The 132,548-nt window shown below is 41.7% G+C and overlaps 7 protein-coding genes and 1 pseudogene across 9 annotated transcripts; 7 read left to right on the top strand and 1 right to left on the bottom strand.

Annotated features, from left to right (window-relative positions):
• Positions 1-65,905: 65,905 nt before the first annotated feature.
• prdx6 (peroxiredoxin 6) lies at positions 65,906-71,639 on the bottom strand. The gene is made up of 5 exons (XM_061077933.1): positions 71,498-71,639; positions 69,567-69,723; positions 68,401-68,544; positions 67,120-67,266; positions 65,906-66,228 (listed from the first exon to the last, which is right to left on the bottom strand). Exons 1-5 carry the CDS (start codon positions 71,587-71,589, stop codon positions 66,103-66,105), a joined length of 666 nt encoding a protein of 221 aa, XP_060933916.1. The 5' UTR covers positions 71,590-71,639; the 3' UTR covers positions 65,906-66,102.
• Positions 71,640-72,089: 450 nt separating this feature from the next.
• On the top strand, positions 72,090-81,020 carry plpp6 (phospholipid phosphatase 6). The gene is made up of 2 exons (XM_061077674.1): positions 72,090-72,682; positions 77,262-81,020. Exons 1-2 carry the CDS (start codon positions 72,202-72,204, stop codon positions 77,627-77,629), a joined length of 849 nt encoding a protein of 282 aa, XP_060933657.1. The 5' UTR covers positions 72,090-72,201; the 3' UTR covers positions 77,630-81,020.
• Positions 81,021-82,540: 1,520 nt separating this feature from the next.
• On the top strand, positions 82,541-85,617 carry LOC133010798 (flavin-containing monooxygenase 5-like; annotated as a pseudogene).
• Positions 85,618-86,849: 1,232 nt separating this feature from the next.
• LOC133011193 (flavin-containing monooxygenase 5-like) lies at positions 86,850-90,097 on the top strand. The gene is made up of 5 exons (XM_061078896.1): positions 86,850-87,014; positions 87,100-87,259; positions 87,395-87,537; positions 89,734-89,846; positions 89,935-90,097. Exons 1-5 carry the CDS (start codon positions 86,850-86,852, stop codon positions 90,095-90,097), a joined length of 744 nt encoding a protein of 247 aa, XP_060934879.1.
• A 7,946-nt stretch (positions 90,098-98,043) lies between these two features.
• LOC133010795 (flavin-containing monooxygenase 5-like) lies at positions 98,044-101,245 on the top strand. The gene is made up of 10 exons (XM_061078434.1): positions 98,044-98,175; positions 98,585-98,773; positions 98,882-99,047; positions 99,250-99,392; positions 99,492-99,691; positions 99,863-99,998; positions 100,091-100,310; positions 100,396-100,468; positions 100,715-100,967; positions 101,096-101,245. The coding sequence occupies exons 1-10, from the start codon at positions 98,044-98,046 to the stop codon at positions 101,243-101,245; spliced, it is 1,662 nt and encodes a 553-aa protein (XP_060934417.1).
• A 1,938-nt stretch (positions 101,246-103,183) lies between these two features.
• On the top strand, positions 103,184-109,553 carry LOC133010302 (flavin-containing monooxygenase 5-like). 2 transcript variants are annotated; one of them, XM_061077828.1, is made up of 11 exons: positions 103,184-103,238; positions 104,043-104,186; positions 104,352-104,540; positions 104,633-104,798; positions 104,934-105,076; positions 106,120-106,319; positions 106,841-107,074; positions 107,631-107,752; positions 107,835-107,907; positions 108,040-108,109; positions 108,190-109,553. In XM_061077828.1, exons 2-11 carry the CDS (start codon positions 104,055-104,057, stop codon positions 108,544-108,546), a joined length of 1,686 nt encoding a protein of 561 aa, XP_060933811.1. In that variant the 5' UTR covers positions 103,184-103,238; positions 104,043-104,054; the 3' UTR covers positions 108,547-109,553. The 2 variants fall into 2 exon arrangements, with proteins under 2 accessions (XP_060933811.1, XP_060933812.1); XM_061077829.1 differs by lacking the exon at positions 103,184-103,238 and adding an exon at positions 103,264-103,349.
• A 5,283-nt stretch (positions 109,554-114,836) lies between these two features.
• Positions 114,837-120,050, top strand: LOC133010744 (flavin-containing monooxygenase 5-like). Its single transcript, XM_061078371.1, has 10 exons — positions 114,837-114,851; positions 115,257-115,376; positions 115,836-116,024; positions 116,687-116,852; positions 116,974-117,116; positions 117,236-117,432; positions 117,602-117,737; positions 118,155-118,374; positions 118,596-118,668; positions 119,581-120,050. Exons 1-10 carry the CDS (start codon positions 114,837-114,839, stop codon positions 119,954-119,956), a joined length of 1,635 nt encoding a protein of 544 aa, XP_060934354.1. The 3' UTR covers positions 119,957-120,050.
• A 1,544-nt stretch (positions 120,051-121,594) lies between these two features.
• LOC133010066 (flavin-containing monooxygenase 5-like) lies at positions 121,595-127,971 on the top strand. Of its 2 annotated transcripts, none has more exons than XM_061077481.1 (10): positions 121,595-121,682; positions 122,133-122,271; positions 122,767-122,955; positions 123,132-123,297; positions 123,636-123,778; positions 124,869-125,065; positions 125,941-126,088; positions 126,187-126,394; positions 126,476-126,548; positions 126,654-127,971. In XM_061077481.1, exons 2-10 carry the CDS (start codon positions 122,140-122,142, stop codon positions 127,066-127,068), a joined length of 1,671 nt encoding a protein of 556 aa, XP_060933464.1. In that variant the 5' UTR covers positions 121,595-121,682; positions 122,133-122,139; the 3' UTR covers positions 127,069-127,971. The 2 variants fall into 2 exon arrangements, with proteins under 2 accessions (XP_060933464.1, XP_060933465.1); XM_061077482.1 differs by having other exon boundaries at positions 121,597-121,682; positions 122,139-122,271.
• Positions 127,972-132,548: the final 4,577 nt, after the last annotated feature.

Raw genomic sequence — 132,548 nt, 5'->3', positions numbered from 1 at the left:
TAACATTGACTAATTAGGTAAACTATCCAAGAGTTTCGGTAGTAGGTCAAATTCTGGCAAAATTGACAAAGGCTGCGTACATGTTATTTAATCAGTAATATTCAACCATTGTTATAAGCATAGTTTATCTTGAATGGAGCATTTTGCATAATGAGAACTTTATTTATGCAAACAAATTTAACAGACACTTTCTTTACTTGGGTAAATTGTATATAATTTGGTTAGTATTTTTACAAAACAAAGTAACTTGATGAGAGGATGCAGATACATTTTCTTGCTCAAAACAAACCTGCTAAAAACAAGGATATGTGCGGAAATCCTGACTATCCATAAATCCAGTGTATTGATTTATTTTTATAAATCAATAAACTCTGCATGCAGCTTGAACTTTGCTGAGTGCAGGAGGAATAAGGAGAGAATGACTGCCTGTCTTCAGGGCTGCTCCGATCGGCATGTTGCATTATACTGTTGAATGTAAATCTTTCATATGCTGCTGTCTCTGTATTTCAGGTATTTCAGGCCGGAGGGTGTATTGGAATAAGCTATGAATTCATGGTTACTGCCAGAGGTGGGACCGGTGTCAGGCGCTTTTGTGGACTCTAAATTTTGTCCTGTTGGGTTTCCAAACGTTGTCTCGTTCACATTGCAAACACTTTGCATCTTCATAGTGAACTCTCAAAGTATTTTTTTATTGCAACAGTTTTGGAATTTTACCATTAGCAGCTCATTCTTCTCTCCACCCTGTAGGGCTGACCCCTGCAGCTGTCTTCTTATCACCAGGAATTGTGGTTTTCTGCCGGAATGTTAGTTTATGCATAATTTTGGTGTAAAGTTTTGAATCAGTCGATAAAATGTTTAATATCCAGTTTTGTTGTTGGCACCTGCACCCTATTTCCCAGGATTGCAAATGAACTTGGATACCTGTACGGCCACTGTCTGTGACACAGCCTCATCAGAAACCTGAACTCTACAAACTTCCTTCCTGTTCGTGCCTTATCTGAATCTCTCACTGGTAAATCCTGTTGAAAGGTGAACAATTACTCTAGTGTCAAATCCAAAACTCATGACAAGTGATATACAAGTTGTGCCAACAAAATGTGGCTGCAGAAAAGTTAACCTGCAAGCTTGTACACACACACACACACACACACACTGGAGACTCGTGGATCAGTTTGAGAGGTTGGAGCGATACAGGGAGCAGTGCTGCTGTGGTGTTCAGTTCTGAAGAATGAATTCTGATAGAAACAAGGAGCTCTATGAGGCATTCAGCTCATCCTCATATACAGATTATTCTGATTTAATATCCAGGCTTCTATCGAATGTCTCAGGTTCTTATAATTTAGTGTGTCCACTGTGTTTTATGTGTGTTATAGTTTAAGTGACCTTCATATGCACTGAAATCAGTGGGAGGCAATTCTCTGAGCTAACTTGAACCCCTTGTGTCTCTGAGTAATCAGCGTGTGCAGTGGGAGTGCTAGTTTTGTATTTACAACTTTCTTACAAAGTTCTCAGAAGAGATAGTGATCTATAGTATGTGTGTGTTTGTACATCATTTGAATTGAGGTGACCACTTCAGTCACTTCTGTGTTAACTCTGGGGAATGCACTTCCAGCCAATCATTAATCTGTATTTACTCAGTGTAGCTCAGGGCACTCTGGCCGTGAGAAATCTCTCCCACATCACCTCTCTACTTTAGCACACTTAAATGTGTGCCTGTGTGTTTTTGTGTGTGTGTGAGTGAGTGAGTGAGTGTGTGTCTGTGTGTTTGTGTGTGTGTGTGTGTGTGTGCGTGTGTGCGCGTGTGTGTGTGTGTGTGTGTGTGTGTATGTGTGTGTGTGTGTGTGTGTGTGTGTGTGTGTGTGTGTGTGTGCAGTCAGACTGGTTTGTCAGAGTGGAATAGATTTTTTTTGTCTCAGCCGAAACTGATTCCAGCGCATGCACATAGACGTACATGCTGTCCGTGTGCTTCACAAACAAACACACCCACACACACACACACACACACACACACACACACACACACACACACACACACACACACACACACACACACACACACACACACACACACTCTCAGTGAGTGAGTGTGCCGCAGCAATCCTGTCTGCCTCTATCTCAGAAGGTTAAGGGCCTCGGCTCTTATCACGAAATGGGACTGTGTTTGTGCACATGCCTAAGCGTGCGCGTATGCGTGTGTTTTTAAACCCTGTGCACATGCGTGCGTGTGTGTGTTCGTATTTGAGAAAACACAGATTGGCCCATGGGACTGCTCAGGCTGTGTGTTTTGGCTCTGTCAGGCAGACCATTATGATGGCGTCGAAGGTCAGGTGGTCTGGCGAGAGGGCCCAGATATATTTGTATGTTTGAATCAGGCCCTGATGAATAACCTCTCTGGGATGTTGATGTGCACTTCCTCAGATCCCAGTGGCTTCGTAGGATTCTTCAGACACTTCCCCAGACCGTTTTGCATGTCATTGTGCAGCTGAAAGGTGAAACAGTGAAGAGCCAGGCCACCATGAAAAGTCAGAGGGTTTACACTTGCTACACCCTAACACAAAGCATCCTTGAGCAATGCTTTGATCACCTACCTGTGTCACTGAGATTAAAAGCAGCTGTAGAAACTGTGGTGAAGTGCATTTCAATATGAACACATCCTACACGGCCTCAAGCCTATTCTCCTTTTCCATAACCTTATAACTATAGACCACAACAGTGGACCGCCCACTTTAAGGATGTCCCTGATTCAGGCAGTACATTTCCCAATTATTTTCTCAATTGACAATACAAAAAATCTATGTGAAAAAAAGTTGAATGCTGGAAGAAGGCACAAGACTTTGCTCATAAAGTGAAGGAACTACAGATCCCATAAACCACTGCAAATTATCCCTTTTCCAACAACTCTCAGCGCGTGAAATCATGGTTACTCTGTGGTCAACGTAATGTAACACTGAATGATCCATATTGATCCACAGCCAATATGATCCATAGCCAATTTGACTTTTTTGTTTGTGCTAAACATTTCCATGGTAACACCAAGATCCATCATTCAGAGCTTCACATTTAGACATAAGGATTGTGGGTAGTGTTTTACTTCTCCTTGACAGCATAAATACATTTTTCTTAATTTCTTTTATTTCAGAACCACACTGTTGAGCTGTTGTTCGCCTGTTTTCTTTGGTGGGATGTTAAGTCATTTTTTATTTTTTTTCAATAAAGTTTGATTGATAATTCTATTGTATTCTATTCTATTGACATGTCATAATGAACATGGAAACTAAAGAAAGCATAACAACACAAAATATTACAAGTACAAACAAACCCCATACTTATTTTCATACTAATATTAATATTACTAAAACTAACTAATACTATTATTGGAAACTCTCATATTGAGGTAACACAATGGCAGCTCTGTTTCCATCAAGACAATGTGGTTGACAGACAAGTATGAAGTTATTCCAAGAAGCGTCCTGCAGCCACTCAGGCTACCTGAGGTCAACACGCAGACTATCTCACTGTCTCTCTTTGTCCTCAAGTACTGCTTCGTCCCACCATCTGTCTCTCACAGGTGTTGTCATGTATTTTTGCATTGTCTTTTAATAATGCATATCCACGCAAGTGTCTGTTCCCCTCTCTTTGTTTCTGTGTCTTTGAATCCAGGTCAACAACCATGTAAATCTTGGGTAACAGATGCCTCAGTGGTTCTGCACAGCCCGGTGTTCTGCTGGTTGCAAAAGACATCTATAATAGAAACATTCTTAAACAGTTGTTCTGTGCTGCACAATGACGAGACTTTCAAGAGTGTGTGTATCATTTAATGTATTGTTATTGTCTAACATTACTTATCAATATGAGCTGATTTCATGATTTTTTTTGAAAGTTTTAGCTTATATTAAAGACTTAACACAGAGTAAACACTGGCTCTGTCGAGAGGTAACAAATTCCACCCACCAGCAAAGCTCACTAATCAAAGGTAACCTTGGGATCATTTCTACCACTAGTATCACTACGGAGCAGGGTTTCTTTTGAGTAGGTCACTGTTTTGGTTATATCCTGTGCGTATTGACAGAAGACATACAAGCACAGGTGTGACGCTGTACACATTCCTCCCGAGGGTTTCACTGTTTCGACGATCTTGCGGTGGCAGTAACATGCCAAGGAATGCAGCAATGCACCTATGCAAAGGTAGATAAGATGCAGGCTGCTAGCAGTGTGAACACGGATATAAACAATGTAAGTTTCTAATGTGTTATTAGGAGGAAAATGTATGTAACATGATGGACCTCAAGGATACAACATTTTATCGGTTATGCTGCAATATCAGTAATATCACACAATACAAATAGAATTGGAGGAACAGGAAAACTCCCCATAATTCAAACGTTATAACCAGAACAGATAAGCTCCCTGAATGAGCTCCATTTGCTGTGTTATGTGTTCGTAGCCCAGAAAGAACTTCGCAGTTCGAACCCTGTTCCTGTCGGGATCTTTCTGGGTTGAGTTTACATGTTCTCCCTGTGTTTGCGTGGGTTTTTCCAGGTACACCGGCTCCCTCCCTCAGTCCAAAGACATGCTAACGGGTTAGTTGGAGTGAATGTGAATGGTTGGTTGTATCTGTATGTTGTCCCTGTGATACACTGGCGACCTGTTGAAGGTGTACAGTGCCTCTTGCTCAATGTCAGCTGGGATTGGCTTCAACTCTCCCCATGACCTTCAGAGGGTAAGCTGGATGGATGCATGAATGGATGGATGGATGGGTGGGAGGGTGGATGGATGGAGTGATTGAATTCCATGCCCAAGTGAAAACCAGATAAAAACAGCATATAACTCCTGTACAATAAACTGAATATGTTTTATTAGAAGACGGAAATGCTCATTCAGTAATTCTTAGTTTCAGTTATTTATATGTTAATATTGTATGTGAAGTTAAGCCAAGTAGCTGCTTAATGACCGTAGAGACACGACAATGCTATATATGTTTTCATCTACCAGTGAAAACTCATATTTCCCACGATGTCGAAATGTTGCTTTAAGTTTTGACAAAACAAAAGAAAATGCTCAATTAAAGACTACTTAGTTTTTAATTATACTTACTTAAACATTCTTGAAATCTTCCCCCTATCTGTCAGATCTTTTCTGCTCCCCAGTGAACCGCCTGAAAGGAATGTCAGACGTTACAGGTGCAGGTGATACATGTGAGATTCATTTGTGTCAGGACTCCTCGGCTCCTATTTGTGAACAAATTAAAGCGAGTGGTAAGTCAAATGCACCTGATTGATAAATTCACTTTAATTGCTAAATTAGGTCTGGCCTGTCAAGCCCATACATCTAAATGGCATTTCCAGTCTGATGCGCATTCAAATGGACAGTGGAGGAAGTCGTTTTGGCGTAATGGCGATAAACGAGTGGGCAAACTGGCAGTAATTATACATCGTGTGCATGTTTGTGTGTGTGTGTGTGTGTGTGTGTGTGTTGCTGTGTTTTAGTCTTTGACAGGCTGGGTAGAGACACCAATGATAACACAGCTGGGTCTTATTCCTCTGGGTCTGGGAGTGATTATATTGGAACTGAATGACTCCCTGTTTGTTATTTCTTTTCCTTTTTATTTTATATAGATGTGGTGAATTTCAGCTGTACTCTACCGACGTCTAACCCATTGTGCTCTATCTGCTCGAGCAGAGTGTGGGATGGAGAAGTCAAGAGACGGATGGAGGTGGAGAGAGTGGACGGACGTCACTGTCAGTCGATGTAGGAGCCGTCAGACACTCGCACACTTTCATTCAGCTCGTCACAAACGCCTTGCTGTCTCTCTCTGTATGGGAGCCCTGCCCGGTAGCAGTGGGCGCTTGACGTGATAGGGGAGTAGGATTCCACTGTTTGCTTTTGACGTGCGCTCGCCCTCTGTTGTGCGTGTGCGAGACGACGTGGTTGCTCGAGGAGGCATGTGTGTATGTGTGGTTTTGCAGAGCAGAGAACTGAAACCAGCATAGCCTGAGAGACGGTGCGATCCTCTCTCTCTCTCTGTCGCACCAGATCATGAAATTCACAGATTCAAAGAGCCTCTGTGTCACGTAGAGAAGTTTCTTTATTTTGTAGAGAGTGCACCAGTGCTGGATGCAAGTTTTTTTGATTATATGTTGACAGTGACATTTAGATGTTGCACATGAAGAACACAAAGCATGTGAGGAATAGACTGCTACCAAGGAGCCTAACCCGTTTAGACTATTAACTGTCACAGGGGCATTTCACGGCCGCATGCCAGTTTTTGGCGCCGTTCTGCCAATATATTCCAACTTTCCAGCTATGACGGTGCCGTGTCGGACATGTGCCAACGGTGACCGATGTAAACAAAACCCTGACACAAGAACAGGCCTCAGTGGAGCATGGGCTCTGCCTTTCAAGAGCAGCAGGAAGGACTCACAATGAAACTACCCAGGCTGCTTCCTCTCCATGCATGAGGCTCTGAAAAAAAGGCGGCATGCTGCCAGTTTCTCCGCCTCTCGCCCGAGGTGGGGTTTTTATTGAGAGTCACTCAAGAGTTTGGGAACACACAGAGAAAATAGTTTGATGGGCTGGTGACAGATTGATTGACGACTTTGTTTGTCAAGGTGTTGCAAAAGCTGTTCAGGTCTTACATTTACACATATTAAAAAACACACCACCTTATTATGCGGCTGGTTTGTCATTTTCCCAGTGCACAAACTTGTCAAAGTGCACCTTTTCTTTTTAACACGCACCGCGTAACATACGGAAAGGCGCTGATGCATACACTCCTGTCATTGTGCTCGTGCACCTGAACGCTGTGTTTATTTTCTTCGCTGCTGTACATGCATGCTCTGTTTTGCACATGGGTCCTGAGAGCAATTTCCTGAGGTTCTCTCCAAGCTTCCTGTCTGAGATGTTAGAGGTTATCTGCAAACCCTGCTCCCTTTCAACCCACACAGTCCCGTGCAGCTGTTTCCTCTGATGATTATAGATCAGAATAAAACATGCACACGCTCACACATGTTCAGGGATTTTGGGAAGGCCGCAAAAAAACGTAAAAGCTACCTGAAGAATAGTGAGGTTTCTGCAAAGTCGCAGTTTCCTTTTTTGCAAGGAGGATGCGTCTGTGTCTCTGTTCTCTAACTTCTCTTTTTTACATTAGTGTAAGCTTGTGTGTGTTTGTGTGTGTGTCTCTGCACAGCAGGGGTGTGGTCTTGGTCTCAGTTCTAAGTGAGCAAATTTGCTCCAAGTGTCTGTGTCAGTGTGTGTGTGTCTTTTTGAACATCTGCTCCTCGTTGGCTTTGTTTTCTCTCCTCTGCAGGGCCCACCCTTGAACTGGGTGCTGGACTCCCAAGCTCTTCTGCTGTTTGTCCATGCAAACGAAGAGGAAGATGCAGATGGACTAAGGAAGAGGGGCATTTTTTAAGCAGCCATTTCGAGAAAAGTGGTTTTATTTCATTGTCAGGAGATAAGCATCGCTTGATTTTTGCAAGCTCCAGTCCTCTGTTCCCACCATTTTCCTCCTCTTCCCTCTTTGTTCTCATTTTCTCTTCTCTCTTTCTCTTCCCCTAAGTGTTTCTCCTGTGGCCTAGCTCGCTCCATCCACCTCCCTCTACGCAGCAGATGTTGGGTCTGTGTCCAGATGTTTTGTGTTTATCGCTCTCAAGTCGCATCTTTTACAAACTCTTATACTGTAAACATTTACAGAGGCGTCTCCTCTCCTCCACTGCCACGAAGGCAGGCACGAGAGGAGAGAAGCTGACATTATAGATAAAGGCCACGAGAGAAGAGCGAGTATGAGCGTATGAAAGGGAGAAATCCAATGGCCACCCACACGTCTGCATGCTTGTTGCCGATAGTGACAGCTGTCCTTATATTCTTCTCCAGACTGGTGCACACACTTATACACACACAGAGTTTCTGTATTGCTTTGAATACACCGTGCCTACAGACAGTGTTGACCTAACAACAAAGCGAACATTCTGTCACCAGACTCCGATACCGAAAGGAAGTCTCAGATCTGCTTTCACCTTCACTCCAGAAGGTTCAACTCAGGTTGAAGAGCATTGCTGTTGCATTTTGTTCCTTCCCCTTTTTAACCAAGAGGCCAAATCTGCATCTAATCTCTTAGCTCTGACTCTGACCTACCTGACCTCTCTATTCGTTTATAACTGTGTCGTCCATAGAAAAGGTCCTTTTATTGATTTGTATTTTTACATTTGACTGAGACATATTCATTCCGTTCCTGCTGCTCTCTCGCACGCAGCCACGAAGGGAAGCATCGGCTATTAATATTGAGCAACACAGCAGTGACATACCAATAACAAGACTATAAATAATGTTGATGCTGCGGTTCACCTGGGTTGTTCTGGCTTGGCAGTTTGTCAGAACAGGCGGAAAGGCAAGAGTAGACACATGCACACAAACATCCTTCCATGTATACAATCCTTCATACTAATTTGTGATTTATTTACATCAACATCCCTTCAATGTTGAAACAATATATACATGTATCTGCTCAACATGGCTTAACTGTGTTGTGATTAGTAACGCTTGTACATTTATTGTTGTTTTTTTCCAGCCAAACACCCAAAGTAAGTGACAGTATCTCATTTTAGTTTTCACTAACAATATTGGTTGCTTTTGGTCCTCCACTTTGGTGCAGTTTCCAAATTAATCTTTACCATCTATTGGATTGATTGCCATGAGGATGAATCTTATCAGCTTTGCTGATCTTTCGACCTTTCTGCAGGTTTATATATTAATATATATATATAGATATTTTTACTGTTCATTAAGTATCATCGTAATCAGGTAAAATGTTGTGATTAGTTAAGAATTGTAATCAAGATGAAATACATGTAGAATTAAGTGACATTTCCATCAGCTTCAGTTGTACTGTACGTGTAGTGTAGTAGGTATAAGCAGGCCACTATTGTAAACAAAGATATTATTATTATATTAATTAATATTTAGCTCAAAGCACTGCTGCGTGGCTGAAACTAAAGTCTCGATACAACCACATGTGTAGGCAGTCATCATAGAGAGAGGGGAAATGCTGGTGGTTCTAATGAAAAGAGACCTGGGGCCCTTTTTTTTTTACCTCCACACAGTCGCCCATCATGGTGTGAAGTGAGAGCGAATGTATCATCAGATGCAAAGTTGCAGAACCCCTCCCCCTATACAAGCGTTAAAAGAAAAGTGTGGAGGAAGCAGGTTCACAAAGTTACAAGTTCTGATTCTAGTTGCACCCTCAGTCTTTATTAGTTTCACAAATCAATTCACAAATGTTGTTACTTAGAGCTAAGTGAACGAAATTGAGAGAAGTTTGCAAAGCGTCAGAAAAGGCTGTTATTTAAAGTTGTGGATAATCTCATTCAGGACAATTACACATGCAGACAGGTCAGTGGAGAAGTGGAAGGACAGTCAGACTGAAAGAGCTACAGCAGCTGTAACTGTGGTGAGCAACAGTGCTGAACCTCAGGCTGCTGAACTTGACCGCAGAGGTGTGACCCTTAGCTTGATATGGCACCCTGCTGCCAGTAAGTGTGTGTGTGTGGGGGGGTCTCTCCTCTACCCCTCCTCCTCTCTACTCGTCTGGCTGTTGTTTGCCATGGAATGGATATGATCTGCATTCGCTCCCGGGTCAAATAACTCTGCGGTATACACAGGTTTTTATCGGCTCTAGCTTCTATCTTGAGTGATGGAAACATGACACCAGGGTGAACATTGACAAGAAAGTGATAATTTATCTGGTTTACCTGTAAAACCTGCATATATCCGCTAATTTAGTGTTACAGAGCCAGTCTTGTGCAACCTCTTCGACCATAATTCTGGCTGATTTGATAGACTCCTGTACATCAGACCTATTCTACACCCACTGCCCTCCCCTGGCTGAGACATTAACCTCACTTACTGTATCTTACCTCTTTCCCAGCCTGTAGTTTCTCCTCTTCTTGTTGCTCTCTGCTCTCCGCCCCCTGTATTACTTATCGAGGTGATGACATCCATCTCATGTCAAGGCGGGCTGACCGCTCTGTGTGATGTCCAGGTGCTTAATCCCTCACTTATATCCTGTTAGCCCCCGTTAGCCCCTCTGACACGTCGGGCTGGGGACATGGAGCCAGGGGGGGGTGTGAGGCCTTGAGACAGACAGCTGCTGCTCTGGGGTGACAATCCGATCTCCCCCAGCCCTCCCTCCTTACCACGCTACACACATGTACACTCACTCCACTGTACCCATCAAACAGATGAGGATCTTTCCCTTTCAACTATCATTGTTAAATGTTTCATCATGTTCCCTTGTATTTCCTGTAACAACACATACACAGCACATGCAGAATACATACATGCACATAATAACAGCAAATCATTTTAGTGCTGACAGGGGGCTTAGAGAGACTGGGACACTTGAGCAGACAGAAAAAGAAACATGGACAATGGGCTGCGTAGCACATACTGTACTGTACTGTGTTTTAATATTTCGTTCCTTCGATTAATCTTGACTTTTCCAGTTTAACTGCACACACTGACACAGCCAGGACAGTAGCAGCACATTCAGTCCATAGATGAACCCACAATAAAACTGTTCATGACTCACAGACAATGGGAACGTTTTCCTCTCAATTCCAGCCATCGCGCTTGGCTCGCTTCTCCTGAATTTATAGAGGAGTTCTGGTTAAGCCTTTTTCTGCTGAGTGACTGGAAACAGTAAGTGATGACTTTCCTCCTCACACTTTTACAGTGCTGCTTGCTGAATCCTTACATTCGCCTGTGTATGACAGGAAATAGTGGTTCGGCCTAAATGCTGGTTGGAAGAAATGTACATAGTGAAATGTGTCTTTGTCTTTAATAAAGCAACAGTATTGCTAAACAGGGCTGTGTGTCTGCATGTATGTGTAAAGGAAAAGATGGATACACACACACACTCACACACATTGTTATCCAGGGCTGTTGAGTGCCTGCTTACCAATGCTCTTCTTTAAAACTGTTATAAAACCAAGGCCTGAGTGCAAGTATGTATGTGTGTGTGTGTGTATGTGTGTGTGTGTGTGTGTGTGTGTGTGTGTGTGTGTGTGTGTGTGTGTGTGTGTGTGTGCGTGTGTGTGTGTGCATACCCTTGGGTATATCAGTAATTTAATAAAAACGCTGATTTAATGGTAATTGTTTACAGTACAAATCCAATCTCATAAATTGGCTATCATCCATTTATAGCTTATTGTTTTAAATGGCTGCAGGATGGAGTGAAATAAAGGGATGAAATCTAGAGATAGGACAGAGAGGAGTAGAGCCGGTAGATAGGCAGTGGATGGAGAAATTATGACAGATTAAGTAAGCAACTGACCTGGACATTTGCATTCCCTCAAACGGATTAATAAAAACAAATGTTATAAATTCAGTGCATGTCGGAGAGCAGCTTGAGAGGAGAAATGGAGGAGTGGGAGACGATAGATGGTATGATATGAAGGCTTGGTGTGTTTCAGATCAGGGGAGATGAAGAGTGAGATGGGATGATGATGATCAGCAGAACAAACTGCAGAGATAGTGGAGTGAAGGGAGGGGAAATCCCACAGGGAGGTTCATCTGTCCACAAATGTAATGAAAAGACACTCATCCATGTATGCACCTAATGTAATGTATTGATGAACAGCTAACAGTCTCTCTCTCTCTCTCTCTCTCTCTCTCTCTCTCTCTCTCTCTCTCTCTCTCTCTCTCTCTCTCTCTCTCTTCTCTCTTTCTCTCTCTCCTCTCTCCCTCTAATCACTCATGTTTGCAGTGAGGTTACAGCCTTTGTTGAGGTCTCTCCGCCTGGAGGCAAACCTAAGCCTTTCAACTCTGTGGCTTGCGGACCACCCTACCCCTCACTGGTATGCGCTCTATACCCCTGTATCCCCAGTTCTGTAGAAGGGGTCAGGGGTCTGGAGCTGGCAGGTGATTGGATGTTATTGTGGTAAGAGAATACTGGGCTGCTAAGTGCTGCAAAAACACCAACTGCCCACAGGCCTTTAGCCTGTATGTGTGTGTGTGTGTGTGTGTGCGTGTGTGTGTGCACGGTTGTGTGTGTGTGTGTGTGTGTGTGTGTGTGCTTGTGTGAGGTCAAGAAAGGACAAGGACCAGATTTTTGTCTTGAACTAGACCTTCTAAACACACACACACCTGGATATTAATACAATCCATGTGTCTGTCTAAACAGACGTGTGTGTGTGTGTCTGTGTGTGTGTTAGGGGATAAGCTCACTCATGTAAGTGCCCTCTTTTCTCTCATCAATTTTTCACAAAGGGCCAGTTTGAGGGTTATGGCTTGATTCGGGTTAGAATTAGATTTAGGTTAAAGTTAGGTTCGGTTGGATAGGCAATGCACTATACCACAAAGATAGGTGCACGTGGCAAGGGTGTGTGTATGTGTGTGTTGGCAGAATTTTAAAATATCTCCAGATCATATCTGCCCATAAAATAAGTTAAAGTTAGAGCCTTCAGTGGACAGACAGCAACAGCTGGACACACACACACACACACACACACACACACACACACACACACACACACACACACACACACACACACACACACATACACATTCAGACAGTTGAGGCGTTGAGTTAAGTCAGGGTAATGCAGACAGACTGTAATGTTTTTGATGGGGCCCAAACACAGAGCAGCATGGCTGGAGGAGCAGTGAAACAGAGGAGAGAGAGAAGTGATAGAAGAGAAAAGATGTAAATCAACAAACCTTCTTTTCTTCCTGCCTGGGCAACATTTTCCAGCACATATCCCTCCACAGTGTTTTTGTGATTGCTAAGCATTTACATTGTATAATAGAATGGAGTATAATACAGTAAGAAGAATACTTTCGGTTTGGGCTTACACTGATTTCTCCAAAGGAGTGAGGATATGCAAAGGCTAATATGAAGTAACAGATTTTTAGGCCTTGTCTGCATAACTGTGGATAATTAAAAAAAAAAAGTCAATCAACATGATCTTTATGTTACAAAATATCATAGTCCAGACAAGAACACAAGAGAAGAACAAGTAATATTGGGCGAGACAGACACCTGTGAATGTCATCCTCATTGGGGGCATACAACTTAGTGAAGGTGTAGGTGGGAGGAGGAGGTCACAGAAAAGCATGTGTGATGATAATATGCATCAATCGAGGAGAACATACACCGCGGCTGAGCATGTGTCAGTGTGTACAGGTAGGCGGCAGCTCATGGATGACATGTGACATTTGTATAAAGCACGAACATAGGCTTGTAGATATTACTCAGAGTGTGGTAGACAGATGAAAGGGAAACACACAAACCCACAGGTATCTACAAAATCTGTGTTTTCAGATGAAGGTTGCGGACGGAGAGGATTCACTAGTAATTACGAGTCTATTCTCATCACTCTTCATCTGAAAGCTAAAGTGCTCTCTTGGCGTTACCCTCTCCACTTTAGTTAGATTGAAAAGACTCTCAAGAAGACATAGTTTGCAGTGTCATACAGCTGAACCACTTACATGGACACGCCCATATATATACGAGCATGCAAGTACACAAAACACACATGCAAACACACACAGACACCAAAGCAGTTGTATGATATTATTTATGAGCACACAATGCTCTCTTGGCAGAGCCTCTGCTCTCCAAAGTTCAAGCACCAAATAGTTGATATCCTGGGTTAGAGCCAGACCTACTCATTGCTCTCTCTCTCTCTCCCTCTCACACACACACACACACACACACACACACACACACACACACACACACACACACACACACACACACACACACACACACACACACACACACACACACACACACACACACACACACACTCACACACACACACACTCCCACACCCACACGCACACACAGCCCCAAACGCTTTGATTGTTCAGTGCCCTTGCCAAATGTTTCACTGCAATGGGGAACTGACCGCAGCCATTTCTCATGTAAGCTCTCTCTCTCTCTCGCCCCTTCTCCACGTCTCGGCCTCAAATCTCACGTGCAATAAATAATCGCAAAGTGAAGCCCAGTAATTAGTTGGCATAGGTGTGAGAGGGCTATTGAGATGAGGATACTCTCACAGGAATGAGGTGATACAGAGGGAAGGAGGTGGAGAACGGAGGGGTAGACGGAGGGGAGTGAAAGATTAAAACGGTTGAGTCGTGCAGACACAGCAGCCGTCGAGCAGCCAAGCAAACCCGCTGACCCCTCTCATTCCAGGCAGTGCTTCCCCCTCTGTCTGATCCTCTCCTCTTTTGGCAGCAACAAACCATCGCCATCCCAGCCCGGTGAATCCCAGCCTCTCTGAGCCTCACCTAGCATCGCGACTGATGGTTCAGTCCAGCCGAGCAGCATGAGCCTCTGCAGGAGGCCCAGTGTGGGACCTCTGCTGCTCTTATGAGAGCCCTGGGAAACTTTTATAGCTCAATAATATTTAAACCTCTCCCATTAGCCCCCCCACCTACTTTTTCTTTCCATGTGAAGCAGTCACACTATTTCGGCATGTGCCCCAACTGCTCCAACTCTATTGTAGCACTGTCAGTGTCTTATTCTTATTACCCCCTGTGTTCCTTTCCCCCTTTTTTTGCTTTCTCTTTCTCTATCTTCACCCCTCTCACCCACTCCACCACAGCCTCCACCGCCTGCTGCCTCCCTGTCTCGCTGGCCGGCTGTAACTGAATCAGGGGCTTAGAGAGCAGTCAGCACCGAGATCCTCAGCAATGTAAAGCAGATGTGTGACACACAGACACACACATACACACACACAAACACACATAGAAGACACATACACACATAGAAGACACATACGCACATAGAAGACACATACACACATAGAAGACACATACACACATAAAAGACACACACACACATGGAATAGCGGAGCAGCCTGGAGCATTTTGGGCCAGAGGGTGGAGAGAAGTAAGCAGAAACAGCTCCGTTGCTAGGATACGGCCAAAATAAAACAGACTGGGAGAGCTGCAGTTCTCGACTGAAACAGGCGGTTTGTTTCACACACAAACGACCAACTGTCAAGACTGGAAAACAATGTTTTGAGAGAGTCCTGGGAAAGTGGAAGGACCGAACCTGTGCACTTGTATAAACTTGGTCTCGTCGTATTCCTCAAACTCCTGTTTCACAATGTGAACAACTATGTTTAGTCGCAACAATCAGATGAATGGACGCAAGTGGTGTTGCCTTTGGTGGGGTGTTGCTTACGTTTCAGGTGAGGGCACGTGAGCTGGAGAGCGTGTGCATATTTGTGTGTATTTGTGTGTGTATGTGTGTTTTGGAGAGTTGAGGAGTTCAGGCTTGCTGATACTTGCAGCTGTGTGTGTGTGTGTGTGTGTGTGTGTGTGTGTGTGTGTGTGTGTGTGTGTGTGTGTGTGTATGTGTCTGTGTGTGTCTGTGTGTGTGTGTGTGTGTGTTCTACAGAGGAAATCTCTAACTGATTCGATTGTTTTCCACAATACTTATCATAGTCAAAGTTTTCCTATCTTCCCAATGGAGGGAGACTGAGAGAAGTGTGTGTGTGTGTGTGTCTGTGGTTGCTGGTTAGTGTAGCAAGTTTCAGATTCACCACCATACCCTGAAACATACCAGCCCTTCCAGTCCGTTCATAAACATAATGTGTCGAATGTGACTTTGACGTAAACAAAGCGAGATTAAAAAAGCTAATTTTGCCTTTACTTTTAAAGTAGTAGTAAACTTATATATATGCAGGATACAAACATATTAAAAAGTTGATCAGATTCTCCTCCACTGCCTCCAAGTCACTGGTGATGTGAGCAAATATCAAAAACATAATGATGTCCTGCAGCTGCACAATTTACAGCCGACAGCAAGTCACTGTGGAAATGCTTCAGTTCGAGCAGATGTTTTCCTCATGTCTGATGATGATCTCTGAAATGTTTAGAAGGATCTTTACACAAGTGTTAATACACCTGTGGAAAAAATCCTCTGCGCTTGACATATATGATGAGCGATAAATGATTTATGTGATAAACGTGCAATTCAACTTCAACAGTTGCAACTGAACAGTTCACTCAAGGTTTTCAGGCCACACAGTTTCGCGCTCTCTCAGACACATTCACAGACGCACAGTGAGAGGGGAAGGAAAAGAAACAGAAAGAGCAGTCAGCGCTGAAGAGAGAATGCTTTCATCTTTCCCACAGGCAGGCCGAGATTTGTCTTATCTCTGAGGCTTGGCCCTGCTATCTAGAGTAAACCACAGTGTCTGCAGAAAGAGCTAAAATTGATGGCGCAGTCCAAATTCTCCCTGTTAAACATTAGTCCCAGGAATCCCCCTTGGCTCCGTGTGCATGTGTGTTTGGTGTTCTTGCTCTTGTTCCCAGTGGGGACAGTTAACGCACACTAACCCACAGGGACTCATGGGGATAAAAAAAAGCTTTTTGAGGGTCCAGACTTGGTTTGACAGTTCAGGTTAGAGTGAGCATTAGGTCAGGGTTGAGTTGAGAGTTGGTGTTAGGCATTCAGTTGTTATTGTTAAGAATGGGATTAAGGGATAGAATTAGGTCAATGACTGTCCCCACATGGATAGTGGAATAAGACTCTATGTGTGGCGTGAGTGCTTACAGCCATCAAGAGATTTCCAAGAAGATAGCACCTGTTCTGGAGAACAGGGAAATAAACATTCCTGCAGACCTTCTGTCTGACGAGGGTTAGGACGCAGATAATACCAAAAGAACAGTACACGTGCCCGTGCACACATTACACAGCCATGAAGCTAACACAGCTGAAGTCACAAGGCCAAAATTCCAAAGAGACCGAAAGATAGAGAGGATGAAAAAACACAAAACAAATGGGATGGACAGGTTATTAGACGGCCACCACCAGTGTCTTTCTCTTACCCAAACACAAATACACACACACACACACACACACACACACACACACACACACACACACACACACACACAGACACACACACACACACACACACACACACACACACACACATACACACAGGTTTGCACAGATCATTTTCAGTTACTTCCATTCATTGTCAGTCTAACCAAAACCTTATCCTTAAAAAAACGTTTTGCCTCATTAGGACCAGGCTTTGCTCCCCACCAGGTCTATTGGTCCTGTTTATGTTGGAATAGGTCTAAAGGGGTAACAAAGAGGCGCGTGCACACACAAACACACACACACATGCACATAAGTCCACGAGTGAACACACACATCTACGCCCATACACAAACAGACCATGGTGAGTGCTGTGAGTAACTGTAGATTACAGAGCTGTCAAACTCGCTGCTGGAAGGAGGCAATTAGACATGGGGATGTCTTGCTAATGGGCTGCCTGACCCCAGACACACACAGACACACACACACACACACACATGAAGAAACTGAATTCTCCATATCCGCATGAACCTTGCCCTAAACAAAAATCTGGGGACTGTCAACTGTGAGGCTGCCTTCAGGCTTCATAGGACAACAAACACTCAGACCAGGACAATATGTATGATATGCAGAGGCATGCACCTCACTTAGCCCTGATACACAGGTATGAATAAGATTCCACTGGTAAACCACTGGAATACTGTTCTATTTCACAGGATCTCACAACTAATAATATAAACTGTGTGTGTGTGTGTGTGTGCGCGTGTGTGAACAAGTGGGTGTGTTCATGCATGTGCACACGTTCTGAGCAGACAGAGGATTCTTTGTGATATGGTCGTGTCCCTCAAGGCGCTGGAATCTGGCACTTTGTCTTTGTCGGAAACTCAAACCATTTACAACTCTCGACTTGTTTTGATCCCTTCAGAAAATTCCATTTCCTGCGGTGGTTTGGGGAGTGACTGTAGAGAAGCCTCTGGAAGGAAGAGCCTCATTATGGCTTCAGCGTAAGTTGGAAGACTTGACTCGTGGGTCAGTGCCAGTCTGACCGCTGTAGTTTCCCCGTGTGAGAATTCATTTTGTGGGAAGTGGATGCAGATAAGATGTAAAAACCTGGGATCTGTGCCCTGGATGGACAACTACAACCTGTTGAGATGCTTCTTGGGATTCATTTGCCAGGAAACTATATTGATGATTTTGTTATTAAAGAATATTTTTACTAATATAGTTACTAATTTCTTTCACTGAATCAAAGTTTGGTGTAAAAGATCAAAAGCCTAACCCTGGAATCACACACATTCTTTAGAGGCTTCAACCAAGGTGCTGCTCTTTCACGCCGAACTGCATTGTGGTTCCACCGTTTGCGTTGTGTTGCTTGCGCTGCAGACGGCAGGAGTGGGGAAGAGCTCAACTTGTCATGAGGCACCTTAGGTATCAGCCAATCAAATCTTGAATAAAACACTCAAGCGCAGGTGCTGGCTAATCAGATCACATTCATTTGAAAGATGAGCTGGTGAACCTGGTGTGTGTTCCTCTGGTTGTGGATTTTTTTTTCTTGTGTCCTTCTCTTTAGCATTGCATTGATAGCTATCATGGCGAGTTTCACAGAAGATAGCTATGTTGAGTGTCCCAGGCCTAAAACCTTCAAATTGATTGTTGTTTTTCCTGCCAACACCAAACGTAAACACAACAAGTCCAGCGTTAACCACCTGTCTTCATGTTTACCTGATCCTTCCATGCGCAATTCTTTCCCGTCACTTTAGGTATCCCCGGCCTCTGTCTTCTGGTCAGTACAGCATCAGTCTTCCACAGCCACGCATACAAGCCTGTTTGAATCCAAAGAACACACATCACTCAGGGATGGGACTGAAAGCGATGCTTCATCCCCCTGTGTACACATCTGTGTATTCATATGGAGGCATTGACTTTTAATTTCACTCAGCTGAACTGCACGCGTGTGTTGGTTTGTGGGTTTGTTTGAATAAATGTGTGTTTTTGAACATGATGTAATGTCTGTAGGAGCCACGCTGCTCGCTGCCAGAGCGCCACCGCTCCAGAAATGCAATTCGTTTGACCTCAGCTGATGCAAATTTCATGGACCGTCTGAATCGAGGAACTGGAGCATGTAAGGAAAAGAGGACCTGAGGTAAGGAGAAGAGTCTGAAGATAACTATGTCACACACACTTCTGTGCCCCTCCCTGCATGAATATGATAGCACATGCATGTAGCGAGTGAGGACCTAAAAAAAAGAGTTTACCTAGTTTTGCAGGAAGAACCTGACTGTCTTCTACAGAGCTCAAGAACCTTTGGCGTGAGCTGGTGTTAAGATCTCAAAATCAGGTTTTCCAGCTTATTTCTGTGTAGTGCATGTGAATGGATGTTGTGAATGTGTGTGTGCAGAAGTGAATGCTGGATTTGTGGCAGAAAGATAAAGAGAGCGAGAGACACACACCCACATAGAATAGTGGTGGTGGAGAGAGAGAGAGAGAGAGAGATTATTTGTGTTTGACAGAGGGCTGCCTGTATCTGTTGCGTGTGACACAGTGCTCTCTCTGCTGCGGCAGCCAGGCCACGGTTTAGTGACATGTGCCAATGGACAGAATAGCCTGTCTGTTTACTACCTCTTACTGAACTCTGATTGACAGCATGGCTTCTTTGTGTGTGCCTGAGAGAGAGAGAGAGAGAGAGTGTGTGTGTGTGTGTGTGTGTGTGTGTGTGTGTGTTTGTGTGTGTGTGTGTGTGTGTGTGTGTGTGTGTGTGTGTGTGTGTGTGTGTGTGTGTGTGTGTGAGTGTGTATTTATCGAGCTGACAGAAACAGACCCGCACACATCACATGAAGGAGAATATAAAGAAGTCACCATCCCTGCAGAGAAACGACACCCTGTCTCCTCTCACATTGTTTATTTAACAGTGCATTTAATCTGGGGTTTTTTTTCACCTTCACAACATCACACTCACTTCACACACACAGAGGAACATGACCACGTTCACACAACTCACACAGACCTACTCAGCTTCCTTTCAAATAAACAATTTCTCCACAGAACATATTGCGCGGGTCGAATAAAGCCCCGGTATCACACACGTATGTACATGCACACACACACACACATATCCCAGTCTCAGCTGTCATGTTTCTGGAGTGTCGGGTTGTGAAGAGCAGAAGTAGCTGCCTCACCTCTGACCTCTCCGCGGTCCCTGGAGGTCATGAGGACTGCAGACGCACAACATGTGTATATCTGAGACTTCAGACAGAGGCACAGATAAATGCAGGGAGGGTTGCAGCGTGTGCTTGTGGAGGTCAGAGCATCTGCAGTGGAGATAAAGAGCAGATAAATAACTGATGTTAGCATTCAGGAACAGAGAGAGGTGCAGAGGATGTGGCTGCAGAATAGCAGAAGTTACAATGGGTCGGATAGTAACTATGCACCAATTGACTTAATATTGATATGTTGTTTGATATAGGTAGTGATGTTATTTTCTTATTATCATCGGAAAACTGATCAAAATAATTACACAGGCCTGAAAATCTCTGAATTACATCAGGACTCTTTCAATGTGCTGCAGTATATTGTAAATATGCTGGAGGCAACTTTGCTACTAATTTGAGAAGGTGGCAGTGAAATGTGAAAGTGAAAGAGAGCAGCAGTCAACACAAGGCAATGAATGCAAATGTTAACATAACAGCTAATTAAAGAACACTCAACCCCTCCCAGGCCCAGCTTCTCCTAACTGAGGGTAACACAGCTAGTGCAGCTTTTCTGATTCAGTATTTGGATTTCAAATTGATCTATCTTTGTCACTATATTGATGCTTGTTGCTTGTCTATGTAAGTTGGCTGTACCGGGCCTCTCAGCCAATGTCAGCTGGAACTGACTCCAGCACACCAGCGACCTTAAAAGGAAAAGCAGTATAGATAATGGATGGATGGATGGATAAACTTCTACTGGATTATTATCACTGGTTTCCTGTCTGTGCTTTAGGGATTAGATACTATCGTCAACAGCTGGTTTGTAAAAATAATGAGTTTGTGTGACTTGTGACAATATCAGCACAGACATGTGCAGTTTATTTTGCATCAGCAATTTTCCAAAACATAGATGTTGCAGGAAGAGCCGGGGGTTGTTTGAAATTACAAAGGAAAGTTCATTAAAACTGTACAAGCATTGTATTTGGATGGAAATACTTTCCTTGTGTTGTTAACACAACAATCACACAACACTCATTGATATACAAGGTTTGGGTTTACAGTTTGAAAGTGGTAAAACAATCAGGACGGAGTGTGAAGTGCATCGGCACATATTTGGCAGAGCTGTCGACGAGGTGCGGTTTATGTGTTGTTATTAACAACGGATGCTGAAGGAGGGATGACAGAGGAGGAGAGCGGTGGAGTGAGGTGACAGGAACTATAAACGACAGCAATTGGACACATCATCGAGGCCAGCTGATAGTCATCCCCTCCATCGCCAAGCCGGTCCCTGCAGTGAGGCCCCAGACATCCACCAAGGGACAAAACAGGAATCCCCCATAGCCCCACGGCAGACTGACTGACTCTGCATGGCTGACATCGCACACACACAAACACACACACACATGCACACACACACACACACACACACACACACACACACACACACACACACACACACACACACACACACACACGCTCAAGGACTGGAGACACATAAGCATTCACACGCAGGCTTACAGACGGTACAGGAATAACCCCGTCTGGGGTATTACCATACACTCTCTCTGCCCAAAAACATCACCTCATCCGCTTATAACCCACTGCAGCAATATATGGTTTTAGCTTATGCCATTAGTTACAAAAGAAAATCTGATATTTTTGCTATTCCAGCTGATATTTTCCACTCTACTGTGTATACTTTCTTTCAACTTCAACTTGTCCTTTGTTTTGTTTGTCTCATTTGAAAACTTTCTTTTTTACGGTTGCCACCCTCTTTCCTTTTCGTTTCAATTTCTCTTTCGTTCTTTCTCTCAATCGCACAGGTGTTTACATGATTACACAAATCCATACCCTCATGCAATGCCATGGTTCCTGAAAGCATTTTTCTCCCTCAACGTTTATTCAGTTTACATTTTGCCGGCCCTGCAACATTTCACAATGACACAGGGTAATACACAGACAACTGAGTGACAGACAGTGTTGTTGGAGAGGAAAGGTCAGGAGTTCCTCAGCCTCTAGTTCCTGACATAGCAGCACCTCCCACAGCAGAGCCAATGTGTCTATAGTTCCCCTCTGTGCTCAGTGAAGCACCTCACTGACAACGAGGGGTTTTCTTCAACCTATTCCCCTCAACATTTGAATTGGGGTATTTCCTGAAAAACCGAACAACACACACTATGACAAAAAAAGGTAAACGTATATTGCTATGGCAGGTAATCAGATAATCAGGCTCAAACTCAGATAGAAGAGACGTTTTCCAGAGTTTCCCTTTCACATGTGAGGAACGCAGCAGGAGATTATCCTGTCAGACGTGTTCACATCAGGAAAATGTTTGGTATATTGAGGGGAAGGGTGTCGTCTGAGTAGAGCATGCAGGAGGCAGGACATGACATATAAATTCACGTGTTTATGTTATCAGCACATCTACACTGGCTTGGGACCTCATCGGACATTTGTGTTCTTACACACAGCCCCTTCGAACAAATTTCAGGAAAATGGCCGGAGCTAGGTGCATGTCTGAAAGCAGTGTTGGAGTACATATAAACTTTCTAAAGATACACAGTCCTGATGGACTTCACAGACACCAAATGGGGAGGTGGGGAGCAGGACTGGTTGAGGTAATCTGAAAAGGTTCTAGAAAACTCAACAAAACCTTTCGTCCTGTAGCTAGATTTTGATTTTAATAATCCACCTCACTTTATTTTCGTTTCAAAACGCATATACTCTATCCGCATACAAATGGGATCCACATTACTTGGAAACGCAGCTGATCCTGTTGTAGTCTGATAACTGCAGGGCTGCATGTGTGTCTGGATGGGCAGAAAAGAAGATATTTGGAAATGATGGCGCACACACTCACGACCACTTGCTAATTGTATATTTTCGGTCACAACGTAGCTTTCGCTTATTCGTTAGGCTCCTATCACGTGACCCCCTTCCAATTCTAATTAGCCTTGGCTACCAGTGCAGAACGAAACACGGATAATCAACTACAAACATCGCTGAGCATGTTGTCTTTGCTTAAAGCTGTAATGCATTAAAATTCAACATTTTACAATGACAGCTGTGTCAGATTTGAGCTGAAAATAGGAAATTTGCTATTATTGTTTTGTTTAATTGTCTGTAGCCTGGTGCTTTCTCAGCCTAACAACCAAGCGTGAGCGGTCACATGATAAGTGTTTGGAGGCATGTTAGTATGGACAGAGACTGAAACTTGGTTTGATCAGTAAACATTTACACAAGCGTTGCAGAGTCATGTTAGCAGCAGAGAAACTCCTGTGTTCAGTTGGTGTCAGATGGTGTTTATGAAAAGACACAGTAGGACCATCAGAGACGTGCAACAGACAAAGATGGACAGCTTCCACTCCTCATTCCATACTGTAAGCTGACCCTATAAGAAAGCCGCAAACCCTATTTCCCAAAATGTTGATCTATTTATTGTTCTCATCCAGATAGTGTCAATTCAGGTGAAATAAGTGGGTGTTACACTGTCATTGCTTCACTCTCAGCTCAACAGGCTGCAGGTCAATTTTGCTTTGTCATGGTGGCTGCCCGGGACACACGATCCCCTCCGCACCAATCGCCCAGCTGGCTTCTGTATCAGGTCAAACTCGCCATCAAGAACGCCGGTTATTTCCAGTTGACCTGGCGTGACAGCTCGCTATACCCAGGTTATGCGATTAAAGCTGCCAGGGTGGAGGAAGAGGAGCACGAGGCAGATGAGTGTGGGGTTTCCTGGGAAGCTCCCTGCCAGACATCTGCTGCCGTCACTCTATCACCACCTCCACCGCTGCCACCTCATTCCCGCTCCGCCATCACGCCTCCTATCTGCGATTTGCCCTCGTTCTGTCTACTCAGAGACGGCTTTTTTGTGGCGAGCAGCAGCGCTCCACTGAATAATTCAAAGTGCTGGCATGGACAGACGTGGATTAAGTGCCTGTAGAGAAGGAGGAGGAGGAGGTAAAGGGATGAAGGGACATGTGGGGGGTAAAGTCCATTAGAAGCTGAGGGAGAATACAGTGACGGGCAGCGGGGTGGGCAGCGGTGTTAGATCGGTGGGGCGCCTGCGTGGTAAGAAGAGATGGCTGTCAGAAATGAAAAAGAAAGGGAGGAGAGGGAGGGCGAGAGAGCGGGAAAGCATCGCGTCACATGACCATCGGGATATCCCTGAGCAGAGCTGGTCACCTGACTGACTGGAAACGGACCCTGCTGCCTGAGAGCAATTCCCAGAAGTGACGTCTCTGTGTGTGAAACCATCCCTCCCGTCCTTGTCCTTGATACAGATAGAATACGTGTAGTGTCAATACATCACATTGTGGGAGAGTTTTCTCTCTTTTACTTTCAAAAATGTTGGTTTGTTATCCACAAATTTAAGATTATATAAATGAACCATGTAATTTAAATCCCATTCAGACAACTTTGACAGTAGAGGTACTCGTTTAAGACGCCCTTCAGATGTAGAATATTGTTGATATTGTGGAATCAGAAAGTTGTGTGTTTAAAACCAGAGGTGCATTGAGTGTTGAGTTAGTTTGACTGATCACAGATTGAATACCAGGGTAATTCTCCGTCCTGAGCTACTGGCCCAGCTGTCTCCCGCCCACTCAGTCACACACAAATATACAAAGTTCACACAGCCAAACTGCTAAAGCAACATTAACATACCAGTCGGTTCAGGGGAGTAAGGGGGATTCAAAGTTTTGTCTTTCTTAGGAAAAGAGATTTCTTATCAATTCAAAGAAATCATGACATCTGCACTGAAGATGCTCATTAAACCGGACTACTCTTATTTCTTCTTCTATGTTCTTCTGCAGGCTGAGGCCAGTGTGGTCAGTGACTAACCATCTAGTGGTTGTGTGGGTGGGATCAGGAGAGTTCAATCATGCCAGTTTCATGTTTGTTTGAACTGTGCTGTGGTCAAAGAGTTTTGAAGCAAGTCTGTTTTTTTCTTCATCTCACATTTTAATAAGAAAACAATGCGAAAGTCCAAAAGTTGCAAGATTCATAGTAAGGTGAGGAAGTTTTTGAGCAAAACATGAGAGAGTTTAGAAATCCAGATGTCTGTTGGGCACATTCTCCTCAAGGGTTTTTCTCCTCTAGCTTCCTCCCACACTCTTAAAACATGGAGATTGGGGTCATGTTAATTGGAGACTCTGACTGTATGTGTATGTGAGTGTGAATGGTTGTCCCCGTATGTTGGCTCTGTGTGACGCCGGGGACTTGTCCAGAATGTACCCCGGTCTCATCCAATGTCAGCTGGGATTGGTTCCAGCTCCCCCCACGAAGCTCAAGGGATCAGCGATATAGATGATGGATGGATGGCTGACAATAATATGCAAGTAAAAAAGGGAGGAGCAAAACTATAACACTGTGTAACAAAGGTTTAAATGTATGTTTTAGATCGATGAAAATGAATTCTGTTCAAATTCTTTAATGAGAAAAGAGGTAGTGACGGACTCTGCCACAGTCCCATCTGAGACCATTCCTTCTTTTCATATGAGTTGTTATTATTATGAGAAAGACATTATCAGGGTTTGGATGTTATGCAGTCAGACATATCCAGTTCATCCCCAGTGGACACAGTTCATGCTGAGGCTCATCGAGCAGCATCCAAAGGCCTGTGCAGCCTGGGAGTGTGACTAAATAAACACATTGCAACCATAACTGCACAGTTGGTTGATGGACTTTATGGCCCTTCTCCGAGCGCTGCGCCTTCAAGCTTTGCAGAGCGGGAGGAAAAATGCACTCGGCATGAAGACACGTTAAATATTTTCCGTGGAAGCTCGTTGGTTTGTGATCCCTGGAGGATGTCCGCACGTTCGTTTATACGTCCCCGGTGGGAATCTGGTGTTTGCTTTAGTTCCGGGTGGATTGCGGTCTGGGTTTGTGGGTCTGTGTTTTCAGGCCAGTAGCTCCAGAAAACAGGATCCGGGCAAAACCAGTGTTTTTAAAAGGAAGCTCTGTGGCTGTCGCCGCTCTCATATCCAAAACATGTTTCAGTAAAAGAATGAGAATTATGAAATGGTATCCCCGGGTTCCAGATAAGTAAGAGGTAAATATTCCTTGAGGGTTTACTGAAATACATGTAACCACAGTAGGACGTGCTTTTTTTCAGAGCATCATTAATGAAGAGTAACTGCACAGATGCTGAGCTCTTAAAACACTGGCCTGCCATGAACAGTTGTGAGCCAGCATCACTGCAATGAGTAATTAAAAAAAAGAACAGCTCTGTTTTGTCCATAATCAATCAGACAGACATCTGGCAGTGATTCATTTTATTAAACCGCAGAGTATATTTCACTTTCATACCTGCTTTCCTCAGTCGCTCCTCCTCCTCCAGCCTCCTTCATTTCTCCCTCCAACTTAATTGAAGTGCTTCTCTTCTCCCAAGTAACCCAATACTTTTCCTAGAGCTCTAAAGTGTCATTCGGGCCGCAGCTTAAGTACTTTATGCTCTGTGCCTCTCTCCAACCCGTGCAGATCAGCAGGCACCCAGATCACACAAATGAATTATTCAGTTTATTGCTTTAAATGCAGCTTGTGGTATATGGCTGTAATGAATCCTCCTGCTCTTACTGACCATCATCAGACCAATTCTGCGAGCAGATGACTTTTTGTCCATCGGTGTCTAAAGGTTTTGGATTAAAGGGCACCTTTACACCCACCTTGTTTTGTCCCGATCTTCTGACTTCTCAGTTTAGTTTGAAACTAAAAAAAGGATGTGAAAGATCCCCAGGACCAACGGAACAAAATGAACCTGACCAAAAGAGGTGGCCTCGGTACGGATCAGACTGAACAATTGCTCAGATCGTTTGCAGTTTTTGAATATTGCAGACTTTTGGACTAATAGTAGAAAGTTGAGTCAGCATAAGATAATAGGAGAAGAAGAAAAAATAGTGTTTATATTGGTAGTGCTGATGCAGAATATTCTCTTAAAGACAAATGTGAATTTTTTAGCCTTTCCAGATGTCGCCACATTAAAGTGAAACAGGAGAGGCAGTTATTGGTCATCATTCAGCAATCACTGTTCTTTAACCTAAAGCTCAAGGCAGCTGATCGTTATCAAGGATGATATTAAATCATGTTACTATGATATTTTCCCCCATGTGTGTATTGGATGTTTCACTTGTGTCATCGTGCCTGTGCTATGAGATTAACCTGATGATCTCATACCGCGGCTGATGCAGTCTTACAGCAGGTGAGTCATCCGGTGATGCTGTGATGCCTCTTACTGGAACTGAGACACGCTCAGATCATCTCCCCTGGAGCTTAACTGCTGTTCTTACTGCAGCGTCATCTCCCCTGTCCTCCCTCCCTCTGCCCTGTCTCTTTCTCCTCCTCTCTTCCTCATCACTTTCCTCTCCATCCACTCACATCTCTTCTCAGACCTCTTCTGCAGATGCGGTAATTTTTCTCCTCCTCCTCCTTTTTAACCTTTCCAGACACTGGCTGTTTGTTTCAATACGTTGTTTGCTCCTTAAATTCTTCTCATAAGATAAAAACCATAAAAGTAGTTTATGAATCCAATAAAAAAAATCATCCCAGGAAAAGATAAATCAGCACATTAACAGAGCCACAAGGAGACCTTTGATTAAGGAAGAACTGACAGTTCACAAGACTCTCATATGATTTTCAATTTGCTCTCATGAGAAACTATATTCAAATTAAAGGAACAGTTTGACATTTTGAGAATTGCAGTCACTGGTTGCCTTGTTGAGACTTAAGGTCCATTCATGCGGCCTTTATGTACGAAACGTTGACGTTTGCGTTGGTATGGTTGCAATACAGCCACTAGGGGGACGAGTTTCTGACGACAACAAACGTGTCAGCAATGGAGGAGATTGTGATGCTGTAGCTCTTAAAGAAAGTTGCAAAACATGATATAGAGACCTACTATATGGACTTACTATATTGTTGACATTTCTGTCATATCACTTGTTCTATTGGCTTCACTGTGCCCCAATGATTTTTCATGGTACGGCTCCATTTTGTCTGTTTCTTATGTGTCCGTAAGCTTCAGAAAACGTGCACAAATAGATCGAGTGGTACATAAAAAAGTAGGTGTACATATCTGACAAAATCTGATGTCTGTACAGGAGGCACTAGTAAACTAGCTTGGCTTGTAGCATAAAGGCTGAAAATGGCGCACACAAATTTAATCTCAATATTAAAACATTACATTGATTTATCACCACATATAAATGTTGCACAAATACATGAAACGTATCTGTCTACAACAGCCTCTGTCACGACTTTCATTGTCCTCTGTATCTTTTCCTCCAGCTACTCTGAATGTCCCCTGGTCTTCTAGTTGCATTTCTACCACTGCTTGTATTTTATCCCCTCCATCCCACAGCAGTAAACACGAGAGCCACAGAGAGCGCTGGTTTGTTTTTTTAATTAGGTAAATGGACTTGAGTCTGCGGGACCAGACAGAGAAATCACTCTCTAGACTCCAGCACTGTCATAACAATTTCTAAAATTAATGAGGTTCAGCTAAATGTTATTAAAATCTCACTGTGCGGCGGATTATGCGTACTTTTACCCACTGCTCTTTTTGTTTTTAGTTTCTCTGCCTTTGACGAAGTGAACTATCCACAGTTGAAAAAATTAGCAGAGTCCACAGATGCTCACACCAAATGTGGACGACACCTTCGCAAGCAAACCTCAACCTTACACGGTCCTGACAGGCTGCAACCGGACTCTCACACACCCAGAGAAGGTGAGGCCTGGCTGGGCTCAGTGGGTGGAGAGGTGGCACTGCCCATCTTTCCAGGGAGGATCCCCTCAGACAAAACAAAACAACGTGCGCCCAAATCCAGCGGTATTGTTTTCACTGGAGATAATTATGTAAGATAATTATATCTATTAGCTGTGGTGTCTATTCTCAGGTACTCCAATGTCAATATTGTTTCAATCTCTGAAAGCGCTGTAGCCCCACTCTACTGGGGATCTGAGATAGAGTTGTTGTAAAGGGTTTGAGATTGATTTTTGCCAAAATAACAAAACCCCCTGAAAACCTCAGGTATTGAAGTGAAGTAAGTGACTGTGTCTCAGTTCAGTTCAGCTTGTCCCGCCCTTATTGTTGTCACTTAGCAACAGAGCTGTTGCTGGACACAACAAGAGAGTTTTAATGCCGCTTGATTTTTTTAAACGTCTCGGTTGTTCAATTGACTTGAAGGTTGATACTCCACCAGCTGATATCTTGTGGCTTGCTGGAGCCAATATCTCTTAGAAAAAGGGTTTGTCGCCAAAGCACAGAGAGGGATCGACCCACTGGAGCCTTGTGAAGGACTCTCTGGACAGCCTAGTCGTTCTGCTCTGACACAGCAAGTCTTCAAATACAGACTATGAAGGATGCAGCCTCTGAATTGAGAATCAGCGATTACTTTATATACATTAACAAGAACGGCAGACAGAGATCAGATAGATCTGGATCATTGGCCGGATCAACACTAAATCGATCTTTTGTGCTCCAAAGGTAAATGGGCTTCTTTTTGGCCTTTACATCACCCTCCCACCAAGTTAAAACTAAATCCTGTTGTTTTTACGTAATTCTGCTCATAGTGTTAATTAACAGATCTATGGATTTAACTGTTTTATCTGTCGTTGGTTGGAAAATAAATCAGAGTCTGTTTTTCATATTTTCTGTGACATTCAGTTTCCCAACATTCCCTGTTTCCTTGTCGTCCATGATGGTTTCTGACTTTTGAGTGACTGTTTAGCTCACAGAGCTCTATTGTGTGCTGCAGGTGTTGAGGTATATGAGGCTGCGCTAAGGAGACTTTTATTCCTATGGGCCCCCCGAGGCCACGAGGCCTGGTCCAAGAGAAAGACCAGAAGCTGCTTCAACTTCCTCCACTGTTGTTTTGTATGGAACACGACTTCAAACACTGTGCGTCAGAGCTCGCAGCCGACCACAGCTACGGTGCACGCACACACACACACACACACACACACACACACACACACACACACACACACACACACAACATGTGCACACTGTGTTGCTCTCTAATTTTCCTGCACAAGTTTACCCACAAAGCTGAAAACGTTTTCTGCTGGGCTTCCTAAAGTACAGACATGAACGTGTATTGTGTTTGCAGGTTGTGCAGAGAACAGAAGGTTTCCAATGAACTTGCTTTTTTATATGGTTCACTACAGTCAAGTGTTTGGTTTGTGAAAATGGGTTGTCGGCCAGTGTGTGTGCTGCAGGGTCTCATCTCCCAGTGGTGGAAATAGTATGACACTCTTTTACTACTTTTGATACTCATGTGTAGTAATAGCATAATATTACTATACCTAATTTATATTGTGCTGTAAAATCGAAATTACCCAATTAAAACTATGGAGGTACATAAAAAAGTAAGAACAAGTAAAGCAAAAGTTTTATTATTAAGTAGTTTTATTATAAGTAGTATTAAGTATCATTAGATCATAATGAATAAGCCCATTTTAATGTTGTGTCTGGTCAGAGTTGAGCTTTGAGAATTTTAATTGCTGATTCATAAAACGTGCCCCATTAAATAAAATGTCCATGTTTTCCATAATCTGTTAGATACTAGTAACAACTAAAACACTTCAAAGCTGATCTTGCATTTTTATATAATTACATTTTATTTTGAAGATACAGAAACTTGAGAATGCAGATCTGTGACAAGTTCCTTAAAGAAATATGTGGACTATGTATAATACAGCACACATTTGAGCCCAGCTCAGACTGATGATATACAATACAGTGTGTAATAATAGACAGCAGTTAATGCAGTCCAGTCAACAGGTAGAGATGCAGAGCAGCAGACTGTGAGATTGGATTGTCTTCACGTCTCTAAAGCCCCTGAAACCACAACACTGACCTTTCCTGTTATGGCAATGACTGCAGGCCGTTGCTAGGCCCACAGCCACACGCTGCTGGCTTCAATGGCCTCACAGGCCCCCTTCTGCTGCCTGCCTCTTTCCTGAAGACCGCTCTTACTGTGCTGCTGCGTGAATGCACATTTGTGAAGCATTGTTCGAAAGAATGGGCACAATATGTTCCCTTTTTTGTGTTATTCTCTGTCTTTATTTTGGCAACCTTCTACTACACAGTACAGTAAAGGAAAGGTTCCCTTCATAAATAAAGCCTGCCTGTAAACCAGTTGATTTGTGATTCCAGACCAAAGGACATAAAGCATGCAGAGCATCACAGAGCCTCCCTCTCTGCTGCCCGTCACTGTGATTAGGGCCTAAAATGGGGCAAATGAAGTGACATGTTTTGCTTTGCAATGAAAACAGAGCTGTGTTAATATTTGCATACGGAGTTCCAGAGGAGGGGCCGCAGTGCACACTGTGTCAGCTGTGATGCAGCGCCGCGCTCCCTCCTCCATCATCTGGACTTTCCATGTGTGATGTGATTAGAAAGCAATTTGCTCCCTGACAATCCGACCCAAGAAAAACACCTGCGTTATTAAAACAAAACAAATTACCCCATTTAACCTGAAAGACACTGAACTGAGCGTCTCAGAGGCCTGAGTACACCCCATGCACAGAGTATTACACACAAATACAGGTTGAAGGGGTTAATCAGAGCGCGGCGAACACGAACCTCATCATGACGTATGGGGGCACTCCACCAGAATCTCCAGTGTTTGTGTTTGACCCACAATCTGGGCTGAAAGGCTTAACGGCACAGAGCTGAAACATGGGCTCAGATTAGCAGAGGTGGTGGAATCACAGAGCAGGTTATACACTGCAGATACACTTTGTGAGTCAGAGCTATAGAACACTATTTACATACTCAACTGAACTGTGTTACCTCATTGAGTGATATTTCTCAGTTTAGCACAGTGCTCAAATATCCCCGGCTTATGTTCTTGGTATGCTTAGTTTCTCCAAAGCCTCTCTTGTGCTGGGCAAAGCTTTCTGGACGGTATGATGCGGTATACACAGCTTTCCTGCTGTATATATCATATTGGAAATGAAAAAGATTGTGCCCAAGGGAATAACTCCGTGTTGGGTTACATAAAACTCAAGCTACCTTGTAAAATAAATATTCCTGGATTGATGTGGCTGCGGTGTTAGAGAATTTTGGAGAGGTGTATAAATAGGATTTTCTCAAGACAACAATTTGGGTGAAAGAGATTTACCCACAAGAAAAGAAAGCCCCCCCCTCCCCCCCTCCGGTGCTTGGGGATTGTACTGTGTGACGTACGCAAAGGTCAGTCCTTTGGTGCGGGCTCAAATTTGATTCAACAAACATTTTTCCAGCAAGAGTTTGTGAACAATTTAACTTGAGACATCCTAGAAATGCCATAACGCTGAGCTCTGCTTAGGCGAGTGACATGTCCTATTGTGAGGGCATTTGTTCTCTGGTAAACCCTCGGAGAACAGTAATCGCCTTGCCAGTGTTTGTGGGACGATAGCGTAGCATAGCATGGCTCAGCGTCGGACTAGTCGGCTGTAAGCTCGGATTGTTTTATTATTTGTCACAGAAACTAAGCGTGGCACCATAATCACTCAGCTGTCGGGATGCCCTTTGAGTTTTGGCATTTTGTGCAGTTTTGGATGCGGCTGAGGCACAATGAAGCCTTTTCATACGATTGTTACTTCAGTAAAGCTCCGATGAGTCTGTTCTACAAAGACGTCGCTCTGCCGTTTCCCTTCAACAGGAATCTGTGCAGTTTATTTGAAGGTTGTAACTTCTATGTCCCACCTTTTCCCAGGTGTTAACACATGAGTGCTTTCATGAGCTGCGGTCTTTCAGGCAAAACCGAGACCCTCTAAAGAAACCAAAGAACCAACCATGTTATCTCCCCCGTCCACTCTGTTTCTCTCTGGGTTACCCCCTTCTCTGTATCTTCTGTTAGAAGTGATACGTTAGAAAAAAGGAACATATATATATATATATATACAGTATTTGTTTGTTCCTCATTGTTTGAGATAAACAGGGTATCTTTCACTTCCATATGCAAAAGCAGAGACATTCTTTTGTTCTCATGCTTCAGTGGACATTTGCTTTCTGTCTGTCTCCTCTCGGTTCTAAAGTTTCTTCTTTATTCACTCTCTCTTCCTCATAGCTGCCGATACTTGATTCAGCTTCAGACGTCCCCTTCGTCCCTGTGTCTCTGTTTGAATGTGCATTGTTTATTCTCTTTATGTGTATGTGTCATATTATGGGGATCGTCATCCTAATGGGGACAAAACGCAAGTCCCCATTATGTAAATCAATACGCTTTAGGGTGAAGACATAGGTTAAAGTTAAGTTGAGCTAAGGGTTGTGGTAAGGGTTGAGGTTCGGAAATTAGTAGCCATCGTTAAAGTTGGAGTAAGTCTCCAGGAAATGAAACTTCAACAAGGTTACATCTACGTACACTGCGAAGGATAAAACAGGAGAACGACCAAAACACTGACACATGAAGACAAGGCCAAGAATGTGACTCGTGGCTTGTATTGTTTCACTTAAACCCTCTTACTGTTCCCGTGTGTTCATATAACATCTTTAAATTATATTTTATAGATTTTTAACCATAAATCTACCAGGGAAATTTCATATAAATCTATTAATATATATATAAGCTAATTTTCAGCATTCTATCCGTCCATGTTTCTGAGATTGAGGCACAGTACTTTTTGTACTTTGGTATTTTGTATTATTAAATCAGAACACTACAAAAGTAATTTCAGCCTAATGTTTAAAAATATTAGACACAACTTTCTAAATGAAAAATATGTTTACAGGATCAATTGGTACAATGATCTGATACCCTTGGATTAAAACTTTGCAACCGGCTAAATCTATAATTAAATAAATGCAAACTGAAACTTCTGTCTTCTGACTCAGTCGAACAAATATAGTGACATCTGCTGCCAACAGTCTCGTCTTAATGTCTTATAAGAATATCAGTGTTTCACACAACTTGTTTATGAGTTGAATTTAGAAACAGCTCAGGATTTTTGAAAAATGACCCTCGGCTTTCAGTGGAGACATCCTGGCCAAGTGAACTCTTACAAGTGTTTAAACCAGACGATAGATTGTGAACCACTCCTTCCCCAGTTTGGTTTTCCAGTATTTATTAGCTCCACAGTGACAACTCTGGGCCAAAAGTAAGCAGGGATTTGTCTTTTGAAGAGCTGCCCTACTTATGCCAAGAACACAAAAGTCTAAATCTGCTCTTTCATCACGTCTCCGTACGTTTCTCACCATCAGAGACAGACAGACAAGATTCCAGCACTGGTGCCAGCCCCAGTATGTGCGTGTGTGACTAGGTGTGTGTGTGTGTGTATAACGGTTGTGTGCATGTGCATGTGAGTGAGTGTCTGTGCCAGCATGTGTGCATTTTGGACAAGAAAAGGAGGGTGTTATTGAGTTCAGAGGCAAAAGAGATGAAGCAGATGCTCTTTCTCAGTTAGGGCAACATTAACTCCGGGCTGTGCCAAGACGCAGCAGCCATTGGCACAGGACTAACGCTGTGTGTAGTGTGTGTGTGTGTGTTGTGGGAGAAGTGAGAGTGTAATAGGAGGGGTGTCTCAGTATTGCATTAGCTGTGCCCTTATAAAGATGGGAGCAGGATATACAGTTCTCTTACCGAAATGCCATATTAAACAAACAGCGAGCAGTGGGTGGTGAGACATAAAGTGTCTGTGTGTCCATGAGATGTTCTTTCTCTGTGTGAGGCCTTTACAGGCTTTAGGAGTTGGAACACCATAGTGCTCTTGAGGTAAAAATAGACTGTGTAAACTTACAGCCTCTATATGCTCTGTGTAGACAGTCTGGAGATTTAAGCCCTGTTACCTTAGTGCACACATGGGCACACCTCCTCGCCGTTTGTTTTGCAGCATTGGATAAATGCAGGTGTAAAGTTGCCTAAAACAGCTTGATATGACTAAAGGAGAGCATCAGGTTGATATTAATCAGATGATATAACACCAGATTATCCCTTAATTGGTTTTTATCCAATCTGAATATATAAAGATTATCTGGGTTGTGTAAATAAAGGGGAAAAGTAAAAAGGGCTTATATAGAGAGGTATTTACAGAATATAAAAAGGAAAACAAATCCAAAACAGGTTTCAAATCATGAAAATATTAGATGGTGCCAAAAAATCTATTTGCATTTTTCCTATTGACAGTAGGGCTGACTATGTTCTTTGAGTTTGTTTTTTTTGTTTAACATTCAATCAGATCAGAGTCATAGAATCAGAAAGAAAATCCGGTTTTGAAAATACCAAACACTGATTTGTTGAGCTACTGGTTCAAAAACAGTAGCTGAGTCTTAATCTATCAAGAATTTTTTATGTGTATTAATGTCTCCGGTAGCCTAAGATCAAACTGACCTTTACAAGAGGAAAACCGGTGCTGCTCCTTTTTCCTCTTCCTTCTTCCTCTCCTTATCACCTCCTCTCCTCTCCTCCATTTTAAGGTCACAGTTCAGCATGTGTGTGGCTCACTCCATCAGCTCCAGGCAGCTGGCCCAGGTTGACCCCTCTGGTATGGTCCGCTCACACTACCACACACACACACACACACATGCAGACACACACAAACAGAAATGTACACTCAGCAGAAACAGTTTTAGACAAAGTAGAAGACACATTCAGACGTGCACACAAGACACACACACACACTGAATGTTTGTTATGTCTATCTGACTGGTATTGTGCGAATCAGACCCCCTGCAGAGCGTCTGATACACTTCCACTGCTTGTGTGAACCATGTGGCCGAGTGGTTCACTGCTTCTTTTTTATAGACGAAGAACACATGGACACTAAATTACTGGGTGGACAAGACTTGTGAAAAGGAGCAGGAGACGTATGATTGAAGATCAACCAGTCAGGATTACAAACCTGGTTAGCATCGGACTCTCATTTCTAGTCCACAATACTCAATTTTTCAAACCCACACTCATGTCCAAGCTGTTTTTAAAACCTAACACTGGTTTTGTCGCATGATTACAGCATTACTGATCACTATCATAAGAACTTTGAGGTTTTTATGGCGGCAGCTGAAACTGGCAGAGATTATGGATTTTTTGGAAGGTGTCCATGTTTTAAACCCCTGGACTGGGGTGAGTGAGTCAGGCACACTATAACCACCGTGAACAGAGTGAGATAGAGCTGTCTGTTGTCACCATAGCACTAGTCCATGTACTGACACCCACCTACACGTAAAACTCTGTGTTCCTACAGCAAGCTGCAACTTAAGATGCTTCCAGGCATGAACCCCACACACGTTCTTGACATTTTCTGGAGGCTGTGTATGTGAGAAGACAAATGTTGGGGTTAGTTGCTCCAGACATTTTTTGGAACACCAGCACCCTAATGAAATGTCTAGAAATATCAGAATGAGCCAATATGAGAATACAGAAGGAAAACTGGAAAAATAAATAAAAAGAATACAAATATTTCCGGATGAAAAAGAAGCACGGCATAGACACTGACAAAGATCTAATCTAGGAAAGACAGTTCAGCTTTAAATTCAACATACAGCAATGAGAGTGGTCTCATCTGGCCCCTTGGCAAGAAAGCAAATAAACTGCTTCCCAAATGGAACACTACTCCTTTAATGTGCTGTCTGCACACTTAAACCTGTGCATTCACAAGGTTTCACACATTTCCTTTGTTGACTAAATGCTGCTGTTGTCTCCTGTGCACCAAAGCCGACAATGCACATGGAGTCAAGTAAACACAAAGTGACGCCTGGAGCCCAAAAAAAGGTGCAGTGGTTGCTCTTCCATTTCAGGCTGTGTACTATGGTCAATTAGCTGCTTTTAGTGAGACTATAGGTCTACGTGAGTGGGTTGAGTGAGAACTTTGTGGCCATGATTGGACAATGCGAAAAAGTACAAAGCTATAAATGTGTCAATAGCTCTATAGGTGTTCTCTCTGTAGATTCCCACCAGCAGATGAGCTGCCAGTTGTTTCCTGGAACCAGCCGAGTGTCTTCCCGTAGAGCCTTGACATTGTGGTTTGCAGTTATATGTGTTTGTCTGTATATGCGTGCGTGAGTGTGTATAGGGCTCTTTGCAGATGTAGGGCTGGTCGTGTGCCAGCAGCAGGGAACTCTGGGAGCTGACCCACACATGATGTCATTGCCAGCCAGACCAAGGAGCTGCCGTAATCTGTGACATTGTGTCTTCGAATGAGAGTGAGACAGGCACAGAGAGAGAGTGTGTTTGGGTGTGTGTGTGTGTGTGTGTGTGTGTGTGTGTGTGTTTGTGCGTGTGTGTGTGTTAACCTTATTGTTTTTGAACAGTGTATGTGTGTGTGGTGTATTGGACATGGTTATTGTCAGATGTCTCTGCCTGGTGCGTTTCAGCCACACTCTTCTAGTCGTCAAGAGATGAATCCCAAAAAGATTATCTTTCCCTAACCAGAGCTTTGAGAGTGTGTTCGAGTGTTTTTGTGCGTCTCTCTCAAATGATGTTAAGAAAAAACGAGGCTGTTATTTCTTTTCTATTTCAGTTTAGGTCTTTACAGGGAGACGTCTGACAGGTTGACATTTCTCTTTGGCCACTTGAGTTTACAGGTGATGTGACTTGGATGTTGGGGGAGAGGGAATGATAGGCCGCTGGTCTAATCCAATTGGTCTTTTTATATAGTGGAAACGACAAAATTCGCCATGGCGATTTTCCCATTCCTCATTTACTTGAGACGTATGGAGCCCGTCTGATGCTTTCCATGTTATACTTGTTTATGTTTGGCTAGTGATGGGAGGGGTGAGGGGTGAAGAAAAGAGCCAGAGAGAGGAATCATTGAAGTGCTCGCCAGTGTTTATGTTTGTGTCTGGGTTCCCCTCACTCTCTCTCTTTCTCTCCCTCTCCCTCACTCCCTCTCTTTCTCCCGCCTACACCCACAACAGCGAGCGGGCTTGATTTCCCTCACGCCCCCTCCCTACCTGTCTCGCCCCCCTCCCACTCTCAAATACAATTCAAGTCAGCCCCGAATGAACCTGTCCTTCCTCCACTTTCCCTCTCCGCCCTGCCATCTCTCTATACACCTGCCAAACTTTTACCGTCCAGCCGATGTTTGTGCTCCAGTCTGGCTCTTGGCGTGGTCCGTCTGGACGCTGAGGACGAGGAAAACCCGTCAGGTGCAGAGCAGCTGGGAGGAGCTCCAAGGCCAGGAAGAAAGAGCGCCTGTGGTACGGGCTCCAGGATTTTCCTTTGGAACAGACAGAAACCCAGACGTCTGAGCAAGCTTTATCAGGAAGGGAGTTTGTTCCAAATGCACACACACTGTGCAACAACACACACACACAGAATACCAACTGGAGGAGTGTGTGTGTGTAAATTACGGAAATTCTAACAGTCTGGAATACTCATGCTGACTCTCCTCCATTTTTCTGTCTATGCATGTGTTCGTGCGATCGGGACTAAATTGAATCGGCACTTCTGGTTTCACATGTCAGCAGGGAGCTCTGTTTTCAGAAGGCAAGTTTCAGATAACTACCCATTCCGCTGTCTACTTCTCTTTCTACCCAAACACATTAGCGCTCACAGTGCTGCTCCAATAAGGCCTCTCACCTCTGTAACATGAGGTCCAGCCCACAGTGCCTTTAACTCATTTCACCTCATTTCAGAGGTTCAGAGGAGGCCCCAGGTCATAATACTGAGACATTCAACACTGCTGCCACGTCTGTCACCACTCACCCTGAGAGACCTGCAAACCCTCCAGCACCCAGAGTGAAAGAGAAATTACACATGTTGAAAAATATAATTAAATTGATCAAAACATAATTTAGGACTCCACATATATCATACATGTATGTTTGTATTATGTCAAAATTTTTTTCAATTACTCTTGCAGTGTTTATTCTAAACCTGCTTGTTTGGAATGGACTGTTTTAACGCTACAGAGGCACTTCAGACTCCTATAAACAGTCTGTGGACCCGAGAGAAGTTAGAAAACTTAGAGTTCATCCTACCTGGTTTATGTGCAGTGAATAAAATGACCAAGACCAAGAAGTTCACAGCTTTTCAAGATAAAAGTGGTTTAATTCAGCTCTATTGCAGCAGCAAAATGAACGTTGTGCTTTTACCCTGTGGACAAATTGCTGAAGAGTTAATGATTCTACTAATGTTGCTGCCCGGACAGAGATCAGCACACGCGTCACACATGGGTGTCAGTCAGTCTGATATGTTGAAATAAAAATAATAAAAATAATCTGGCGGCAATTTTGACGGTGATGTATCCAAGGACAAATACGAAGACATGTTCAAGTCGGTTTGCAAAATGTATTAAAGTGTTCGCATTATTCAACGTATCATGTCTCCAAATCGCACCAATTTTGACCAGTCACCTCCTCTAGCTCCTCATAAAACACCTGCCAAGAATGAGGCGGAGAAGATGCGAGATATGCCGCAGACAGGCAGACGTTTGTGGAATTAGGCAGTTTCTAATTGTGGCTTCCGTTTGAAGCATCATTCCGGATGTATACGTTTTCACTCTGAGTTACCGCAAGCAACGGCAGCAGCATGTAATCTCCCATTGAGGATACTTACTCCTATGCTACTCTTGCATACGTTCTAAGTAAAGGCCCACGCATTCAGTAAGGGAGGAACTACGTTTCCCAGAAGACAAACGAACAGTCAACATGGCTGGTCATTTACCAGAAGGCAACAGAAACTGGTAGTCGAGATTTACTGTCAGTAAAAGAGGCCAGTTTGTATTGTGAGACGCTTCCTGTTGAAACTGTGAGTTTTTGTGTACATGGTGTTGGACTTTCTATCTTTCTCACGGTAAAATATAATTCCCCAGATGTGTTGTTCACTAATACAAACACTCATTATATTAAGGCTTATCTTCTGGTTAAGGTTACCAGTTCACCTGAAATTACAGGAATCCATTTAAAGAACTAAATGAAAGCAAAATTCCTCTAACCCCCTGGCTTTTATCTCACCTGGGATTTTTGCTGTACTTCACGACTGAGAAAAAGTTAACCTGTGACCTTTTGGTTTACACTTTCTGTCCACCCCTGCACCAGCTGTGGAGATCTGAGTCTCCGCCGTGCAGCTACATCTGCCAAGAGTCAACCTGTGCCCCCATCTGTATCCCCTCTCACTCACCACACCTCTTCTGATCAGGCTGAGGGATTCCCAGCCGTTCATCGCTAGTTTTGCATCCTCACCCTATGCATCTCTGTCACCTCCCACCTCTCCTGTGGTTTCTCCTGCCTACGCTGTGGTGGGCCTGTTACTGCTCATGAGTCAGTGAAGCTCTATGGCACAGGCACGCTGTGGTTGGTTGATCTTTAAGGTCTCCCTGATGAGACTCCATGAGAAAGAGACCCCCATGCTGTCGCACTTGTAACCACAAATTCGAAGTGTAGCCTAATCTCTCATTTATGCAGAAGTGAAACTAAACAAATACAAAATGAAAGCTTTGTTCATACTCTGGGATATTTGGAGATTTAATCTTATGTTCTTATCATTAGCAACGCGTAATGTGTACATGTTATTGTTCACAGGCAAAGCTGCTGATTCATCAATGCAATAACTGCATTATGAATGTCATCAAAGTAATTGAGTATTAGGCCCCATCACTTTATAGTATTTATAAACTTTTTCTGTCATACAATTTATAAATAATTTAAGCTTAGACAAATGATATAAACCAATTTATTTGCAAGCAAAAATAAAAGTGAAAAATAAAGTAAGAAGGTCAGGTGAAAGTTAAAATGAATATATTAAAGCTATTGATTTGTGTGTTGTCCCTTCAGATAAGTGTCTCAGATTAGTTTAACAAGACAAAACTTCTGCCTTCTTTTGCACTTCTGCCTGCACAATAACCTTTTTCATAAGAATGGGGGACAATTATTTCAAGGCTTACCTACTGAGTGTACATTTCAACAATATTGAAACTGTGAATGCAGCGTTTTCATTGCTGGGTGCATCATAAAGGAAGGAATGAGCCTCAGAGCACTTACGGAAAGAGCTGTCAGTGTCACAGCCTATGAGACCTATGACGGATGGATTAAGTGACACACATACAGACAAATTAAATCTCATAGGTTCACCAGAACATTCTAGTATCTTTTACAGATATTTGTTGGTTGATACCCAGTCTGAAATTGTCTTAGTTCTGTTGTTTTTTGGGTGAAACATGACTGTAATAAACATTATTAATTCGATGATGGTGCAAGATTTAGCTCAGAGAGCATTGTAGCTGTTTCAGTTCAACATGAGAGGAGCATATACATGATTTTATGACAATCTATCTTGCAGTTTTTGAGACTTTCACAAAAAATCACATATACCATGTTAATGTTGGCAATAAGGACCACAGAGTCAGAAAGTATCATGGACGTCTGCACAATAAATTATGGAAATCATCCATTTGTTGTTGAGATATTTCAGTTTGCACCCATATGGTTTGCTTACCAACCAACCAACTGACCAAACGACCAACCAGTACAAATAAGATCTCAATTCAATGACGCAGCAAGCATTGCTAAAAAGAAACTCTGATCATCTGACAGCTCATGTTTGTTTCCCCACGTTCATGTGGTTTCCCTGCATTCCCAGAACCATGACATTTGAGTTGTAATTACCTGCAATCGTCATTTAAAAGAAATTGCTGGGAATATTTCTCCTTTGACAACAGAAACATGGAACGAGACCTAATTTTAAACTTTCTCTCTTTTGTCCACTTTTCTTCATCGTTGCTCTTGCATAGGATTTATAAAAACCCTTGACCTCTGACCGGCCTCAGCATTTATTTGAATAACCTCTCTGTTAAAGGTCTTTGCAGTGTGGGAGAGGGGATCCCATTATTGTAACACAACCCAGCAGAGCGTCATAGATGAGCACCGGAGCACAGACGCGGGGCCCACGCAGTGTGTGTGGGCAGACTGCCGCTCGTCACCTTCTCAGCTGTGAGGGGTTTCTGAAAGTGCTGTTAGAAAAGGAAACCCCTCATTTCAGAGTGTGTGTGGCGTGTGAGTGAGTAAAGACAATTGATAGCAGAGCTGGCTGAGTTGTGCTCTTTAACACGCCCACACATCTTTTTTACTCAGGTCTGTGGCTGCTTCGCTTCATTAACGTTACCACACTCCATCTCTGTCCCCTTCTCTGACTCACTCTGTCGTCATGATCTCACGCAGTAATATTGATTTCTGGACATACACAAAAATCCATCCATGCATGAAACAGGATCTGTCCCCACTGATCCTGGGGAACATGATGAACATATGGGGCGCCCTTTGTAAAAGGTGAAGCATTGTTTAATACTGTTCAGTGTTTACACATTCAAATTTTAAAAAATTCTTTTTTTTTTCAAACATTTAGACAGATCTTTATGTAAAATAACTCAATGACCTAAGAAGAGTAGTGTTCTGCAGTAAAGCAAACATAAAGCAATATCTTGTATGAATTTAAGTGTTAATACTTGGCAATTAAAAGATTTTTGATTCTGATTCTGATTCTGATACAAATGTCGAGGTAAATGTAAATGTGAATTGTAAACGTGAAATGTTAATAGAAAATTGCATTCTAAATCTAAACTTGAGAAATGTAATCTTCTGCAAATACAGTCATTTGAAATTGAGGAGATTGCAGTTTTTCATTTAATTGACATTTACAATTTTACATTCACGGGTGTGATTTTGATTTCTGATCAGATTCTCATTGACCGGTTGACTCAAAAGTTAAGTTCAATCTCACATGAGGACACTGAGTATGCGTTTTGTGAGAAACCCATGAAAGCACAATAGGATACAGGGTCACTTAGCAAGGTGGAGGATATGGGGCCTTAGCATGAAGCTGTAAAGGTGCTGTTGTTCTGGGCGGGCGGCTGTCCTGGTTGATAATTGGGTCAGCACAGCTCTCCTGGGAGGAGAGGGCAGAGGGGACACTGTAGAAACCTCTCAGCCATATCAGAGCCAGATGAAAAGAAAACAGTCCCAGTACAGGTTCCACATGTCCGGGCGAAAGGTGAAAATGTGTTTTAGATTTTCTCCCTTCCCTCTCCTCTCTGGTCCTGTTTGATTCTAAGCTGGAAGGGAATAACCTTCCTAAGAGCTCTTATAACACCTCTGTGTCCTGGCATTTGGGTTTGTTTCTACACTATGTGAGTGTGTGTGTGTGTGTGTGTATGTGTGTGTGTGTGTGTGTGTGTGTGTGTGTGTGTGTGTGTGTGTGTGTGTGCGTGTGTGTGTGTGTGTGTGTGTGTGTGTGTGTGTGTGTGTGTGTGTGTGTGTGTTTGTGTGTGTGTGTGTGTGTGCAGTGTGATGTGGTCCACCATATCTTCCTTCCTTTGGGTTTTAGCTAATCCACTTCTCCAGGCTTCCTTCCCAGAACAGCGAGACCTTTCTAAAGAAAACAGGGCAGAGCAGCACCTTGGAAATCCCTCCATCTTTCTCATTAAAGATGAGAACGGGGACAAAGTTGATTCTCCTGATTCAATTTAAGCTCGTGAAACTGGACCTCAGCCACTCTGCTCCACGAGAGGCATGAAAAAGACAGCTGGAGAGAGAGGCTGAAATCTGTAATGTTACTTTTCTTCACATCTGACTGCAGGATCTGGGGTGGGTCACTGTGGGGAGGGCAGGTTTCTACGTATTATTGTGGCAAATTGTGTGTAATTTGAATTACGCTAATTGTTCGGCTTGAGACTTTCATTGTCATAAGCGTCCTTTTGACAATGAATATATGTCTAGTGCCATATTTACTGTGTGAAATCTTAAACACATAATGTGAACTTTGCATGATTTCCACAAATATTTAAAAAAGGTTTATCCTATTTTGAATAAATAGGGCAAATGACATAACATTGCTGTGGTCAAATTTCAGTTAGACTACAATGTAAAAGACCAATAAGTTATACAATGACCTGAATTTAGAGATAAAACAGAAACTGCATGTGTATGTGGTTTCATCCTGCACATGCACGTGTCTGCCTGAGTGCATGTGCAAACGTGTGCATGTGGTTCTGTACAACTTAATGACTCACCAGCAGAATTGCACGTCAGGCAAATGACAGGCCTACAGAGATAAAGACTGTTCTTATACTCATGTAATTCAAACAATAATCTGCTGTGGACTCGTTGATCCCGTAAAGTGAGCATCTTCTGTGTAATCACACTCATCACGTTCGGGAAGAAGAAACAGCAAGCTGTCTTTATGTCTTCATTTTTCACCATCTTTCATTATTAATACCACAACAGGGATTCTTAGCCTTTAAATATGCAACAAACCTGTATCAAATGCACACATTTATAATTTGTCCTTATACCCAGGCTTATTTAAAGAACATAATATTCATGTAATGTGGGGGTGAAAAAGTCCTGACGGATACCAAGTGGCACTTTCCATATTCACTTTGTAGGCTGCAGAAGCGTAAACTGTGTCAAAGATTGCACCACATCTCCACTTCCTCCCACTATCAAGAAATGAAGCCAAAATATCCCGGATGTGAACGCTGCCATCTTCTGTTTTCGAAGCCAGAGTCTGTGGGCTAACGATCAGGGAATGGAAAAGCAGTGGTGGGGTCCTGCAGATACACATGCTCGACAGTCTCTGCTGTCAATCATGATGTTTCCCAACGTTTTTACTGCATCAAATAATCAACTAGAATGTCCCTCAGCAGAGCTCATACCAGAGGCCCAACAGTCCCCTTGTGAATTCACGTTTCAATTGACTAGATCCAGATTTTTGGGGGGATCTGCACCAAATTCCGTACACTCATAAATATCAGTCCTCTAAACGTTCCTTCATCAAGATCCACTTATTATTCTCTGATAAATAAAAACACCCCATAATTCCTAGTAATCCTTGATCAACACTCTATCAGTTGGGTTATTTTTGCGTAATCATTCCAACAAACAAACAAACAAGCAAATGCAGACGAAAACATAACCTCCTTGCTGAAGGTAATAAAAAACAAAGTTAGCAGAAAAAGGGACCTTTCAGCATAAATCAGTGTGATAAGAACTAGCTCAAATGACAAACTATCTCGGAGAAAAACCTTTTTGATGTGTACATGTGCCATTCACTAACATGGTGGAGGTGGGATTTTGGAACTCCAATGCAGGCAGCAAATAGGTGGCCAGCAGTCATATGAGTCAAAAACAAATGGAGGGAACAGATAATTCTTAAACTGAGGAAATTCAACAGCCACCTCTGCTTACAGATGGGACTGGTAAAATAACACACACTAGAAAGCATTGAAATCAAACAAAAAGATAGAGGAGAGATGAGTGAAGGTCAAATCATTTTCATGAAAATAGTAGTAATGAAGCTGTTCTGTACCAAATACCGCATGAAGCAGTCATCTGTGCTGTTGTTTCTCAACCAGGTGCTGCTGTGAAGTGAAACCCTGCTGGGGGTGGCTAAATTTCCAGAAAGTGTAGTTACTGGAAAAGAGTGTGAGGTTCCTCCTGTGTCAATGACCAAAAACACTGGGTCTGCCCAACAATTCATTATGTATGTAAGCTCTAGCGTCAACAATTAAAGTCTGAGCAAACTCAACTGAATTGAATGTAGAAGTTCAACTGTACATTGAACATTGCAGCTCATAACATTCACTTTCTTGAGCGGGGGTAGAATTGCCCGCGTACATGAACTGAAGCGTATATTCCCCTCTCTGGAGGGGACTGGCATATTCAAAGTACATGGAGAGTGTGTTTTCACAACTGAGACTCAACCCTTTCCTTCTCATCTCACTCTACCAGCTGTGTTTTTGTTGTCTTTCCCTCATTTTTGGTCATTCTTTTCATTTCAGAACAAACGCTGACAGGTCCTTTCAAACACTGTAGAAACTTCTCTTTGACTATTGTTCTCATCTGCGTTGAACTGACAAGTCTTCATGTCAGGACAATGCATGCGTAGACCATATTAAAGACGCTAAGAGTCTTGGTGAATTGTGCGTGCATGCGTCATGTAGAATAAAAACAATGTTGTGTGACTAATCGAGGGAGATGTATTGTGCGGATGTGTCCACAATGAATCCAAATCCACTGTTGACCGCTGCATATCTGCTTGAAAAAATCATCCCCCCCAACCACGACCCCATGTCTTGAAACTCTCAAACTCTCCATAAATCCCCCCACCTCCTGGTCTCAGGGAGAGCCAGGGGGTCTCCGTGGAGGGCATACCCCAACTGTGATTCCCTGCAGGGGTGTGGGTAAACTCATTGCCTTGGAATCTCAGCGCAGGAGGAGGAGGAGGTGGTCATGAACACGGTGCAGGCTCGGGTAATGAGTCACAGTAAATAGCAGATATGCAGCGGACATTCTGGGTTGTTTGGTGAACATTTCGGCAGTTGTTGTGGAGGAGGAGGAAAAAGCTCCCTCTCCTCAGCTTGTGAAAGACTCATTATTAATGAGTGATAGTTGTGCACTCCCTTCAACTCTCATAAATCTCTTCTTAAAAACGACCTGCAGTGATAAACGCCTCACCTGAACCTTCTGGAAACATTCTACACCAACCAAATTCACGAACACCACAAAAGTCAGCAAGAACCTAATTCAATGCTTTATACATTTCTCAAAACCTAATTTCTATTAAGTTACGTACAACCTGAGCCCCAATTTCCCTAAAGTAGCTCCAGAATCAGATCAGATTTTTTATTGATGTATCAGCACTTAAGTGAAGTTGCAGTGTGCGGTTGTATGATCAGAGATGTAGTGAGTCAAATATTCCCATTTTTTACAGCTGCACCATTATGTTAATGTCCAATAGGCTGTGTTATGCAACATTTTATAGACATTTCCCTGCAACTTCATCATCAGCACATTTTGATCAACTCTCCATCATCCGGTCAGTATTTTTATTTGTCCAACATTTTTGGAAATACCTTTTTAAACCAATTTTCTGCCATACTTTTGGTCATGGTGCTTATCCTTTTCACTCTTCAACTGGCAGTTCAGCTGCTTGTAACAGCAGCTTGAACTGTGATTCTATCATCCCAACATTAAATATTCAATGAATTACATGTGGAGGCATTAACTCCACATGTACCCAGAACATGTCAGCTCATGCTGTTGCCTTGTGTTTACTCATGAATGTAATGTAGAGGAACTGAACAGCATCACATTTATCAAAGCTCTCACATATGATATTAACATTTTTTTGAAATCATCCTTAAAAAGGGATTTATCCAACAAGCGCCTGCTGCTTTTAAAACATCTTAAAATAAAAACATTTTAAGATGTTTTTTATTTGTTGAGTCTGCATGTTACATTTTGAGTTTACAGGTTATGTTAATTAATTAAATGTTTAGTGTGTAAGATTTAGTGAAATCTAGTGGTGAAGTTGCATGCTAAAGACGTGAATGATACATTAAAGGTAAAGAAAACAACAAATCATACAATTTAGATGATTACTCACACTGAGTTAGTGTCTTCTATGTGTATGACGCTTTTCTTTTTGGTTACATTTTTTTGTTGTGCATGCATCGAGTGTGAAACGCCTACTGGCTCGCTGTGAATTTTCCTGCATTATTCCCACATGGGCTCTGTCTGACATTTTCCAGACATTTTACGTGGAGGCTGGCAGGAACAACTGGTTCGGATATTTGCGTTCTCACAGCCCCTCCATAAAAATGTCCGCAGTTCAGTGCATGTCTGAGAGCAGCTATTCTCGCCTCTTGTCATCTCCTGTTCTCAACAAATTCTTCCACCTGTCTGAGCAAAATTGTATCATTGGACAAAAAAATGGGTTTTGGCCTGTGCAGCCTTGCTCCTTCTCCTCTACGCGCGTCTGTTTCCTTCTCACTGTTGTAGATTAATTTGTGAATTGCCCAGATAGAGACCTACTGGCCACTTAGAGCCTGTTGTCCTCTGACCCCTGCAGAGGTTAAGTATGAGAATGAGAGGGTCACAGAGAAGCTAAGGGTTAATTGTGGTCCCTCTTAGAAGTATTCGCCAACATCACCCACGCCTCGCACACCCCCTTGAACAGCTCTCTCTCCCACACATACTAACACACACACACACACACACATTTGACAGCAACAGAAGCAGTGCAGCTCTCTAACCTCTGCGTATCCTACAGCCTGCAGGCAAACAGTCCCCCTTTTTATGTCGACAGATAGATGTTCAGCTTGTTTCCTGCTACATATTTAGCATACCACAGCCGCCAGAAGGTCAGGCCTTGCCCAAGTCTCTCTCCCCCTCGGGAATTTATCTGGACTGTACCCCCGGGTCACCCAAACACACAGCCGCACCACAGTCCCAGACATTCAGACATCTTCCCAGGACTGAATACAGCAGGGGGACCAGTGCCGTCTGCTAGTCTGCCACTGCCCAGAGCACAGAGGAATAATGCCAGCCACTGGGAGGATATCTGGTGAAAGAGGAATGTTAATTTGAGTGGAATTTCCTTTTTCTTTTTTCATCAGACTTGACTCTTGTTTTATTGAACAGTTGCATTTTGTCATCCTAATTCAGATGATCATTTGAAGGACAGAATGTGGGTCTGTTTGCCTGCGTGTGTGCGCGTGGAGCGAGTAGAGAGAGTGTGCTCATGTAAGGCAGAATGAATGCGATTAGAGGACTGGGCTGAGCGCGGCGGAGTAAGAGGGCGAGATGGATAGGCAGAGGGAAGCTAGGTCGGAATGGGAGGGTAATTGTCTGAGATGAAAAATGAGAGTCCTTGACCTTTCCTTACCTCCAGGGACGGCTGATAGCATGAGAGCCCATCCAATCTCCCCGTCCATGTGCCACTCCCTCACCCATAAAAATCTTTAACTACAGGGATGGAGGACAGGAGGTAAAGACAGGCGGTGGAGCTCCGGGGGGGAGTCCCTTGGTTGTTCTTGGGCGTGGTGGTCTTTTATTGTGTATGTGTGCGTTTTTGTGTGTGTGTGTGTGTGTGTGTGTGTGTGTGTGTGTGTGTGTGTGTGTGTGTGTGTGTGTGTGTGTGTGTGTGCGTGCGTGCGTGCGTGCGTGCGTGCGTGCGTGCGTGCGTGCGTGCGTGCGTGCGTGCGTGTGTGTGTGTGTGTGTGTCAGGGTCTCAGCTGTCTCAGCCTCCATTAGCCTCTAATAGGGCTGTCACTCTGGGCTTTTAACTCTGCTTGTTAGCGTGGCAGACGACCAACAAATCCACCGCCCCTCTCCTTCGGCTCAACCAGAGCAAATCCCGTAGTGTGGCTCCATTAGCATTGCTCTCCATCCACTCACCCAGGTCTCCACGCTTCATGTGCAAACATACACAGGCATGCAAGTGAGACGACTCCCACTTCTGCTGCAACACCTGTGGGAGAAAAACATGTCAGCAGAAACAGCACTGCCGTCTTTGCGGCAGATCAACACGTACCTGTGGGTATTGTGATGTGCACCGCGGTTTGAGGGGGAATTCCCCAGCGCCCCTGCTGTGACCTGCTGTGTGTGTGCAGTGTGGTGACAGGTGTGTCCATTAATTAAAGCTCAGGGCTAATGACAGGGCGGCCGAGGTAAAGCCTGGCTGAAAAGCAAAGGGGCCTAGGGGGCGGAGAATCACTGGTACGAGGTTATTTGTTGTCATTGTTGACGAATGACTAATGTGAACAGTTATTTTTCTTTGATCTTAATTGTGTTTTAAAAAAAAAAAAAGATAAGTTATATATGTTAATTAAATGTTGAAGAAAATGAGAAAAATGAGGTGAACTGCTTTGTGCTTTCACATAGTGAGTTTACACTTGAGACGTTTCAAGGACATGAACTCCTGAACGTAGCAGGAGATTATCTTTGTCAGACGTGTCTACAACAACAGGACAATATCCGGAATATTCAGGTGAGGGGTGCGTAGAACACACAGGAGGCAGGACATAACCAACAAATTCTGTTGTGTAAATCACATGTTTTTGTTTACAGCACATGGACACTGATTTCAGCCCTTATCCCCAAAAAGATGTGTTGCCATGTTGTTCGTTCGTGTCTTGTACAACGTCAACGTCATCAACACACCCACTCGCTCAGGGTGAATTTTTCCAGATATTTAGCGTCTGTATCGTCACGTGGACTCAGTCGGACATTTTCCGCACATTTTATGAGGGAACTGGCAGGAAAAGTTCTGTAAAGGAAAATTCTAAATAAGATTCCTCATTTGTCTTAAGCCTTTTTCTCATAATCATTAGGGAGCTGAATTCAAGTTCAATAACTGTTTTCACAGACATATTTAATTTTGTTGCAGAGAAATAGCCCTGCTTTTCTTTCAGCCTGATCCAAATTTTAATTCTTTAAATTATAAATGGTCATCTTTGATTGGCTTAAACATGAGCCTCCATAACATCAGAATTTTGAAACAATGGCAACAAAATCACAGAGAATGTCAGTAAGTGGAGGAGTCGTAGCTGTCCAGCCTTCTAGTCAGAAATGGAGGCAGCCAGCTCAGATAGTACATGTGAAGGGGATCACGGAGGAAAAAAAAAGTAGAATGAGAGAAAGAGCCCGAGAGAGCAGGCAGCTGTGAGGAGGTGCATTTTGTCCTTGTTAAACTCGCAGCCATATGGTCAGCATCTGAGCGGGTTCTGGAGGTGATTTTTATAGCTGCTTTTATAGCTTGGCAGGCTCACACCGCTCCAGTGAGAGTGCCTGCCTACCTGCCAGCTACACGGCCCATTCAGCTGATGGAGAGGAATAAACATGAGTAATGTCCCGGACTTTATTCTACATTTGGAATATTAAAAAGCACAAAGATCCTGGGCATTGGGAAGAGATTAGTTGGTATTCAGGCTTGGGGGCTGCTCTCCTGTCCTTCTCCTTGTCTTTTCTTGGCTGCAGTTCTTTGTCCCTTGTTCTATCATCCATCCCTCCAGGCGTTTTTTGGGCTATTAAAAGTTCACAGGGAAATCTGTCCATCTGAAATGAAAAAATAAACGCTGCTGATTTCAGTCGGGTCTTTCGCCAACCTGATGGCTACTCTCAAATAGCTATGCAGTGGTCATGTGGGACTGAATCAGAGTTTAAGTTTCACCAACAAACATGGTAAATGTTTCAATATATTGTGGTTCTCACCACATGTACACCATTTCTCAGCCATTACAATCAATGATATAAACCCTAACAAACCATTATGCTTGATAAAATTAAGATTAGTGCATTTTTTAGATAAGCACATGCACACATACACAGTTATAGTTCTTTGGGGATGATATGCCTAAAATAGTCAGAGAAGCACAGCTCCATGTAAGTAAAACCACTCTGGGAACCTGTCATCATTCAGACTCACACACATACATTATATCTGCCTTGTAGCTAATTTCTTTTCATCTTTTTCCCACAAAGTGCATTAGGTTTTGCTGCAGTTGTTGTTTGAGCTTCCAAGCTTCTCCTCTAAACTGCATTTCTCTCAGCTTTTGAACTGGCAATATGAAGGGGATCGGGTTTCCACTGGGGAATCTGTGTGTGTGTGTGTGTGTGTGGGTGTGTGTTTGTGTGTGTGTGGGTGTGTGTTTGTGTGCGTGTGTGTTTCCTTTGTGAGACTTCTTTTGGACATTCTCCACACACATGTTGAGAACGGGCTGTGATATTGCTCTAAAACATTAAACAGTCTATAGTGAAATAAAAATGAAATGTAAAAAATATGTAGAAACATTAAATCAATCTGACTCAGCATTAAGAAATGATACACAGATATGGACCATATACACTCCTATCCGAGCCATAGGGGTGCACCAGTAGCAGGCATCGCAGACCTTCATTGTCATGGTAACAATGATAAACATGGGGTTGCGGGTGGGGAACAGTCACGCTTTGGTTAAATTCAGGCACAAAACATGTGGTTGGGTTTAGGGGGTTAGATCGTGGTTTGTGCTCCAATAAGCTGAAAGGACCTTCATCTTCAATACAATAATAAATGTGTTATTAAGGTCATCAATGAAAAAAACTACACTGACTATTGGCTTCACATGAGAGATGATCAGTGGCCTCCCGTCTTAAAGCCGACCTAACCTTCCTCCCAACTTACTTCCTCCTTGGCTCCCGTCATACTTACTACAGCCACTGGAGTTCACCTAACAATAAAATGCAATGCATTGTAATAAGCTGCTTGCGCAGACGACCTCTGGGCACATAAGCTATATGGTAGCATGGGACACATGCACCAAACTGTCGGAACCCAGATGTCACCAGAAACTTGTTCTGTTAGCATCCAGCCTAGATGTCCACTGGGGAGACAGAACGGCTGCAGATGAAATCATCACTGGCTGTGGATCAGGAGATAGAAAGGGTGCTCCACTAACCATGGATTGATCCTTGGGAAAATACTGAATCCAAATTGCTCGTGATATATGATATATGTGACTTGTACTGTCAAACACTTTGAATACACCGCCTGTTTACCATATGTGTTCAGCAATCGTATCATTCCCTCCAAGATTAATACATGAAATTGTTTGAGGCTCGACATTCTCTTTATGCGTCCTCTTCTGCAGAGGTTAAATGGCACCAGATTGGAGAAGACTCATTAAATGTAACTATACTGCATGAAATTCTAAATGCACAATTCATTATTTTACTTTGACACCAAGCTCCATGACAAACCTAAATTATTTTAAATTGTGAAAAAAAGACTCCACTCTCATAATGCATCACAAGAAAGAGTAGATCGACTTTTGAATCTACAACTCTGTTCCAACTACACCTTGGTTATAAAGATGATGTCTATTAACCATCGTCAACTCTGGTGTTTATATTTAAAAAATACAAAATTCAGCAAAAGTAAGCTAAATGACATATAATGTATCGTAATGAATCTGTTTTCTATGTCTCTGTGAGAAACAGGATGTGTTCCAGTTCAAAGGGAAAGAGTCACTGACACATGGTAACTTAGGTGATTGAGAGAAGTGATGGTTAATCTCTGGGTCAGGTGACCACATCTGAGGATGCTGCTCATGTTTACATCACGATAAAAGACTTTCATCTTTCTCCTGTGGAGGACTCGTGCATCATGGCCCGCTCAAACTGCTCCCTCTCTTCCCTCCTTCTCCCTCCTCCCTCTTGCTGTCACATCAAACTCGACCTTCACAAACGGACTGCAGGCCAGCTTTAAATGTTGTGTGTTGTGGTTTTGGCAAATGGCAAGAAAGGGATGTTTAACTGGGTGATGGTGGGGGGGTTGAAGGCGAATGTAGGAGAGAAGATTGGTTTAAAAAAGTACCTGATTTGACAGCGGTCACAGGAAGGCAGGGAAAAGCTCAACTGGGAGGAAGGAGAGGAGCTGAGAAGAAGCCTAGTACAAAGACGAAATCTGAACTCCTGCCAAACTGTTGTAAGTGTAGCTTCTCAGCCTGCAGCTGTCCCAGAAATCTTTCCCACTGCTTGTTCCCCCTCTACATCTGTCCTCATTCCTCCTCTACGCCTGTGATGATGATTCCATCACCAACATCGACAGATAGTCTTTCTCACTCTTAGAAAAACTGGCCAAATCAGGGTACCCCTATATATAATCTCTCCTCTATGATGGAATGATATGTTACAATCTAAAAGTGTAGCTTTCCAAAAAGTGAGAGAGCGAACCGAGGTGGAAATAATGCCAAGTCGCTGCACGCAGGGTGAAATGGAGGAGAAAGGAGGGGATGTTAAATGGAAAATGGCGACATGCCAAGTGGCAAAGTGCCCTTTAAGCTGTCTGCTTGTTTTATACACACACCTCCATCACTTATATATCATCGCTGCGGACAAGCTTCAGTGTGTGTGTGTGTGTGTGTGTGCGTGTGTGAGTGTTTTCCTGTACCTGCAATAACTTGTTCCTTGACCGTAAAATACGAAAGGCTTTGTTTTGCGGAAGAAGCGACTACTTTGTTGAGCAGACAGGTTTGGGGACACGGAGACGTGTAATTTAAACTGTCGGCTCACTTCCTGTCAGAGTCTCATAAAGAGAGATGATAACACACTTGAGATGTTCCTATCACAGTCTTTTCACGTGCATGTGTGTGTGTGTCTGTGTGTGTGCTTGTGTGTATGAGCATGCTCATCAGTCAAACTCCTTTCCTCCTTGACTGTGTTGAAAGAAATGGATTGTCTGTTCTTATCTGTGCATCTTGCAAGAGGAGGGAAGGGAGGAGAGGAGGAGGAGCTGAAAGGTTGTAGTTAACCCCCCCTCACCCGTTATCTTCCTTCTTTTGAGCGGTGATTTATATGCACCTCTTAACTCTGACAAAAACTTCAGAGGCTGCATTTTACTGATGATGAATGTTGCTATGGATGGAGAAGCTGGGGTCATCTCAGACTTGAAGATAACTCCACTTTTTTGTTTCATTCCATAAGATGAAAAAAAAACTGTATGGTTCAATATGGGGCAAGAATTTAGCGATGTAATAAATACAAACAAACTCAGCAATATTAAAATCCTATCATACAGAGCATAAATTCTAGATTTTTCCCAAGTAAGAGTGAGATAAGCTGCACCGAGAGGCCAAAGATGGTATCAAGATTGTAGCAGTACATTATCCAAACCCACGATGCAGATGGTAAAAGCTAACCCAGGTCACGTTAGCAGGGAGGTGAAACCTGGAAAGGCTGACTGATAACATTCAATATAATGTTCACATCTACAGTGTGTCACAGGCAGTTCACCTAACCTGCACCTGGAGTAAGCATACACTGAATTTAAAGATGTACGACATTACAGGTCCCAAAAAGTGATGCCAAATCATCTTGATGCCCCCCTGGTGGTTGGCTGCAGAATAGGTCATAAACCTTTTCTCCTCCATGTTATCGAACAGGACATGGACCAAACTAAAAAAAAAAAAGTACACATCAAATAAATCTTTTCTAACACAACATTTCTGTCCGATGTATTTTGAAGTGAAAATTTCCCTGGTAAGTTTGACTGTAATTTGTTATATGATGCTTTAAAAACGGGGTGAAATAATTGATATAGTCATAATTGACAACTGAGACTGACCCGCAATTGGTCAGGTTCATGTATCGGTGGGACTTTGTTAATGTGTCTCCACCAGCTACAATTTATACTGCTGTACAGCCCAAGATGGTGGCACACTCCCTGAAGTTTTGGCTTCATTTTTGTACATTTGGAGGAATTGGAGAAGCATAGAACATATGAAGATGGAAAGCATGATAGCTCCTCAAAAGTGAAACAAATCATGTTGATTTCCCCTCTAGTGGCTGGTTGTAGTATAGGTCCTCAACCCTGTCTCCTCCATGTTAGTGGATGGGACATGGGCCAAAGTAAAACAAAATCTAACTACATGTTAAAGATGGTTTCTGTCACTTGCTAGGTAGGTCTTCTAACACTGATGTTTGTCAAAAGTAATTTTTCTGCTAAGTTTGGTTCCAGATAGTTATTTGACGCTTGTAGTGATTGACAGCTGACTCATGACTCATGATTGGTCATCATTGATACTACTTCTGCTACTGCACAGACGCTAGCTCCGAGTTGACCATACAACGTTTAATGGCAAAGACGGTGGCACCTGCAGCCGGAAGATCTGTTCTGTCTTCCATCATTATAGACAGTTAATGGGAAGAGGCAAAACTGATTCTATAGTTGTGAAGCAGCGTTGCTACGTGGCGATACATAATCCATCCATGTCTCAGCCAGCCTGGCATCACCATACCAGTTCTCATTTGCCTGGTTGCAGAACAGGCCTTCAATCAATCAGAGTAACAAAGCACAGGGTGACAGAAAATTTTGCAAAGACAGCTTGCAGCAGTTGTTTGTTCTATAGTTATTTTTTTTATTAGACAAAATAAAAATGGAAATAAGTGAATAAAACAAACAACAGTTATAAGCGATTTATTACTTTCCATAATTGTTAAAATATTGAGCTGGCATGCTTGAGGTTTTCCTCACAGTGAGCTTGTATTGGTGTATAAAACCATTCGATGTGGTACAGTATAAGTATTGTTCGTTCTGTATTTAGAGCTCCCAGCAGAGTAATAACCACAATGAACGCAGTAAAACAAAGACCTCTATTTAAGGGTGCTCTGTTTGCTGTTAAAATGCTGGAGCGGTGATGTGTAGCGCTTGCCCAGTTTGCCCTGTAAATGGTATCAAGTCGATTTTTGTTGCTATTTTGGAGAGTTAAAGTAAGAAACACTCAAAATCACCCAGCATCCACTGTACGCCCCACCATGCCTGATTGTCAGAGCCTGACATGAGAGAACCTGGCAGGGTGTGGGCCAGCTGGATTGGCCCTGAGCTCCACTGAGGACCAGAGTTACAAAGGCTCACTGTGCTGGAGTGGCACTGGGAACTGCACCCTGGCAGCAGCTCTGAGACCTGACCAGCGCTGGGCAACACTTGAAAAGACCTGTGATTTTTCTGTCTGCCTTTCACCTCCATCCACCTCGTTCTATTTCCTGCTGGCGTCGCCCTGTCTTAGCTTTGCCGTCTGTCGCTCAGTGTCCCCATTTGTCTGTAAAATACATTTTCAGAACCATGCCTCCCTATGTCTCAACTGAATTTCTCTTTCTGTGTCTTATCTCTCTTCTTTCATTCCCATGTTTGTTTCTCTTTTCATTTCTGTCCCCCTCTCTCACCATCAGGACGATTAGTGTCAGCGTTTATCATGGCAGGTGGCGCAAAGGGCTTCTACTAGTTTTCATGAAGATTGTCACTTCCAAAATAGCTTGGCCTTTCACACGCTAATCCATGGGCAGCATTGTTTTTCAAAGGAGCGAGGGAAGACAGACTAAGGTTGTGTACGAAATCATGGTGAATCTACGATGAATTCACCATTTTGTAATGCTGTCTGAATGTTATGTTAAAAAAAATGAATGCCCTATAGACTCATTTAATCCCACAGTGCATCATGAAAGGTAGTTTACAACTGATAGTCACTAAACGAGCAATATATACCATCATGCATTGCGCTCGCGCCGTTGACAGGAAGACAAATGGTAGAGAGATGAGAGGAGAGAGGGCAGCACATCTCAGCCTTGAGTCCCTGATGATTCCCTTCTTTCTAATTCTAATCCATATGTCTGAATTGTCATGTGGATAAAGAAAGACAGGGATATATTTGAACACATTTTTAAACTGTCTGTTTTACCCTGTACGTACCTTTTAATGGTGTGGTACTGTATGATTATTTTTAATGAGCGGCATGAGACAAATCTGTGAGTAATGGTAAAATATGTAATTAGAGCAGAGCAGCACATCACAGCACAGACTGTATTGAACAAGTTTACACCTTCATTTTAATTTGGTCATTCAACAGGCTTTTTACCAAACGGTAGACTTAGGTGTAAAATATATATATAAAATTTATTTTAGATTATACTGTTGTTGTTGTATGTCATAATCGCTGTATGTCATAATCCTGCGACAATGAATTCTGTGCTGAGTAGTTCCCGAAAGCTCACAATATCATCCTCTACACAGAAGTCCATATATAGTGATTAGGGCATAGTGACCGAGTGGGTGGTTTCAGACACAGCTAAAGAGATTTGTAGAAGTTATTATCATTAAATCCCGCAGTAACAAAGCGGTTATGTCATCAGCGAGAGACGGCCAGACAGAGATCAGGTGCAGAGAGGTGGAAGCATGTCACTAATCCTGCTATAAGAGGCCTAAATGGCTCCCACTATCTGGCAGTGGAGGGAGAAGGGATACTGCACTGGGTGTTAAGGACAAGGGGGCTGAGAGAGAGAGTCAGGCAGAGGGGAAATCCCCACTGAGGTCACACTCTATTCTGAGGCCTTAACCCCCACCTCACTCCTCGCTCTACTGTGATGTGTCCCTGCTACCAAAAGCAGCCCACTTCACTAACCCTGCCCTGTGTCCAGATTAGAGAAGGAAGTTTGTGTTAAATCACGTTCCCCACATATATAAGCCTGTGGCACAGTGTTTATGATAGTACGACTGAATTAATACCAGAGGCCTTCAAGACTTCCATAAATATCCAGGGTTACTCAAGCAAGTCCCATTTCATTAACATTCTTGCAGTGGCTGCCTCGGATTCAGGTAGTACTGCTCCTAATCCAAGAACAAACAGCAAATATTTGACTTTCAGTTTGTTATTCAGATGGACAGATAAACTCCGATGCCACAAAGTGAGAGGGCAATCACCTTAGATACCCTGAAGTAAAGGTATTTAAATGTTTTCTGTTCCTGACCCACCTCTGTAGATGAATGGAAAATAGTTTTCATAAGTTTTTATATGTCATATTTAATCCCCTTTCATACCAAAAGTTGAGTAGTTTGATACCACTCATGTATAATAAATATAAAGCTGAAGTTAGCAGCAGATAGCTTAGCTAAGCATAATGACAAAAGGTACCAAGCATGGCTTTGGCCAGGAAGGAAACAGTATCCATCTACCATTACACATTAAGCTTACCATTAATATCCTTGACCTAGAGAACCTTGACAATTGGAGCCAAACCTCGCCCCTATGCCCTCAACCAATCTTGAGTCACTCTCAGTTGTCAATCATGATGTTTTACCCCATTTTTACAGAATCAAATAACTAATTTAAACCCAATTTACCAGAACAAAATTACACTTGACTGACTGCTTCATCCAACTATTTACTACAGACATGAGAGTGAATTTGATCTTCTCATCCAACATCAAAAGTTTATTTTTTTTAAATGTCTAATTACCCTTTAACATATGAAGAATTCTTCTATCTTAAAGTCTCAGAATAATGTAAGGAGCCTTTCGTCTTTTGTATATGACAGCAATAATCAATGTGAGGGTGCTGGGGTTTTTCAGAGAACATGAGAACACTAGTGTGCACAGTGTAGAGTATAGTTTGGTCAAAGTCGGACAAAGCTGAACCCTCGGGTGGGCTATAACCATACAGTCCCCAGTAAAGGGCAGCTCCTGACCCTTGACTGCAGACAGATTTGGGGCAGGCTGGAGGAGATGTGCAGCCTCCCACAACAGCCTGTGACCTCTCAGTGTGTTAGCGGTGAAGTCCACCTCAGCATCATGGCCACTGGGTCAGTCAAAGGTGTGAAGCTGCTGACCCGACGTCTAAGCTGTTTTCATGATTTTTTCTTAACAGAGAAGCGTGGCAGTGTGGTGGCTCCCAAACATGAACCAATGTCCCTCAAACTCAGCCCCCACAACCAATTTCCTCCTCCTCGTATAGTCAGCCCTACCTATGTATAAATAAACATGTGTACAGGCCATCAAGTCACCTTTCCTCCCCACCATCCCCTATTCAAATAAACATGAGGGGTGGGGGCGGGGTGAGGGGTTAATAGGGCCAAGTTTAGGGGAAAGGAGGACAAGGGAGGGAACGATGGAGGCATGGAAGGTTAAAAGGGGGGGGGGGGGGCGCCCAGGGGAGCTCATTACCCTCAGACAGAGGAGACATTAACCCACGTACACACACTCTGACACACACCTCTGAAACTTCTTTAACACACACACAGAGACGTATTACTCTCCATGTGTAACTTATTCTGGCTTAAAGCCCCATTAACACACAAAGTTTTATAAGTGCACTTATTGAAAGCAGTAACCCAGAAAACTCACTGGTTCCCGGTGGGGTGAAACCCGCAAGCTGCATTAGAACATGAGAAAGGAATACAGGTCTCCCTTCCAGGACGGTAAACTGTGTAGCGAAGACACGGTGTCTTCTTCCTGTGGTTTTAAGGTGGAGCCGTGTCTAGAGTTTGAGAGAAGTTAACATCCACATTGTTCTCGCCATCCAGGCAAGAACAGGCAGATATATTTGTGTCATCATAGCAATATCAAACGTCTCTTTTTGTCTTTCCCTCTAACCCTCTAGGTTAGCTTGGCAGTGTTTGTTTACAAGCGCTTGTTTTATGATCATCGCTTTAATTGAGAGTTAACCATGGCTCTGCTCTCCCACTGTTGGATGAACATAAACAAGTGCTAAGGCAAAACATCTGTTATTCTATCAGCTCTGTGTGTGTGTGTGTGTGTGTGTGTGTGTGTGTGTGTGTGTGTGTGTGTGTGTGTGTGTGTGTGTGTGTGTGTGTGTGTGTGTGTGTGTGTGTGTGTGTGTAAGCGCACATGACCTGGAGTGTGAGAGCCAGGAAAGCCAGACTGGTTTCATTATGCTCCAAACTAGGCCCATTATGGTTGAGGAAAATAATCCAAACCCTAAACAGTTGCTACGGCAACGTCATGTCACCTCTCTTTTTCTTCTCAACGTCTCTCGCTCACCCTCGCTCTCACTTTTTCAATTTCACCGCGGCCGCCTCCACCCATTCTCTGCCCCCTCCTCCTCCTCCACTCTCTCCACCACATCACACTGAACACACACAAACTGCCACGCACTCTACATCACACACACTCTCACACACACACACACACACACACACACACACACGTGGCACTCGCTCTGTCTCCCCTCAGCGATAGAGTTTCACAAGCACATTCCCTTTAACCTCTCACACCGACTGCCCTCTGCTTTAAGAAAAATAAACCATCAGTGGAAAAGAACACAGAGGATAAAAAACAGCAACAGGGTTTTGGAAATGTGGGGTCTCTATCTTTTTCCGTTCTGCTTTATTTTGTTTGGTTTTTGGCGTCTCCACCTCCTTTCCTGTACGGCTGGAGTCAGGTTTCTGTGTGAGGACAACAGCATGAGGAGGAATTGAATCAGGTCCTGTTCATGGTCAAGTTGCTTGTTATTATTGTCACCGGTTCTTGAATTTGTTCACTGGATACATTTTCTACTCATTACCTCATAAATGTCTAACTGGTGCAAACCATCATGAAGGCCCCCAAAAGTAAAGCCAAGTTGTCTCGATCGCCACCTGGGGGCTGGCTGCGGTATAGGTCATAAATCCTGCCTCCTCCATATCAGTGGATGGGACATTGACCAAAGAAATAATATAAAATACATGTAAAAAAAAAAATTCTCAGACATGATAATTTTTTACTTTAGATTGACGATTGACAGCTGAGAGTCCTGATTGGTCAAAATGTGCAAAATGGCAGCTTTCATGCCCAGGATACTTTGGCTTACTTTCTGGATAGTGGGAAGAAGTGGAGATGTATCGTCCTATCTAGATTAGAAGACGGATTACAAGTCTCATGTATGTGTATGTTAATTATGTAGCTAAAGCCAGGGGAAGCGTTTAACTTAGCTTAGCACAAAGACTAGAAACAGATGAAAACAGTTAGCCTAGCTCTGTCTGATGATGACACCTCTAACAACTACTACTAAATAAGTTTCATATTTGTTTAATCAAAAACAAAACAATCTAGCATTAATTGAACATTATTTTGTGAGCCAGGCTATAGCTGTTTTCCCTGTTTCCAGTCTTAATGCTATGTCAAGATAACGGGCTGCAGACTTTAGTCTCAAATTTTACAGAAATAAACATGGAATCAATCTTCTGATGTAGTTCCAGCAAGAAAGCAAATAAGCATATTTCCCACCAAGTTTTTTTCCGAAAAAATTGAAAATGTAAAACCCTTCAACATATTTGGAGGGCGTCTTGAGTAGTAGTGCTTCTTCTTGTTGCCTAGCTGGCGGTCTATGTTTCGCATTAAGTTGTGTTTGATGTCTCCTCTTAATGGCATAGACCCCTGCATTATGATCACAAACGCACACGCACGCACACACACACATATAAAGGATCACTTTATTATGTGAGCAGCCATTTGCCTTTTGGCTGTGATAAAGCTGTTGGCGCTGTGCAGGGGTTGTTTGAAAGCCCAGACACCCTTCGCCATTACTCAGGTGATATGCCAGTGGCTGGTGATCAATGTGTCTCTAATAGAGAGAATGGGGGGGAGCAAAAAGCAAGAGAAAGACAGTGATATTAATAGAGAGAGATAAAGATAAGCACAGAGAGTGATTGCACTTTTACCTTCTCATTTATCACCCGGCTTGTACGGAGCACTAACTGGCTCTAACCTGCTCCGCGGTAATAGCCTGTCTGGATGCCGTATTTACGAGGTGTCATCAAAACAATGGCATTTATCTCGGCACTCGTATCATACACTTTCATCACTTTTATCACTATGCCTTCACCTCTGTGTGTGCAGGCGAGTGTGAGTCTGTTGAAAGGCACTAGGGGATTGAGGAGAGCTCAAGGGTGAGTGTGGACTGCGAGGCGCTTAATTCTCCTTAAAGTTCAGTCAAATCCTCGGGTCAACATGTAGGTTTGTCTGTCTGACCTTCAGTCTTCTCTATCAGTACCTCCATCTTTATCCCACTTGGTGAGTTGATGCACGGAAAATTGTTTCAGAGGTTCAGAATTATACTACTCTGGATTATAAGGAAGATTAAGCAGCAGTGTGAATGAGGAAGAAAGTGAGAGAAGGACTTGCCTGTTTCGAGCTTTTGTCTCTGCTGAAGAAGCCTAAACTCTGATAAGCAGTTGGGTGAGGTGGGGGAGGTGCTAGTGTGTACTTGGGTGTTCAAGTGTGTGAGAGACGTGGAGAGTGGGGCAGGCGAGGGTGCCAGGCGCTGTAGGAGGGAGAGAGGCCGGGGGCGCGTCTGGAAAGCATCAAGCCATAGCTCGGTGTATGTGAGAGCACATGCGCATGTGGGCGTTGTGTGGCAGCTTTGGTCTCTGGCTTGTTAACCTGCAGGTCATGGGCAGCTTCAGGTGAGGAAGTCAAAGCCTGGCAAACAGCATGGGAATAATGGCCTCTTCCATAGAAAATCCAGCTCATGAATAAACACCCACACATAGAAACGTACATACTGAGTGTGTGTTTGTGTACGTGTGTGCATGGTGTTTTTGTTCTGTTACCTCCCTACGTCAAAGATCTGCTACACCTTTGAAGGCATTCTGGGAAATATGCTTACTTGCTTTCCTGCCGAGCGTCAGATGAGGAGACTCATGTGTGTACACTGAATTTATAGCCAGCAGCTGGTTCCCGCTGCTTAGCATTGCATGAAGACTAGAAAAGGGGAGGAAACAGTTTTCCCTGCTCTGTCTAACAAAATGTACCCATACATCTAAAAATCATTAACACAACATATCTTTTCCATCCATTGGCATATAAAATTTAAATTTAAAAACAATTGACAACAAGTGAACTGCTGTTTGGTGATGTTGTATCCACGTCCTAATTCAGGTGCTTTTTCATCTATTTTACACAAAATGGGATTTTTATTTATAAAGTGAACATCCTAGCCTATTGAAGAATTGAAACTTGCGACTGAGTCCATGTTTACCGACATTATAAATCCAGAGAGAACCCTTTTGTCATAGACTTCTACAGGAACCCACTTTTTGCAACTGGCGGAGTGGCCCTCTGCAGGTCATTTGACAGAATACAGGTTTCAGGCACTTCTCCATTGGCTTCACTTTCTGTGTTATGTGTTAAAAAGCTCGTTTTTCTTTCACAGAAGGTTATGTGCTTTGCCAACTACAGTGACCTCCTGGAGTCTTGACACCACCATGACATTGCCGTGCCATCACCACATATTCTCGTCTTTACAGATACAAATGAATGTTAATGAATGTACTTTAAGAATTTGTTACCCTCATACAGGCTAAGCTGTTTCCCCCTGTTTACACTCTGCTCTGCTCAGCAGCTGCTGGCTCTGGTTTGAGCAGAATGGTACCAATGTACACATCTGCCTGCTGGCAAGGAAGCAAATAAGTGTATTTCAACAGAATATGAAACTTTTCCTTTAAGTCCCTGAATGCAGCCAGATGCATGAATGTTGCTGTAGCAGCTACAAACATAAAGCTTGTGTAGCTGGTGTGCATTCTCTACTTGTCACCATTCCCAAGGACAACTGGAGCTGTGTGTGTGTGTAAGAGGAAAACATCTTCTCTGAGATAAGACATGTTTGACAGGAGGCCTCTCCTCTCAAAGCAGAGTATGTGTGTGTGTGTGTGTGTGTGTGTGTGTGTGTGTGTGTGTGTGTGTGTGTGTGTGTGTGTGTGTGTGTGTGTGTGTGTGTGTGTGTGTGTGTGTGTGTGTGTGTGTGCGCGTGTGCGTGTGTGTGTGTGTGTCTGTGTGTGTGTGCGCGTGTGTGCATTACACTGAGATAGAGAAAGAGAGGGTGAGAGAGGGAGCAGCAGCTGGTATTGTGTGTGTGTTTTGCCCTGTGAGACCTGGCTCTTTGCTGGTGTTATATTACATGTGTTGCAGAGGCGAGGTGGGGTGAGCAGGCTCGATAGCCCAGAAGTGAAGGAGTGACAGATGAACAGGAGGGAGGCAGGGAGGGGGGAGAAACAGAGGTGGTGTGGGGAAGGGGGGAGGGATTGGTTGGTACTTGGAAATGAAGCCAGTGTCTGACACCCAAAGCACTTCTCATGCTCTGGCACAGGCTATTGTCGTCTGGAATTTGAGAAATGCATTTGATCTGTATACGGTGCGTCTCTATGGGTGTTGTGATGTGTGGATGACTCCTGGGGACAAAGTAGCCACCAGAGAGGGAGAGGGAGAACAGACGGAGGAGGTGAGGGCAAGAGTCCCCTGATTGATACATGTACTTTCATCGCACTTTTGACAAACCAGCCGTTTTATTGAGGAGAATGGAGATGTTGCTTTTTTTTTTACCTGCACATAGATGCCATTTTATCCAATATCTACATCTGCAATTGAGACTAGATACAGAAAGGAAACCTCTTTACTTTTGTAGGTGGACTGTGTTAAGTGAGAAACTGATGATGAAGATAAAAGAAGAATAACATTCCAGTTCAAATTGTCTGTATGACAGGAGTGAAAAGAGGGAGGGCTCACAGATATTGTATCTGGCCCTGCACACACTATGCCTCCCTCTTTGCTCAAGTGCAATCCCATCTCTTCTGTTTGATCTCGGCATTCCTCAGACTCAGAGTGAATGCAAAGGCCACAGTTTCAGTGTGTGTGGATGTGTGTGCGTGTGATTGGTGTGTGTGTGTATGGTGTGTGTGATCAGTGTTCACCCTCTGACTACTTGAAGTAATTCATACGATTCTCATCCGTGCAGTTTTAAGGGTTGAATAACTCAAAGGGGAAACCTACACCTCAGTCCTGGCTTCAATGTCTTGTCTACAGTTGAGGTCGACCTGCTGAGACGATTTAACCATCTCATCATGCCTTAAAAAAGAAAACTTCCCCTCAGGCTTTCATCGTTCTCTAAAATACAGAGTGGTAGTATTGTTGCTTTATGGATTCATATAAACATGTTTCTGTTTATATTTACTGGAGGTAATTCCACTTTATTCTGGTTTTATCAGCAAAATCAGGGTAGATGTATTAATAACTGTTAAAGCCTGTGCTGTTTGTGAAATGAAACGTTAACATGTTAAAACCTTCACAATAAATGCACTAAAACAGTGAAAGACGTTGAACGAGCCAATATGAAAATACAAAATTTTTGTTGAAAGTTCTGCATCCAAATCTCTCCATAAGAAAGATGTACATATGTGCATTTTGATTGGGATTGACAAGATGAATCTGAACGATTATGAAATGGTTGATGAAAATTGAAAGAAGAAATGGATGTTTCTGTCTTTTCCCTGATCTTTACTGTTTTTAGTCAAATAAAGAATAGATTTATCTGTGCAGGGTTCAAATTGATATTAAAGTGAGAACTGCTTCATCATGTATGTATTTTAGCTGAAATCATTGTGTGTCAGATGTGTCAGATAAACATAATGACCTAAAATGTATATTTACTTCCAAAATGTCAATTATTAAATAACAGCAAATGGATACAGGTACCTTAAAATTGCATTTAACTGGAGTACATGAGTTAAGTATTGAGCGGAAAGGTTTGTGAGCTCAATGTTTACTGTCAGAAATATAATAAGGCATAATGTCGATGTCGCATGAATGTGGCCGAGGTGATTTATCATTAATGGAAAAGGTAAATAAACTAGCCATGTTCCTGTGGTACCACTCCCTTTCACAGCTATTGTTGAGTGCAGGTTGGTGCTTTCAGCCATTGAGCTGTCAAACACCATTGCTGCACCAATCTTTGTGCATATACTGCCACCTGTTGCTGAATAATGGTACTACATAAAAATGCAGCAGGGTGTCATTTATATTTCAGTTTGTGGAAGGAGCCCTAGTGGTGGTAGAGACTGTTGTAATACTGTGAAACAGCCCAAAGACTCAGAGAGTTAGTGTGAAAAGGGTTTTTTATTCAGGAACGGTAAACAAGGCACTTTATGATGACACTGCTGGGCAGGTGGCTCGACTTCACACACCCGTCAGAGAAACAGGTAAGTACATCTATGCGTTGGGTTAGATCTACATGTGACTCATCAGCCAAGGATGTCTGAGTCTAAGAGCTGTAAGTTAGAGCAGGATGAAGTCTTCAGGGCTGAGTGTAGCGCAAGTATTTCTTCCCAGAAGGCACCTCTTTCGTTGTCACACCGTTGGGGAAGAGAGCAGCAGCTTCACTATCAGAGAGTGAGGGAATGACCATGACCTTCTGACCGGGCTGAAAGAGACATACAGGAACAGGTTAGAAGTGTGGTTCTAGCCTTCGTTGTGATGATACTCGTACAGCAGCCTCATGTGGCCCCTGAGTCATGTGGCTTATGGTCATTTTGTTTTAGTGTAGGCTCTAAAAAGGTTTGGATGTGATGCATGAATTTTGAATTCAAATCTCGTTCCTATTGGGAGTGAATAGACTCTTGTTGGCGGTAGGCTTCATAGTGTTGGAGGAGGGAGCGTGGGAGTCTACACCGGTCACGTAAAATATTTGGACTGACTGTCAGGTTTATACTGTATCTGAATACAATTAAATTATACATTTTTCTTATGTTTTTTTCTTGTTGGAAAAAGTGAAATGTTTTAACAACATGTCCATCAATGAAAATGTATTTGAACTACAGATAGCGGGATGGAAAGGGTAATGGCAGACACTTATATGTCTCTAATAAACTCATATGTGCTTTCTTGCTGAGGTTAAGATGAGAAGATACAAAATTATAATAATATAATTTTAAAAAAATAAGAAGCTAAAGCAAGGGTACAGTCGGCTCAGCACTCGTCACTTCACCAGGCACTGTAAATCTATTGGACTAAAACAATTCAAAAGAAATGGAAAAAAATAATTTAAAGGACCTTATTGGCTCAATCCATTAGTACTGATGAGTCCTTTACTTAAAAGATGTTGAAAGCGAGTTTTCTTTTCATTATAATATTACATCTGAAATGGCTGGGCAACATTACATTGTTCTGATGTCCACACTGTCCTCGCCTTGTTTTTGATGTGCACACAGTCAATCTAAGTATTATGACAAAATCTGATGACTGCATCCATCTGCTTGATTCCAATGATCAGCCAGGCAGCTGATAGATACAAATACAAAGTTTGAGTGTGTACCTTCCAGTCGACCGGTGTGGCAACCTTCTTCTGTGCGGTGAGCTGCAGAGAGTCGATGACTCTGAGCAGCTCGTCAAAGTTCCTTCCTGTGGTTGCCGGGTAGAGGATGGACAGCTTCAGCTTCTTATCTGGGCCAATCACAAACACCTAAAGCGGGGTTGAGAACACAAAGGTTTAGCATACCACTCAGAATATACATCCTTTTTTTATGCAAGTATATCCATAAAAACAAGCAAATACATGATGTTTTACTTACCTAAAGAATTTGTCATCAAATACATTTTCTATACCAAATCACGGCATCATTTTGCTCTAACTTAATTTACATTCTAGGCAAACGAGGAAGAAAAGTGCTTGTGGCAGACAAATACTTGCATTAATTAGCCTAATGCATATTTCATTTCTGTTAATAAATGTATATCATTTTTTGTGAAGGAACATGTTTATTTAGATTTGATGAATTATTTATTTATGCCTGTTGTTGGAGGGTGAGAGTGGTGTGTTTCATCCCGCCCCTCTGAAAGCTGAAGCAATGTCAGTCAATGGTGGAGGAGGTACACAAACATTTTACTTTAAAAATTCTACTTGAGTAAAAGAAAGTATTTATTTACTTTTAAATATACTGTAAGTCTACTACATCAATCTCGGCTGTGGTGTCGCTGCTGCTGCAGATACACTTCCCTCTCATTTAGTTTTCACCCCCAAAAATAGGAAAAATAATGTGAACATGAAAGTTCTGATATCTGTTGGTATATGTAACAGAGTAAAAGCGTATTTTGTAACTGTAAATAACAAAGACACAGTATCCGAGTAAATGTATTTAGTTTATATCCACCACTGCTTTCAGGCATGTAGCTATATAGTTTTAATCTGCTGTGAGGTAAAACTTGGTGTGGTTTCACTGTGATCACCATGAAGCTCCAGGCAGGACTGATGACATTTCATTTTGTTTGTGAAGAGCAGAAAGAAAACACCAGCATTTATGGAAACTGTGTGGTTCTTTTGCATGAGCGTGTATTTGCCTGAAGTTGGAAAGAGTGGAACCGTAGGAGCAAGAGGAAAAGCAGGAAGTGATTGCCGTTATACCGGGAAGCTCCAAAAAGGTTTGGTCCACAGACTCTCAAAGGAAAATATGATCAGTGCTAATTTTTTTGCTTCAGACAAACTAATTTGACATCTGTTAATTTGAATTTTGCTGTCTGTTGGTCTTTGTTTTTATAACGATACACTGGTGAAGAGGATACCTGTTAAAACAGGTAAACAGGAGGAGGGGTTTCTTACACAGCGAGCGGTGAGGGGAAGTCCATCCCCGTCGATCTCATCGGGGTCGAGCATGCCCAGCTGCACGGAGAGCGCTCTCTTATGATCAGCGATGATGGGGAAGGGCAGAGCACCTTCAGCCTGACTGTTGAATGCCATCACATCCTGCTCACAGAGAAGGGACAAAGGGTTTATGTCAGTGTCATCCTTAGTTACTTATTGTCTCCATCCTGACTTAACAACAGCAATAAGTTACAAGTCACTGTGAACTACATGCTGAGGTACTGTACGGCCAAATCTGCTATTTACTGTTTGACAAAGTGACGCTGGTCCATTGAACTTTGACCAATCACTGGTCTGTTTGAGGAGGCGATGTTGTAATGTGGCAACTCAGCTCAAAATCAAACAGAGTGAATTCTGTCTGTGCCAAGGGTGGACATTAACCATGAATGTTTGACTCCTTAGTGTCCACCAACACAGGCAGAGTCACAGAACGTTCAAGAGTTAGATGCAGAATTTATAATTATACTGTCTAATTTCATGGGTTAGGGTTAGGGTTAGGGTTAGGGTTAGGGTTAGTTATAAACTCCAGAGTGTAAATTCACTAAGTGTCTTATCCTCCTGAATGGCACGGTTTCCTCTTGAAAACTATTCAGATATATGACTGGATTTGAAGGAAACTTTGACTATTTAATTTAAAACTTAAAATGTGTTGAATTTAAATAAATAATTATTTTGATTTAAAATTATTGCATTAAATGCAATTAGATTAAGGAAATGTAAATAAAAAAACACAGCACTGGAGAACTGTGCAAACATCATATCTGATGCCTGATTGTTAAGATTTGTCTGTGAGCAGCTTTGATTCATACCAACTACAACCTGTCATCAAAATATGTTTTAAAGAAGAAGAATCTGAAATGAAAAACATGACAACAAGCACGCATGTAAAACATGGATCCTGTCTATAATAGATTAACATGTGGAGTTAAAGGATAATAACCATAGGAGCACAGTGACGTATAAAGAGTTACATTATAAAAGAAGAGGAATGTTAAATGCTATAATTAAATTATTCCACCCACAGTTGTCTAACCTGTTTATGTCTAACCTCTGATAGAACTCAATCAATCATCGGTAGAGTTATACAGTGTGTGTGTGTGTGTGTGTATGTGTGTGTACCCGACCTTGCTCCAGTTGTGGTGATCCTCCACGCTGTCGATGGACAGGGCGATCATCTTCACGCCACGTTTCTTGAACTCATCGCTGACCTTTGCGGCACAGGCCAGTTCTGTGGTGCAGACCGGAGTAAAGTCCTTTGGGTGGGAGAACAGGATGCCCCACCTGCAGAGGAAAGGATACACATCAGAATCATCAGAAACCTCAGTGTGGAAAAAAAGCTGTATTATGAAAGTACCAAGGTCATTGTCCTCCAGCGGTCATGTAACTCTTTTTAAGACCGACCTAGTGTAAAGGTTAGATTTTTATAGAGTGAATGTGTTACATCCTGCTATAGGTTCAAGTTAGTAGCCATATATGGAGCAAAAAGTATTATATAATTGCCCCCTCTGTTTGAACTGTGGCCCCTGAATTAGAAGAGGTAGAAATGGGTCATACACGGGTTGACTTTTTAAATGGATAATTCACGCATCACATGAATTTCTTGCCACGCATGATTCTCCTCATTGTGTTGTAATGTTGTGTCACATGAGGTAGAGGCAACAGAAGAGCTCCTCCTCACAGGCATTGTGATCTCTTTTTCATAGCGTGACCAGAGGCCTGGATAGAATGGAATTGTTTTGTTCAAGTGGAAAAAAAACTGGCAGCTGGTGTTGATTTAAAGAGTCTAATGATAAAAATGTTTTGTTTGGCTGCAACAATATACTCGACATTAGCTGTTCTAAGATGTTACCTTTCCATTTCACGGACTCCCACTTGCGGAAATGAGCTCAAACCAGCCTTTGCTGAACAACACTTAAAAGTTGAAATACTAGGACACAATTACAACAGATGGTTGCCTCTCTCATTCAAACATCAATTACCATTGAGGAAAGAAGGAATATAACTGAGCGGAGTCCTTACATTGATAAATAGACCGTTTCAGCGTCTGACTGGAAACTACAGGGTCGTTAACATTATACAACACCATATCTGCTCATTCATTGAGGGTCCAAAGAGTTTGTTTGAGCAAATGGTGAAAATAAAGCTGCCGTATTATCGATGTATTGTTTTGATTCATTATTAAACATTTGGTCCATAAATTCTTCAAATGCCTCCTTTAATCTTCATCTACAAACCCTATTCTGAGGTGAGCAGGGTTCTGGATCAGAGTGAATGCCAACAGGGAGGCACTGTCCCAAGCTCACACAATACAGGCCTTGTCCTGACCGTGCATCTCACTAAAGAAGCTGCAGCTGAAAAAAGTTTGGTGGTCTCAGCTGTTTATGATTTATTGGTCCCATAACAGGGAAATTCACTCATTACATTAGCATGAGATGGACAAAGGAAGACATGAAAGTATAAAATAGGCAATAAAATAAAAATAACTGAGAATACGTACATAACACTCACCTTTCAATACATATAGAAATATATATATATATATATGGTTCACCTATTACAATATTTTGAGTATTAGTATTTTGGTTATTGTATCACATTGATGTTGTAATATATTTATCTAATAAGAAGGTTCACTGCAAATCGTTTTATGTTGCTTTCTCAGTTTTACGTGATACCTTTATATTTTAAACATTTAAAGCACTTTGAAGTGTCTTCTAGTTGAAATCGGCCAATGAACTTGCCTGATCTGAACCGCCTCTCATGCTTACGTAAGAATCTCATTCATTCAGCCAGCAGGTGTCACTCCACAGTCACAGTCACATACCTCCAAGCTCAATCACAAGATCTGCTCTTTTATTCAGACTTAATCCTCAATCCTACAGATCAGACACGTGTCAGCTCCTCGGTCTGACTACAGGCCTTCACAGAAACACATCACCTGGGTCAACGCAACGTTGCATGACCGATTAAACTTTTTTCCAAAAAAACCCCAAAAAACTCAGATTACATCAGTCTGCAGGCAGCGTGCGTGTGTGGGTGCAGCCTGCGCACTTACGAGCTGCCCAGGAAATCGTGGAACTTGATGTGGCCGATGGTGGTGTCGGCCTCGAAGTTGGGGAACACGTCTCCCAGCAGAAGTCCAGGCATGGTGCTGTGTGTGTGTGTGTGTGTGTCTGCAGCTCAGAGAAGGACTCACTGTTCTCTGGTGAAAACTGCACCATATGACTGGACCCGGAAAGGGAGGGACCACAGCTCATCCACCAACCAATCAATTTCAAGATTCAAGAGAAATCTATATTATACTGTGTATATACAGTATATATGCTACTAATACTCATTTGCACCTTTTAATTTGCATTATTTTGAATCCTTGCTTAAATTGAGATTGTATTTTTATTGTTTTATTTCATTGTATTTATTTCCTGCTTCTGCTTTGTTTTTATATATTAAATCTTGATACTTTCGGTTGTAGTTAAAAAACACAAATACAGTATAACATGCTCATAAAATAAAGTAAAATATATGTATCCCTATGCCAAAGGAGATACGACAGTCTCTTTAATAATATAAGTATATGAGTAATATTCGACCAGTACTTCCGGGTCAACCAGCTTCCTGGTGGAAACTACGGCAGCCGGGATGTGAATAGTGAAACCACAGCAGAGGAGCTGAAGACGCGAAAGACCCTCAAATCACTGCGGAACCTCTGGCGCTGCTCCCTCTCCACAGTCAGTCTACCCCGGTACATTCACAAGCAACATGCCGTCTCCTAAAGCTAAGAACCCGGCTCGCAGCGGAGGCAGCCCGGTGTTCGGCAGCTCCAACGGCCGCTACGACTTCAAGTCCCTGACGAAGCCGCTGAACCGCTCCTCGCCGCCGCCGCACCTGCTCCAGCGGCAGGGCTCCGACCCGACCACGGCCCGGCTCCGGGCCTCGGAGAGCCCTACGCGCCGCCGGGGCTCCAGCTCCTCCACGGGCTCGGCGGCGGACGAAGACGGGATCCGGCTTAACCCGTCCTTCGTCCGCGTCGCGCTCAGCTCCCTGCTCGCCATCGACCTGTGGCTGTCCAAGCAGCTGGGGGTGTGCGCCTGCGAGGACGCGTCGTGGGGCAGCATGCGGCCCCTGATGAAGCTGATCGAGATCTCCGGACACGGCATCCCCTGGCTGGTGGGCACCGCCTACTGCCTGTACAAGAGCGACACTGCTGCAGGACAAGAAGTCATGCTCAACCTCTTCATGGGTAAAACTACACCTCTGCTACCATGTCTCCCTCTGACAGTAGGCTAGAACTATAGAGTCTATGGTTAGAACCATAGGGTTAGAACAAAGTCAGAGGAGGCCTCCCCATTTCACATGGTCTCTAACCTGGCCTTCATCCAGCTGTTTTCACCCCACTACCTATAACACACATGTTTTCTTCACCTGTCCTATGGCATTTGTTTTGTCAGCTGCATCCCTCAGCTTGGCAAACAGGTGAATGCTTCAGATCCAGTGATATAGTGCCTACATAAGCAGAATGTTTTGTGTTTTGCAAAACTCTTCTCCAACTTTATTATTGTTTTTATCATAATATCCAAACATAACTTCCAGTGTGTTGTGTCTTTTAGGATTGGCCCAACCCAAACCAAACACGGGTCATCAGATATAATGGTACAGAATCTACAGACACTATGTATCCCTTCCCAATACTACTCCCGAGACATGAACCTTGGGTATCGGCCGATACAGTGTACTGATCTCCTACCAGTGCATTTAGAAGATAACGTGTAAAACCTGTTTTAACAGTTGTATGCTCCTGCTAACGCTGCATGGAGGTGACAATTACTTTAATTTATGTATGGCCTGGATCAGGTTAACCTTTAAGATATGTAATTACAACCTGGCTTAATGTACCGTGGCTCCAAATGTTCCATCATGCAACTGACAGCTTGGTCGTCCAGAGCAATGAACTCAAGTAGTTTGTCAGTTATCTTTCGTGCTGTGGAATTTATCACATTGTTTGGATGAGGTTTCTTAATTTGCTGCTGCAGTTCGTCCTTTTTTTGCCCTTTGCCTAGGTGCATTCCTCGTGTTCATCCATTTTGGCCTCAACTTTGGGAAGCTGTCAGGTCCTTATACAGTCTGTGGTTTTGATTTGACAAGGAAAGTGTTGTTTCAGGGTGTGGTTGTTTTCAATGTTTACTGTTTGTACTTGGCTGCTGGTGTTACAGGACTTTCTGCTTTTCCAGTAGTGTGGGCTGCAGTGTTGTGCATGGACGAGTTCAAAAGAACGCGTTCATTGAACACGTTCACTTTGATGAGAACGATGAACTGAAGACAACTTAATGACAAATAATGAATTTGAACGGTGAACACGTTCATATTTAAGCGTCCTCGCTTATCAGACAGTAGTTGGGAGCTCACTGGTTATTTTGGCTCGCTGTCTGGCCGGTAACCAGCCGTCCGGACAACTCCGTGAATAAAGAGGAGGAGACGTTTCTTTACCTTGAATGGGGCCACTTTATTTCTCGGATATACAGCAGGAGCAACACTCCTATCACCTCTAGGTGGTCGATCACTTCTCGTTATACACACACTTTGAGCACACTTAGATTTTTCCCACAATACCCAGGTGCACTACGTCACACACTACAAACTTTCCTTAAAGGGGCAGGCCATACCTGCAACACAACAGCTCTCGGTCTCATGGCAAGTGAAAGCAGAGACTCAGCGATTACATCCGATGCACCTTATTATTATCTGAGGGATTTTTACACACTGTCTGATAAAGATTCCGACAGTGAAGGCAAGGGGTTGTGATGGATAAGGTATTCTTTAAAAAACAAGTTCAGTCTTTCATTCTCACTTTCCACCTTAAAACTATGAACTGAACTGAACTAGGAACTAGTTCAGAATTTAAATGGTGAACTATGAACGTGAAACATTAACGTTAACTTGTATGACCTGAACTTTGAATTAGTTCATGAGAGGTGTGAACTTGCACAGCACTGGTTGGCTGATACCAGGGGTGTGTTCGGTCACATACCTTCACAGGTGGATTAATGCAGAGGCAGGTGGAGGCAAGCCGGCCTATATCTGAATGTTGTTTGTCTATGCAAGATACATCCTGCTGTACATTGTTGGAGCGGAATAATACAACGAAGACAAACACAAATAATGGATGTCAACAGAACTTGGTGTAAAGATGCAGTTTGGCTCAGGGAAGAACTCATTAAAAGAATGTTTTGACCATTTTCTCAGAAAATCATTCATGGGTCTTGATGAAACAAAAATTTGGGGCAGTTTGATTGAATGTAAGGGGACAGATTGGCCTTAAAACAGTCACTAAAGATGCTGCTTGAGCAAATTATGAAGAATATTTTGTGACCTTTTATACTTTGTAGATATTAGTTTGTTCGAGTTTACATGATGTAAGAAATCTGAGGATAAAGCACTTTATTGCTTTTGTTATATAATCCTGATTGAACAGGGTGCATTTGTGTCAATAGTGTTATCAATTGTGATTGGTCATGAAGCTTCTGTTTTTCCTTCAGGAAGACCTCACTGTATGAGGTACTCTGCTGTGATACGAAAGCTTAATGCGAGGATTCAGTGGAGTTAACGGGTTATTTCAGTTAATATGGCCTCTGGTCCTACAACAAATGTTTGGAGGATTTTGGAGCCTGATGGTTATCAACCACAGCTTTAAACAACCGCAGGAGTTTTCACTCATGAATAAAAATGGAGTGTTGCATAATAATTTTACTGAAAACCATTTGCTGTTCTAAGCAGGGATTTATATGGGGCCGTCTGACTGTTGCATTCAATTTGAAGCAGTGAAGCAACTGTAAATAAATCTCACTGCTTAATGCAATGACACATAGATATAAAAAGTCCAGTATGCTGTAAAGAAGGGTAGTGATCACCCTGTTCACTACCAAATATCATACTGTATATATGTGGCACTTTAATGTTTTCACTCTTCATGAGAAAGTAACAAATTTGTCTTGAAAGTATACCAACCTGGAGATAAAACAAGTTTTAAATAGTGATTGTTTTGCAGCATTTATTTCTTTCAGTTCCATCTAACTGATTAAATCTATGTTGTTTCACTTTGGCAAACAGTATTTGAAAAAGTCATGTTGATTAAATATCACACGCTACATTTTAAATGGACAAAAAATGCTCAACACTGGTTGGCTGATACCAGGGGTGTGTTCGGTCACATACCTTCACAGGTGGATTAATGCAGAGGCAGGTGGAGGCAAGCCGGCCTATATCTGAATGTTGTTTGTCTATGCAAGATACATCCTGCTGTACATTGTTGGAGCGGAATAATACAACGAAGACAAACACAAATAATCGATGTCAACGGAACTTGGTGTAAAGATGCAGTTTGGCTCAGGGAAGTACCATTCAAAAAAAATGTTTTGACCATTTTCTCAGAAAATCATTCATGGGTCTTGATGAAACAAAAATTTGGGGCAGTTTGATTGAATGTAAGGGGACAGATTGGCCTTAAAACAGTCAATAGAGATGCTGCTTGAGCAAATTATGAAGAATATTTTGTGACCTTTAATACTTTGTAGATATTACTTTGGTCGAGTTTACATAATGTAAGATATCTGAGGATAAAGCACTTGTTATATAATCCTGATTGAACAGGGTGCATTTGTGTCAATTGTGTTATCAATTGTGATAGGTCATGAAGCTTCTGTTTTTCCTTCAGGAAGACCTCACTGTATGAGGTACTCTGCTGTGATACGAAAGCTTAATGCGAGGATTCAGTGGAGTTAACGGGTTATTTCAGTTAATATGGCCTCTGGTCCTACAACAAATGTTTGGAGGATTTTGGAGCCTGGTGGTTATCAACCACAGCTTTAAACAAATGCAGGAGTTTTCGCTCATGAATACAAATCGAGTGTTGCATAATAATTTTACTGAAAACCATTTGCTGTTCTCAGCAGGGATTTATAGGGGGCCGTCTGACTGTTGCATTCAATTTGAAGCAGTGAAGCGACTGTTAATAAATCTCACTGCTCAATGCAATGAGACATAGATATTAAAAGTCCAGTGTGCTTTAAAGAAGGGTGGTGATCACCCTGTTCACTACCAAATCTCATACTGTATATATGTGGCACTATAATGTTTTCACTCTTCATAAGAAAGTAACACATTTGTCTTGAAAATGAACCAACCTTGAGAGAAAACAAGTTTTAAATAGTGGTTGTTTTGCAGCATTTGTTGTATGAGTGTAAGATTACACAAAAACAACTGATCTGATTTCCACGAAACCTGGAGGAGGGATGTGGTATGTGTCGGGGAAGAAGACATTCTATTTTGGTGTGGATCTGGATCAGGGGAAAGATCCAATATTTTTTTTTCACATTCAACATTGATTTATGAGTAGTTTTTCAACATTTGCATAAGGGTATCATCATATTGCACTTTTGATATCATTTGGCATCATAGTCTGTGCATTAATGATCTTGGTATGTAGCAGCAGAGCCAAAGTCAAGCCGATACACATGCTCGACCAATCACAAGTCTGTCTCAACTTTCAATCATGACATTTCACCCTGTTTAAATGGTGTCAAATTAATAATTGAAACCAAACCTCAAACCACCACTACACTACATCGGTGTGAGAAGAGAAACTATCCCTCAGAATCAGGTTCATGTCCAATCCACCAATGTAATGTACCGGTTCTCTTTGTCTCTTAATGTTTCAGTCATGCACTTCTTATGTGTTTCTCAGTATCCTCTGTTTCAGTGTGATTGCATGAATACTGATTTGTCACACATTATTCTGTAACATATCTCTTTCTTCTGTTTTTTAGGCTTGCTGTTGGATATCCTCCTGGTTGGCATTGTTAAGGCAGTGGTGCGTCGACGTCGGCCATCACATAATCGCATGGACATGTTCGCCACCTTTTCCGTGGACAGCTACTCCTTCCCTTCCGGCCATGCCACCCGTGCCGCCATGTGCGGACGTTTTTTCCTGACTCACCTCGTGCTGGCCGCCCCTCTGAGGGTCCTGGTCCTGCTGTGGGTCGGCCTGGTGGGCCTGAGCCGAGTGATGCTGGGCAGGCACAACGTGACTGACGTGGTGTTTGGGTTCTGGATGGGCTACTGGCAGTACAACCTGGTGGAGATGCTGTGGCTCTCCCCTCAGACCCTGCAAGGGATGATGGGACAGTTATTTTAACTCAAAGGACTGAAGGAGGAGGGAATGTGGCAGTTTAAGTCTTGATTGTAAGAGCACCTGCACACCTTTTATGAGATGATTGGTGGTTGTTTATCTCGAGAGGAGATCTCCATCACACATAGTTTTCTTCTTCTTTTGTCTTAAATCAAGCTTCTTTTTTATTCATACGAGACCTGAAGGGGGCAGATTTGACCAGTTTACCTCCGGAAGCCCCATCAGTTGACCTGATTCATGGTTAATATGAAAATTGAAGTGTGACAGTTGCTTTTAACTTTGGAAATTAGTTTGGCTGCAAGCATATGTTCGCTGTTTATTTCATGCTCCTGTTCACTTCAAGTGAAAACATCTATTCACACATCCATATCACTGTTATTCCTATTGCTTTGACAACATCACACAATAATTCAAAGTACATAAACAGATGACTACTTTACTTGGATGGAAAACCAACAAATCTTAATCATTATCAGGGCATGCACATAAGTAACTTGATATCATGCACTTTATTGTCGTCATATAAGTAAACCGCCTTGAATCACTACTTAAATCAAAATTCATTAAAAAAAATGTGCCATGGTCTAAGGATTATTATTATTATTTAATAATAATAATAATAATCTTTTTATTTATTTATTTTTCTTCACAGTTTATTCAGTCAGAAGGAGAAGTGTGTGTGTTGGAGTCCTCTTCTATAAGCATTGACCATTTCAATTAGTTTACTAAGGATAAAGAACTACTGTACAATACATTTGTCAATAGGAGGAAGGAATATTATTTATTGATTGGACTTGAGTCTTTATACCTTTCTTCACATCGTCAATGAAAAGCAATGAGCTTTTAATCTACTAAAGTGTAACAGCCTGAAGAGGGGTCATCACTGATAGACCTGGCTGATGGTAAAGGGGTAACATATCTGCTGCTTGACTTCAAAACATCAACAATGGCTGTATATTTATGATTTGTCTTGTTGGTTGCTGTTAGAAGTTAAATACATTTATTTATAAGGCAAACAAGTGAAGTTGGAGTCACAGAAATGCAAAAAATCCTGACAAAGCGAAATGAGATCTGTGACAGTTCAGGTTCAATCAGCTGATTCAACACAAAAGAAACTATTTATGCAGTCCTCGGCGGAGGGAAGCAAATTCAATTACTTATAAAGTTTCCGTTATACCTAAACGACTGTGGATAAAATGACTTAGTCATAATTCTCATACTAAATCTCTGTCAAAGAAAATAGTGTAATATTAATGAAATATTGAAAAAATAACAGATTAATCATAGGGCTTAATAAGCTGCGACTTTACCTCTGCCCTCACCGTTCGACAAGAGTGAGGAGACACTACAAAAAATAACTTAAAACGTAAAAGAGAGGGACGCAACTGTGGGCCGACAGAAGTGCAACAGATGCTGTGTGTGCGATAACAACTCAACAGGACAGAACTGAAGCATCTCCAACTATAAGTTTTATCAAAAAGGAAGATTAACAACAGTTTGGACACATTTTTCTGCATCTGTTCAGATTTTTTTGCAATTTTACGCTTTTGATGTGCATCAGAGGACTTATATAAATTTACATGTATATTGACTTTTGTCATGGTGATTTTGATGAAAATTATATCGTGATAGTTATTGTTTTATCGGCAGACCGAAATAAGACCCAAGTTTAACCTGCATAATTAGCCTGAATTCCACAGTTCTTTGGAAACAGTGTCTAATGCACTAACTTGAATATGATATGTGAAGTTGTGGAGTAACGGTTGGACAGATTTAATAATAATAATAATAATAACTTTATTTATGGAGCACTTTTCAATACAAAGTACAAGGTTCTGCACAGCAAAACAAATGCTTAAAACATGGAAATAAGTACATAGAAATAATATATACTAATATAGTAATTAATGTCTAAAGGACAATAGCAGCCTGGCATCCTAAGTAAATTTAGGAATATGCCTTTTGGGGAAAGTACGTTTTAGCCGAGACATAGAAGACAACAGTCTTAGACAGCCTTATTTCCTCAGGCAATTCATTCCAGAGCCTTGGGCTCCTGATGGCAGACGCTCTTTCCCTCTTAGAGTTGAAGGCTTTTTCCTGTGTTTCCATTATCTCTGTTTAATACTTATTCTCAGTTGTCAGACTCAAGGCAATAATCAGTAAAGGGAAGAACAGTTAGTGTTGCAAGTTATTAACGAAGAAGTGACTCTTTGAAAATCACCATGACTCTTTAGATCTCACCATGTGGGCCACGTCTACTGCTCCTCGCATGTTTTATATTTACATATCGTGTGTATATATATTTCTGCTAGTTAATCCTTCCCATCACTCGTCTCATTGACTGGTCGTCAGGTGCACACATTAATGCCTAGAGTCAGCATGTTTGATGATAAAACCATATCCACGCACCAACCCACTGACTGGGAGTTCAGTGCCAAAGCTGAGATTCAACATTAATGTTCTAACCGTATATTTTTCAAGTTGTCAAGATGTTGCACAACCACTTCACACACACACACTCATTCATTTTAGCACTGCCAGAGACCAAAACTTGTAAATCTGCAGGTGCATTTTAATTTCCGTGTGTGCTGGTTTGTTTTTACTTTGTCTGTTATTGAGGATTTTGTTCAGATGTTTGAATATTTGGTTTCGGTGTAATTGTGTATCAGCTGTTTACAGTTCAGTGGACAGATCGAATGTTTCCTTTCTTGTGTGTGTGCAGCTTTTACTACTATTGTATTTCACTTTATGAAATGGTTTTTGACCTATGAATTAGTTGGTCCTGATATCTGGTATGAACCAGCTTAATATAAACAGACTGTTGTATGTATATACTGGTGCCCACTCGCACACTGTTCTATTGACCTCTGTCTTGCTGTGCCCTCATTCTGCAATAAGTGACCAATATCGGTGGATAATGCAATGGCAGCCTACAGCCTTTTCATTTCAGTGCACTTCTGTGGCAAATCTAAATATGCTGGATATCATCATGACCAAACATTTTTTATGATTGATTTATTTCTTGTTTTACGTGTTGATGTTGAGAAGAATCTGAAATATCAGACAATATGTTTACTACAGGCTCAGTGTGTTTGTGTTAGGGATAGATTTTGCACATTCCACCTTTGTACACCATCCTCAAGAAAGATGCATATTTAAATTTTTTCCGCTACTAAGCGAATCCCACTTTGTGAAACATGAAGCCAGCTCTAATATACTTCACTGCACACAGTCTTGCCTGCTGTATGATATAAATTGTTAATGCGTATCCTGTACATATGTACATATTGTAATGACATGAGATTCCACTGTGTTATGTTCCATTTTCTCTGAATGGCCATTCCCGGATAATTTGATTGTAGTGGTGGTTTTTAATTAAACTGGGAAGAAATCTGAACCTGTCTCAAGTTTTTTAGATTACCCTTTTAAGGTCAGGGGAACAAAAGTGAACTTTAGTCTGATCCTATCTCAGAATACACAGCCTCAACATGTCTGATGCCTTTTTTGGCAGAGGGAGGGGTGGGGGGGGAGAAGGAGGTCTTTATTTATAATGTTCATATAGAAGTCTGTGATTTGTAGAGCCTTGTCACTCTTGAGCAACACGGGAGGATCAAGGTAGGAAGATAAACTTGATGCATATTTTTTAACCGTGACCACTGAATTAAAAGAAGAATAATGAAATTCAAATTGGGTTATCATAAACTGCACAATAGGTTGTTAATAGTTAATTATCAGGGCAGAGAAGTTTACCTTTTTATATTTTGCACTGATACGATCAACAAGACTAAGCTGTATCACTTATCAGTTGTTTTTTTTAAATTAAGTTTTTGGCACAATATTTAAACATACTGCAGATCCAAGCATACATTAGGTTGAATGTAATGGTCGAGTTTTTTTTTCCACAGCCAAAGTTTCTGCAAAATAGAAAATATCTCATAATGTTAATTATATTAAGTAATATTAATTTCTTCTTTTTACTTCTACTAAATAAAGTGAAAGACCCACACAAGAAAAATGTCTGAGAAAGATACAAGACATGTATTGAAAATATGTTCACCTTTTTAACACTGAATAGCCATATTATATCACGCTTAGATCTGATTGTTCAGTGTAATGGAAACATTAACTAAGTGTGTGTGAAACCTATGTTGTACTTGGAGAGTAAGTTTTTGTAGCTCTTGTCACAATATTTAAACATACTGCAAATCCAAGCATACATTAGGTTGAATGTATTAGTCGAGTTTTTTTTTCCACAGCCAAAGTTTCTGCAAGATAGAAAATTTCTCATAATGTTAATTATATTAAATAATATTAATTTCTTTTTTTTACTTCTACTAAATAAAGTGAAAGAACCACACAAGAAAAATGTCTGAGAAAGATACAAGACATGTATTGAAAATATGTTCACCTTTTTAACACTGAATAGCCATATTATATCACACTTAGATCTGATTGTTCAGTGTAATGGAAACATTAACTAAGTATGTGTGAAACCTATGTTGTACTTGGAGAGTAAGTTTTTGTAGCTCTTGTCTAAAGGCTTTTATGACCGTTCTACATACATATACAAACGATTCAAAGAGTTTATGACCTGAGCTGTTTTATGGTCTGAACTGTGTTGACATGAAAAAGCTTTAGACTCCTCAAAGAACTGAATGTACAGTATGTGTGCTTATCTCCAAAGGATCAGTTACGATAGCTCTCTCCCACAGAGATAGCCTTAGTCCTGATAAGACCCTTGTATTTGACTGTCCTGCATCTTCACTCTCAGATCCTTGTAGTTTCTCTGTGTTGATCCTTTCTGCAGAAAGCCCCTTATTAATACACATAGATAACTTTGGTGTTTCAAGCCTCTTGTATTTCCAGATTTCCATCACATCAGATTAACTGTTTTTTTTCTCTTCCTGTAGTTCAATCATGGTGCATAAAGTAGCAGTGATTGGGGCCGGCCCGAGCGGTCTCACCAGCGTTAAGGCTTGTCTGGATGAGGGCATGGTGCCAACCTGTTTTGAAAGCAGCGATGATATGGGTGGACTGTGGAGGTTCAAGGCAAGTCACCATTCAGAACAAACACTGGCAACCAACCAATTGTATTAAAGCATTGCAGTGGCAATTTGTTGAACACAGAGCAAAGTCAACACTGTTCTTTCTGTAGTTTAATTCAGATGGACTCACAGCTCATCACATTTTATCTAACACCTTTGAGTCATTCATCGTTGAAACTGAGTACAAAACAGTATTCATGTCCTCTGTGGCTCAGTGGGGTAGAGATGCTCAACCTCTAACCAGACGGTCGGTGGTTCAATCCCAGTCTTCCCCATTCAACATGCCAAGTGTCCTGGGACAAGATACTGAACCTGAAATTGCCACTAGCGACTGTTCAATTCTCATATCATTATTATTCTTTTCCTTGCTGTTCCTTTTTTGTTTGTCATTTGAAACCTCTTCTCTGCAGGAAGTGTCAGAGCCAAACAGAGCCAGCATCTACCGTTCCCTCACGATCAACATTTCCAAAGAGATGATGTGCTACAGTGACTATCCCATCCCTGCTGATTACCCTAACTACATGCACCACACTAAAATCCTGAAATACTTCAGGATGTATGCAGAACACTTTAAACTGCTGCAGCACATTCACTTCCAGGTAACAAGAGCAGAGAGAAGCACGCGGCTCGTTATACTGTGTTGCTAAAGTCCAAAAAGATATTAAAAAATGTACTCTAAATGTTACATTTCTAACATTTTAGACCTCGGTTAAAAGTGTCAGACAGAGGCCGGATTTTACCCGCACTGGTCAGTGGGAAGTGGTGACTGAGAACAGAGATGGACAGGAGGAGCGTCATGTGTTCGATGCAGTGATCTGCTGCGCGGGACACTACACCTATCCCAACCTGCCACTTAAAGACTTCCCAGGTACAGACATGTTCATCATAAGTATTTCGCATGCCTTGACAGATCATTCTATTCATACATCTGTTCCAACACACATCAAAATAACAGGAAGGAATAACATAACTATTACCCTGTTGTTAAATAGTGTACACACAAACTGGTAGAGGAACACAATAAATGTGTGGTGTTGCAGGAATTGAGACGTTTGAGGGGAAGTACTTCCACAGCTGGGATTACAAGGGACCTGAGGACATGTACGGGAAGAGGGTGGTGGTCATCGGCATCGGTAACTCCGGAGGTGACATCGCAACAGAGGGCAGCAGAGTAGCTGAGGAGGTTAGGGATTCACTTTTTATTGTGCTTGACTTGTTTGCACATTGATTCATGATTGTTGGCGCAGATTGTGATCTGTCGTTCCTCTTCATCATGCAGATGTACATGAGCACTCGTCGCCGTGCCCGTGGACATGAAATACAACACGCGTTTCGTCCACATCTTGTTCCAGCTGTTGCCGGTCAATGTCCTCAACTGGATCGGCGAGGGCAAAATCAATGCCATGTATGACCACACCATGTACGCCCTCAAACCCACACACAGGTAGGTTACTGTCGGGACAGAGACACAGGACATTGCTCTGTGGTATTTAGGCATTAAGCCCTTGCAAAAAGAAGAAATGTGTGATGTGTTGGAGTATGAGATACTCTGCGTCTGTCCTTGTCACCAGAATATCTTTGTCTTCTGTCCGAACTTCTTCTGCCGCCTCACCAGGCTCTTCAGTAAGATCCCAGTGATCAACGATGATCTGCCCATGAAGATCCTGTCCGGAGCGGTCACTGTCAAGCCGAATGTGAAAGAGATACGTGGCTCCACCGTGGTGTTTGATGATGGTACTTTTGTGGAAAAGGTCCGAAATTCACCTAAGACAATCCCAAGAATTCTCATTTACAACGTAGAAAATGTACGCTTATCAATAACTTCCTGCCTTTTTTGTTACAGGTGGATATAATTGTGTTCGCGAAAGGATACAACTACGATTTCCCCTTCTTGCCAAGCAGTGCTTTGTACAAGTCAGGGCACCGTGTGGGTCTGTACAAGCACATTTACCCTCCTACCTTGGAGCATTCAACTCTGGCTGTTGTGGGTTTCATCCATGCCCTTGGAGCCATCATGCCCCAGGCCGAAATGCAAGCCCGCTGGGTCGCACGTGTCTTCAAAGGTAAGGCAGTTCCAGTTCATCAGCTGCCTTTAAAGTCCATGTCTGCAAATTGACCTCTGTCTGTCCACTGTTTTTATCTCCGTAGGACATAAGAAGTTGCCCTCAAACCAGGCCATGATCAAGGCTGTTGAGAGGGACACCAAGGACATTGAGAAAAAGTAAAACTATTAATGAGGCACATATATGCTCAAACTTGTATTATTAAAGCTACAATAATGGGGTTGAATTGTTTTCTGGCCACTTGTGGGCGGCAGAACAAGCTGTCAGCATTACTAGACACTGACATTGTTAACGTTTTTTACATTTATATTGAACTTCTAACTTTTCATTCATTACTGGTTTCTCCTCCCCACAGCTTTATTGTATCAAAGTTGACACCCCTGCATGTGGACTTTGTTGGCTACATGGACGACGTAGCTGGAGAGATTGGAGTGTACCCAAGCCTCCTCTGGCTCTTCTTCACCGACTATCCTCTGTTTAAGAGGCTCCTCTGGGGACCCGTCACATCCTACCAATACCGCTTGATGGGGCCAGGAAAATGGGAAGGGGCCCGCAGAGCAATCTTCACCCAGTTCGACCGCATGTACCAGCCCCTGAAAACCAGAAAGGTCTGAAATTCATTTAGTTTCTCCTACTTTATGTAAGTCTTATGTGTGATGCTTAATATACATCTTACATCATCTTAACATAAAGTTCAGTATCCAAATGTAAAAACCCTTTACTCCATCTCTTCCAGCTGGTGGAGCATGAGCCGTCCACCACCCGCCGCCTGTTTAAGCTGAGCCTGACCCTCATGGTGGGAGGAGCCACTGCCTACCACGTCCATGTGCACCACCCGACTGCTCTGCCCAACCTGCTGTCCAAGCTCCATCTAAAGATGGTCTAATACTCCGGAGACTGCAGTCACACAAGACACGATCGAATCACAGCAGTGTGTTTTAGGGTCCCAAAAAATGTCAAAGGGGAAAATGAATTGTCTGGTCATAAAAGCAAAGTTGCACTAACAAAGGTAGCAAATATTGGAGAGGCTCATCAAGGCAAAATCAAAAGCATCGAAAGCTGCCAATTAGCACGGGACTCCTAAACATGATATAATATATAATATATAAAAACACAGAAACGTACAAAACCAAATAATGTATCTACGGTTTTGGATCCCTGAAACACTGAGAAATCCAACTTAGTCATAATATCCTGCTATTTGGCTTTTGATTATGGGAATGAATTTTGGGGTAATGTCTTCATTAGTTAAACTTGTATCGTTATATTTGATGTATTAAAACACTTTCTTATTTAAAAAATAAATTCTTATAAACCAATGTCACTATTTTTTCAAAAGCATGAGTTTTAGAAGAAATATAACAAATAAACCTCATAAATCAGGGTGTCTTCTTGGGTCCCTCTCGCCAAAAACTTAGGAAAACACCAGAGTGAGATGTAATTATTTACAGGAAAAGACTAGTGAAGTTTTCGTAGCTGATAAACACTGTTGAGGAGGAATTCATTGTTACTCGGCAGAAAGTCTTCTTTTGTTTAGTTTTTTTTATGTCCCTGGGTTATTTGGCCACACACTGGGAAATTGTGCACCCTTGAGACAGGTTGAGTGTGGGTTTCTTCAGGGGAGGGTTTACTAGAGCAGTTTCTTGTGAAAAAAAAAGAGGTCACCAGCTTTGTGAGTAGGAGGGGAAGGACTGAGCGAGAGAGAAAAGGAAGAAAGTAAAAATATGTCAGATTACTTCCCTGTCGGGATGTTGAAGTCACCAAGGACAAGTGGAGGGCCATTTTCTGGGATGTTCAAGAAGAGGACGTCTAATTCCTCCCAGAAATCTCCCAAAAGACCTGGTGGACTGTAGAGAACAACAATGGTTAATTGTACCAGTTGAGTACCAGTTGAGATGTCGCAGCATGATATTCATAAGACTTCCTTTTTTATTTTGAAAATATATTGAGACTGATCTCACCAGTATATGGTGACTTTGGACTTTTCTGGAGTGTGGAGTTCTGACTGGTCTCTGGTTTCTGATTTACGCCTGCACCACCTCTCAGTAAGTCTTCTACTTGGTTGTTTCAAAGCAGCAGTTGAATATATACAATAACTGACGTCTCTCTGCAGTTTAAATGTTGATTAGTTTGGTGGTCAACACCTCGAAAGAGATGATGTGTTTCAGTGACTTTCCCATGCCGGAAAACTATCCAAACTACATGCTCCACTCTCAGCTCCTGCAGTACCTCAGTCTCTATGCTGAGCACTTTCACTTGCTCAGATACATCAACTTTCAGGTAGTTAAACACGGCAAGAGTGTCAAGGATTGATCACACAAACCTATGTAGCATCAACAATCTTAACATGTTTCACATGTTTACCAAGGTGAGGAGTGCGACACAAAGACCAGATTTCTCTCTGTCTGGTCAGTGGGACGTAGTGACCATGAACAGGGATGTAGAGGAAGAAATGCTCGTCTTTGATGCTGTCCTGGTGTGTTCAGGTCTTTTCACTAATCTAACATTTCCCCTGTCTGGTTTTCCAGGTCAGTCAACAACCTGCTGATATATCAGTATTATCAAGCACACTGAGGGATCTAAAGTGGAATCATTTTTTCTTGGGGGGGAATGAGCACACCTTATTGTCTTCCTTTGCCACTTCCCCATCTGTTTCCCTCCAGGATACAAGACCTTTACTGGCAGGTGTTTTCACAGCTGGGAATATAAAGATGCAGAGGCCTTGAGAGGAAAGAGGGTGGTGGTGGTTGGCATGGGTAATTCCGGAGGGGACATTGCTGTGGACGTCAGTAGATCTGCTGAGAAGGTAAGACAGAAAAGAGCTGAAAAGCCTTGTCTTCAATGCTTCTTGACAACATTCACGGGTCCTGAAACAGTTATGTGCTTTGAACTAATTCTGTAGATTTTTGTAATGAGGTTTATCCTTAGAGATACATTATTATTTCTTACAGTGTACAGTTTTTATTACATGGCAAGATTGTGTAGAAGACATTTTCTATACATGCATCCATCAGCATCCCCTTTCATCCAACTGTATAGAGCAGTGGTTCTTAACCTTATTAGAGGTACTGAACCCTGCAAGCTTTATCAGTGCATTCACCGAACCCTTCGTAATTGGAAAAATAAAATATGATTTCTTCAAAACATAGGTATATATTTTGTTAGTGCACCAAATGAACCATGCATCAGTTGCACACAAAATCACTATGTTCAAAGAACAAAACCAACCATAAAAACCAACAAAAACATAACTCAATGAATATTTACTGCAAATCAATGTGACTTTTGCTGTTGCCTTTCAGATACAAGTTCAGGAATGCGCGGCTTCACCTTGGCAAGTGCCACTCTCATATAATTTTCGCAACAAAGTCTGTTCCTTTTCTTAATTTTCATGTCTACTATCCTCGAAAAGGATTGCTCGCAAAAATATGTTGTAACAAACGGTGTGAGTATCTCAAGGTCTTTCTTAGCAATAAGGGGGTATGGTACGATTTGGTGACACCAAAATGTTGAGAGCGTTGTTGTTCTGAAGAGTTGCTGTTGAAGCTGGCTCTGCTGAATGACGTACAATCACAACAGCCACAAGTCGACTACTGAGCTCACCAAGTTCCCTGCAGCACAGATATCAAAGCTAAGCTGCAGCCAATGACGGCCAAGCGGAGTGTGACGTCACGAATAATACGAGTGGGCTGAATTTGTTTTGTGTAACACATTTTTACTAAGCAACAAAATGTTTGCAATCTGATACGGCGAAGAAAAATTGTGTGTTACCAAATTGTGGGCAGCCAATTTTTTGACGGCCGACAAAAAACAGCCAGACATTGCTAGTGTGAACCGGGCTATACTGTGTGTGTCTTGACCTCTGCCGAACCCCCGAGAGTGACTCACCGAACCCCTGGGGTTCGATCGAACCCAGGTTAAGAACCACTGCCATAGACGGTATATAAAGTAGTATGACATTCCACTTCCCAATAAGCAAAACCTCCTCGATGTTGGTGGATGGAACATGGACCAAACTAAAAAGTCAAGGTACAAGTAAAAAAAAAAAATCTCAAAAATGCTATCTGTCATATAAGGTAGTTCTTATCACACTTTTTCTGGTTATTTGTTGCTTTAAAAACAGGGTGAAACATCATGATTGACAGCTAAGACTGACTTGTGATTTGTCAAGCATGTGTATCAGCAGGACTGCGATACAGCGGCTCCGTTCCCAGATCACCACTGCACATACTCAGGCTCAAGACGGCACAATCCAGAGATGGTCAACACCAAAGCCCAGATAAGCCCAAATAAGCTAGTGAAATTAAAACAGGTACTAGGCAGGATTAGACTTCTTAAATCTCAAATTATTTTTCTGCAGGAATCACATCTGACTGATATTAACAAACTTAAAAAAAGATGGCCTGGACAAATTTGACCCCATTTAACTCCCAAACCAGAGGCGTCATAATTTTGATCCACAAATCAATCCCATTCAAGATCAACCAGGAAATAATTGATCCAGCTGGCAGATATATTATTTTGCAGGGAACAATATTAGAAGTCCAAATTACGTTGGTCAACATTTATGGACCTAATGAGGACAATCACTCTTTTTTTAGGAGTCTCTTTCTTACTATATCGTCTATGCCTGGAAAATATGTAATTGGTGGTGACTATAACTGTGTGCTAGATCCCGTTAACGATTGCTCTTCAGGCATTGACCACTCTCATCCTCATACTAGAAAGCTCTTGCTACAGTCTATAGATGATCTTAACTTAATTGAGGTCTAAAGAAAGTTCCATCCCAGCAGAAAGGAGTATTCGTGTTGTTCAGGTACTCATAAAGCATCATCACGTATTGACTATTTTTTGATTTCCATGACTTTACTACCCCAGGTAAACGAATGTGGTTATGATAGTATAGTTCTATCCGACCATGTGTGGGGATTGTGTGTTGTGGGGTGTTGTTGTTGTTCTCCTCCTTCCCTGTTGTGTTCCCCTTATGTGTTGTGTGTGTCAGGGGGCGTGGCTTGGCTCCTGGCTACAGCAGACGAGGCACACCGGATCTCAATCATCTCTTCACCTCCTCAATAAATGCCTGGTCTGCTCACCACTCCAGTGCCGGATTATTCCGTAAACTCCGGTAGTTGTTGCTTTGCTAGCTTCCCTATTCTAGTGTTCTTTGGATGTTTTCTAATCCCTGTGTTTTACTTCCACCCAGACCTTCGTGTGCCTTGCTGCTGGATGCCGCTTCCTCGTTCCTCCCTGGATCTACAAACCAGCCAGTACCCTGCCACTCCAGCCTGCTTGCACCTCTCCGAGAAATAATTTTTATTATAACCTACAACTTCTCGTTTGTGTCTGCTGTGGGGTCCAAAACCTAACTAAACCATAACACAATGCCCCCATCTCTCTAACCCTTTGTATACCAAGGCTTGCTCGATGTCCCCCTAGATGGCGCTTTCAAACCAAATGGCTGCAAGACCCCAAATTTGTTAAATTTCTTGGTGATAACATTGACATCTACTTCTAGTTGAATATAGATCAAACAAGTGCAAGTGTTAAATGGGTAGCATTTAAAGCTTACATTAGAGGCATCATGATAAACTATACAAGCTTTAAATCTAAGTCCCATTTTGAAGAACTAATCAATCTTCCAGAAAAATTGCTCCCTCCACTGCTAGAAATGTTCGAAGAGGCATATGAATCAGGAATCCTGCCACCATCCTTACGGTCTGCACTAATTACCTTGGTACTGTTGTGGCAATTTCTACAATCCCACTACCAACGAAGAAACAAGTCTCAAAAACTCTTACAGGATCATCACCTTTAATGCTCGAGCATGGTGCATACCACAGGGTTTAGTTGTAATATGCACACAGATAGAAAACAGTTCAGTTCTTTTATACATTCGGCTGACCCCTCCCACTCTGGAGGGGGTTTGTTAAACAGGAAAGGTTGAGATCCTTTGATCACATGAATACAACAATGCCTAGTCTAGCAATCAGGCCAATATGCATTCAGTAGTAAAGGGCTGTGTCTAGAGAAAATCAGGTTACAGTGGCTATTGTAATCAGGCCAATACACATTCAGTAGTACGAGAGGCAGCATGATAGAGGTTACATTGTGACACAGAAAATCAGGTTACTGTGTCTAGAGATTCAATTATGATCAATAAAAAGGGGAAATAAACATGATTATTATGGTCATGGTTATATTTCCCTTACAATCCGCCCTTTTGATCATATTGGATCAACAATGCATTATAAGGTGGGGGAAATCCCACTCTGTCTGGGTTACTTCAGTTATGTCCTATATTATCAACATCATCATATGGTGGAATCCAGTCTGGGATAGGGTAGAGGTCAATTTGCAAAGCGGTAACAATGGCCTTAGTGCATTGTTTGCGTATCAGGCCAATCATACAAGTGATAACAGAAATAGCAATCAAAAACATGACAATGCTTATAATCAGTGTGCGAAAAGACTATGTACCCATGGATGACAGGGGGCCAAACACATTCGAAAAAAAGGGTCCCATCCGTGCACTTCATGCAGATCCTTTATCCCTTGTTCAGTATTCTGTTTTAGCTAAGTTATCTCCGCGTCTTTACTAGCAATATAAGAACAACATCCAGTATGAATAACTTGACAAACACCACTCTGAGAGGCCAGCAAAAGGTCCAAGGCCAATCTGTTTTCTGTTGCTACATGTGCTTCGTCGTCTAAACACCTTGATGTAGCTGTTATGGCAGTTGTAGAAAGATTCATGTGATATTCTAACAATGTGGATAGTGACTGAATCTCTTCTATGGATGTAAAACACCCCATATGAGGGTGGAGTGATGTAAGCAGATACTTCCCTGGTTAGGGGTACTAAAAATGACTGGGATTCACTTGGAAAACAGCTGTAAGCCTGTTCCCCACAGACTAAAAACACCTTTTCTGGCAGTGCAGACTGTCGGTTAAAATAAAATGTCTTTGTTTGATTACAATAAGTAATATTTGCTATAATTATGTGGCTAGGATCCTGTACACATAAAGAAAACATTGACAGAGGATGCACTCGCAGAATAATTACGTACATTAAATCCTAAGAACATTATTTGGGTTTGAGTTTTCCATGGGGCTATCCACACTCCTGCCATGATGCTATAAGTATAATCTGGACTACTTACTGGCCAGCATTCTTTGTCATTGAAACTAGCAGGCAGAGCTAGGAGTTCTACATGATGTTGGAGCATTGCATGCTCAATGATCTTGAATTTGGATATTTCCACAGTCAGTTTTGAACTCATGGTCGTGGCGCTCTGTTAAAAATGATAAGATAAAATAAATGATTTCCATTTCACTGTCGGGTCAGTTATGATGAGTTGGTCCTGGTATTTCTTCTTTTTTTAGTTCCTTCTGTCTCTTTTATTGCAGTTTCTTCCTTGCTCTGCAACAGCTGTTGGTTGTTGCTATGTTTTTTTACACCTTAGTGAGAGCCGTTGTCTCTCTGCTGCCCCGTTCCTCGCCTGTGAGGGAAGCGGGACTCTCTCTCTGGGCCTCCGTCTCAAGTGGCGGCACCTTTCCGCAATGGCTGGCATGTGTCCCTGTGGTGACTTCCTTCACACCAACCGCTGTAGGTGTGGTGAGGAGCACCCGATGGGGTCCTGTCCATCTGAGCCTCCTCCAGTGGTTCCTGTTCAGGTCCCATATCAGCACCCAGTCTCCTGGTTTCCGGTTATGCAACTGGCCCTCTGCTGGTTGCGGGATTTGCTGCATTTACCTGTGTGTATAAGGCTCAACATTTTGGTTATGTGCACACAGTACATACCTGTTCTGGCCCTTCTCCTCCCTATCATGGTCATTAACACTACCGGTAGTGCTTTGATCCATGAGAGTTTTGTGTCATCACAGCAATTGACCATTTGTTTTTAATTGTTCCAATGTTCTCTTTCAACTGCTCCGCCCCTTGTTGATTTCATGTGGGATTCCCAGGGTGAATGTTTTCTTGCACTAACACCTTTGCCACTGCAGAGGCATCTGCTTTATCTGTAGGGAAAACATGTCAACAGCCACATGACAATATTCCTTTCCTTCACATTGTGTTAGTTCAATGAAACCCATTTTCAAGTGACGGTTGGCCAGGGGCTTGTTTGTCCTGGCCTCCTGTAGTGTCGCCTGTCAGAAAATGTTAACAGTTTGAAATAAAACGTGAAGGAGTAATTTGTGAAACCCGACAATTTTCAATAAAAACAAAAACAAACGAAACAACAGATAAACATTTAAAACAGACATTGACGGCCGTCTGAGCACCTTTTCAGCAGGCTGTTGTCATAGAGTCTCTCCACATGTCCGCGAACAGCATTTGTTCTCCAGTCATAGCGCAAGTCTGTCCCTGTGCCAGTCTCCTTATACTCTGCCCCATTTTAGTTTCATGCTGTGGAGCGAGAGACTTCTGGTTTCTCTCAAATTCTGCCTTTGTACAATGTGGGCAAGTACTTCAACAACTGCAGGCCCTCCTTGTCTCGCCTTGTCTGACAGTTCACTGGAAATTCAGCGCATCTCCTCTGGTGTCAAGGCTCTGTAGACATACATCACTGCATCGGCGTCTGCTCTTGGATTTTGCACCTCAGTCATTGGAAGATGGTGGATGTCGCACGCTCTTGTTCTTGTGGAGATGGGGCTGCGGTTGTGTTGTGTCGTGCTGGTTGCTTGCTGATGGTGGATTCAAACAATGGGCGGACAAAGGTTTGGGCAAAATAGCTGATTTATATGTAGAAGGGAAACTAATGACTTTTGATTAGCTGGTTCATAGATATGGTATCCCTAGAAAATACTACTTTAAATATTTACAGTTAAGAAGCTTTATAACATCACAGACTCACAGCTTAGAGGAGTCGCCCCTCTCAGATACAGAGAGTATTACTGTAAATAGTGGAAATAGTCGAAGACAAATGGCATTATTGTATACTATGCTGAGATCCAAATCCATAGACACCTCACACTCCAGACTTAATGCCTGGAGGGACGATCTACGAGTAGATATCACTGAGGAAAATACTTGCTTAAAAGCATAAACGCAGACAATTAACACTGCATTGAAACTGTTACAGTATAAATGGCTGTTCAGGACATATGTCACGCCTGTGAAACTCAATAAGTTTAACCCTGACATTCCTGATAATTGTCCTAAATGCAATGTTCATACTGTTGCACTGTATGTGGGAATGCCCAAAAATTCAGTTGTTTTGGAAGAATACAGTTAACCTGGTCTCACGTATAGCTGCCATAGAGGTCCCTCTTGAGGCAAAGTTCAGTATATTAGCTATCTATCCTAATCACTTTGTACCAAGCCGAAAGACAGCACCTTTGATTAACGGTACCTGTGTATGCTTCAAGCCAGGAGAGTGATCGCTTTGAGATGGAAGAGTATGGACAGTCCTACAACTGCAATGAGGCTAAGGGAAATGGCTTCTTGCCTTGCCTTGGAGAAATTAACATATGTGGTCACCAAGTGGAAATTAATGAGTGAAACAGAATAAAATAGCAGCACCTAATAGGATGAATATTAATTGTAACTAACTAATATTATGAATAAGAGAACGTTATTTTATCTAGGCTTTTGATTTGATTGATTGGAATTTAATTTAATTTATTTGTATTTGTATAATTATGTCTTTATTTACTTCCATTTATTCTTATATTTTTATATATGTATTTTTTAAATTATTTTATTTAATCTTATTTAAGTTATTTAATTTCTGCCTCCTTTTCTTCACCCTGAGTGTTTGATTGTGGGTTGGGGGTGTTCATAAACGTTTGTATGTTTATAAATGTTTGAATGTATGTTTCTTATATGTAAAACTCAATAAATATATTGTTAAAAAAAAAAATTAAACAATTTACACAGTCCTCGGCGGAGGGAAGCAAATTCAATAACTTATAAAGTTTCCGTTATACCTAAATGACTGAGGATAAAATTACTTAGTCATAATTCTCATTCTAAATCTCTGTCAAAGAAAATAGTGTAATATTAATGGAATATTGAAAAAATTACACATTAATCGTAGGGCTTAATAAGCTGCGACTTTACCTCTGCCCTCACCGTTCGACAAGAGTGAGGAGAAACTACAAAAAATAACTTGGTAAAAGAGAGAGCCGCAACTGTGGGCCGACAGAAGTGCAACAGATGCTGTGTGTGCGATATCAACTCAACAGGACAGAACTGAAGCATCTCCAACTATAAGTTTTATTATTAACAACAGTTTGGACACATTTTTCTGCATCTGTTCAGATTTTTTTTGCAATTTTACGCTTTTGATCAGAGGACTTATATTTATATACATGTATATTGACTTTTGTCATAGTGATTTGATGAAAATTATATCGTGATAGTTATTGTTTTATTGGCAGACCGAAATAAGACCCAAGTTTAACCTGCATAATTAGTCTGAATTCCACAGTTCTTTGGAAACAGTGTCTAATGCACTAACTTGAATATGATATGTGAAGTTGTGGAGTAACGGTTGGACAGATTTAATAATAATAATAGTAATAACTTTATTTATGGAGCACTTTTCAATACAAAGTACAAGGTTCTGCACAGCAAAATAAATGCTTAAAACATGGAAATAAGTACATAGAAGTTATATATACTAATATAGTAATATATGTCTAAAGGACAATAGCAGCCTGGCATCCTAAGTAAATTTATGAATATGCCTTTTAAGGAAAGTACGTTTTTAGCCGAGACATAGAAGACAACATTCTTAGACAGCCTTATTCCCTCAGGCAATTCATTCTAGAGCCTTGGGCTCCTGATGGCAAACACTCTTTCCCTCTTAGAGTTGAATGCTTTTTCCTGTGTTATCTCTGTTTAATACTTATTCTCAGTTGTCAGACTCAAGGCAATAATCAGTAAAGGGAAGAACAGTTATTGTTGAATTGTTGCAAGTTATTAACGAAGAAGTGACTCTTTGAACGTCACCATGACTCTTTAGACCTCACCATGTGGGCCATGTCTACTGCTCCTCGCATGTTTTATATTGACATATCGTGAATATGTATTTCTGCTAGTTGATCCTTCCCATCACTGGTCTCATTGACTGGTCGTCAGGTGCACACATTAATGCCTAGAGTCAGCATGTTTGATGATTAAACCATATTCACGCACCAACCCACTGACTGGGAGTTCGGTGCCAAAGCTGAGATTTAACGTTAATGTTCTAACCATATATTTCGCAAGTTGTCAAGATGTTGCACAACCACTTCACACACTCATTCATTTTAGCACTGCCGGAGACCAAAACTTGTAAATCTGCAGGTGCATTTTAATTTCCGTGTGTGCTGGTTTGTTTTTACTTTGTCTATTATTGAGGATTTTGTTCAGATGTGTGAATATTTGGTTTCGGTGTAATTGTGTATCAGCTGTTTACAGTTCAGTGGACAGATCGAATGTTTCCTTTCTTGTGTGTGTCTGAGCTTTTACTACTATTGTATTTCACTTTATGAAATGGTTTTTGACCTATGAATTAGTTGGTCCTGATATCTGGTATGAACCAGCTTAATATAAACAGACAGTTGTATGTATATACGGGTTCCCACTCACACACTGTTCATTTGACCTCTGTCTTGCTGTGCCCTCATTCTGCAATAAGTGACCAATATCGGTGGATAATGCGATGGGAGCCTGCAGCCTTTTCATTTCAGTGCACTTCTGTGGCAAATCTAAATATGCTGGATATCATCATGACCAAACATTTTTTATGATTGATTTATTTCTTGTTTTACGTGTTGATGTTGAAAAGAATCTGAAATATCAGACAATATGTTTACTATTGGTTCAGTGTGTTTGTGTTAGGGATAGATTTTGCACATTCCACCTTTGTACACCATCCTTAAGAAAGATGCATATTTAAATTTTTTCCGCTACTAAGCGAATCCCACTTTGTGAAACATGAAGCCAGCTCTAATATACTTCACTGCACACAGTCTTGTCTGCTGTATGATATAAGTTGTTAATGCGTATCATGTACATATGTTCATATTGTAATGACATGAGATTCCACTGTGTTATGTTCCATTTTCTCTGAATGGCCATTCCCGGATAATTTGATTGTAGTGGTGGTTTTTAATTAAACTGGGAAGAAATCTGAACCTGTCTCAAGTTTTTTAGATGACCTTTTTACGGTCAGGCGAACAAAAGTGAACTTTACTCTGATCCTACCTCAGAAAACACAGCCTCAACATGTCTGATGCCTTTTTTGGCCGAGGGAGGGGTAGGGTGTGTGTGTGTGTGGGGGGGGGGGGGACTTTTATATAATGTTTATATAAAAGTCTGTGATTTGTAGAGCCTTGTCACTCTTGAGCAACACGGGAGGATCAAGGTAGGAAGAAAAACTTGATGCATATTTTTTAACCTTGACATCACTGAATTAAAAGAAGAAGAATGAAATTAAAATTGGGTTATCATAAACTGCACAATAGGTTGTTAATAGTTCATTATCAGGGCAGATAAGTTTACTTTTTTATATTTTGCACTGATACGATCAACAAGACTAAGCTGTATCACTGATCAGTTGTTTTTTTTAAATGTAGGTTTTGGCACAATATTTAAACATCCAGATCCAAGCATACATTAGGTTGAATGTATTAGTCAAGTTTTTTTTCCACAGCCAAGGTTTCTGCAAGATAGAAAATATCTCATAATGTTAATTATATTAAATAATATGAATTTCTTCTTTTTACTTCTACTAAATAAAGTGAAAGAACCACACAAGAAAAATGTCTGAGAAAGATACAAGACATGCATTGAAAATATGTTCACCTTTTTAACACTGAATAGCCATATTATATCACGCTTAGATCTGATTGTTCAGTGTAATGGAAACATTAACTAAGTATGTGTGAAACCTATGTTGTAGTTGGAGAGTAAGTTTTTGTAGCTCTGTCTAAAGGCTTTTATGACCGTTCGACATACATATACAAACGATTCAAAGAGTTTATGACTTGAGCTGTTTTATGGTCTGAACTGTGTTGACCTGAAAACGCTTTACTCTTGACTCCTCAAAGAACTGAATGTATGTGGGTTATCTCCAAAGGATCAGTTGTCTGTGTTAAGATAGCTCTCTCGCACAGAGATAGCCTTAGTCCTGATAAGACCCTTGTATTTGACTGTCCTGCATCTTCACTCTCAGATCCTTGTAGTTTCTCTGTGTTGATCCTTTCTGCAGAAAGCTCCTTATTAATACACGTAGATAACTTTGGTGATTCCAGCCTCTTGTATTTCCAGATTTCCATCACATCAGATTAACTGTTTCTTTTCTCTTCCTGTAGTTCAATCATGGTGCATAAAGTAGCAGTGATCGGGGCCGGCCCCAGTGGTCTCACCAGCGTTAAAGCTTGTCTGGATGAGGGCATGGTGCCAACCTGTTTTGAAAGCAGCGATGATATGGGTGGACTGTGGAAGTTCAAGGCAAGTCACCATTCAGAACAAACACTGGCAACCAACCAATTGCATTAAAGCATTGCAGAGGCAATTTGTTGAAAACAGAGCAAAGTCAATGTTGATCTTTCTTTAGGTTTATTCAGATGGACTCTCAGCACATCACATTTTATCTTTTATCACCTTTGAGTCATTCATCGTTGAAACCGAGTACAAAACAGTATTCATGTCCTCTGTGGCTCAGTGGGGTAGAGATGCTCAACCTCTAACCAGACGGTCGGTGGTTCAATCCCAGTCTTCCCCATTCAACATGCCAAGTGTCCTGGGGCAAGATACTGATCCTGAAATTGCCACTGGCGACTGTTCAATTCTCATATCATTATTATTCTTTTCCTTGCTGTTCCTTTTTTGTTTGTCATTTGAAACCTCTTCTCTGCAGGAAGTGTCAGAGCCAAACAGAGCCAGCATCTACCGTTCCCTCACGATCAACATTTCCAAAGAGATGATGTGCTACAGTGACTTCCCCATCCCTGCTGATTACCCTAACTACATGCACCACTCTAAAATCCTGAAATACTTCAGGATGTATGCAGAACACTTTAAACTGCTGCAGCACATTCACTTCCAGGTAACAAGAGCAGAGAGAAGCACGCGGCTCGTTATATTTTGTTGCTGAAGTCAAAAAGATATTTTAAAATTAACTGTACCTGTAAAAGCTACTTTTCTAACATTTTAGACCTCGGTTAAGAGTGTCAGACAGAGGCCGGATTTTACCCGCACTGGTCAGTGGGAAGTGGTGACAGAGAACAGAGATGGACAGGAGGAGCGTCATGTGTTCGATGCAGTGATCTGCTGCGCGGGACACTACACCTATCCCAACCTGCCACTTAAAGACTTCCCAGGTACAGACATCTTCATCATAAGTATTCCGCATGCCTTGACAGATCATTCTATTCATACATCTGTTCCAACACACATCAAAATAACAGGAAGGAATAACATAACTATCACCCTGTTGTTTAATAGTGTACACACAAACTTTTTTCCAAGATTTTACTAAGAGGACAACGGATAGAGGAACACAATAAATGTGTGGTGTTGCAGGAATTGAGACATTTGAGGGGAAGTATTTCCACAGCTGGGATTACAAGGGACCTGAGGACATGTACGGGAAGAGGGTGGTGGTCATCGGCATCGGTAACTCCGGAGGTGACATCGCAACAGAGGGCAGCAGAGTAGCTGAAGAGGTTAGGGATTCACTTTTTTATTGTGCTTGACTTTTGTTTGGACATTGATTCATGATTGTTGGCGCAGATTGTGATCTGTCGTTCCTCTTCATCATGCAGATGTACATGAGCACTCGTCGCGGTGCTTGGGTCATCCGACAGGTTTCTGACAATGGCATGCCCGTGGACATGAAGTACAACACGCGTTTCGTCCACATCTTGTTCCAGCTGTTGCCGATCAATGTCCTCAACTGGATTGGCGAGGGCAAAATCAATGCCATGTATGACCACACCATGTACGCCCTCAAACCCACACACAGGTAGGTGACTGTCGGGACAGAGACACAGGACATTGCTCTGTGGTATTTAGGCATAAAGCCCTTGCAAAAAGAAGAAATGTGTGATGTGTTGGAGTATGAGATACTCTGCGTCTGTCCTTGTCACCAGAATATCTTTGTCTTCTGTCCGAACTTCTTCTGCCGCCTCACCAGGCTCTTTAGTCAGATCCCAGTGATCAACGATGATCTGCCCATGAAGATCCTGTCCGGAGCGGTCACTGTCAAGCCGAATGTGAAGGAGATACGTGGCTCCACCGTGGTGTTTGATGATGGTACTTTTGTTGAAAAGGTCCGAAATTCACCTAAGGCAAACCCATGAATTCTCATTTACAACGTAGAAAATGTACGCTTATCAATAACTTCCCGCCTTTTTTGTGACAGGTGGATATAATTGTGTTCGCGACAGGATACAACTACGATTTCCCCTTCTTGCCAAGCAGTGCTTTGTACAAGTCAGGGCACCGTGTGGGTCTGTACAAGCACATTTACCCTCCTACCTTGGAGCATTCAACTCTGGCTGTTGTGGGTTTCATCCATGCCCTTGGAGCCATCATGCCCCAGGCCGAAATGCAAGCCCGCTGGGTCGCACGTGTCTTCAAAGGTAAGGGAGTTCCAGTTCATCAGCTGCCATTAAAGTCCATGTCTGCAAATTGACCTCTGTCTGTCCACTGTTTTTATCTCCGTAGGACATAAGAAGTTGCCCTCAAACCAGGCCATGATCAAGGCTGTTGAGAGGGACACCAAAGACATTGAGAAAAAGTAAAAATATTTGCCTCTATAATGTAACAACCAATATTTTTTATATTTTCTATCCTCTAAGAATGAAGCACATATATGCTCAAACTTGTATTATTAAAGCTACAATAATGGGGTTGAATTGTTTTCTGGCCAATTGTGGGCGGCAGAACAAGCTGTCAGCATTACTAGACACTGACATTGTTAACGTTTTAACATTTATATTGAACTTATAACTTGTCATTCATTACTGGTTTCTCCTCCCCACAGCTTTATTGTATCAAAGTTGACACCCCTGCAAGTGGACTTTGTTGACTACATGGACGACTTAGCTGGAGAGATTGGAGCGTACCCAAGTCTCCTCTGGCTCTTCTTCACCGACTATCCTCTGTTTAAGAGGCTCCTCTGGGGACCCGTCACATCCTACCAATACCGCTTGATGGGGCCAGGGAAATGGGAAGGGGCCCGCAGAGCAATCTTCACCCAGTTAGACCGCATGTACCAGCCCCTGAAAACCAGAAAGGTCTGAAATTCATTTAGTTTCTCCTACATTATGTAAGTCTTATGTGTGATGCTTAATATACATTCTACATTATCTGAACATAAAGTTCAGTATCCAAATGTAAAACCACTTTACTCCATCTCTTCCAGCTGATGGAGCATGAGCCGTCCACCACCGGCCGCCTGTTTAAGCTGAGCCTGACCCTCATGGTGGGAGGAGCCACTGCCTACTACGTCCATGTGCACCACCCGACTGCTCTGCCCAACCTGCTGTCCAAGCTCCATCTAAAGATGGTCTAATACTCCGGAGACTGCAGTCACACCGACACGATCGAATCACAGCAGTGTGTTTTATGGTCCCAAAAAATGTCAAAGGGGAAAATTAATTGTCTGGTCATAAAAGCAAGGTTGTGCTAACAAAAGGTAGCAAATATTGGAGAGGTACATGAAGGCAAAATCAAAAGCATCGAAAGCTGCCAAAATAGCACAGGACTCCTAAACATGATATAATATATAATATATAAAAACACAGAAATGCACAAACTAAATAATGTATCTACGGTTTTGGATCCCTGAAACACTGATAAATCCAGCTTAGTCATTATATCCTGCTATTTGGCTTGTGATTATGGGAATGACTTTTGGGGTAATGTCTTCATAAGTTATACTTGTATCTTTATATTTGATGTATTCAAACACTTTCTTCTAAAAAATAAATTCTTATAAACCAATGTCACTTTTATTTCAAAAGCATGAGTTTTAGAAGAAATATAACAAATCCTGTTTATTTACATTTTCAAGACAACTGTTCAATGACAACTGTATTCTTGTTATTAATATGTTGGCAGTTAACATTTCCTGTTTCCAAACAAATCCATTGTTTGCAGTAAATCAGTCATAAATAAGTATCGAAAACAATGAACACTGGCAAATTCAACCGAAAGAGTCCCAGTCTCACATTCCTCACCCCCTGCACCACAGGGAAGTCCCACTACTTCCTGCATTGGAGATGGCAGTTGGAGTAACCAGACTTTATGAATTAGTTGCATATTAACACAGTTGGCAGAGGATAGATCAACTGAATCCGTCTTGTCATTGTTTGTCATTTCTGTGTTGATTCACACTATAAGTAAGTCATATTTTCCAATGGGAATAAACCTCATAAATCTCATCAGGGTGTCTTCTTGGGTCCCTCTCACCAAAAACTTATCAAAACACCAGAGTGAGATGTAATTATTTACAGGTAAAGACTGGTGAAGTTTTCGTAGCTGATAAACCAACCAATGATCAGACCTGTTGAGGAGGAATTCATTGTTGCTTGGCAGAAAGTCTTCTTTTGTTTAGTTTTTTTTATGTCCCTGGGTTATTTGGCCACACACTGGGAAATTGTGCACCCTTGAGACGGGTTGAGTGTGGGTTTCTTCAGGGGAGGGTTTACTAGAGCAGTTTCTTGTGAAAAAGAGGTCACCGGCTTTGTGAGTAGGAGGGGAAGGACTGAGTGTGAGAGCAAAGGAAGAAAGTAAAAATAGGTCAGATTACTTCCCTGTCTGGATGTTGAAGTCACCAAGGACAAGTGGAGGGCCATTTTCTGGGATGTTCAAGAAGAAGACGTCTAATTCCTCCAAGAAATCTCCCAAAGGACCAGGTGGATGGTAGAGAACTACAATGGTTAATTGTACCAGTTGAGTTAAAGTCGCAGCATGATATTCATAAGACTTCCTGTTTTACTTTGAAAATGTATTGAGACTGATCTCACCAGTATATATTGACTTTGGACTTTTCTGACTGGTCTCTGGTTTCTGATTTACGCCTGCACCACCTCGCAGTAAGTCTTCTACTTGGTTGTTTCAAAGCAGCAGTTGATTATATAAAATAACTGACGTCTCTCTGCAGTTTAAATGTTGATTAGTTTGAAATGATGGCACATTTACAACACTAATCATCATATAATGATCCAAATAACTTTTATGAGTTACACACACTCAGATTGGGTAAATCGACGAACACAGGGCACTGAATGTTGAAATTTGTGAGAAAGACACTTAAATTTCCTTTATAATTTTGTGAAAATGCACTGTGGAAATGCCTGTCATTTTATAATGTTTATTTACAAAGGTTGAATCATCAGTGACATCTGCAATCTATTGCTTTAACCTAGAGAGTAGGTTGTCATCACAACGGTGTTCCGGGTCAGACAGCAGGGGGCGTGTCGAATGGGGTTCGTCCATTAAACTTTGGACCTGAAGACAGCAGCGTCGTGTCCGCTTCGTTTCTTTCTTTTCCCCTTTTAAAGGTAAGCACAGTATTTGTTATGTGGAGGCTGCACGCTTGTGCTGTGATTTCTCATTCATAAGGAGCACTCTGCTGGTGGTGACGGTATTTGTTCGGACAGGGGTTTTGCCAAGTAAGTTTAACTAGTGTGAACATGAGAGCTGGCCCGATGCAGAAAGTATATATACAGCTCTGGAAAGAATTAAGAGACCACTTCAAAATTATCAGTTTCTCTGGTTTTGCTATTTATTGTTATGTGTTTGAGTAAAATTATAGTTTTGGTTTTATTCTATAAACTACTGACAACATTTCTCCCAAATAAAAATATTGTCATTTAGAGTATTTATTTGCATAAAATGACAACTGGTCAAAATAAGATGCAGTGTTTTTAGATCTCGAATAATGCAAAGAAAACAAGTTCATATTCATTTTTAAACAACATTATACTAATGTTTTAACTTCAATCAATATTTGATTGAATAACCTTGATTTACAATCGCAGCTTGCATGCGTCCTAGCAGGCTCTCCATCAGTCGTTCACATTGCTGTTGGGTGACTTTATGCCACTCCTGGGGCAAACATTCAAGCAGCTCGGCTTTGTTTGATAGCTTGTGACCATCCATCTTCCTCTCGATCACATTCCAGAGGTTTTCAATGGGATTCAGGACTCAGGTCTACTGAGTAGACTAAGTGAATGATTGAAATAAGTAAAACTGATAAGAAACAGTTAATACTGATTAGTGCAAATATTGCAATGTTGTTCCCAGCTGCATCTTCACTGATCCTTGGAGCCATAGACTCTTTCTGATTCAGTCCTTCTCTACAGAGGCGCTGAGTCATGGTTCGTCGGGTCGCGGTGGTCGGAGCAGGCAGTTCAGGTCTGGCCTGTATCAAGATCTGTGTGGATGAGGGCCTGGAGCCTGTCTGCTTTGAAAGCAGTGATGACATCGGTGGCCTGTGGAGATTTAAGGTGGGGAAGGGGAAGAGCTTTTCACAGCCTCCCCCGTATGGATCTTCTTTATAAAAGTTTGCGTAGCTTGCACATAGAAATAAATTGTAGTCACTGGATAAAAGGACAAAAATGTCTTCATCAGAGTGATTGTTTTCTTTATATCTTTTTTTTCTGTGTCATCAGGAAGCCCCCGAGCCGCAGCGAGCCAGCATCTATCGCTCATTGGTGGTCAACACCTCGAAAGAGATGATGTGTTTCAGTGACTTTCCCATGCCAGATGACTATCCAAACTACATGCTCCACTCTCAGCTCCTGAAGTACCTCAGTCTCTATGCTGAGCACTTTCACTTGCTCAGATACATCAACTTTCAGGTAGTTAAACACACCAAGAGCGTCACGGATTGATCACACAAACCTATGTAGCATCAACAATCTTAACGTGTTTCGCTGTGCACACTCATCAGACCACGGTGAGGAGTGTGACACAAAGACCAGATTTCTCTCTGTCTGGTCAGTGGGATGTAGTGACCATAAACAGGGATGGAGAGGAAGAAAGGCTCGTCTTTGATGCTGTCCTGGTGTGTTCAGGTTTTTACGCTAATCCAACATTTCCCCTGTCCGGTTTTCCAGGTCAGTCAACAACCTGCTGATATATCAGTATTATCAAGCACACTGAGGGATCTAAAGTGAAATCATTTTTTCCCGGGGGGGAATGAGCACACCTTATTTTCTTCTTTTGCCACTTCACCATCTGTTTCCCTCCAGGATACGAGACCTTTACTGGCAGGTGTTTTCACAGCTGGGAATATAAAGATGCAGATGCCTTGAGAGGAAAGAGGGTGGTGGTGGTTGGCATGGGAAATTCTGGAGGAGACATCGCTGTGGACATCAGTAGATCTGCTGAGAAGGTAAGACAGAAAAGAGCTGAAAAGCCTTGTCTCCAATGCTTCTTGACAACATTCACAGGTCCTGAAACAGTGATGTGCTTTGAACTAATTCTGTAGATTTTTGTAATGAGGTTTATCCTTAGAGATACATTATTATTTCTTACAGTTTAAAGTTTTTATTACATGGCAAAATAGTGTTGAAGACATTTTCTATACGTGCATCCATCAGCATCCCCTTTCATCCAACTGTATAGAGACCATAGAATTTACATAAAGATGGATGACATGACTGCTCATCAGAAGTGAAGCCAAAGCATCTCAATCGCCTCCTGGTGGTGGGCTGCAGTATCAGTCACTGCATACTAGTGGATAGGACATGGACCAAACTGAAAAGTCAAAGTACATATCAGAGCAATGTTTCTCAAAGATGGTTTCTGTAATTTGAGGTATTTCTTATAACAAGGGTTTTCATTTTTATGGTAAGCTTAGTGGTAATTACGCTGCCAAGGAGGTAAAGGATTTGTCTCGGTTTGTTTGTCTGTTAGTTAGCAGGATTACGCAAAAACTACAAAACGAATGACCATGAAACTTGGTAGAAAGATGTGGTATTGGTCATTAAAAAAACTCATTAATTCCTGGTGCGGATCTGGATCAGGGGGCAGATCTAGGAACTTTTTATCTTTCCAAGATATGCAAGATATGGCTGGTACTTACACTTTTGTTGATTTCACAGAGAATAATTGATGGATCTTGATGAGGCATGTTAAGGGGACTGATATTTATTGTTGTGTGAAATTTGATGCAGATTAAATAAAAATCTAGATCTAGAGAATTTAAATGTGACTGTGGATCCCAATGCACAAGATGGCAGCGTTCATAGATTCCTACCCCTATCATTTCTACTTAGCAGGAACGAGTGTAGACACATTGTTGATCTTTAAGGTCTATGATAGGAACGGAACACTGCCATTCAGTGTCACACATTATTTTGAATGTCTCACATCTTTACTGTATCTGCAGAATATATGCACAAACTTACACCGTCTTCTTCTTCTCTCGAACAGACATTTCTCAGCACACGAGAAGGGTCCTGGGTTGTTGGCAGGATGTCTACCAGTGGTCTGCCTGTGGACATGATGAACATCTCCAGACGCATCAATATCCTCAAACGGCTCCTCCCCCAGACCCTGATCAACTGGGTAACAGAGCGAGCAGTGAACCAGAAATATGACCACAGACTGTACGGCCTGAAGCCCAGACATAGGTGACACCTTGGTTTCCTGTACATTGTACATCTTTTTATGTCACGGAATGTTTTTTAACCATTAAATCTTTAAGCCCCCATTCATCCTGCCAGCCACAAAATGTCTGGAAAATGTCAAAGTGAGCTCATGGGACAATACAGCAGGTAAATGTGTGAAAAATTCCCAGTGAGCAGACATGTTGATGAAATTTGAATTTCACAACGGATGTGAAACTGGAAGAATGCAAATATTTCAGGATGAGAAAGAAGTGTCTTAGACGTAAAGATTCGAAAGCTTTCTACTCTAAGGGCCAATGCCAGTGTTGATGTGGTGTAAACGAAAACCCAGTGGGATTTTTACACCATGTCCTGTTGTTGGATGCTTCTGACTCTGAATCTCTTGCTGCGTTCTTCATATTTGAAAGGAAAACTCTGGAAAATGTCCAGTCCATGCCTACAAAAGGCTTATGTGAGGTCTGATTTAGTCGGTAATGTTAGAGAAAAGTTTTATTTCCATGTTTATCATTTCATCACTTTCACAGAATTTTGGACCAAAAGATTATGATCAATGATGATCTTCCTGGCCAAATCCTTCAAGGGGCGCTGGTCCTGAAGCCCAACTTGAAAGCGTTTGTGGAAACGGGAGTTGTGTTTGAAGATGGCACAGTGGAGGAGAACATCGATGCTGTGGTCTTCTGTACTGGATATAATGGAACCTTTCCATTCCTGCCTCCAGCTTTGTCTGAGCGGACTCCTGGAGAGTTGACATTGTATAAGTAAGTGTATTGTAAAGAGAGAACTGATAACTTGTTCTTAATCCTGTCCATGGACGGTTTATTTGCAAAATGTTATAATTGATGCATTTTTAAAAATGACTTCTGAGAAGTACTTTTATGATTATAAAGTCCACAAAAGTCCACAAAAAAAATAATCTCAAAAATGCTATCTGTCATATAAGGTAGTTCTTATCACACTTTTTCTGGTTATTTGTTGCTTTAAAAACAGGGTGAAACATCATGATTGACAGCTAAGACTGACTTGTGATTGGTCAAGCATGTGTATCAGCAGGACCGCGATACAGCGGCTCCATTCCCATATCACTACTGCACATACTCAGGCTCAAGACGGCACAATCCAGAGATTTGGGCTTCATTTCTGGATAGAGGGAGGAAGTGGAGATGCGTCGTTACACAGCACACCAAAAATAATTACTAGACTGTAATAGTACATCGAACGCTCATGTATGATCTTAATTTAGTCGGAGCTATGCTTATTGTTGTAATATAATTTCATAATTTCAAAGCATCTCTTCACAATTATTTCTTCTGTCAGGAGACTGTTCCCTCCTTCTCTCCAACACCCCACACTGGCCATTATGGCATTTCTTCATACAAGAGGACCAATCATGCCCACAGTAGAAATGCAGGGACGGTGGGCTGTCAAGGTCTTTTCAGGTAAATACACAGCTTTACACACTAACTCACACAAGAAGGACTAATAAGCAAGATGTGTTACTCTGTGCTGTTTCCCTTCAAGGTTCGAGGCATCTTCCTTCTCAGGAGAAAATGCTGGAAGTCCTTGAGTCTGATAGACAGAGATCCATGAAAAGGTAGAGATCATTTACACACTGATATTACCATGGCCATCATTATTTATGTGTGAAATAGAAAATAATTAAACTCAAAGTTTTGTGTTTTTTATTGTATACGAATGAATTGTTTCCTCTCCTTCATGTTCTCAGCTTACCCTGCCCGCTACAGGCTGTTCTAGAGGTGGATTACATCACATATCTGGATTTCATGGCCAAGGAGGTCAGTTCAGTTTGCTTCGGGTGAACCTGTGTTACTTTGTACATATGAAAGAGACATTCATATTAGACCTGCGATTACAGGTAGGAGTTCAACCAAACCTTCTGGCACTACTCCTGAGGGACCCTGTGCTCTGGGCGAAGGTCGTCTTTGGTCCCTTCACTCCGTACCAGTTTCGTCTCACTGGACCTGGACAATGGGCCGGAGCCCGACACGCTATCCTCACTCAGTGGGAGCGGGTTGCTCAGCCTTTCAAAACCCGAGCGGTACTAGAACCAGAGCCTGGGAAATCTGTCTTTTCCCTCCTTGGGCTGCTCACATTAGTAGGAGGTGTGATAATGGCTGTACTTATGTCAAAAAATCTTCCAGCCCTGCAGGGTGCAGCTAGGTTTCTTGAGATCAGCAAGATCTTTTTGAGGGACATCTGGTATACTGGTTAAACCAGAAGAGCATGATGCTTTTCATGCTACAGGTGTCTCTGTTCACAGCCACTTATCTATCTGCAGGATTCATGTGCCTCTTGAATGGTCCAATTTCCCAAGAAGGGAAGTAATTCATCCAACTTTTTTGGTTCATGTGCCATAATTCCGGTTGTTGAAATGACAATGTCTCACTGTGAAGCTGTGGACCGTTTAATTACCATAAAGTTACTGCTAATTCCATGACCAAAGACATTATATGTTGACCTACTTTGACCTACTTTCAGGCAAACCCTGCAGGGAAACAGGCCTTTAATACGTGAGAAGAATTAATGTGTCACACACATTCAATACCCTGATAACACAAAACACAACACACTGGAGCTATTGTCCTCTTACCAGACAGGAGGTGTGTACCTGTCTCACTCAACCTCCATGAGACAAGACAACACAACCAGCCTTGCTCCTGCAGGTAAAACTATACGTGCAACTCCCCTTTTGTACAAGTGCTCAAGGTATTACTTACTCCTCACCTTGAATATCAAAAAGATCAAGTTCTACCTGTTCATGTTCCAGATGGCACGACAAGCCTTACTGTTTTAATTCTGTTCATGAAGTTCTCTCTCCCCCTGCTGTTTAACGGTACGATCTGATTCATTGTTTACCAGGAAGTCTCATAAACATAAATAGTATACACAAACTATGTATATAAAAACTCTTAAGTTTGCCCGAAAAGTTTACATTTTGTTATTCACAATTCCTGAGATATAAGATTTATGGGGACTCCTTTTTACCTAATCACAGATTTACAGAGCCTTACACAAGTTTGTTTTATTTTTTATATGTCTGCTATTGTGTTTGATTCAAGTTTAGACAATCATGTGTTAATGTAACCGTTAAAAAAGGGGAGTATTTTTATTGGAGTTGACTCACTGAACTGAATCAAAGATATTTGCTAACAAACTTGTGATATAATAAAATGCACTTGCCTTGAATGAAATATGCATTAAAAAATTTTATTCACAGTGCTTAGTTCCAAATTTGTTTTACCGAGCACAACATGCACTTGGTCTGTACGTAGTTTATCATGTAATGGAGGTGCACACTCAAAGTGCAGTTACATCAATCAATAGATTCTCTAAAATGCTTTACAGAGTCTATAAAAACAAACCCCAAGCGATCCACAGACTCCCACCCATGCATCCAGAACAAGACTAATATTAGCAGGAAGTCAGCTGTCATGATATATCATATCATACATTTGAAAATAGAAAACACCTAGGGCATTAAAAGAAAGATACATACATATTAAAATACTAAAGTTAATCAGGAAAATATACAGCTCGATTTCTAATAGAGATGTGAAAGGATAAATGTAAAATACAGACAAAAAAATAAAATACTAAAAGAGCGGTTAATAAAACCAGAGCTAGAAAAAAGGATGATAGTAAAGTTAAAAAAACAAGTAGAGAAAGTAGGTAAATAAGTGAATAAAATAGAGTAAATGGATAAATCTGCAAAACAGTCTAAAGTGTATGAATAAATTCAAATATGAAAATAATCAAATAAAAAGCCTGATTAAAAAGGTTGGTCTTGAGTTTGCCTCTAAAAATATCCAGAAAAATATCCACATTCTCTCTTGCAGACCCCCGGTCTTCAGTGAGGCTGGACCAGAGACCATAGTGATACAAATATGAGATGCTCTGAGATGCCCTGAGACCAGTTAGGTACACAACAGAAATATCCTAAAACTACTGTGAGAACATCTGCTTGTGTTGATGGTCTTGATGGAATCTTTTCTGAGATTGTTCTCTCAACTTAGATTCATCTTTTCTTTATCTTCTTGAGGAAGCCCAACCTTCTTGATATAGTTGCACTTTGTCGTGTTTTGCTATCATCGTAATCCTAAGCATAAATAATTCTCCAGTTTAACCACTGCAGTGATATTTTAACTCCCCTGTGTCACACTTCAGTTTGTCAGGTTAGGCCAGAGTTAATCATTATCCTGGATTACAAAAGAAAGACACGCTCTGGTTTATTTTGTTATGGTTCGATCAATCACAGTGGTGTTGGGTGGGACTTGTTTTGCATGAACAGTACGATGTGTAATGTTTAATTATTCAGTCCAAAGTTTGTCATTTTCGGCGTGAACTCCGTCTGGTTGCTCTCGTTTTTCGACCATAGCAAAGGTAGTGTCCAGCTGCAGCCGCAGCACAACCGAGAAGGAAGTTGTACTTCCGTTTAAAGTTCATGAGCTGGGTTGAGTCCATAGATTATAAAAAATTGTTAAGCACGGAGGAGACTCTGTCGGCTTCTTCTTCTTCTTGTCGTCCTAGAAAAAATGCATAGAAAAGCATTTATATCTAAAAACACGTTTTAAAACAAAATTTCAAGAACAATTGAAGATTTAATAATATTATAAAAGGGTAGAAGAGGTAAAATGATTAAGACAATAATAAAATATTGAAATAAAAGTCATATTCAGTAAATAAAAATAAGACATAGTAAAAATGTACTATATAAGAGTAGAAAAGGTAATTTAAATAAAAGAGACAAGTCTGTATCAAAATCTAAAAAAAGTTGAAAGGAAAAAACCAGCGTGAGAAACAACTGACTGCCCATTACTTGGACAAGCATTTAACTGAGGAAGTGTGGCAAAAGCTGGAGGACAACAAGTTCATACTGAAAAGTAAACTGTTTTTTAAAAGACTTTGACCCCCCCCCCCCCCCCATTTTCTCTGTCTCAACCTCTTGGCTTTTCATTTTTTGACAACTTATCTTTTCTTTTGTTCCTTTTCTTTAATTCAATGTACATATTGTAAACGTCCAATATATAAGATGGTCAGCAAAACACTACAGCCCACAGTCCAAACAATGGAGAGGGTTGTCTCTCCCACCACTCACAGGTTGAGGACACTGAACCCGAGAGCAAAACGAGCACAACATCACTCTCTGACAATCAATGTAGACAAGTCCTACACTGTGAACTGATCAGCTAATGTATGATCCATTGGTAACATATATATGTGTTTTTCTAAATCTCTAGTGTCAGTGCAAAAGCCCATTGCTCCGAAAGTGCACGGTCTGGGTTTTGTATCTCGGTGACTTCCAGACCCTGTTAACATGTTGCTCAATTTAAAAGATAATGCATCATTGATTTCATGTTTATTTCAGAGTAGTACCCGACTATTCTTTCTAATTGAACCCTAATTCTGCAAGAGGCAGAGGGCCGAGAGGCTTACGGTCATCTTCGGCACCGGTAAGTCAATTTTAAAAGGGAAAATATTATTAAACATTATTTCTTCTTACTAATTGCTAGAAATACCTGTATTTTTCAAATTGTTAATCTGAGACTCTTTTGTTTGGCTTGTTCATTCCTCAATGAACACATGATCTCAGTGTCATCAGTCAGTGGTTCTCAAACTTTTTCTGTCATGCCCCACTTTGGGTCTCAAATATTTTTCATTCCCCACCCGCTCCCCCGCCCAACAAAATGGTCCAAGTTTAACATGTGTATTTACATAACATACACATGAACATTAAATCCACGTTACTTTCATGACTTTTTGTGACATTTGTCGCTTATTTAAAAAAATAGTGCCATAACTTTGTTTAATTTCAACATAATTTAGTTACTTTTGGTGACATTTATCACTACATTCCTCCATCAGTCTGTACTTTTTCAATGCTAGAGAAAAAAATAATTCAATTAAAATCACTTTGTTACAAAGATGATGAAGCTCAACCAAAAAGAGCACATGCATGTGACTGGGGTGTAATGTTTCTAAGTGTCTTCTTAATTTGTTTGGTCTCATAGAGTTTTCACTTTTCAGACATAAAATACACACTTGTCTCTCCTCATGTCCCACCACATTAGTCCAGGCAAAGTAGCCCATTTTGGAGCCAAAAATAGAAGTAATTGTAAAAGAATTTTTTTCAGCATAGATTATTTCTATGAGGTGTCCAGAACAACATACTAAAAGTCCTAAGAAATCCTAGTTGAGGAAATATGTTTAATTCTCATCAATGTGTGCATATAAGGCCCGGCAACAATACACCCCAAAAAGACTATTTTTTTCCTTTACTCCTATCAAAATGAAACTTTACACAATGAAAGTAGCCATGAAACGTAACATTTTTTGTATTACAAGTTTCTTTGAAAATTAATTTATGTATGTATTTGTAATACATATGAATGGTGTTTGCCTATGCAAATTAGGACATATTCAATAAGTGTGGAGCTCATGTGCTTGTCAAATTAATTTCAAAAGAAACTTGTAATACAAAAAATGTTACGTTTCATGGTTACTTTCATTGTGTAAAGTTTTATTTTGATTGGAGTAAAGGAAAAAAATAGTCTTTTTGGGGTGTATTGTTGCCGGGCCTTATTGGCACACATTGATGAGAATTAAACATATTTCCTCAACTAGGATTTCTTAGGAATTTTAGTATGTTGTTCTGGACACCTCATAGAAATGATCTATGCTGAAAAAAATTCTTTTACAATTAGTCGGTCGTAAAACGCTACTTTGCCTGGACTACATTGACTGTGAACCCAAGAGCAAGACAGGTTTCATCGTACTTTCTTTTCAACTTGGTTTTTGAACACTCTCTTGTGTGTGTCTCTGAGCGAGTGAGTAGGGGCGGGGCGGAGGCCCGGGGCCTGAGTGTGCGCGACGTGCACGTCACTGCACAGGAGCCGCTGAGGGGCTGAAGCCTCGGGCTGCTGACCACTGGCTCCGGCGAAATAACGATTTGTTTACTGCTCCGCCGTTATAGATGCAGACGTCAAAACATTAGTTCGGCTCTAATATTAGTTCCGCCTCACATTTCCTCCTCCCGGTCGCGAGAATCACTGCATCAGGCGATGAGTACGTTGCCCCCTATGTCTTTGCTGAGTAGTTTCTAAACTGATCAATATAATACTTTCAATCTATTTCACGTACCGCTGCCTAAAGTCTAATGTCTTCCTCGGCCACCGCAGGGTCAGGAGGGGGCACATATAATACTTGACATTAGCAAGTGGAAAAGTAGTGGCTTTATTAAACCGCTAAGAAACGCCACAGTAATATGTGCAATGTGTAATGATTCAGTCCAAGTTTGTCACTTTCAGCATCAACCCTGCCTGGTCAGGGGTCGTTTTCATATCTATACCTCAGCAAAGGGGATTGAAAACAGTAACGGGATCAGGGGCGTTTCTAGGATTGAAAGAAAGGGGGGGCTTAGCCCCTAAGGAAGGTAAATGTTTGCGCGCCTTTGGGGCTGAGGATATCCATTGTTTCAGACAGTTCATAGATTGGTTCAATCAGAAAGAGTGTGATTTTTCTCTGTATCTTTGCTTGCATTCATTCAGTATAAATGAATATAAATTTAAGCAGGTAACAATCATTAACAACTACAGATAGCCACATTCTGTAACCACCTGTACTAACAATTTCACTCTGTGCATCATTTACTATGAGCTAAACTCCTTGGCTGTAATCCTGCTGTCTTGATGAGAGACGTTGCTTGGCAGAGTGAGAAAGCCAGCGCAGCAGCGATGCAGACTCCCCAAGGTCCTAGTGCCCTGTCTTGTATTGTTAAGTATGATGAGAGGCTATTGGATTGTAATTTGAAGTGGGAGAAAACATACAAAGCAGAAACGCACTCACATATGTAGCATGTTAGAACTTGTTAACTTGTCCATGTGTAAAACAATAGTTTAATTTTTAAAAAAAATTTAAAAAAAAAAAATTAAAAAAAATCCCAAAAATTATTTGGGGGGGCTGAAGAACATTTTAGGGGGGCTTCAGCCCCTGAACAGGATGTAAGCGGAAGAGGAGGAGCATGCCCTCTGAAATGATAATTGGCCAATGGGAGTGAACATCCGGAAAGTCAGACCGGGTCTATGGCTAAAACATGGTCAAAACATCACTGTGTAACTTGTATCATCTGTATACCGGGAGGAGCAGACATTTACTTTAAGGAGAAGGTGGACATTGTAGTAAGTGAGTTCTCTTTCACTGTGAAGAAGAAGACGTGAGCTTGAATGTTTTACAGCCTGTTTCATGTTGTGGTGCAAAGCAGTGACATTTTAGATGTTTTTCTTCGATAGTTACAGCTATTTTGCAATTGGGTGAAGGTCAAGTCGATGTATGTTTTTTCTGTGTTGGTGACAGAGGTGCACAGTTAGCCTGAGTCCTGCTTCACACTTTCTACTTACTTGTGTGTATACACCATATATGTATGGGAATGTAAGTCTCAGATGAAAAAAAACATTTATTATCATTTCGCAGTTTCTTGTTTTGAAGAAGTTATAAAAAAATCAAAACATGAACCAGAAGAGAGTAATGTGGCATCGAAGAAAGTAAATCGTTTATTTTTATATATTTTTAAATGATTTATTTAAGAATCTTTTTAATTTAATTTAACTTTTCTACTACTGATTATATTCTTAATTCAAATGGGATGCCCCCCCGGCACGATAAATCATTTCACTTTAAAAACACCCTACCACACAATATTGAAGCAAGTAAGTCATGGATCCGCCCCTTGATCAGTGTACTCATGCATCTCATTCTGGATTTAACAAATTTATCTTGATTGACTCAATCACACTATGTGCAAATCAATGACTGGAAAACAAAGAGGTGCGAAGGACAAAACACATCACAGCACAAAACAACAAATGTCCCTCTTTCCCTCATTCCTGTGGCCATTAGCGGTGTTTCCTCTCCAGCATGGTTCAGAAGGTAGCAGTGATCGGTGCGGGACCTTCAGGTCTGACCAGCATCAAGGCCTGTTTGGATGAAGGCCTCGAGCCGACGTGTTTTGAGAGCAGCCATGACATCGGAGGACTATGGAGATTTAAGGTGAATATTTTCACTTCATGTATATATCAACTGTAATCATGGTCGGTCATGGGATTCATAGTCTGTGAAGGAGAGTTAATGAAAGTGAAACCCTCTGTTTTGTCATATGAACAAATCAGCAATAAAATGTAAAATAATTGTTGGAAATAAGGTTTCTTATTTAAAGCAGAACATGCTAACATGGAATTGGATGCAAAAACACTAACAGTAAAATAGATCATAGACCTCCCTACAAGAATGTGAGCTCACACCAGCAATCAAGCTCTGTTCATTTATACTCTGATAATTCAATAAAAATCATTCTGAGCTTGAAATCGTTAATTAGGGTCGTACTTAATATATCTACAGTTCATGCTACAACCAGACAGGCACCGCAGTGATCTAGTGTTCCAAAAGTATTGGATTTGGATTTCAGACGAAGCAGAGTAGTGAATCTCGTGTCCATCATATCTTGTTCAGGAGAAGCCAGAGCCTGGACGAGCCAACATCTATCAGTCAGTGATCATCAACAGCTCCAAAGAGATGATGTCGTTCAGTGACTTCCCTCCTCCTGCTGAGCTCCCCAACAACATGCACCACTCCGAGGTGCTGCTGTATCTGCGCCTCTACGTGCAGGAGTTCAAGCTGCTGCAACACATACACTTCCAGGTCAGTTATTACCAAGAGGAGAACTATTATAATGTAACACACGTCTGTTAGGACTTTGAAACATGGTGAATGTGAAAATGATGAAACTAGACAGTTCGAGAGTCTGTTGGTGGTTATGGAAAATAAATAGGTGAATTTTAATGTAGTGGTTCAGAAGAATCTTTTGAGTGCTGCCCTGGAGGACAGAAATAGTGCCACACTCTGTTTTAAATATAAATGTCCTAAACCACCCTGTGTATTTTGATGGTTTTCAGCTTCATGATGTTTTTATTTAAAAAAATGTTTTGGGGTAAAACGTTATGAATACCTACAGTATATTTTCTATCACCGGTGATTGCAAAAGCCTTTCTATGCCAGTGACGGCTAGTGGTTGGGCCAAAGGTCGCAGTGACTATTTCAAGAACACCTTTTATGAAGACATTTTTATATAGTACAAACATTTACCTGGACTCAAGAATGATCTGATCAAGTTAAAGGTCAGGGTCATGCCAGCCTCATAAAATATGTTTTTTATAAGATTCCAGGGCAGCAATTCTAGGTTTTGTTTATGTGTAGCTGTAATTTTCAGATGTATATTCCTAAACTGGATTGCAATATAAATACCTTGCAGGAAGCTTGTTATGTGGAATGCATTAATAAAACTGTGGGTTCCTGTGTCCCAGAGCACCGTGCTCAGTGTGGAGCCGACCCCAGACTTCGCTGTGACAGGCCGGTGGGAGGTGGAGACGAAGAGCGGAGATGGACGGAGGGACACTCGTGTTTTTGACGCAGTGATAGTTTGCACAGGACACTTTACCAAGCCTCACCTGCCACTCAGGGACTTCACAGGTAACCCGGATTTGTAATAGTACTCCCCTTCACATTAGCAAGAAACACACTGTAGTTGTTGTGCACGGTATCTAAATGCAGCTTAATATGGTACGTTATCTCTCTTCCTATACCGTTTCAGGTATTGAGAGCTTTGAAGGAAGACATTTCCACTCCTGGGATTACCGCAGTGCTGAGGGGATGCAGGGGAAACGAGTGCTGGTGATTGGGATTGGAAACTCTGGAGGTGATATTGCTGTGGATATCAGCCGAGTTGCTGAGAAGGTACTGAAATACCTCTGGTATGAAGTATTGGTTTGATTTCAACAGAGTCCAATTGCTGACAGTGTAAAATATATTAAGCACATTGATATTTCCTCTCTCTGGTGTGACCTGACTCGCAGGTGTACCTTAGCACAAGGAGCGGTGCGTGGGTGGTCAGCCGTGTAGCACAGGGGGGATTTCCTGCCGACCTTGTTGGGACTTCTCGATTGCATTTGATGATACGGAAGCTCTTCCCCTCGTGGATCAACGGTATCCTGGAGAAGAAGCTGAACGAAGCGTTTGACCACAAACTATACGGCCTGAAACCAAAACACGGGTATCAAGATACTGCAGATACATTTATTTCATTGTATGGTCAATGTTCAGTGATTGTATTTCATCACACCCCACAATAACAGACATATTTCCGTTGCTATTTGTGCAGCCTTGCCATTAGTGAGTTCATCGTTTAACGATTGTCGCGCTGGTTTGTTTTCTTGTGGCAGATTTTTTGCACAGATTCCTGTTGTAAACGACGAGCTGCCGGCTCGGATCATCGCAGGTCGTGTTCAGGTGAAATCAAACGTGAAGGAGTTCAGTGGGTCCAGTGTGGTCTTTGATGATGGGAGCGTCATAAAGAAGGTCAGTATTAGAACATTTCTTAGAGGGTGGATACACATTTTGTATGTGTCGGATCCATGTCACATAATGTAGAAAATGTGTCATATAACACATGTTTCTACAAATCATGAATTCAAGATCCTGACTAGGAAAACGACTAAATAATTTTAATGCTCATAGTCAAAGAGCAAAGAGCCCCCTGTTCTATTCAACGCCATCCAGATTCAACTTTTCAAAGTAAACCGCAGATCTGATTTAGTTGGCAGCACAAACTATAAGATGCCCGCATACACACACAAATTCTCCATCTACACAAGTAGTACCTTCTTTTAGGGGATGGCACAATTTGCAGATTATTAAAGGGGGATGCTACTTTGGTCATTTTGGTTTGAAGGGAATATTTATTCAATCTTAAAGTGTTATATTTGTTTCACACAGGTGGATGTTGTGGTGTTTGCCACGGGCTACAACTACAGCTTCCCCTTCCTGCCCTCAGCCCTGCAGGCTAAATCGGGTTACAGGCTGCGTCTCTACAAACACGTGTTCCCCCCCGGACTCACCCAGCCGACGCTGGCAGTGGTGGGCTTCATCCACGCCTTGGGGGCTGTCAATGCACTGGCTGAGATGCAGGCCCGCTGGGCTACTAGAGTTTTTAAAGGTAAAGGATTATGGGGAAAGCATTTCGCAATATATGTGATCTTTGAACCTTGAACCTCTTTTTCAAACTAGACTGTTGCTTCCAATCATCAAATTGAATAATGACATTATTAGTTAGTAGCTACAGCGATACCCAAATCCCCTGAAGCACCAGGATAACTGTGTCTTCTTTAGGCTTTGGTGTGTTTTCTTGTTTGTTTGATTTGATTCTCTCCCATGCAGGTTTATCAACCCTCCCCTCAGAGGAGACTATAGTGAAGGAAATTCAGCAAGACACCACAACAATGCACCAGAGGTAGGAAATTATCTTATCTTACTGTAGCCTTGTTCTTTGACGGATTTAAAACATTTCAGATGATTTGTGTTTAGCTCAAAGGCTTTAAAGTGCTTTAAATGCTGTAAAGGGAATAATACAATTCCACCTTAGACATTAAAGTTCCCATATTTCTGTTGGTTTTATTGGTCGGTTCTGCTGCACAGGGCCAATCTTACTGTTGCCTTAAGGGTCAAAACACCAGAAAGTCAATGTAATGTTTCACATAACATGACATCAAAGATTACAGGAAAGGGAGGGACAACACTTCTTGTTTGCGATTGGACAATACCTAGATCTGTTGAATGTTATTTGCTGTTTCTGTTCCCTGCTTGAATTTTTGGTGACGCCTCATTCTTTTAAACCATGGCACATTCTAATGTCATATTGACAATTGCATTATATAATTTGAGCAAGGAACAGAAACATAAAATGATCTTAATGTAATAATTTTTAACTCTTAATTTTGGACTCAATGTGCTGAACACAGGCAATTGAGGCATGTTTTATTTACGCAATGCAAGAGGAATAGACAAAACTGAAACTGCTTAGTGTCACAGTCACTGACACTATGACACATAATAATGGAAAGTGAATATCCCAACATTTGAGGACACTTCCATCATATTGCTGTTATCCTGCTGCCACAGAATGAGTTGTAAATAACTTTCTTATAAATAAAATCATGGGTTACACTCACTGGTGAAAAAGAGGCACTTATACTTGTTGTGAAGGAGAATTTGATTATTAAACAAGTGTATTCACACCTCAGTATTTTGATAATATCATCATGTGAGCAAATATGTCTTAAATGTTCCTCCTTTATTGTCAAATGTGAAGCAACTGAAACCCATTTTTGGTTCATTAACATTTTTTTTTATCTCCCTCCCTAAGATATGCCTGCTCCGAGCGTAACCCCCTGCAGGTTGAGAACATAGCTTACCTGGACTCTCTGGCAGAGCAGGTAGGGGCTTGTCCAAGCATTCCGTGGCTCATGATGAAGGACCCCAGACTGGCTCTGCAGGTTTTGCTGGGTCCATGTACTCCATATCAGTACCGTCTGACTGGACCGGGCCGGTGGGCTGGGGCCCGTCAAGCCATTCTCACTCAGTGGGAGCGTGTGATTCAACCCTTCAGGACCAGAGTGGTACCAGAACCAGAGACCAGACCCTCCTCCAGTCTGAGCATCGTACTGATTTTCTCAGGTGTTACAATGTTGTGCTGCTTCTGCTATAAAAAGCCTCTCTGCTTTTTCTCCTCTGCTCCATGAGCTGCATGGTTATGTATGTGTCCATTTGAAAGTTTTGTTGACAGATCGTGCTTTTAGACTGTTTGAATGAGAAATAAAATGGTTTTAAAATAAACGTGGCAGTTTCTTTTTGTTATTTTTTGGATGTGAGATTAAGATAAATTACAAGCTGAATGTCCGTCAAAAGAACGGTTAACTTAGAATATAACATGCACTTCACCATTTCATTACTTTAAAAACTAAATGCAAAAAAATATTTATTTTGAACAAACTATCAAGGTCAGCAACAACTGATTAGTGAGTGTAAGTGAAAGGATGCTCAGTAGTTCATGTTTATTATGTTGCAGCACTCTATTATATTATTATTATTTTATTATTACTGAAACTTATTATCAATCTGCATACTGTCAGTAAAGAATTACAGTGGGCTGTTATGTTCCTCTTATACCCAGCAGATGGAGACAAACATAAAGCTAAATTAGCTCCCTTGTACAAACAAAGAGCTGATTTGCAAAACTACTTCATGAGCTGTAGTCTACATTTGTAAGCAGTGAGTTTAATAATGTTTCTTATTAATAACTTGTGTGTTATAAGCAAGGAATCCATGCATGAAAACAAGGTTTTAACAGGCTCAAGAGTTTATTTTGGTTTTGGTTGAGCTCTACTCTGACTCCATCTCTGTATTTCTATTAGAAAATAGGAAACTTGTGACTCTTCGCCTTCTAAACATCAACAGATGTAATGACTCACATTAGAGTGTGTGGCCTTAATGATTCATACATTTATGCTGCAGGATGACAGGATGTGTTTTTATGATTTCTGCTTCACAATGTATGTTTTGACAGATAATAACTTGTTTACAAGAGTAGATATGATCTACTATTAACACGCCCGTGGCCAGGATTTAAGCAATACTGATTTAGGTTTGCGAAGGTGGGTAACTTGTGAAGACCATCATCACATACCCCGAGCCCCCAGATATTACCTCCTCACTGGTAGCTACGGCCCTGGCTATTAACTATGAAAACAACAACTGATTAGTGGACTGAGTGATTGTGGTCGAGGAGCAGTTTTTTTTTTTTTTTTGTGTGTGTTTATTGAGCATCGACGATACAAAATGAGGACAAAAAAGAGACACTGTACAATGCTCACATTTTCCCAAATTTTACAATTTACAGTGACCCCCCCACCCCCAGCCCCCCTCCCCACACCACACCTCCTTCCCCTGTAGAGGTCCCAACCCTACCTGTCTCAAGGTGAAGGGGGGGAAAAAGAGAAAAGAGAAAAAAACTAAACTTGAAACAAAAAAAAAACACAGAGCGTAAACTAGGGAAAAACTAACATTTTGGGAATGTACGTTTTAGTGGTACGTCAGCAGAACTCAGATATCTGACTCCTCAGGTGTAATATCATTCTAATGAGTCTATAATGAACAACAAGGGGATCCAGATTTTGTCAAATTTCCTCAGAGAGCCGTTGAGGGAAAACCTTAATTTCTCCAACTTTAAGTGGCGTAGAACCTCCTTGAGCAGCAGCTTGTTTGGCCTCCAGCTGCTGTTTCCATCTCATATTTGAGAGAGAGACTCGCTGTTTACTTTTCCTCCTCTTGGACTCAAAGGTCAGCTCGAGCTACTGATCAACTTTCACATTCCTCACTCACTCCCTCTAGTGTGGGAAACACAAACTGTGGGACACATATACTGTGGGCAGCACCAGAAAAAACATTTCTTCGAAAGTCAGAAAAAAGGTAAGAAATCAGCACGAACTGCGTGCACACACACACACACACGCACGCTGTGGACAGTGGATGGTGACTTTAGTGCACGTAGTTTGTGGGATCGGGCTCAGAGCAGCAGATGAATGTTTTCTCTGCTCTGAGGCTGCAGACAACGCCCGAGCACTGAGTCCACAGCACTTTGTGGGTTGTGGGTCCTGACTGCAGCTCGGGCTGGAAGGTCACCGTGTTGCAAACCTTAAGTGTGACCAACCTCCAGCTCGAGGTGAAGGGTTCGGTTGTGCAGATTATTCAGGAGACGCACAGAAGCAGAGGAAGTCCAAAGTTCAGTGGAGCAGAGGCTCTGCTCGGTATATAAAGAGTCCGTGGACGTGTCATCCAGCCACACTCTGCAGTTCAGAGCCACTGTTGTGATCTGACTCCTCCGCACTGATCTGATCCTGGTTTGTTTCCTCCACTGAGCTGAAGGATGAGTCGTCGTGTGGCAGTGATCGGAGGAGGCAGCTCGGGTCTGACCGCCATCAAGAGCTGCCTGGACGAGGGGCTCGAACCTGTGTGCTATGAGAGCAGCGATGACATCGGTGGGCTCTGGAGGTTCAAGGTGGGTCACAGGGGGCAGTTCAGTTGAATTTAGTATTATTATGATTATTTTTTTTTCATTTTATTTTGTAGCCAATTTTTTTCTATTTTGTACTTACTTTCTTGTTAACTTTGTTTCGATTATTTGTTGCTCAAAGGTGGTTTGAGCTTGTGTGGCACTCTGGATTAACGTATAATAAAACAATATATAAAATATAAATATAAAAATATATAAATAAGATTTGCACAAGTCACACGACAAGAAAAACACAGTTACAATGTAGAATCTAAATCCTTCCATGCCTCCCTCTCTATTCCACTACTATCCCTACCTACCTCGGGAGCCCACTCCAACAAGTTTAATTGTATGACATCACTCACCTGACCATGCAATGAGTGATAGAAAACCGATTGCATGACTGTAACCTCTAAATCCGCTGCCTCTGCTGTAACAAGTGAATTTCTCTGACACGGGATCAATTATGTCACTAAACTTGGTTGAATTTCTGTTCTGCAGGAGAATCCGGAGCCGGACAGGGCCAGTATCTACCACTCGGTCATCATCAACACCTCCAAGGAGATGATGTGTTTCAGCGACTTTCCGATCCCTGCACACTACCCAAACTACATGCACAACTCGCTCATCATGAACTACTTTCGGCTGTATGCTGATCACTTCCAGCTCACCAAGCACATACGCTTCAACGTAAGGAGTCCTCACTTTCTTTTCATCTGAAGTGTTGCACCAACCTCCCCCTTAGTTTCACATCTGAAATGATACTCATTTAAACACAGCAGAAAAAAACATTTATAGCAAATATTTGTAACCATTCCTTAAAGGCGAGTCTGTATTTGAACTCTTTCTGTCTCTCGGCCGCACAGACCCGAGTCTTGATGGTGAAGCAGCGAACCGACTTCTCTCACTCAGGCCAGTGGGATGTGGAGATAGAGACCAAGGACGGCAAAAGAGAGAAACACATTTTTGACGCTGTGATGATCTGTATTGGACATCACTGCCACCCCAACCTGCCGCTCCAAGACTTCCCGGGTACAAATGGCATTGATATCACAATGCTCCTCCTTGAGAGGACTTCTCCCTGCAGGAGCCTTAGGTCATCAGGAAAATAAATAACGTACATATGTATTCACATATAGAGCAGGGAGTTGAGATCCAATCACAGCTGGTCACAGAAGACACATTCAAGACACATTTGAACACTTTTAGAGTTGTCTCTCAGGATGGATGTAAATACCAGGTCTAAACTGGCCCTTGGATGAATGGAACGGTTTGCCGCCACAGAAACACACATCCACCCATTAAACTCATATAATATACAATAGATATTATTTGTGCAGCAGAAACAATTCTGTTTTCTTTTCTGTCAGGCATTGAAACTTTCGAGGGAAAGTATTTCCACAGTCGAGACTACAAGAGTGCAGAGGAGTGGAGGAATAAAAAGGTGGTAGTGGTTGGAATAGGAAACTCTGGCGGAGACATAGCAGTGGAGCTGAGCCGAGTCAGCAAACAGGTTGGACTGCGATATTAATATATTTAAATGTCTTAAATGTTTATAACGTCATGGGTCTTATATAGAAATAATTTTATTCATTGATTTTGTTGCTCAGTGCAGGGCATGGCTCATCATTGCAGTCAAGATCTAGAAGATATTCAGAACAACAGACAGCTTAGGTGATATTGGAATATTGTTCACCTTTGTTCCAGTTCCAGACATTGATTAGATAATGTTCCACCTGATTGTGTGATTGTTTGTGGGGTCAGATATGACCACAGGGCTGTGAGGACATGGAGTTAATAATTGGATACAACTACTAGGTGAAATGTTCAGGAGCAGCTTCCTAGTAGAAACAATATCGGTGGTAAAGCAATACAATTAAAATACCAATTTGGCAGCGCACAGGTTTATGTGAAATAGTTTTAAAACATATTTTTATCATCGTGTCAAAAGTTATCAGTTTGTCAGGTCACGTGATAATTAAAGGTCACTCAGGAAATTGTAGTTTTATCCTGAATTCCTGTGTGTCGTTTTTCAGCTCTGAGATTCATCTGAGAATATTTAGATTACAGACAGACAGAGACAAACTTCTGACACGTCAAAGTCTGGAGCAGTGTAACATAAAGAGAAACTATTCCCTGTCAGAAGTGAAGTAAAAAAAAAACAACTCATGTTATGAATAGAAGTTTAAATCAACCAATCAAATGTAGTGTTGTCTAAATTTGTGTTTTAAAATGAGAATCAAGAATTATCAAGTTTGTTTTTAGTTAAATTTGAATTATTTTATAAAGATAACATCTGAATGAGCCTGAATCATAATCTGATGAAAAAAAAAAATCTGGATAATATAAATGTAATGTATTATGTAATCAGGGTTGCTTAAATCTGGATTATTTGAGTCTGTATTATTTAAATACAAATTATTTACATCTGGTTTATTAACACCATAATTATTTAGCTCTGGATATGATCTGAAGATGATTTAGTTAAATATCTATTATTTAGACCAATTGAAATCAGAGTTTTTGAGTTCCAGTTGTACATGCTACATTTGCATATTAATATTTCAGGGATTTTGTATGATTATGACTGTCTCTCTCCTCAGGTTTACCTGAGCACTCGAAGAGGAGCCTGGATTCTGAACAGAGTTTGGGACAATGGCATACCCCTTGATTTGTTCTTCAATAGGGTGTCTACAGCTATACAGGACATTCTTCCCCACAGTGTTGTGTGTGGTATTGGAGAGAGGAGGCTCAACAAAAGATTTGATCACAGTCTGTACAATCTGAAGCCAAAGCACAGGTACTGGATCTACTTTTTTACAGCTACATAATGTGACTAAGCAGCCTTTCTTCCTATCTACAGCATGTGTTAGTAGTGTAAGCGGCAGAGCTTGAGGGTGAAAATGTCCAGTACATTAGTCCAGAAGAAGATATCTTGACAGTTATGGAAGTTTTCTGGAAGCTGGAGAAAGGAGAACTCAGGCAGCAGCTGATGTCTTATGCAAAAGAGTTTAATGTAGACTAGATGCATCAAGAAAACCAGAAGGTGAAACAATAAACAAACGCTAACACAGTAACACAGTAACATGAGCAATTGTCACCCCCAAGTCTCTCTCCCACAACAACCCTATATATCTCCCTCTACTTGCGTCACCCATTTTAACAGCACATCCATGAAAGCCTAGATTTGCTGTCACTCTCTATGTTACATGTAGGTGTTCACTTCCTATTGGATAGTTAGGCCTAGTTTTTGCATTCCTAAATCACATTGTGTCCTTATGTTTTGCAACAGGTGAATTATAAAAAAAGAGTTGAAGTTGGTGCCTCTCTGTCTGGCGCATATGAATTGGATTTTAAAGTCCATCAACTGCTTAGAGAGAAGGGTGTGTGTGTGGAATTAGACAGGCACTATTCTCCTGTACAGATATAGTGTAATATACGATAATATATAGTCGCATATACAGTAATGTGTGAGGATGTTCAAAAATTCCTCAACATGGACTGCTGTTGTCAATCGTCATGGTCCCCTTATGATGCATTTTCTGTAGTTTAACGTTCATGATATTTTTTAAAGACTTGTTAGTTCTATGGCTTGATGGCAAAATTATCTGCTATTTCGCATCTAGTAAAAAACACTTAGATAACTAACCATGAATCTATTAACATAAATCTCAGGTTGTGGAGCCAACATCCCACAGTGAATGATGAGCTTCCCAACCGCATCCTGTCTGGAACGGTTCAGGTGAAACCCAACATCAGCAGATTTCGAGGATCCACTGTGGAGTTTGACGATGGGAGCATAGTGGAAGACGTTGACCTGGTGGTAGGTTGAGATAATTGTTTGTCCACACTCACAGTAACGCCTCTGCTCAGTACAGCTGCCAAGTAGTGTCAGACCAACATGAGTCCCATGTCTTACAGGTGTTTGCCACAGGTTACAGCTTTTCCTTTCCGTTCCTGGCCTCACTTGTGGTCTCGGTGTCTGAGAACAAAGCATCTCTCTACAAGTTTGTGTTTCCCCCTGAGTTGGACCGTCCAACACTGGCCATCATTGGTCTGGTACAGCCACTGGGAGCCATCATGCCCATCTCTGAGATGCAGTGCAGATGGGCCACACGTGTCTTTAAAGGTAAAGATACAAGTTTTTCAGTCCTTTTCAGACGTATTTTGTGTTTAAAATGAGAAATCTAAATGTTGCTTTTTCCCACAGGTTGCGCCAAGCTTCCCTCAATTGCAGCCATGCTAAAAGATGTCCAGTGCAAACAGGACACCATGGCCCAAAGGTACAGCAGTGGATTTGGTTAACTTTGTGATCACTGACATATTTTATATCTACATTTGTCCAATTTTGAATTCCACAACATGACCTGCAGGAATTTCTTTTCCAGGTATGTGGCCAGTCAGAGACACACCATCCAGGTAGACTACGTCAATTACATGGATGAGTTAGCAAAACAGGTTGGGGTTAAGCCAAACTTCCTAAAGATAATGCTGACTGATCCCAGGCTGGCACTAAACGTGTTGCTCGGTCCGTGCTCGCCGTACCAGTATCGTCTCAGAGGGCCAGGAAAGTGGGCCGGGGCCCGTGAGGCCATCCTCACTCAGTGGGAGAGAGTGGTTAAGCCCATGCAGACCAGACCTTGTGATGATCACAACCCCAAGAGCTCATTCAAGTGGCTTCTGATTCTGTCAGCTGCTGCTGTGGGCGTGGCTGCGTACATTCAAAGGAACAGCCTTCCTGCTTTCCTACAAGATCCCACTGCACTGCTGGACCAGATTAAAGCGTACCTTCCTGTACAGTGATGTGAAATGTCATACTGATTCATTTTTAGCTCGGATCACTTTTTACACATTTGTTCATCCAATTTTTGTACACATGTTTCTTGTAATAATCTGGGCGGCTGTGGCTCAGGGGTCGGAGCGGTTGTCCTCTAACCAGAAGGTTGGCAGATTGACCAGATGCTCCTTCTCATAGAGAGAAGTGATGCACTGTATGGATCTGAATGTGTAACTGTACTGTAAAGTGCTTTGAGTGGTCATCAAGACTAGAGAAGCGCTTTGCCATCTGATTTTCTTGGCAAAGCTGTGTACTCATAATGCTAATCTCTGACTCATATTCAAACACAGTGTATGAACATATATGTTTTTTCTGAGTTTGTCATGGTTGATTTCCATAATTATGTTCTTGAATGAATTGATCAAAATATATTTTCAGATCTTGCATGATAAATTACAAAAGCTGTCACTTTTCATCTTTTGCTAACTTTGTTCGATTCTTTTACGCAAATAAATTGACAATTTTGCCCCCGGTGACCACCTTCAGATTTTTTGTGATACACGTACCAATAGTTTTTACCACACTTTTAGTGATTTAGGATTATCATAAATCACATTCTTTGTTAATTCAGTTTTCACCAAGGTTCTTCGTTTTTTAAATTACTTCGTTTATTAATTTGTGAGATTAACTTTAAAAAATGGCCAATGACCCGTTGATTTTAACCTTTAATCTTTCAATCTTTCTTTCAAGGAGATGTACAGAGTCCACTATGTTTTCCATCCCCCCCCTTTCCAAGTCCTGCTGTTCCCCTCAGTCCAATCCTTTCCCCCCTTCCCTCCACGTATCCTTCCTGTTCGTCTCGGCGACTCTTTTTATGTTTAAAATCAATCTGTTAACATACAAAATAAATAAATAAATATAAAACCCTGCCTCCCTTGTATATTTAAATCACCTTGGTCCCAGTCCTTTTGTCTCCTTATAGTTTAACCTCACACTTCTTTTTCTATTGCAATAAGTTTGCTCATGCCTCTGATCCCTGATGTACACTCCTGATCAAAATCTTAAGACCAGTTAAAAAATTGCATGAATTTGCATTTTGCACTGTTGGATCTTAGGAAGGTTCTAAGTAGAGCTTCAAAATGCAAAAAGAAGAAATGGGAACAAGAGACCAAAAGTTGTGAGCAGGCAATTTATTGAAAACAACAATTTAACTCAAATAGGCTGTTCATCAGCTGATCAAAAGTTTAAGACCACAGCCTTTAAAAGCCAAAATCTGTGCAAAAATTTGTATTCCATGTCATTTCCTGCAAGTAATCACACTGTGAAGATCTCTTGATGGCAAAGGCAAAAAAGCTCACTGTCTTTGAACGTGGTAGGATTGTTGAACTGCATAAACAAGGCCTCTCACAACGTGCCATCGCTGCTGAGGTTGGACGCAGTAAGACAGTCATTTTGCATTTCTTAAAAGATCCTCAGGGTTATGGAACAAAAAAATCAAGTGGTAGACCCAAAAAAATCTCACCGGCGCTGAGCCGGAGGATCCGAATGGCGGTCCGTCAAGACACGGGACGATCCTCGTCCCAAATTAAGGCCATTACTGGTGCTGACTGCAGCCCAATAACCATCAGAGGGCATCTGCGAAGGAAGGGCTTCAAAAACAAGAAACGTCTTCAAAGGCCACGTCTCCTTCAACGCCACAAAATTGCTCGTTTAGACTTTGCAAGGGAGCACCAAACATGGGACATTAAAAGGTGGAAGAAAGTTTTATTCTCTGACGAGAAAAAATTTAACCTTGATGGTGCTGATGGCTTCCAACGTTACTGCCATGACAAGGAGATGCCACCTGAGATGTTTTCTACGCGGCACAGTGGAGGGGGCGCCATCATGATCTGGGGTGCTTTTTCCTTCAATGAAACAATGGAGCTCCAGGTTGTGCAGGGGCGTCAAACAGAAGCTGGCTATGTGGAGATGTTGCAGCGGGCATCCCTCATGACTGAGGGCCCTTGTCTGTGTGGTAACCACTGGGTTTTTCAGCAGGACAACGCTCCAATTCACAATGCCCGTCTGACCAAGACTTTTTTCCAGGAGAATAACATCACTCTTTTGGACCATCCTGCGTGTTCCCCTGATCTTAATCCAATTGAGAACATTTGGGGATGGATGGCAAGGGAAGTTTACAAAAATGGACTTCAGTTCCAGACAGTGGATGCCCTTCGTGAAGCCATCTTCACCACTTGGCGCAACATTCGCACTAGCCTTTTGGAAACACTTGCCTCAAGCATGCCAAACGAATTTTTGAAGTGATCAACAATAATGGTGGAGCTATTCATTACTGAGTCAGTTTTTGACACTTTAATTTCTGTTTTAGGAGGTTTTTGGTTGTTTTTGAGCTGTGGTCTTAAACTTTTGATCAGCTGATGAACAGCCTATTTCAGTTAAATTGTTGTTTTCAATAAATTGCCTGCTCACAACTTTTGGGCTCTTGTTCCCATTTCTTCTTTTTGCATTTTGAAACTCTACTTAGAACATTCCTAAGATTCAACAGTGCAAAATGCAAATTCATGCAATTTTTTAACTGGTCTTAAGATTTTGATCAGGAGTGTATCTCTCAGTAGTTTTGAGTTGGGAATTTCCACCAGCCAGCCTGAAGCATAGCTTAGCCTATTGATTCTCATTAAATATTCTTCATACACTTCATCTAACTACTCACTGAGACTGCATTACCACAATTTTTAATATTTTTACAGTTATGTAAAAGTTTACTGTGTAAGTTCAGTCACACTTAATTATGCATTAATTTATCAACCTTTTTGCAAAATTATCCTCAGGTATTTCAGCTTCTTCTAAACACATAAACCAGACACTAAAGATGAGTTGTTGAGGAAATATCAAATCAGTCCGAAGACTGGACCTCGTTGTTTAAAGTCTATGTGGGGATGTCTCAGCTCTCATCGAAGAGGCTTCTTGCAGGTTCAAGTCGAGTTCAAGTTTACTTTTATTGTCCTTCAGCCTCATACAAACTATTAACAAAATCTGGTTTCATTGGGCCAAAGAACAAATTAGAGCTCATTTTATGAATGAGTCGTGATGAAACTTACCCAGGATCCACTCAACTGCAATGGCCACTGGTACAATAGCCTTGTGGAGCCTATTAATTGCCCAACTGATTTCCAGGGCCTTGAGAGGTCAGATATCTGAGTCTCTTCACCATTCAGTAAGAACTGAAGAAGCCTCTTGGGTGAGAGGTTAAATGTAGTTGTCCATCTCTTTGATAACCATGTTATGGACATCCTTAGATATTATCCTCTTACATAGAGAGCAACTCTGCACCAAGCTGCCCCGAAATGTATTGAAATGTTACTACATGTAGTAAGTGAGTCTCTAACCCATTAGTCTCACCCCATGTTATAATCACTGAGGTTGAGAACAAATTATCCTTCCGCCTCCCAATCTGATTTCTTCTGATAAACATCCTTTCAAGCTGCAAAGTGGAAGGTTTGTTTATGTACATTTTCTCCACACACTCTGATCTAACTATTCACCTGCTGTAATACAAAGCCTCACCTTGCTTGAACTTTGCTTGAACTTTGCTTTATCCTAGATTATGGTGTTTGTATGCATGCCTTTTAGCTAGATACATCAAAAACTGTTGAACCAAGGGACATAACCCAATAAAGAGCCATTCAAATTTTGCAGTGTATCCAGGGAATTTTTGTAAAACTCTTTTAACATTGCAAGAGCCCCTTTCTACTTTAACTCTAAATAATATTTATAATATAGCTTGTGATAAAAGGAATATTTTATAGATTTGGTCCCACTGCAACTACAGTACTTAATATCCCTTTTGAATCTAAATTAAAATTGATTACTCAAAACAAACATCCCTGCTCCTTTTCTTCACCAAACATCTTATGTAATTGTGGAGTGGCGTCTGAGCCTTTCCTCAGGTATATTACTGTCCGCTAGATATTTATTAACTTGTGACAAACTATGGCAGAGGGCATCCAGGTGGTGAAATAAAGTAGGCAATAGGTCTGACGTCCATAAAAGGAAATCAGTTTTGAGGCTGACAAACATTCACTTTAATGTTGTGTGCAGCGCCACCATAGAGTCTTGCTGAGAAACAGAGAAAACCCTATTTTCTCCCTGTCTCTCTGCCGCCCAGACCAAAGTCTTGCAGGTTTAAGCAGAGATCAGATTTTGATTGATTGATTGGGATTTTCCTGATGACCTGATCAATCATCACTGCCAACCAACTACTTCTCAGCTAAACTGACTATATACCGATTAGTTTACTCAAGCGGTGCAAGAGCTGTTGTGGCAATATAAAGGGACGTCCATGTTATTTAAAAATCAACCTTAGACACACAAGCCTGTATTGCCAACTCTGTACAATGTGGTTACACAATACTGTAACAACAGAACATCTTTCATACTGACTTCAAACACATATCAGAGTCTTTTTACACCAGAAGCAGGTTTATGGTGCTTATCCTGCTAATGAGAAATATAATCTGTAGTACTCTTTACACAGATATACACACTGAACTTTAACACAGTTGCAACATGTAATAATAATTGAAGCCATATTATTTTAAAACCATCATGTTGGTAATAAATCTGGTACAGTTTACTAACACAAAATGTATTTAAATAAAGAATAAAAACTATACTAACACTACTGTAAACCTGTTGTTGTACTCAATAACTTATGGTTTTGCATTTTGTACTTATCAATGACTTGTGACATGACAGCCCCTGAAAGTTGAATCCATAACATCTTGGTCACCCCCTGGTGGTTGGCTGCAATCTACAGCAGTCACATCTGATTCATAACATGAGGTCATGTGAGGAAGGAATCCTTGCACATTACATAACTGAATTTATTGAAAGACAGGATTTGGTTCCCAGCATAAACAGACTTCTTTCTTACACTGCCATGAACACAGTGATGTGCATTTAATAACAATTCATTCATTCATACATTCATTCATTCATACATTCATTCCTGACATGATTATGGCTGTATGATGCAGTGCTGACTTAATTATATTGAATTTGGTGCTTATAGTTTAGAAAGTGATCATGGACACCGCAGATATGTAATATTTAATATTAATACAACACGTGTAAATGTCAAAAGTAAAAATTTATAAAATCAATGAGTCAGGATTATTTATGTTCCAGATGAACCAGTTAGTTAGTTAGTTTAGTGTTTTGTTAAGTGTTTTGTAATTTAAACTAAAATATTATCTCAGCCAGATCTAGTGACAAAAGCTATACAAAACACTGATATTACACTTAATCTCTGGCAGATTTAAATTACATTACTATCTAGGCTGCACCACAAGCAAAATGAATGCACGTTGTTCAATGACGCCCCCTAACGGTGGCTTCAGATCTTTCCTCTTTGCTTGAATGAAACCAAAAGATGTTACGTGTGCAGTCTGTGTGTCACTCATAGTGGGATCATGTGATTAAAGGAGTCTCTCTCTCTTTGTATCGC

The sequence above is a fragment of the Limanda limanda genome, chromosome 9 (assembly GCF_963576545.1).
Source record: "Limanda limanda chromosome 9, fLimLim1.1, whole genome shotgun sequence".
NCBI lineage: Eukaryota > Metazoa > Chordata > Actinopteri > Pleuronectiformes > Pleuronectidae > Limanda > Limanda limanda.
This window is presented reverse-complemented; position numbering and strand designations above follow the sequence as displayed.

Coding starts and splice junctions, on each gene's coding strand:
- LOC133010744 (XM_061078371.1), top strand. Junction 115,377..115,835: donor GAGGACTATGGAGATTTAAG/GTGAATATTTTC, acceptor TATCTTGTTCAG/GAGAAGCCAGAGCCTGGACG. Junction 117,117..117,235: donor TCAGCCGAGTTGCTGAGAAG/GTACTGAAATAC, acceptor CCTGACTCGCAG/GTGTACCTTAGCACAAGGAG.
- LOC133011193 (XM_061078896.1), top strand. CDS start 86,850: ATGTTGATTAGTTTGGTGGTCAACACCTCGAAAGAGATGATGTGTTTC. Junction 87,015..87,099: donor GATACATCAACTTTCAGGTA/GTTAAACACGGC, acceptor ATGTTTACCAAG/GTGAGGAGTGCGACACAAAG. Junction 87,260..87,394: donor TCCCCTGTCTGGTTTTCCAG/GTCAGTCAACAA, acceptor GTTTCCCTCCAG/GATACAAGACCTTTACTGGC.
- plpp6 (XM_061077674.1), top strand. CDS start 72,202: ATGCCGTCTCCTAAAGCTAAGAACCCGGCTCGCAGCGGAGGCAGCCCG. Junction 72,683..77,261: donor CATGCTCAACCTCTTCATGG/GTAAAACTACAC, acceptor TCTGTTTTTTAG/GCTTGCTGTTGGATATCCTC.
- LOC133010066 (XM_061077481.1), top strand. CDS start 122,140: ATGAGTCGTCGTGTGGCAGTGATCGGAGGAGGCAGCTCGGGTCTGACC. Junction 125,066..125,940: donor AATCTGAAGCCAAAGCACAG/GTACTGGATCTA, acceptor CATAAATCTCAG/GTTGTGGAGCCAACATCCCA. Junction 126,549..126,653: donor CAGGACACCATGGCCCAAAG/GTACAGCAGTGG, acceptor TTTCTTTTCCAG/GTATGTGGCCAGTCAGAGAC.
- LOC133010302 (XM_061077828.1), top strand. CDS start 104,055: ATGGTTCGTCGGGTCGCGGTGGTCGGAGCAGGCAGTTCAGGTCTGGCC. Junction 105,077..106,119: donor TCAGTAGATCTGCTGAGAAG/GTAAGACAGAAA, acceptor TCTCTCGAACAG/ACATTTCTCAGCACACGAGA. Junction 107,075..107,630: donor GGAGAGTTGACATTGTATAA/GTAAGTGTATTG, acceptor TTCTTCTGTCAG/GAGACTGTTCCCTCCTTCTC.
- prdx6 (XM_061077933.1), bottom strand. CDS start 71,589: ATGCCTGGACTTCTGCTGGGAGACGTGTTCCCCAACTTCGAGGCCGAC. Junction 68,545..69,566: donor ATCACCACAACTGGAGCAAG/GTCGGGTACACA, acceptor CTCTGTGAGCAG/GATGTGATGGCATTCAACAG. Junction 67,267..68,400: donor TTCCCCTCACCGCTCGCTGT/GTAAGAAACCCC, acceptor ACCCCGCTTTAG/GTGTTTGTGATTGGCCCAGA.
- LOC133010795 (XM_061078434.1), top strand. CDS start 98,044: ATGGTGCATAAAGTAGCAGTGATCGGGGCCGGCCCCAGTGGTCTCACC. Junction 99,393..99,491: donor GCAGCAGAGTAGCTGAAGAG/GTTAGGGATTCA, acceptor TTCATCATGCAG/ATGTACATGAGCACTCGTCG. Junction 100,968..101,095: donor AGCCCCTGAAAACCAGAAAG/GTCTGAAATTCA, acceptor CATCTCTTCCAG/CTGATGGAGCATGAGCCGTC.